We start from the raw sequence: 144,179 nt of genomic DNA on the forward strand, positions 1-144,179 counted from the left end.
CGGATTAGTTGGAGCCCTGGAACTCCTCCAAGAGTGGAAATCTATTAAAACTCCTTCTGGAGGAAGTTCTAGAGAGTTCTGTGCCAGTTTCTTCAGACAGCCTGAAGTTTGAGGACACAAGTCCTGCAGACACTAGCAGCCTTCTGCTGAGGGCTACCCCTCAAACAAGCCTGCAGCTCAGCCTACCTAAACTGATGCCCAAGGAGACAACCTTCTTCTGTAGCCCCAAGCTGGAGGTGTGAGCTACACCAGACTGCATCCAACCATCAGCTACCTAGGTTCTGGCAGCAATGACCTAATAGCCTGTTACCATTGATGCGTTAGAGCAGTGATGACGAACCTATGGCACTGGTGCCAGAGGTGGCACTCAGAGCCCTTTCTGTGGGCACTCAGGCCATCACCAGGGATTCATCCAGATATCTTCCTGCAGTCCCAGACAGACCAGGACTTGCTGTGCACAGAGCTATTTTAAAGTGACAGCTCTACCTGGGACTATTTTCTGCTTTATTGGTGTCCTCAGGTGCTGGTATCAATGAAAACTGTGACAGAGAAGGGAGTATAAACCACAAATTAAATTTCTGTGTTGGCACTTTGTGATAAATAAGCGGGTCTTTGTTGTAGTTTGGGCACTCGGCCTCTAAAAGGTTTGCCATCACTGTGTTAGAGTCTTGGAATAGAGAGTTTGATATTCATAATACTATTTCCACTTGTGATCCTTGGCTGCCAATAACATACCTTTACAATCTTTCCAGGGCTTCCCCTTCTTTTTGCATCCCCTTGCTAGCCCTGCTTGGCATGGAAGAGGTCTGTTCACTTGGTCCAAGCTACCTGTTATACGACTAACACTAGGCCACTAGTCATATGAACAAAAGATCCTGCATATAACAGGGGGTTAACACAGATTGCCAAATTAAAGGTGCAGTACCTGTAAACAACAGTACACTAACATCATTCTTCACTTCACTTGAAGCATAATATCCTGTAAGGCATGCATGTCAGTCTATGTTCAGGCACCCTGACTACAAGATTAGCTACAAAAAGGCTGACTACTCAAATATGCAGTTTGTGAATAGATTTTAATGTACACACATGGTTTGCACATTTGCTTTTGTCTTGGCTTAACTACCATTGTTTTTCCTTTTTTTTGTAGCTTTACTTGCACTAAATGCTCTCATTTTTGGAATTCTGGTCGGGTCACCCTTATCTTTCATTACTGTCTCAGACAATCCAAGACAGGCACTGTGCTCCTACGGCCCTTTTCCCAAATGTGTCGGGCATGTGACAATGACAACTTCATCAATGCTACATTTAAGGAGGAAAGTGTCAAAGCTATTCTACAAAATATCATTCAGAAAATCAGAAAAAACTGTTATCGTGAGAAGATTGACTTTCCTACCCATAGTGTAGATTATAGAATAATAAGAACCAAACCTCATGAAAGGGATCTCTGTGAAGCGTGTTTGGAAGGTGTATGTAATAGAGAACAAGATGGCTTTTAAATGTAGAAGTCAATATAAATGTATTAAATTATGCAATCATTGTTTAAACATTGTACACAAATAAGTTACTTAATGAAAAAATAATAGCCTAAAATAAAAAATGGCCTTGATCTAAATCTACATTCACTTACGGCTTGTAATAGAAAGATAACTAAATGAATAGAATTGCAGGATAGTGGGTCTACCTAAGAAACTGTTAAATAGTATATGGTGTGAAGGATTACCTATTGACATCATGCACACTTTTAATCATGTAGTACCTTTACTGTGTTTTTTTGGGAGATTACTGAAATAATTGTAACTGTCATTTATTACTGTTCTTTAACATGAATGTAAGGCTAGCGGGTTTCTACACAACTGTTAGGATGTAGGGCCCCTCTAAGAACCTGGTTGAAGGAAGTGTTGTACAGTACGGGCGGTACCCTACTTAAGGACACCCAACTTACATACGACCCCTAGTTACAAACGGACCCCTCTGCACACTGTGACCTCTGGTGAAGCTCTCTGGATGCTTTAAGGAGTATTCTCGTCTGAGCATTCACATTCAGTTTCATTAATCTGCCATATATAAACATTTCTTCAATTATATGTAATTAAAAAAATGTTTCTGTGTGAATTTCTCATAAATTTTGTCATATGGTCCCTTAGAAACAAGACTTACTCCTTGGATACGGCCACCTCTGATGGAGGGATTGCACAAAGAAACAAAATGTTTTTGTACATAAAATGTCCTGGAGTTACTGCATGTCCCACAGCCGTCCTGTGGTAGTGATCACTGAATCCAGGAGGTCAGTCAGGACTCAATAGCGCATGTCTGGCCACCACTGCCAGAGTGTGGGGTGGTCGTATCCGAGGAAGCTTTCTCGTTTCTAAGGGACCATATGACTATATTTATGAGAAATTATCTTCACACAGGAACATTTTTTAAATAACATCCAATTAAAGAAATGTTTACACATGTCAATTTAATTTAATTAAATGTGAATGCCTAGATAGGAATATCCCTTTAAGTATAGTCCCAGGGTAAGTATAGTTATCAGCTGTAAGGTGTCTGTAATGAAGTTTCCATTACAGCACAACATTTTGAAAATCCAATTGTCACTGGGACAAAGATTTTTTTTGTCTGGATTTACAATTATAAAATATACAGTACATACAAATTCAACTTAAGAACAAACCTATGCAACCTATCTTGTACATAAGCTGGGGACTACCCGTATAGTAGTATTGTATGTATGTGTTTGGGAGCACATGAGCAGTGTTGGCTGCACTGCCCAGACTGCCATGATTGGGCCTGATGGTCAAAGTGAGGCGGAGTGGGGGGCCTAGAAAAAGAGAGGCAAGGTAAAGCAGGGCAGTTGGGTGGTGACCAGAGTGTAAAAGGGATATAACAGAACTGGTAAAGTTGAGACCTGGGGCACAAGTTTAAACTTAGAGCATTAGTAAGGATGTAGCTATGGGGGTACAGGGTAGCTACAGTTACTGGACCCTGATGCCTGAAAGGGTACAAAGGCTGCTCTACCATATAAGAAACTACCACTTTTATTAATGGCTTTGCTACGGATTATGCAGTGACGGCCATCTTGGTGATAACTCCTCAAACTTTAGAGAGGCCATAAAATTTTGTGAATCATAAAATCAAACTAATAAAGCTCCATTTTGTGACTAAAGACATTGAGTTTTGTTACATTCATTTAATTATGGCATCATTTTGTATCAGACTTTCATGTTCCCGGAATACCCCTTTAAGTTAGAACCAAAAGGAACGAAACCTTGTTGACTATTTTTACTACAGTGAGTCAAACCAGTCCAGTGTTCTTAAACCAAGAATTTAACCTGCAATTCATACTTTAAGGGAGTCTTACAGCAGTTTTGACCATACAAATCTGCAGAAAGTATATGTAGACATATTGAGGCTTATTTTTGCTGGACAATTTGTAGCTTTGCATGGCACCATTGTGGAGCATATGGAACTTAATGATTACATTTTCTTATCTTATTATTGTTAAAAATGTGAAATAACAGCAATATTGTTATTGTCTTTTTACATGATAAATTTTGCAGTGTTCACTGTGTGGCTTAAATTGCAAGATTTATTTGTTATATTGGTCATTACAATTACAGTAATGCCAAATATCAATATTTAGTTTTAGTTTTATAAGATTTGCATTTCGATTTACATATATAGCCTTTTTAGAGGTGGATCCACAAACTTCTGTTCTGATCATGTGAACACTGCTGTATTGCAGTGTGTGTAATACACGGACAGTCAGTTTTTTAGACCCCCTCATGTAAATGGAGGGCCTAGTAGTAGGAAGTGCTACATGACAGACCCGCAGCAATGTCCCCAGGTTTCATATTAACTATTGGCACCTTGCAATCGCATCACAGGATACAAATCATGTATTCAGGATAGGATCTCCGTCTGATCTGGATTGTTAGATCAGGTATTTGGCTGTCACAAGCTGTCTGGTCAGCCCTGGAGACCTGTGCAACTCTAACTTAGGGCTGCCATAGAAACCAATAGCAGCCTAGCCTAAGGTTCCTTAGTAAGGAATGTAGTATGGAATTAATAAACCAGGAATGTAGCTGGACTTGAAGAGCTGGTAGACAAACCTGTGAGAGAACTCTTCCCTGAACATAGAACAGTCCTCCCCTCTGCTCTGACACTGTTTGCAGATTTGTTTGGTCTAAAAGCTGGTAGACTCCCTTTAATGCAAGTTTGTTGTGTTGTAGAAGCCTAAAAGTCCCTATTGTTGTAAACCAACTCAGACAGACTTTCCTAGGGCCAGTAGATAGTGTCTGCAGTGCTGAAGTCCAGGGCAACCTTTTAAAGCGTGTTTATCAAAGTCTTATATTATGAAGTCATCTACAAAAGTTTCCCTGTCAACAACTTTCTCTATTTTAATGATACTGTGGTTAACTTATATCTGCCAACCTTCGAGATGGGACCTAACAGAGACTTTACAAAATGATTCTCTATGTGCTAATTGTATGTCTGTTTGATAGGTCTGTATAAAAATTCAGAGACCTGAAACCACCTTGACGGCATATATAATACAATGACAAGTAACCATTATACAACACATTTACTGGATATCATATATGTGCTTTATTGTTCTGCATTCTTTTTAATAAAATCAACATTCTTGTAAACATTGGAATACACTCCATATTTATCACTCTCCCCACAACCCACTCCCCATGACACAATTCCTGCCAGGTACCAGCTGTTTGTCTCAGGACTGAGTGTAACCATTGGACCTCCAGAATCACCGGAACAGGCATCTCTCCCTCCTAAAAGGTAAAATACACATAAAAATTCTTAGGATGAGAAACAAGAACACATCATACAATAGCTCCCTGTATGAGAAACAAAATCGGTTTCAGAGCATAGTAATGAATGTAAAAAATTAAGTCAAATGCTAAGCATCGGATATTTCTTAGCCTTTGAACTCCTTGTACTTTCTCCAGTGTTACATGTTATCATAGAAGATGACATTGGGGAATTCAGATTTAGAGTGACTACAAAAGAAATGAGAATTGACCAAAACCATCAGATCCTTCTTAATATACATAAATACTCAGAATACTCTGTGAGTGCTGTGCAGAGATTAGAGAAAGCATCAGGTCCGCTGCCATTATTTGTCCTGGCGATGAAACATGTGATTCTAAGATACTACTGATGAGTTTGTCAGAAACCAAAAACTGTCACTGTAAAAGTGTTCACCTGTAACTGGGGCTGCACTGAAAAGTGACTTTCAACAAAAACTTGTATGGACGCTTTTTCTGACCTTTTGAGGGACAGAAAATAAAAGTAGAAAAATAACTGAATAAATTTAATGAAAAATACATTACACAGGCTCTCCCCACTAAATAACGGCAAACACTTAAAAAATGTACGTTACCACTATATTTAGGCTAGGAAAAATGGCTAAAATGTAAAAAGCACATTCTTTTACAACATTTTAGCAGTTTTAAAGCCTAAAATCTTTTTAGAACTTAAAATCATGATCATAAATATAATTCAAGAAGAATTGCACATTTCATAAAAAAGCCTCCACATTTAAGTCACTAGCCCAAAAAATAAAAATGTTATAGCTAGAGATGAGCGAGCACTAAAATGCTCGAGTGCTCGTTATTCGAGACAAACTTTTCCAGATGCTCGAGTGCTCGTCTCGAATAACGAGCCCCATTGAAGTCAATGGGAGACTCGAGCATTTTTCAAAGGGACCATGGTTCGGGAATAAAATGTGTTATTTAATTGAAAAAGAATGTCTTCTGATAAGTTAGCAGATGTATGCAAACATCTGCAATCTATTCTTCACTGTTCCGCGCGTATATTATCTCCCGACAAGTTAGCAGATGTGAAGAACAGTGAAGAATAGAATAAAAACAGTGAACACAGTGAACACAGGATCATTTAAGTGAAAAACACAGCGAAGAATAGATTGCAGATGTTCGGCACATCTGCTTACTTGTCGGGAGATACGCTGTCCCGGGATACGCTGCTCTTCTTCCACTGAAGTCTCCCCGATGTCTCCGTGCTGCTCCCCGTGTCTCCGTGCTGTTGCCCGATGTCTCCGTGCCGCTGCCCGATGTCTCCGTGCCACTGCCCGATGTCTCCGTGCCCCGATGTCTCAGTGCCGCTCCCCGATGTCTCCTTGCCGCTCCCCGATGTCTCAGTGCCCCGATGTCTCCGTGCCCCAATGTCTCCGTGCCCCAATGTCTCCGTGCCGCTCCGTGCCGCTGCCCGATGTCTCTGTGCCGCTGCCCGATGTCTCCGTGCCGCTCCCCGATGTCTCCGTGCCCCGATGTCTCCGTGCCGCTCCCCGATGTCTCCGTGCCGCTCCGTGCCGCTGCCCGATGTCTCCGTGCTGCCGCTGCCCGATGTCTCCGTGCTGCCGCTGCCCCATGTCTCAGTGCTGCTCCCCGGTGTCTCTGTGCTGCTCCCCGGTGTCTCTCTGCTGCTCCCCGTTGTCTCTGTCCTGCTCACCGTGTTCTTCAATGTGTTCTTCACACATATATATTGTTCTTCACATACTATTTTGTTCGCACCGTTCCGCGCGTATCTTCCGACAAGTAAGCAGATGTGCCGAACATCTGTAATCTATTCTTCACTGTTTTTCACTGTGTTTTTCACTTAAATGATCCTGTGTTCACTGTGTTCACTGTTTTTATTCTATTCTTCATTGTTCTTCACTGTGTTTTTTTAATTAAATGCTCGATCTCGAGCAGGGGAAATACTCGTCCGAGCAACGAGCCGCTTCGAGTACCTTAATACTCGAACGAGCATCAAGCTCGGACGAGTATACTCGCTCATCTCTAGTTATAGCCATTAACAGAAATTGACAAATTTCTTCTGGCTCTGAAAATTCAAATGACTGTGAACCTGAATTGGTTAAAGCAGGGTCCACACATCTCTTATCTAGCCATATGAATTATCTGACAGTCACATGTGCTTTTTTATTCAGTTCTAATTCAGCTTTTTTTATATACTGCAGTTATATTGAACCTTTTGCAGTTATTTTATACAGAACAATGTAGAAAACATAATTGAATTGTTCACTGTAATGAAACAGCAAATCTACCAGATTATGTGACACTGTTTGCCTGAGCCTTTCCTTGAGTGGTAGCTGTTTTGTGTTTCCAGCCCAGCATATTGTCTTCTCTACCCTTAGCCCTTCCCTAGTTTCCCCTGTCTTTCCCTTTTTTCCCCCCATTTAACCGGTTAAGGACCGGGTCCTTTCCCGTTTTTTCATTTTTCACTCCCCACCTTCAAAAATCTATAACTTTTTTATTTTTACACGTAAAAAGCTATGTGACAGCTTATTTTTTGCGTAACAAATTGCACTTCATAGTGATCACATTGAATATTCCATGCCATGTACTGGGAAGCGGGAAAAAAATTCCAAATGCAGTGAAAATGGTAAAAAAACGCATTTGTGTCGTATTCTTGTGGGCTTGGATATTACGGCTTTCACTTCATGCCACAAATGATGCATCTAATTTATTCTTTGGGTCAATACGATTACAGGGATACCAAATTTGTATAGGTTTTATAATGTTTACATACATTTACAAAAATTAAAACCTCATGTACAAAACTTTTTTTTTTATTTTGCCGTCTTCTTGTGCTTATAACTTTTTCATACTTTGTTGTATGGAGTTGAGGGGGGTGTCATCTTTTGCGACTTTTGATGATGTTTTCAGTTATATTATTTTTAGGACTGTACAACCTTTTTATAGAATTTAAAAATTTTTTTTTAATGGCAAAAAAGTGCAAGTTTTGACTTTGGACGCGATTTTCCGTAACGAGGTGAAACGCAGTGAAAAACCGTTATCACATTTTGATAGATTGGGCATTTTCAGACACGGCGATACCTAATGTGTTTATGATTTTTACTGTTTATTTATATTTATATCAGTTCTAGGGAAAGGGGGGTGATTTGAATTTTTAGGTTTTTTTATTATAATTTTTTTTTTACTTTTTTTTTATTTTTATTTTTACTATTTTTCAGACTCCCTAGGGTACTTTAACCCTAGGTTGTCTGATCGATCCTACCATATACTGCCATACTACAGTATGGCAGTATATGGGGATTTTACTCCTCATACATTACAATGTGCTGATAGCACATTGTAATGAATGGGTTAACCTGAAGTAGCTTCGGGTCTTTGTGAGACCCGAAGCTACCATGGTGACGGATTGCCGCTCCCCGATGCCGACATCGGGAGCGACGATCCTCGGAAAGATGGCGGCGCCTATGCGCCGCCATCTGTTTGAAGCCGCCGACAGCGATCAGCAAGAAAACACCCGCAATCGGTGCCGGCACCGATTGCGGGTGTTACCGGTAAGCCTTTGCTGCAATATGCAGCAGAGACTTACCGGCTATGGAGAGGGCTCGGCCCGCGAGCGCTCTCCATGCCTCGGAACGCGACCGCCGCCGTGAATACACGGCAGGCGGTCGCGAACCGGTTAAGCTCCTTCTCTTTACTTTTACCCTACTCTTCTTTATTCTTCTCCTCTCAGCTCTTTGCCGCTTTTTAGTGCAATCATTTCATGAGAATTGGTTGGCTGGTCCGGCATCATGTGTTATGAACACATTAATATGTAACATCTAAGACTCTATACTTGGTTACACTTTCACTCTTATTCATTATCCATTCACATTTACTATTATTGGGTCCTGTGTGTCCTACTGCTATTATGATGTATACTGTCATTGTTGACAAAATTGTTTTACATTGCTTTTTGAACTGTATGCATGGACTCTTCAACTCAATTAAGCGTATTGAATATGAGGCCATGGGCCCAAGCTTTCTAAGGGGCCCACGGCTACCCAAACTACACAACAAATTTTATACTAAGAAGGGCCTTCACCCATGAAATCCTCTTACATTTGTTCCTGCTCTCAATGCACATGCACACAAGAGCCAAGAAGGTCCTCCAAAGGTCTTGAAACCACAGATTGAAAGCTGGAAGAAAGGACACATCCCCCATTCCCCAAGAAGCCTGATTCTGGTACTATTTATAGAGAGGGAATTCCAGACTTGTAGGGGTAGAATATTCATTTATTATATATAAATGCATAAATGCATTTGGAACCAGGAGAACGTCCCTCAATAACCTCCGCCTTCCTGCAGACCTACCTACCACCTTAACCAACATATAACAGTGTCCATCAAGAACAAAGCACATGTGTGAATATGTTGTTAGGCAGAAACTGAAAGACAACAGTGAATTTAGCCCAATTGCTTTTATCATTACATATATGTTTCATAGTAAATGGCTCAGTTTATCTTACCTTGCTTAAAACCTGCACATATCATGTCTTCTGTAAGCACTCGGCCTATTTTTTTGAAGCCAACTTTACATTCATCATCTGCCACTACTGGAATCTCGATCTGAAGAAAATTATTATAAATTTCCACAATTTAGTACTCCTAAATCTCTGCGAATTATCTGTGCACGTCTATTAGTATTATATTGATAAAGTTTTCCCTACTTCCCTACCAGTTATTAACAGTATGTCGCTATATGTATCAGTCTATGTTTTGCTCATAATCAGTGCACCATAACTATCCTGTTTTCCATTGCATTGAAAGGAGTCCAGAATTATGTGTCAATAAGTAAGTGGTTCTGGGAAGTGTCATTGGAAATTCTGAGCAGATTGTTGGGTCTTAGTATTATGTGTGATTTTGGGTTAGTTGAAAGATATGCACCTCAAACACATTTTGAAATATTCACATTTCTGACCATGGAGATGAATTTAGAATAAAGCTAAAGACGACTGTGTATCTGTAATTGAATGGCTGCATAGTTCTCTGTGTTTAGGTAAATGAATTCAGAAAGCTGAGAGCTGAGGAAGACTGTGAGAAAGGAGAGATTCCTTGAGCAGGGATTGTCTCCGCAATGCGTGGTCCCGCCAATGTGCAACATAGAGTGTTTGGTGCTCCAAGCCCATTCATCTCTATATTTATACTATGTAATAAACTCTACTGTCATGTAATATTAGGAAATGTTTCTAGTACGTTGGGATGTGGTAGAATCCATTTAATAGCATTTTATTTGTTTTGCATATTGTATAACAAAGAAAAATGATATACCTCCATGAGAGCCTCAGGTTGTCTTTGCAAGAACTGTTTGCCCCATCCACTCACCACTACATATTCATCTGAAAGTCAGGATGCAGAATTTAGGACACTATGTTTTTGATGCTTGTATACACTAATGAATAATGTTTCAGCAAGTTAATTTATCATACATTTATACAGCCATTATGTCGATCAGAATGTTGGTTGTGGGGAAGTTACTGTACCTGCCTGAACTTGCATTTCTGGCAAGCAAACTGGCATCACATAATCATTGAGTGATGCTTTACTCGATAGCTCCAGAAGGGCAAGATCATTCTGAAAAGTACTGCTGTTGTATTTTGGATGCAGAATTAAGTTCTTGGCCTGAAGGACTTGTTCGGTGTCATCAGTCTTCCAAGTCTTGTGTTTTCCTGGCAAAATAAAATTAATATACGTTTAGTTTGGTGTTCTGTCCTAGCTTAAATCAATTTTTAGGTACTGTGCCCTGCCTCCTACTGATCTGTTAATGTTTTTTTTTTTTTTTTTGGCTGGGACAGATGCCTAGGTAGGATAGTATAACTGCTGCAGTTCCCACAGCTGGTCACTACACAGAGAACTAAACTTGACTTTTGGCTCTGATAAACCTTTAATAAAGGGGCCCCTTAATCTGGTAGTTGAGCAAACATAAAATACTGGTCTCCATACCACTGTGGAAAGTGGGACAGAAAATTGTCAGAAAATTTACATTCCATAAAGCTCATCCCCCAACCTCTACCACTAGTGTACAAGAACAGCATCATAGCCTCCTGTAATGGTCACCACATAGTATAATGACCCCCTCTTTAAAATGCCACCGGTCTTTCGATCCACACTATGTATAACACCACATTCCTGTGGTCCCCACTTCAAATATTTCATTATGTTCCCTTACAAATAATCTTGACCCCATTTTGTAACCCAACGTTAATGCCTATAAAGTCTATAAAGAAGCTCCTCAATTTACATAGATACGGACTGCATTTGTGTATTTTCTATTCTCTGCATATTGTGTGAATATTTGACATAAATGAATTTCTGTGCATCTATTAATGATGCTGTATATATTATCCACAGCATCTGAGGAAGGTCTTTTTGACCAAAATGTCATGTATATGTATTAAAGTGGATTGGTACAAGGATAAAAGCATTAATTTTCAAAATTGGATTGAGTGCCATCTTGCATATGCTTACTTGCATGCGGGGTTGGCACCCTATTTTGGCACCATCAAATATTGAAACAGGAGTGCAGTGGAATTTCTACAAGAACTGTACAAAGGAGCCTGCCTAATGATAAATTACCCCCAATGTCTCTGTTATATAGGAACCTGTGACTGCAGGTCTTTCAACAGTCCCCCCTACATTTTTTGCCATACCACTGATGTGGAAAAAAACATGTTGTCTCCCAACTGTTGAAAGTTTTTAAAGAGCCCTGACCTCGGTACATTTCCCTGTACTGCAGGGAGCAGACCCTATGTAGTAGAGACATTAGATGAGATACTGTCTCGTAAAGATAGAGATTAGATAGCCAGTTCAGTAATCTTTAGGCTACATTCACACTACAGTATGGGGGACGTATATACGGCCGACGTATATGCGGCCTATATACGTCCCCCATACACTTCTATGGGCTCACGGCCCTGTACGGGAGCGGTACGGTGCAGCACACGTGCGGCACCGTACTGCTCCGTGGCCCCGGGAAAGATGGGACATTTCCTATCTTTCCCCGTATTACGGCGCCGTGCGCCATTACTTTCTATGGAGAGCTGTGCTCACCTCCTCCTCCTCTCCCCGCGCTGCCGTGTGCCCGCCGTGCTACTGTGCGGCGGGCTCACGGCAGTGTGAATTTAGCCTTAGAGATACAGAGGTAACAGATATATGGCTAATCCTACCTAAGGATAGGAATCTACATAGCACAGAGAGATTAAACCTTAGTGTCACAATACTGCCACCTAGTGGCACATACAAGATACAAGTCATGTAAAGGAAAACACTGTAGATTAGCCTTGTGTTGTCACTGTGCCAGCCTCTAAAAATACATATAAGAAATAACTGAAAACAGTCTCTAACAAGCTATAGAGGTAAAATATTGTACACACAACCCTGTAACCCTGTGGTTTTTAATTATTTTAAAATTTTGAGTGCAAATGGATTTTTTAAGCAAATTAAATTTGCTGGCAGGGAGCCAGGTTCTTCTAAAAGTGTGTGGAACCACTAATTTTAATTATAAATACAGATTTAGAATTAGTATTAGACTATGGGAATCTGTCATTAGGTAAACATGTGAAATCCTCAATTACACAATACTCACCAAAAACTATGAATGATTTTATTTTAGTACAGACAATAAGTCAGGGTATAATAAATACTAAACAAAAAATATAAGAGTGAAACTCGGTCCTTACACATTTCATCACAACATAGTTAAAAATATAATTAATTTTATTTACAAATAATCTAAAAGACCATTACAACATTAGAATACAATACAAAGTAAATGGTTCCCAAATGTCCATTTAATACCTCTGCATATCACAAAATATTTAGTCTTTATAGTTTCATTGGGCATCTCAATATGTACAAACTGCTACAATTTCACAGTAAAGTGCCAGTGCCAGTACAGATATATAGCAACTTGACTTATAGTCTTGTAAAGTTCCAGTACAAAGAAATTGCCCACAAAGATAATTACAGAACATACAGCAAGTTGAGTACTTAGGTTCCCAAAAAATTATTATTTCTAGATTATCTTACCCATAGTGTATGATCATTAAGTGAATGCAGGTATATATACCCCTATAATAAATGCAACATAATGTTTATTCAAAGTTACTTACTATGTTCTGTATATAGATTTATTCTCAAAATGATATTACCAAATCCTTCACAAATGTGATTCTAATATCCACTCACCAAGTATTATGTTGAAAGAAGATGGAGTTATAAGGTCTTCTTGTGAAAGCACTGTATTTTCCTCCAGCTCATGGTGAAGGCAGTGAGCAGCTGTTGCAATCCATCTATCACCTACATTATGCAAAAATTGTAAATAATTCACATTATTTACAGGCAGCATAAGTGATAATATTTACATGTAAGGAACATTACATTGTGTGTCGCTTTGCTTCCTGCAGCTGTTAAACCATTGTTAAAACTTAGATTTGTGCTAAATCTATTCAAAGTTTAAGTCAGAATTTTATCAAAAAGTTGTGCAAAAAGTTCACTGCTTACACCTCAATAGGTAGCATGCTGTCAAATCTATTCTGAGCTCTTGCTCCACTAAAACATTACTAAACTTATAATGCTTTGTATATTCCTAAATCAGCAGTGAAGCTGATAAAAGTATAAACTTTGTACTATATTTTAAGAAAAACTCATCTTTGTCTTGTCTCTCCCTTCACTCTTCCTCAGTAGCAAACATAGTGGGGGTCATTTATTATGGCCTTTCAAACAGAAAACCGGCGCAGTTTTTTCTCCCCCTCTGCGCCTCTTGCACCTGAACTTATGAAGTGTTGGCACCTCAATATAGGTGTTATCCGACACTCTTGACTTGTTCTATTTTTCGACTCAGAATTTTGGCTCTGTTTGGGAATCTACCAGTTTTCTCGTGCTTCTGTTTTTCTGCCACGTTTTTGGTGCATTTTGTGGTGCAAAAAGAGAGCAGCTTTACAGATGGTAATGTATGCAACATATACGTCACAAAACATAGACATATAAAGAAACATACATGTTTTTGTCAGTTTTTGTCATCTAGGTTGCAGCATACGTCTAACGGATGCCAAAAACTAGATGTGAACTCAGCCTTAGCTGTAGTTAAACTGCTTAATTCGGAAAGGAATTCTAAAAATAAAATTCTATAAAAAGTGTAAATTCATCTTAAATGCATTGAAGGCAAGCATTTGTTTAATTTTTTTGTAGCAATTTCTGATGTGCAGATTTTCTTACCAATCAGAGATCCACCACAGAATGGTCTATGGTTAGGAATATCGTAAAGCATGGCAATCCAGGGAGAGATTCCTTTCTGTGCTGTACTTCCACGTGAAATCCTTGCAAGTTTGGATCTGGAAAACTTTGGTTTCCCACACACTAAAGGAAAGATGAACAATGAATGGTTCTTGTTTATGACAATTTTTATGGTCACAGTAGTATCAAGCTATATTTACATCAGCACTGGCCAATGTTACTGTTTTCCATTATAGAAACAGAACGGGGACACTGTCAAAAGGCAAGGGGGCACTCTCTGCATCTGGATAAAACATGGTTTCATCACCAGAGGTGACAGGGTTTTAAACTGTCAATCTGTGGAATAGCCGAGCTCAGGCACTGGTCACAGTAGGGACAGCAGAGAGTTAACAGTTATATTATATAGAATTGTTTCCCCTAAATCTCTTCCTCATCCAGTCCCTTCCCTTCCTTGGTAACTTGATGGAAACGTGTCATTTTTCAATCATATAAATTATGTATGTGACTATGTAATGATAAAACTGCTATCATATCCAAAGCTGATTCTTCTGTTATTAGTTTCCATTGCTCTCCTACTTATTTGGAGGTAATACTGATACAAATTAAAGCTCTTCCATTTAGTATTTTTCAACATATTTCACCATATAATGGTCAGGGGACTTTTAGTGTAGTGATGTGGAAAAGGTTTTTATCAGCATACCACAGGCCACATCACAGACAGTGGCAATTTCAAGGTATTCCGTGAGCTAAAATGATTGTTGATCGATTGACCAATCATATGTTCTCTGCTACAGAATGAATTGAACATGAAGAAAGTAGTTCTACTTTCAATGGAGTGGCCAAGCTGAGTCACTGCACCTCAGCTATACTACAAATTAAAGAAAATAACCAGTCAAAGCTGATTCATTGAATGATATCTTGTGCAGGGCCTGAAGGGAGGAGCACGACTCTAGGTTCTAGGAATGTTCTAAGAATACAATGCAAATGAGTCATGTTCCTCCCTTCAGGCCCTGCACCATGCATTATTCAATGCATTAGCTTTGACTGAAATGTTACTTTAAGGAAGGACAGGAACACTGTGCTGTAGCCATACAATCTGCTGAACCTTTTCCACAAAATACAGTAATTAATAAAATTATCCATGATCCTGTCATTCGGTATATTGTTGACACGTAGGTCAGAAGAACTGAGGATATCTAACTAAATGTGATTTTTTTTTCTCTCTTTTTATCAATGTGAATGGCAATGCTGGATAGCTTAAAGTACATTGAAATCTGTAATTGGCCCACTATTTGTAAGCTGTAACCTATTAGATGTACAGTGTTAGTTAGTAATATGGTTTATAGCTACTTAAAGAAAACCCTTCAGGCAAATTAACCTCCAAAACTTAATATATATTCATAGACTGGCATTAGAAAGCATTGCCTATATCCCTTCATTGTCCCGCTACATGTCTGTAAACTTAAGCAATGAGGTCCTAAAATTGCATGCAAATGATCTGAAATTGGTCCAATGAATCATTATCATATTTAGCTGTCCAGCTTATTCATGAGTGGGAGTCACAGCCTCCCCCAGTACTTGACTGACAGTCTGTAAAATGAAGTGAGGTGTTATGGTGTAATGTCTCCGCCATGTGCTTCCTGGTACTGGCGGCCACACCCCCTGCAGCCTGTGTGTATGAGATACTCCTATACACATGACTGATAGCCAGTATAATGATGTGAGGTATAATGGTGTAATGGCTCCTCCATGTGCTTCCTGGTTCTGACTGCTATGCCCACTACAACCTCTGTGTTAGTGTGAGATCCTCCTCTACACATGACTGACAGCCTTTATAATGATGTGACACTCCTGGTGCTGGCTCCTCCATGTGCTTCCTGGTTCTGGCTGCTATGCCCACTGCAACCTCTGTCTGTGACACAGATACAACTGCTCCAGGATGCAGCCATGTGTATAGCAGAACATACCAGGTACTTGTGTAGCTGATGTCTGTGTCTCACACATATGTATAGCAGAACATGTCAGATTCATGTGTAGCTGATGTCTGTGTATCACACATACGTGTAGCAGAACACAGCATGTCAGCAGATAAAGCACAAGTACTAGCAAAGCTTTACTATACATGTGACATGTGACCAGCCTCATTTACATAATAAAGAAAATATGACATTACAATGATTAATGTATGAAATGACTAGATAAAGGCTGGGCTGGGATCCTTGTGAGCTGCTCCAACAGGTAGTAGTGACAGGACTAGTGACATAGACCTGATGACAGTTGACCTTTAACTATGGTCATCGCTTTTCTGGGGGATATAACATTGGCAGTGTTTTTAGTACAGGTACTTCTTTAGATAAGATAGTTCTTTTTCTTTAACTACAAAGTTCAGATACACAGATTTTTCAAACATTGCTGGAAGCTACGAAACTTATTGTGCTATTGATCTGATCAATAGCCATGTCACGGTCTAAGCATATTATTTTGTTTGGCAATACTTAGATAACCCTATTAGTCAATATCAGTACCCGAAGGCAATAGATTTGTAACCTAAGTACACTAATAGAAAGTCAATTTTATAATTTTGAAACATTTCTCTGATCACATTTGCATATTTCTAGCTAATGCCTAAAGCAATTCTCACATCTAATGAATGATTTAATGACCTATGCTACCCTGTTCTAGTACTTACATATTGTAATAATGAGATTTTTCTTCTATAGACTCTTGTCTCCTTTCAACAGAAATGTATCTGTTCACTGGGGGTCCAACCACTGTGACCTTCATTGGGTCAGAGAATGGAGGTCTACTGTACAAGTGTCCTTGAGGGACCAATTTGAATGATCGGTTCCACTTTAATAACTTTTAAGGACTAGAAAACTCACATCAGTCCCCTTTAGAATTTCTAGCAATCTTTATTACTATTGTACATTTTTGATAGAATGTAACTAAAAACTTCACTTTAAACAGGATCCTATTCTGATGTAAGGTATAATGGTATAATGTCTCATCCATGTGCTTTCTGGTGCTGGCGGCCACCACGCCCCCTGCAGCCTGTGTATAAGAGATACTCCTATACACATGACTGACAGCCTAATGATATAATGATATAATGATGTGAAGTACAATGGCTCCTACATGTGCTTCCTGGTGCTGGTGGAACACTTAAAAAGACCTCTAGTGGAAACATAACTACATCTGCTTAAAACATGCCTACATCTTAAATGTTAGGTTTTCTTGGTTTTCTTTTCTCTCTGTTTTGTTAGCAATAAGACAGAATTGGTGCAGAATAGTGCAGAAAAATTTGCAACCAGATCACGACTTCTATAGAGGTTTATGGCACGTGGTCACAGTGCAGTGGTCACACACAGTGGGCATTTATTATCGACTTTCAAATGGAAAACTGGGCAAAATTTTTTTTCCCCTTGCTGTGCCTTATGGGCCTTATTTATGAAGTATCAACACCACAATATTGGTGTTTTTCCAACTCTTACGCCCTGTTCAATTTTGGGGGCTAAATTGTGGCGCCAAATGTATGATATTCTCCTCTCCTAGCTACAATAAGTCAGGGGAAAACCTCTTCTTAGCTGCTTTAAAGTTAGACCAGTAGAAACATGGACCTCTAAAAGTGAAGATAAATATTCCATCGCAGTACAAACATTCCCAATAATAATGAGATCAGAAAAATATATATATATTCTCATATCACAAATGTCCTTGTATCTGAGGAGGTCTGCCACCCCACACGCCTGTTTGCGTCTTCCTGAAGGGGTATTGGTAAATCAAATCCATTATTTAGTTTATATGTAATCTCTGATATGGCATCTGACATCAGTTCCCCTTGATGCTTCGAGCTCTCCGACCCCTCCACCACCCCGGATCCCGCCACCTCCATTGCAGAGGCAATGCGCATGCTACTCGGACACGCTTCACGGGAGGGAGGATCCAAAGCCACGGACCCAAACCTGATGCCTGTTTGTGAATCTGACACTTTTCAGGCACTTCTATTTTTCTGACTCGTTTTTGGCGCAATTTTTGGTGCATAATTAGAGCAGCTAAAAACTAGTCTAGGGAGTTCTATTTCACCTACATGATTGGGGAGACAGTTCTAAACCTTTTTGTTCTCGTGACAAATCATTAATTCCTTGTGCCACAAACTTACATCCCACTGAAAATTATAGCACACTTCCAGGCACCACTCACACCCACATTAATAAATGCCTCACGGCCCCGATGAGTACACAGTGCATAAGGGCTAAGACAGGCATCCTACACCATTTCTACCAACTGGGAAAGTGCTATGATTTCCCTGTTCACCTACTTTTTCCATACCATAAATGTAGAGTTAATGAAGCTAAACTAGGAGCTTCTCATGCATAACTGTGAAATGAACCTGTCTTATTATTAAAATAACTGTGTATCCCCTCATGCCTGTGTTGATAGAAGTATAGCTCTCCATAGACTAAATGATAGAAAGCTTGTCACTTCATGCAGATTCACACTGTTATGCAACCATCCCAATGAGATATATAGAGATGGAAGCAGCAAAGGAGCAAATGAGAGACTGACAAATATAATAGAATAATAAAATACTTTAGATGTTGGTTAACTGTCCCTTTAAGATTGTTAAAAGCATGTATTTCACTTTTCAGAAGCCTGATAATAACCACTTGGTGTAAGCTCCTATTTCTTTATTTTTATTCTTATAATAATAAGTCTAATACTAATATACAAGTACCACAGTTATTTTCCATTCTGTTTTCCCTCTACACAATATTCTGCATATTGTCCACTAGATGTCAGTGCAGTAACTGTTATTTGTATTTTCAAACTATTCAGTTGGATTTCACAGACATTAGTGAAGACGTTAAAATTTGGGTACAGTATATTCATCAACATTTTGTGCCATATGATTCTTGTCATGATGAAAGGCTTTTCCCCCAAATAGGTATCTTAATCATACATTTTCAGTTTTAAATCAAATTAAAAGTAAGGTGGACAGTCATGTCATTGTAAACCCATTTCAAAATACACAGATTATTTCACTGAACAAGAATAGTAATCCTGCCTAAGGACCACATTTACATCCATGCACAGATATAAAAATTACATTATAGTTAAGGAATAATGAACACATAAATATCACAGTGAAGAGGTAAAGAACATGAAGGTATCATCATACAGGCATAATTAAAACAATGGTGTCAATAGCTATTGATTGCAGTTATGTCTTAGATGGTACAAGTATAATAAACTGTAATATACATTAATATAACAGATAATTTAAAGGACTAACAGTAACCAACAACCAGACCCCTGAATTTCTCTTCCGTCAAATAAAAAACCATATGACTTTGTTAACTTAAAGGAAATTTAGCATCAAATTACATCATGATAAACAAGGGGTACTTACTCATAGATCCAGGCTCTGTGACTGGGGTAATCATCTTATATTTGTTATCCATGGTTTCTTTTATTCTAAATTCAACTTTTAAAGCTATGCTAATGAGCTAGTAGGGCTCATGGGAAGGTTAACAGAGCTCCTCCTTGCTATGGATTCATAGACAGACAGTTACAATGTGCAAGGGAGTGCAGGGAGTGCTATGGCCTTCCCTTCCCTGTTCACTTCCTGGCAGCAGTGTGCACTGAGAACACAGTGGGAGGGGGGAAATGCTCGAACAGCCTGTGAAGTTGCAGCATGGAGGCAGGGCCGGTGCTATGGGTAGTATAAGCCCTCTCCATAGCCGGTAAGTCTTTGCTGCATTATTGCAGCAAAGGCTTACCGGTAACACCCTTACCGGTAGCACAGATCGCGGGTGTTGTCATGTCGATCACCGCCAACAATGGGCGCCGCCATCTTGCCACGGATCGTTGCTCCCCGATGACATTACCTGGAGCGGCGATCCATTGGCATGACAGCTTCGGGTCTCACGAAGGCCCGAAGCTATATCGTTTTAACCCATTCATTACAATGTGCTAATTGCACATTGTAATGAATGAGGAGGAAAATCCCTATATGCTACCATACTGCAGTATGGCAGTATATGATAGGATCGATCAGACAATCTAGGGTTAAAGTACCCTAGGGAGTCTGAAAAATAGTAAAAGTAAAAATTTAAAAAAGTTTTAAAAAAATTATAATAATAAAACCTAAAAATTCTAATTACCCCCCTTCCCCTAGAACTGATATAAATATTAATAAACAATAAAAATCATAAACACATTAGGTATCACCGCGTCTAAAAATGCCCGATCTATCAAAATATAATAACGGGTTTTCACTGCGTTTAACTCTGTAACGGAAAATAGCGCCCAAAGTCGAAAATTGCATTTTTTCGCCATTTTGAAAAATATAAAAAAACTAATAAAAAGTGATCAAAAGGTCATACAGTCCTAAAAATTATAGCAATTAAAATGCCATCTAAAGTCGCAAAAAATGACACCACCCACAGCTCCGTACACCAAAGTATGAAAAAGTTATTAGCGCCAGAAGATGACAAAATAAAAAAAATTTGTACAGGAGGTTTTAATTTTTGTAAATGTATGAAAACATTATAAAACCTATACAAATTTGTTACCCCCGTAATCGTACCGACCCAGAGAATAAAGTAGACATGTCATTTGCGGTGCATAGTGAAAACTGTAAAATCCAAGACCACAAGAAACGTCGCAAATGTGTTTTTTCACTATTTTCACTGCATTTGGAATTTTTTTTCCCGCTTCTCAGTACACGGCAGGGAATATTTAATGCCGTTACTATGAAGTGCAATTTGTTACGCAGAAAAAAAGCCATCACACAGCTCTTTATGTGGAAAAATAAAAAAGTTATAGATTTTTGAAGGTGATGAGCGAAAAATGAAAGAGAAAAAACTAAAAAAGGCCAAGTTGTTAAGGGGTTAATATTATTATTATAGATCCAGGCACTGTGATTGTGGTCATTTTTAAAATGATGCTACTGAGCCAAAAGGCCTTTGATGGCATAACCAAAGCCCCTCTGTTCTGCAAATTCAGAGGCTGTCACGTTGTGCAGGAGCACTACCCCCTCCCACCCTGTGCTTGGGAATTGTGCAGGGGGGTGTGGGAGACAGTGTAAAAGCCTGTGAAGCCAGAGCTTGGAGGGGCTCTAGTAACACAACCCAGAGCCCTTCTGACTCATTAGCATCATTTTAAAAGTTCATTTTAGAAGGAAGGAGGCCAGGTATGACATATATAACATGATCACAGTCACAGGGCCTGAATCTATGAGTGAGTTTGATTTTGATGGTAGATTTCCTTTAAGGTGGTTTGTATCAAGTATTTATCCAAAATCTCCTAGATATACTGTTATTCTACAATGTGTATATCAAAGGAGCCAGAAATATAATGTTGCTGCTTATTCAGGCAGGTGATGGTATTTTCTTAGCCTACTCTGTGCACTACTTGGATAGTGTTAATCTACTGGGAATTCATTTATAATTTCCAGTCTTGGAAAAACTGAACTGAAGAATGTGATCCTAACATTTGTCATTAAATTGTGGCTATGTTCTGTATTTCAACATGGTTTGTGAATGTCTACCAAACTTTTTCCTATTCTCTGCTGTCTCACTGTCTGGAAATAACCTGCCACACTTTCAGGCTTTTGGATGAAGACACAGTATAGCTCAACAATCCATCTATTGCTGAGTATCTGATTTCCAGTTTTCATAAAATAATATAAAGTTTGGAAACATATTAATTGTTAACTCCGTGCTGCAAACCATCATAATAGTAGGTCGGCACTGGATAAGGAGTGTATGGAGAGGGCTCTCAGGCTGGCACTGCTTGCAGGTGTTAAACTGTTACAGGCCGCCTGCAAAGCTGCAGACGGCATGTAACAGCCTTTGGAGCGTGGGCATTGCCATCTTGGCTGTGATCACTGTTCCCTGTGACATAATTGGCGAAGATCTATCCATCAACATGACAGCCTTGGGTCATTAAAAGACCCAAGGACTTGTCATTTCTGAAGATCTGTTACAATATGCCAGTGGCACAATGTGCAAAATCCCCTTATACTGCCATACAGACAAATCCCATCCTGGATAGTGCATAGCATGGCAGTATATGGTAGGATCGATCCAACTACCTAGGGATAAAATACCCTAGGGGGTCTGAAAAATAGTAAAAATAAACAGTAAAAATCATAAACACCTTAGATATATAAAAATGGTTATTCTTTGTGGTGAACCACATAACTGAATATAGCCCCCAAATGTCTGAAATGCCACTCATTTTTAATTTTGTAACTCATAAAAATTTAAATAAAAAGTGTATGTGCAGTCGTACAGTACCAGTCCTGGATTCACATGAACATATGCCTGCCTGGCTATAGTAGGCGTGTTGGAGAGGAGGAGGGGTGACCCTGTCTTACTGTCTGTCTCACCCTTCTCCTTAGAGATGCATGGCATACGGCTGTGCACAGAGGGGAAAGATAGGACATGTCCTATCTTTTCCCTGTGTACAGAGCAGTATGGTGCCATATCACTCCGTGCGGCCATTGCCGTACATACGTCCCCTATACGGTTGTGTGAATATGGCCTAAATATCAAAGTATGAAAAAGGTACAACCGTCAGAATATGGCAAAATAAAGAATTTTCTTTGTACAAAAGGTTTTCATTTTTAAAAACCTATATAAATATGACCCAAAGAAAAAAAAAGGGGGGGGGGGTATCATTTAGAGTGCAAAGTGAAAGCCGTAAAAACAGAGGCCACCAAAAAATGGTGCAAAAGTGTTTGTAAAGTTCACAGCATTTAGATTTTTTTCCCCGCTTTCCACTACACGGGATAGAAAATTAAATACCTCCACAAGGAAGTATCATTTGTTAAACAGAAAGAGTTCTCCTAAGGAGACTTTGCCAATAAAGTTGTGTAGAGACTTATGGCCATTGACGCTTCACTAGGGGATTCTGGGAAATTATCAGTGCTTCTAAAGGCCTGCAAGCATTCACAGGATAGAATGTTTGCAAACTTTTGCACAGAACTATGCCTGGCAGCACCTGGTGTAGTTATGTCCATCATTGTCCTACACTCTGAGGTCTAAGCCTTATGATGTATCCACCGTGGCAGTGGGGACGGGACTTTATTATACATCAATGCATGGAGTGCCAGTGTATGTTAAATTTCCCCCACAGTGTTTATATAAACTGGCGTTCGAAAAAATGATGTTTACAATGTAAACACACTCTAAAAAAAAAAAAGTGTAAATGCAGCCTAACAACACATTTGCATGGTGTTTAACTCCTACGTGCACATGGACATGATAGTACGTCCTTACAGGAAAATTACTTCCACCAAGACGTTCTTTCACGTCCTGCTTCTGGCACCAGCTCATGAACGCAGTCGGCACCAGAAGCAAAGGGTGTCAACTGTATATCATAGCTGACACTGCACTCTAACACGCGTGATCAGAGACACCTCCAATCGCAAGTGTTAACCCCTTAAAATGTTACACACTCCAAAATAAGACCGCTAAAAAGAACAACTCTAATTGGAAAAAATAAGCCCTAAACCAGAATTGTCAGCCAAAAAATAAAATAAAATAGATGGTAATGCTAAAATTTTATCCAAATTAGTTTTTTTTTCAGTAGAATTGGGAAAAAATAAAAAAGCCATATAAATGAAGTATTTCCATAATCATGGTGTCTCATAGAATAAAAATAATATTATTATTTTTATGGTATGGTGAACAGCTAAAAACAACCCAAAGTTGATGACTTTCTTTTTCTCCACCAACAGAGCTAAAAAAACTTCTCAATTGGTTATAGATACTCCTAAATTATGTACCAGAAAAGTGAAGCTCACCCAACAAAAATAAATAAACCCCTATATATCCACATAAATTATAGTCTGTACAATTTTATAATACAAATCTGCTGTGAATGGTGCTGCTTCCATTTCTATACCCTGCCGTGCGCCATACAGCAGGATACCACCATATCAGCAAACTCAGGAGAAACTGGGTATCAAACTTTGTGGAGCTTTTTGTCATTTAATCCATTGCAAATGTTTTCATTTTCCACCCAAGATAAATGTATTGTCCAAAAATATTACAATTTGTAGCCAGCACTTCCATTTTGTTCTAACCCCTATAAACACATAGGGGGTTAACAAAGTTCTTAAAAATGTTATTTCATACGTTGAGGGGTGTCTTTTCCATAATGGGGTAATTTACAAGTCTTGCCTCTAATGGTCAATTGAAATTTTGAAATTTGAGCAGGTACCTCTAAACACAGGTTTTATTTTTTTTTTACAAAAAAATTAAAAAATGTCACCCAAATTCTAAGCCTGAAAACATTCTAGTAAAATATGTGGAATCTTAAAAAACCATGCCAAGATAAAGCAGACATTGGGAAATGTAAATTAAATTATTTTGGGTGCTATGACATTGGATGACATTGGATTTGTGTTTACCTAAAATCAAAGGCCAGAGAGCCATTGACATAATTAGCGGACAATGGACCCAGTAGAGGCTTCTGTGATGTAGACATATGTAGACATGATATTGATCATATCAGAAAACTCTTAAGATATCTGAGATACAGTAAGCACACTGTATTAATTACATACTAAATGCATTTCTATGAGACTAATCCAGGTAAATATTTGTTAGAAAATGGTAAACATATCTATTATTTCACAATTTCAGATCCATAATGGGATTTATTTTAAATTAGAGAACAGAAGTGATAAAATATTAAAATTGATGCAAACCTAACTCGTTACATACAGGTAGTATCTGACATGATAAGTTACAGAAAATACAGTTGTCTGCTGTCATCATATGATTTTTCTTGTGGCTTGAAACCAATATCTAATACTTATGTAGTAACATATGCAAGTGTATTTATATTTCCATTGAAACTCAGTAGATCCAGTGGCTAATAACAAGTTTCGGCTATTTTTTATTGCAACACAGAATAGATAATACACATATAAGAAACGCAAAAAGATACAAAAATGTAGCATTGGTATAGGTATATTGCAATATAACAAACTCTTGGGTAATAACACAGTTTGGTATCTATGTTTCAAAATGCATTCGTTCTTTAAAGAAAAAAAATGTATTGAATGTCAGCAATGGAAATATGAAAACTGAACAAATAAGTCAATGGTGGTAGTTTATGCAGGACATCCCTAAGTTTAGAGTGATTGGAGAAGATTAGAAAAATGACAGTATTACCTATGGTAAATGGTTAATCTGGAAAAATCCATTAAAGGAAACCTACCACCACGGATCTACCATTTGAGGTAGAACCGTTGGCAGGTTCCTCTAATGTAAAATAGTATAGCCCTTTTTAGGGCTAATTCTTTCGTGGCCCAGAACTTTTATAAATTCTAATTATGCCAATATGCAAATTTCTACTCGGGCGTACAGTAGCCGTGGAGTAGCCAGAGCTGAGGCTACACGGCACGGCTACTCCAAGCCCCAGTAGCCTCTTGTGTACAGCTATGAGGAGCTGCACACACACGTCTGCAAAGCCGGGTTCTGTTTATGCGCAGTAGCTCCGGCTTCAGAGCCGAGACTGCTCAGCCAGCGGCCTGTGTACTGCGCATGCGCAGAACCCAGCTTCGCAGATGAGTGCACACAGCTCCTCGTAGTTGAGCGCTGAAGATGCATTGTTAGGCGCAAAGCAAGAGGCTACTGGGGTGTCGGAGTAGCTGCGCCATGTAGCCTCAGCCTCTATAGGAAATTTACATATTGGGGGAATTAAAATTTATAAAAGTTGTGGGCCACCAAAGAATTAGCCCTAAAAATGGCTATACTACTCTACATTAGAGGAGCCTTCCACCTGATCTACTTTAATAGCTAGATCCGTGGTGGTAGGTTTCCTTTAAGGTTCTCATATCTGGTTTACTGGAGTAAGCATGATACCAATCAGAGTCCAGCTTTCATTTTCCCACAGCTGTTTATAAAATTAAAGCTTTGCTCTGATAAGTCTTCCGATAAGTCTGCCCCAATCTGCCAATATTAATAGAAAATGTTTTCCAATAACAACTAGAAGCTTCAATAATCCTTAAAACAGTATTGAAAGTATAGAAGATTGAGAAAATGAATGAGCTTCTCCAGAGTTGTGTTATAAAAATGTTCAGTTAACATAATAAACAGTGAAAATAAATTATGCTTGCAGAACAATTTTCTTTGGGTACAGTACATTTTCGTTATTACAAAGTTTAGGTATTATATAATTAGGCTGACAGATTTTACAATTGGATAGATGAACATTATAAAACATAAGTACAATGCCGGTGTAACCTTTACTCACTTATAGGTTAGTGGAATTATGATAAAGTTTTTGAATTATAAGCCTGAGGGCTGCTAGAAATAAGTAAAGAAAAAAGTAAAGAAAATAAAAAATGATTCTATTCTTTATGGAATTTTTTTATGATAGAGGCATAGAGCTAGCAGTGGATAAAAACAAATCGTTTTATGGGGGAAATGTAGCTTTATTTTATCTTGCTTTTTCCTTTGTGCACATTTTGGATTTTTTGGCAATGTGTGTGTTTGTTGCCGTGTTCCTATTGTATCTTTGCAAGGCAAATGTTTTCTTTGTTTTGCACCTTCTTCACCTCCCAATTTTTGAGTAAATTATTGACTTTTTTAGGCGTAATACTATACCTCCCTAAGGCATAATCAGATTCCAGCACAGGGCAATATTTGCCTATGGAGCCTGCAATTGTCCCAAAAAAAGACAAACGCTAGTGTAAAATAAGAATTAATGTAAACACATGTATCAGAGGCAATCAGAGCCAAAGACAAATACCATCGAAAGAAAGATAAAAAAACAAGCACACAAGGAAAGCCGTAGACAAAAAACAAAAATACATGTGCCCCAATGTCTCATACTTTTTCTTCCATTTCAATCCATTCCTGGCTTTGGCACAATAAGCAACAGCAAATTCCACTCACCAAACTCTCTCCTTTCCAATCTATTCTTAATGCAGCAGTCAGGCTTGTCTTTCAGACCAAATGCTACACAGATGCCTCCAGTTTGTGCCAGTCACTGCACTGGTTGCCAGTCTCCTTTCGAATACAGTTTAAAATCATAACCCTCATCCACAAAGCTCTGCATTATGCTGCACCTGCAGTCTATCCCATGCTCTTCGATCTGCCAGTGGTCTTAGATCACAAGACTTCTCTAGAGCTGCTCCCATTCTGTGAAATGCTCTGCGCCAGACTATCAGACTAACACCCAACCTCCAAAGTTACAAACGTGCTCTTCAAACCCGTCTCTTTAGGCTGGCCTATCACATTTATTAACTGCATGAAGTTTTAACTCTCTCTACTAACCCATCCTGTGTCCTCCACCCATCTGTTATCCAGCAACCACCAGACACCAAGCTTCAGGCTTCTCTGCAGTCCCATTCACCGTTGTATATAATATGGCGACTGATGAGTGGGTCAAGTCACAGCACCTCTATTCTATTTACTTATGAAGAATGGCTTTTATATAAGCTTTTTACCTCTTGTGTCGCCCCATTCTTCCTCATACTGTAGACTGTAAGCTCTTGTGAGCAAGGAGCTCACTCCTTTTGTTCCACATGAATGTTTGTGCTCTGTCATGTTTTATTAAATTTGTATTTGACCCCTATGATTTGTAAAGCGCCACGGATTATGATGCTGCTATATAAATAAAGATTATTATTATTATTCTGTCAAAAAATGTCAACTGTAATTACAGGTTTCTACAAATTTTATGGAGGTCATTGCTGGTTTTACCTTAGAAATCATAAATGAAGACCAAGACACAATGGTAATCCATGAGTTTCTGGGTGCGGTCACACGTACACATGTGCATGGGGGTGTGCCACAGCCTGATGCATGCGATCGCTAAGCAGCGCCTGGTGTGAAACACCTGGTTACCGAACCCATGCATTTTCATATAAATGCATATGCAATTGGGCAGTGGCATGCCCCTGTGTGCTTTCATTCCGTTTCTAAACGGAGTCAATTCGCTACGTGTGACCACATGCTCCTTATATCTGTACTGTAAATGTGGCTGGAACCACACATGCAAATTATAGTGTAGACTTTAATGCACTTGTTAACATGGTTAAAGGGTTTGGCCACTTTTCAATAAATCTCTTCCATTAGACAGGTCTCAGCATGTATATGAACCTGTACCTTTGCCTCCTGTGACAGCTTCAGCCTACCCCTGCTCTCCACACGGTACCCTCTAAATCTCTACACACCTTCCTGTTTCTGACTCCTCCAGTCCGTCCAAATGGAAACCTCCAGTGTGTTTTTTCTTCTCTCAGTCTGTCTCACTGACAGACACAGGAAGGCAGTAGGATGAGTCATAATCTCCTTCTGCAGGTCCCTCCAATTTATCAGATATTATACATGTAAACAAAGATCCTACAGAGTGCACAGAGAGTCTGCACACAGCACTAAAGAAAGCATCAGGGATGATGAATTAATTGGTGAACATCAGGGAATATTATTAAGGCAGTTAAGGCACATGGGCAATTTATGCTAAAGAGTGGCCAACCCTTTCAATAGCTTTGCATAAATTAATAGAGTGAAAAGACACAGTTGTGTTTATAAATATGTTAGTAAAATATATTTTAGCAAAGAAAAATCCTGCAGGAGAGGAAGCCTGGAGACTAGGAGCAGAAACAATCTTCACTAATAATTGGTATTGCTAAGTGACAGTTCATAAATAATAACAGTTAAAGAGATCCAAACTGATCTTTTTGGTTCTGCAAATAACAGTGCGGCAAATGCACAGAAAGTGTGTCCATATCATCACAGAAAAGTGACTTCACTTTGGATCAGGAACCTAATTTGAGGTTAAACCTTTTTTTAAGTTAAGTGGGGATATAGGCATGAAACCAAGAGAATGATACTTCTGTTATGTTAAAGGGAACCTGTCATTAGGGAGGTAATTTTCATCAGGATACAATAGCCTGTGCTATGTTGGTTTAAAAAATGCCTTAATTGGCATTCATAACAACTGCACTCCTTGTTAAAACTTTATTAAACATTACCTGGCTCCCTGCCAGCAGCGTGTGTTGAGTCCCTGGCGAGGGGTGTCCAGCTCCAACATTCCGTATCTTAGTCTTGTTGATGCCTTCCCTCCTCCCTCTCCTCGCTCATCCCTTGCTGCAGTGAGCTGAGGTAAGTGGTGGGAGTGAGCTGTTGAGGAGTTGTAGAGGAAGGGGGATGAGTAGCATGAATTGATGAGACATGGCCATTAGAGTTTCATCCCCCTGGGACTCGCTACACACTGCTGGCAGGTTGCCAGGGAATGTGAAATAAAGTTTTGTATTTCAAGCAGTGTAATTGTTCAGATGGCTGATAAAGGGATTTTTTTTAAAATAAGCAACATAGGCTATTGGAACCTGCCTTCAGCTAAAAATAATGTCCTTGACAACAGGTTTCTTTTAAGTAGCAATATGAGGTCTTTAATTGTCAGCTGGTATCAGCTGTATTTATAATGCCTAAAAGCAAGCAAAGCTAAATCAGTTATCCAAATGTAAATTGGTTCTTAAGTTATACAAAGCAACATAAATACAAGTAAAACAATATTTTTGGAGTGTCTTACTGGGGTTTTGTGCATCTTTACAACATTTCAAATAACCTGTATATATGACAAAATAACACCTCTCTGATCTGCTTTGGAACAAAGTAAATATTTCTGTTACATTAACATATATAAAGCTTCTTTTAAAGCCTTGAAACATTCAAAATAGATTTGTCAGTAACACAAAATAACTGATATTTGAGTGAAAAGTGCACTTAAAGGAAACCTACCATTTGATTTAATGCATTATGAAGCAAACATACCCTGAGAATGCTGTAGCTACACTGATGCAGGATCATATCTTGGTTGATCACTGGGCTTAGTGGTTTTGCTGAAAAAACGATTATAACATTCAGGACCTTGGGAAAGCTGGGCCAGGCTGGCTGACATAAACACATTACACACGGGTGCTTGTAATTACAAATGGAGGTTAGTCAAGACATGACTAATCAACCTGAGCTGGATCACTCATACACAGCAGCAGGGGGATGGTGCAGCAATTGATTATTCTGCCTTCAGGCACAACCCCGACAGAGCTTCATTATCATAATAGGACTAGTAGGATTGTTGGATCTATATGTCATTTCCATTTGTATGTGTTCCATTCTATATGTTGTTTTAATACTTTCTCTGTTTTGCATGTGAGTTGTTTCCATCACCCTAGTCACGTGTCTTGATGGGAGGTTCTGATCGTCATGTGACTCGGGGCGGAATATTTTAAATAGTGTATGTTTGATACAAAGTGTAGACCATGAATAAGGCATGATTCCCGAAACGCGTAGGTCCTTTGTTGTTCTCTTTGGATACATGCTCTACTTTTATTTATCGTGTTACAATAAAGAAGATTTTATTAAGCTATGCTTTCGTAATGTGCGGACAAGTGCCGAGATTATTCACTCTCCATGTTCCTGTGATGTAACCTTACCTCTGTATGGATCTATGAGCACCTGCATGCAATTGAAGGCTGCAGCGACTAGAAGGGCGAGCTGGACATGCACATAATGCAGCGGTTTTTCTCATTATCATAATTTTATATCTGTTTTATCAGCAAAACCACTCTGCACAGGAATTAACAAAGATATGATCCTGCATCAGTGTAGCTACAGCATTCTCAAGGTATGTTTAGTTCATACTGCAGCAAATCAAATGGTAGGTTTCCCCAAATATTTCTAGTTGACATTGTACTGTATTTTCTACAACATAATGTATTGTAATCAGATGGTTGAGCTATATAAGGAACATGTCAGTCCTCTAAACTGACTTTTAAGGGGTGTCCCCCCTTCTTTGTATAATAAAAAGTTTCCAATATACTTTCTGTATCAATTCCTCCTGTTATTCTATAGAAAGCTTGTATGTTTACTTCCTGTGGATAGAAATCTGACTATGGTCATGTGATGTCACACAGGTGCATAAGCAGTTATAACACATAGATTTTATAACTCTCTGTGCTGTAACAAGCCGGGCACCTGTGTGACATCACATGATCATGGTCAGATTTCTATCCACAGGAAGTAAACATACAAGCTTTCTGTAAAAGGACAGCAAGCACAGATGAAGAAAATCATAAAGAATTGATACAGAAAGTACATTAGAAACGTTTCATCATATGAACAATAACATTTAATTATTGAAATTGGAATTCCCCTTTAATTACATTATTTATGCTTTGAGCTTATTATCCAACCAATTTACATAATTAGACACTTTAGTATACACACCATATACTTGTTTGCTCCCACACTCTTCAGGTCCTCCCCATGACACCAGCCCTTGTGCCACCCATCTTTTGGATTCTGGATCTTGAATTATAAAGGCCCCCCCACTATCTCCTAGGCAGGTGTCCTTCCCACCTTCATAATAACCTGCACAAAACATATTCTCTGTGACACTGTAATTCCCAGAGCGAGACTCATAGCTCTCCTTACATTCTGCATGAAGTACTACTGGAAGCTTTACGTACTGGAGCACATCAGACGATGTTCTCATGCCAGAACTTATGACTTCATCTATAGTATTATTGGGGTTAGAGATACCCCATCCAGCTACAAGACCAAGAGTGTTGGGCTGAGGACCATCTAACTCGTGATCCAGCTCTGGTAGACATATTGGCATTATAAACTGGTTCATTACAACCTTTTCTTTCAATTTTACTAGTGCAATATCATGGTTGTAAGTCTGTGGGTCAAAGGACTCATGAAGTATTATCTTCTCTATTGTTCTAGTAATAGCATCATCTTTGTTTTTCACATCATGTAGCCCCAAATAGATAGTGACATGGTCCTTCGAAACAGGAATTACAGTGTTATCACGTCGCTGAGATTTCAAGACATGAGCCGCGGTTAGCACCCAGTAATCTGACAGCAATGCTCCACTGCCAAACCACTTGTTTTCAGGAACACGTGACATATCTTCAACCACAACAAGAACCTGCCAAGGAAAAAATCCAGGTTCTGCATTGCGCCCACCAATGATACGTTTTACTATTCCAGGGAGTGGCTCTGAAGGCCTTCCACACACTGTCAAGACAAAAACAGAGAGTAGATTTACAATGATTTGTTAGCATTGTATAGCCAAGCGTGTCTAATGTATTCCCAAGTAGATTATGCCAGCTGTGCCCTGCTATTTTGTGAACTTTGTGTTTGATAAAAATCTGTCTACGTCCCTCTAAATAGTATGTATTTGGTTTGCTCAGAGCCAGAGAGAAACAGCTCCCGGTAAAAATAAATTAAAATATCTTGAAAATTATGAAAACTGCCTTCTCAGTGTCACCTATAGATGTCCTTGTAAGGCAACATCTTTCTTTTTTCATTCATATTGATAAGTAATCTATCCAGTACCCTCTAGTCTAGACAGATGAGGGGTTGATCGGGCAGCATCATTGGGATTGCACATTAGCAGCTAAAGTCCTGGAGTCCTGACTTATTTGGAAAGGTCCAAGTCACCATGAGTATTACATCTGTGGCCCAAAGAGGTTTGTATTGGCCAATTTAAAGGCAATCTATAAGCCAGTTTAAAGGGGTTGTCCACTTTCAGCAAATATTTGATATTGTTTGTATAAGGAAAAGTTATACAATTTTCCTATATATCTCTGCTTGCTGTTATTCTATGGAAAGCTTCTATGTTTACTTTCTCTGGATAGAAACTGTCCATGGTCATGGTCTGAACGCCCTCCTTCAGTGCAGAAATTTGTGTCGCACGAATAATAGTGCAGCCGCAACACAGTAGGGTAACATGCAAAGTCTGACAGAAAACTGGTGCAAGACCATTAGTAAATGTGCCCCATTGTTTTAGAAAACATATAAAGGATTTTGTTTTGTTCTGGCATAATCCACCATCAATGATGTATCATCCCAAGGTTTGATACATCATTGCACATTTGAAAACTTGAGTACCTGCCTTTGATAATATTATCCATTCCATGCATGACCTTGATTTTTAGTGACATGCCACACAGTACCGGAAAAATAGCAACAGCAGCATACAAAGGATAATCTGTAGTATCCATGGGTGAACCGAAACTCAAAATGAGGTGAGGTGGATCCTCATTCATGCGTTCATTGTGCAGATCCACTTCCTTTTTCACAAGAGTGAAGTGATAGAAAGGTGTGATAACAGAATGATATTGGAAAGAAAGTGAAATATGGCAGAACTGGTTTATCAATAGAAAACAAAATGAAAATGAAGAGCAGCATGCTATAACCAAGCAATAAATGCTGGAGTCTACATCTCAACCACAACTATGTTCCAAAATTCTTGGCCGCAAGATCACGTATAAACAGCAACCCCTATGGAAACAGGAGTGCCTGGAAAATCTGGTCTTGTAGCTGTCTGTGGCAGAAGCATGTGTGTCTGTCTGTCAGAAGTCACCAGACGCTTTGCTATTGTACATTACCAAAGGTTTACAATAAAAGAATTTAGCAACATTGGTAGCAATATTAATAAATTAAATCTGCTAGATGAATTTAGTCTCATGTATTTGGAAAGATAAGCACTTTGTTCTTTATATTGTATACGTTTATTAGGGGTGTAGAACAGAGGGCAAAAATATTTACCCTGATTGTAATTACACGCACCTATTGTAATTTGTTGCAGCCATGTTTTGTGTTATGTAACAAAGCGAAATAATATATAAACATGTAACATCCCCGTAGTCACTTAGTATCAACTATTACAGATAACTCTTCTAGAGTGAAGGGCTTTTCTATTAACTTAATTTTTACATACTTACCGTAACATTATTGACCAGTGAGAAATTAAAAAAATGTAAAAAACTGTTTTGGAGTTAAATTTTTTTTCAAAGGAAAGCATGCAGAGAGTTAAAGCTCATGCACATAACAAAAGCTGTACAAAAGGCCACACAATTCAAGGCCTAAAGCATGCAAACAATGAATGGCACTCATTACACATTGAGAACCAGGTGAGGTCTGAATAGCAGTTCAAAGACGATGAAAATGGAATGAATGAGGAATATGATGCATCATAAAGGAATCTCTAGGAAAAATCAACCATTCATGTTCTATAGCAACACTTGGAAATGAGCTATTAGTTACTTTATAGAATTGTTTGATTGAGTGTTCACTACTTACCTGGCTCACAGACTGGAAACCTTTTCCCCATTTCAGAATTTGTCCACACTCCATTTTCATCACACATGTATCCAGCTACATGACAAAACAAACTTCATTAGAAAAATATTTCTAACTACATTAACCCCTTATTATGATGCCAGTTTTGTGCCCCCTTTGTCTGGGGTTTTTTCACCAATGGCTTCTACAAGCTATAATTGTTTATGCTGTCTTATTTCTCTCAGACAAATTATGGTTTGTAAAAACACAATGATGCGATCAGAGGGACACTTCACCTTCTAAAGCCACTTATACACCATGGTTCGGAACTTTTCTTATCCTGGGTGCTAGAGCAGGTGCTCGCGTGTGATACCATAGCAAAGCACTGACTACCCCAGGGCATGATATCCTAAAATCTTCTTCTGAAATACTGCCGTAGAATGCGGCATATCAAAAGAAGTAAAGGGGCTTTCTTGGGAAACATAAACACACTTTTAAATTAAACTCCCTATTACATGTAATTTACTATTATATGCTCAGTTTCCCTTTCTTCAGTATAGTCCATGGTCATGTGATGCAGAAGGGAGCACTGTACCACTTGTAAAATATTATAATCTTACATCTAGTGACCACAGACAGGAACAGAGCTGTTCACTGCACAGGAAAAATATAGAGCATGTTCTCTCTTTTTCTGTATGTAGGGCCGGGCACCATGCCACTTTATGGAGAGGGGCCTCCTCTCTCTAGCGAGTGGCTGTCTGATCTCCCGGGCCATGTGAAAGAGGCCTTAATGTGATATTTTGAGATATTTTATGAATAAAATTTACATTACTCTATTTCTTCATGGTAGTACCTACTTAACATCTTTATTTATTTCTCTTATGTCATTGGTTTGTAGTACCCAGTCTTTGCTTTGATCACATCAGATCCATTTGTGATTATTAGGGGAGCTCCTCTACAACTTAATGCTTTTAAGTCTATTTCTATGAATAGATGGATGTAGCAGAGATGTGTTTCAATGGATTTTGAAGGGCTGTGTGTGTAGCTTTGTTGTATGTGTGACCACAGGTACAGCAACGAGAAACCACAATGAAAATTTTGGTTAGTGTACAATATATTTTTCCTTTTTTGATGACTAAATCTTCTTCTTTTTAGTAAGGAGCTCCTGGGTGGTCCCACTCGTGACCACATCTCCATCCCCAGCAGCCTTGCTGTACCAGGTGCTGGCGCCTTAAAGACGATGCCCTGTGTTTCTGTACAGTGTGGCTGCCAGCAGGAGGAGGAAGATGGCAGATAGAAAGTCATGAAGATGACTTAGAAGGCCCTTCTCGGTATAAAATTTGGTGTGCTATCTGGGTCATCATGGGCCCCCTAGAAGTCTTGATTACCGCCCTGACCACCTATATTATAATCCACTACTGGTGACAGTGCATGTTCCCTCTCTGACACATATGCCATGGATTTGCAGCACTGCTCTAATGCAATGAAGGAGAGATTAAACACTAAAACCCTGACTCTAAATGTTTAAAGTATGACAAACATCATAAAGAAAAGAAATCTCTGTCAAGCAATCAAAGATTGGGCCACACATCAAAAATACAAAATACACCATATAAGAAAAAAAAGGTACATTACTAAAAGCCATGAGTGGATGAGGATACATTCTTTTCCTTATATGGTATTATAAGTATGACAAACACCAACACATACTATCTGCAAAAATGCTTCATTTCTTCATGGTGAACAGATATTTTTACCTATTATAAGTTTTGATACGTCTATTTTATTATAAAGTATACAATACAGGTGCATACATACCGGTAATATTTGGGTTCATTGAGTAGTATGGTTCTTGGCAAAAGTATGTTACAGTGGATTGATAAGTAGTAATATTTTCTGGTGTAGGGTAAATCACATATCCATTCTCCAGCTCTTTTGGCGAATTACAGTCAACAACTAGAAGAAAAATAGCTTTTTTAATTTTTTTTCCTTCAACGCTGTAACTAGTAACCTAGTTCTTATCAATCCCATATGGTCCTTTGATCACAACTGATTTATTTAAGACATTTATTTAAATACCAACTACATGAAGGCAACCTGGTGTTAACTAAAAACTACTGACAAGATTTTGTTAAAAAAGTGTGATGCACTGTATTCTACTGCTTGTTCATAAAATACAAATAACAAAAAAGTGAAGGTTCTATTTGTATAATGTAATTGATTTTACTTTGCTATAAAACATGTATAAGACATCTACAGACCTTTCTGTAGGTAACCAAGGTTTTCCAAGGCTTTTTAAAATATTGGTGACATTTTCTTGGATAGCTCACCAATACCAGATAATTGCTATTGAAAGACCCTACTGGTCATTTACTGTGGCTACTTAATCTGTACAGTATAAAGAACCAGACATATCTGCATAGTAAAAGGTTCATTTAATGGAAGTTGAGTGGCACTCCCCCAGCACGCCACTACATATTGCATTAGCTTTGTGCTCTCTGGTGGAAGCAGTAGCTAAAGTGTGTGTGTGTGTCGTGGCGTACCTAGTGTTGAAATCCCGCCCCCCCCCCCATATTTTTATGGACTTACCTGTAAGACAAGTATCTTGTCTTCAAATAATAGTTTTCACAACTATCTTGAATGTTTACTTTAATTCTATTTTCATTACCCTCATATTTTACATGACTGCAATAGTGTTTTGATTACCTTGATAAACTTTTTTAACCTGTATTGTATTTCTCTAGATTTTTCTCTGCGTTTTTATGAGATTTCTTTTTCCTCTCCAAGGGCATACTGGGGCACATTTAGTAAGAACTGGGCACCGCACTTTTGTCGGACTGTGCATGTCCTTCTAGGCTAAAACGGCTTGCACAGGTATTTAAGAAGTGTCTGCGCCGCTATTGTGTCGCACGCAACCATTTTGTGGTGCAGCTGCGCTAGCCTTCATGTGACACAGATTCAGAGGCCGTGCCATTGGTTGGTCCAACTGATTCGGACCAAGTGTCGTATTTAACTTGCAAATTATGTCACACGCCATATGTTAAAGGTGCACCACAAAAAAGATGGTGATCTCTGTTGGGCAAGTGCAGGGAAGCGACAAATTCATGATTTCTGGTGCACGATCTTAGTGAATCGCCGCATCCTGCATTATACTGTACACGGAAATAGAAGTTTTAGTGCAGTTTCCGACTAAGTAAAAGTGCCTCACTGATTTAGATTGTGAGTCATACTGGGGACAAAAATGAAAGCTCTGGTACAGATTATCAATGTATAAAAGTTAAACAGTGCAAATTTGACATATGCAAATGTGTTTTCCAAGGTGGAAAGTGGAAAACAATGGAAAACAACCTTAAAAGGCAGCCCCCTTGAAAGGCAGAGCTCCCCAGCAGCAGGCGGCATGTCGGTAGCTTACTACTGCGCTTGTGCATAGCACAAATAATGCCTGAGACTTCACAAATGATGCCGGAAGGGTATCCTAGTTTTTAAGAGAAAAAAACACAATGGACCCTACAAAAACACATGCATTGAAGAATAAGAATAAAACACAAAACAGCATTGTTTTTATTTGATCTATATAGCGCTTTGACAAGATGTCTAGTCTGTTTATTATGCACGTCCTCGACACATCCCTCTCTCAGCACGATGTCTCTCTCTCCAATGGTCCCATGGGTGTGCATAATTAGCAGCCTGGACATCTTGTCACCGCACTCCGCGCTGCTAATAATAAGTTTCACTTCTAGGTGATTCTGACGTGTCGGAGTGAAGAGGAGCGCAGGTAAGTATCCTTAGATAGATATCCTTGATTTCCTTTAACCCCTTGACATAATTGTCATAAGGTGCGAGAGAAATCGGGTCTCAAACTTTGTGTAGCTTTCATCATCTAATCCAATGATGTCTGAATTAGCTCTCCTGCTTTCAACTTTATTGAACTTTATTTCCTATATTAAGGAGGTTGATACAATTGCGCCCAAAATTGTAAACCTCACTGAGTGGTTGTGAGAAATTTAAGATCATATAATACTCCACACCGTTCAGTTTTTACTCTACTTGCGTAGGCGTGAAGCCGATTTGTGTTTAATAATCCGGAGCTACTGAACCGCTGGTTCCTTCTAATGATAGGTTTCCTTTGTATAAAGGGTACAAGGAGAGTCTACCAAGGTTAAGACTCTCCTTGTACCCTTTATACAAAGGAAATTACTACACCTGGCCTGGTTAACTTTGGGAGGAGTGGAGCACGCCCTTGGAGAAGCGCTATCATTAAAAGGAATGAGCAGTTCCGGAGCTCCGGATTATTAAACACACATTGGGGGTCATTTACTAAGGGCCCGATTCGCATTTTCCCGACGTGTTACCCGAATATTTACCGATTTCCCCTGAATTGCCCCGGGATTTTGGCGCACGTGATCGGATTGTGGCGCATCGGCCTTGGCATGCACGCGATGGAAATCGGGGGACATGGCCGTACGAAAACCCTACGGATTCGGAAAAACCACCGCATTTAAAAAAAAAAAAAGTGTCGCAGAGCTTGCACTTACCTTCACTAGGAATAGTGGATTGGATACTGTTGGTTAACAGGGACGGGGATTGGATATTGTGGGTAGGTTGCAGGGGATGATGGTTGAAACTTTCCCTGATATCATTTATTTTTTTTATAAAAAGGGTGAGGCAAATTCATCAGCTGAAATGAGAGAGGTTGGGGAGGGTGCAAGAGGACGAAGAAGGGAATTAAAGGTATAAAATAGTTGTTCGGGGGTGTCAGATAAAGAAAATATAAAATTAATGAAGTAATCCTGTTTAGCAGATGCAAGAGCAGATTTGTAGGTGAACAACGCCTGCTTGAAAGACAGAATGTCTTCCTTTGAGAGGGATTTCTTCCAACGCCGTTCAGCACTCCTGGCACTCTGCCTCAGATATTTTTTGAGGTCATTGTGCCAGGGTTGCCGGTTAGGTTGTCTAGATGTATTGAGAGTCAAGGGGGCTACAGAGTCCAGGGCTATAGAAATTGTGGTGTTGTAGAAGGTAGCAGCAGTTTCTATCTCCTTGAATGAGGAGATTGGATAGAGAACTGAGGCGGGTGAAGATGAGGTCAAGCGTGTGGCCCTCTTTGTGAGTGGCTGTGGTGGACCACTATGAGAGGCCGAATGAGGTGGTAAGCGAGAGGAGTTTAGAGGTAGTAGAATGAGCTATAGCAATGGGAATGTTAAAGTCCCCCATGGTGATAGAAGGGATGTCAGAGGAGAGAAAGTAAAGAAGTCAGGTATAAAAGTGATCAACAAAAACAGTGGCAGGACCAGGGGATCGGTAGATGACAGCCACTTGGAAGTTAGAGGGAGTATAGATGCGGATGGAGTGGACTTCGTAAGAGGGAAAGGTGAGAGAGGGTAGAGGTGGGATTGGGCTGAAGGAGCAGTTTTCAGACAGGAGGCATGTGACACAATTTGCATGTTAAATACGGTGCTCAATGCGACTTTTTTTGCGTGGAGGCCAGCGCAGCTGTGCCACAAAAGGGTCACGTGTGACACAATAGGGGCACAGACACTTCTTAAATACCTGTGCAGACAGTTTTCCCTTACAGGAACGTGAACAGTCTGATAGAAGTGCAGGGCAAAGCCCTTAGTAAATGTCCCCCATTGTGTTACACATATTACAATGGTCAGATACTGGGACTGACATCTCTGCAATAGTGGGGGCTAGAAAGATATTTCAAAGTGCCCCTCAATCTGTGTGGCAGCTCCTACAGAATGGTAGGATAATCTTCACATGAGTGAGGTGGTGAAAGGTCCTCTTTAAGAATAAGTTCTAGCAAACTCTGCTTAAGGTCATGATAGTAACATTTTAGGTTTCCTTCAAAATAAATATGCCCTCTTTATTCAATACCGACAAAATTTAAATGCATATGATAAGATATTTTGTAGTCATATACAGTGTCTAATTTTATTCATAATAAAATAAACAGTAGAAGGATCTGTAAACCATGTAGATGATAAATAAAAGAGAACAATAATATTATCAATAATTAACATTGTGTAACATAACATGTTTGAATATTTCCAAGTACATGGATTATATTCAGGAGTGATATTTCTGTCACCATGCCCAGATATAAGTGTTTAGCTCTTTATCGGAAGGAATGCTCTTTGAATATTAAAGCCACGGCTAAGCATATGCAAATTATATTTTAGTAGAGCGGGGAAGTCAGCAGACAGGCTTTTCAGTCTATGTAATAATAATTGTTTCCTCTGGCAAATGTGCTTTGAGTAGTTAATGAGAACAACAGGCTGAAGTGGAAGAAAGAGCTGCCTGCTTATTGTAAGCAGTGACTCCAGCCGGAGACCTCCAGTAGAATGCTGCGCTTTTCACACTCTGATCTGTCTTGTGCGATTAATATATGAAGTAAACAAAGTGTTCTTTAACATTGGGACAAATGACAACAGGCCCATGGCGGCTTGTTCTCATTCCAGTCTTCAGCTCATCCTGACATCCTTCTCTGTGGTTTCGTGAAAACCAGGAAAACAACAAAGAGGTAAAGGGATTGAAGAAGGAGACAAAAAAGAAAAGAGGAAAGGGAGATTAGTATTCATGCAAATAAGTCTCATGCAGAAAACCAGCCACCAGGGTTTAGATATGATGATCCTTCTTAGGGAAGAAATTAATGGATTCCTTTATACATAGGAAGAAAAAGGAATGTTGCATTGAGTAATGCAATGGGGTAGAAAAGAAAAGGCCGTTCCAATCAATTACTGTAGAATCCTTTTATGTGGTAAGGTAAGAGAATTATGCATGCTACCATACATGAAGGGTGAACATTGAAGCAATAGCAATATGAGCAATTCTGTTGGACACTTTTTTTTTAAAAGAAACTCTTACATGTCCTTGCGGGTAGCACTTTGTGTCTTGTGGTTTAATAAATATAATTAAAAAGGAATGCACTTGATCTTAAATGACGCTTAAAGACCTATAGAAATTAGCAAACATTTCTTGCCATTAAAAGTTGCGCTTTGCTGAAGAATCTGCAATAGTGCGGAACAACCCTCACAATGAGAAATAATGATGTGTTCTGGAGATATGTGCTGGTTCTATATCAGATAATGGCATGTTTCTTACTTTGACATCTTGGAACCTCATTACTCCATGTTCCATCTTTCCTGCACTCAATCTGGAGACTTTCTATTTCCATGCTGTCCTAGTAAACGAAAAAAAACCCCAAAAAACTTTCATTCTATTGGTTGAAAAGTTTTCACTGGTAGTTCAACAATAGTTTTTTTAAGGGATACATTTTACAGTTTCCAAAGAAAAGGAATCTGCAATACAAGATGAATAACTAAAAGTATATTATTTTATTTATTTTGCCCAGAATGAAAAGTAAAACTGCATTAACAATTTTGTAGGGTTACGACTTAAAAACTCCCAGGATTCCATACACAGATGTTGCTCTGGCAATTGACATTATAGAAAATGTCAAAATGAGTTTTCCACTGTATTCAGAATTCATCGTTAAACATTTTATAGTATTTAACTTTATCCAATAATAACTGCAGAATTGTGAATGCAGCTCTGGACTTTAAAGGAAATCTACAACTTGGAAACAGGCATTATTAGTCAAACATACCTTTCGACAGGTGTTGTAAAGCTTCAGGTCTTGTAAAGGTCAGTAAATAAGCAATTTTGGTGCAAAAACTTTTTTTTATAATTATTCTAATGAGTGACAGGGTGCTCAGCTATAAGCTATTACCATAATTGTCCCCGCCCTCTCTTTCACCCTTCCGAGAGCTGGGGACATCACCAAGCTCTCGGGAAATCTCATACCGTAGCAGTGCACATCACTGAAAAGCAGGCGGCTATGCTCACCAAAGCTCTTAGGAGGGAGAAGGGAGGGCATATGGTTAACTTTTATGTTTTGTTTTATACACTGTATAGCATAGACATGTTATTTATGTTCTATGGGTAAGTACAACTATGATAATTATTCCATTTATATTGTGTTTTTATGTGCAAATAATTTTGAATAATAAAAACACATTTGGAGAGAAAAATCTGTTATTTTCACATTGCCTTTTTAATTTTTTGTTGATTGAGCTCTATTAGGTCTTATTTTTTGCGTGATGAGTTGTGTAAATGTGACTTTTTGATCACTTTTTTTGCACTTTTTTTTAAAATTATTTTACTGTCCCATTCTGGGACTTCAACAAGCCATTATCTGATTGCTTGTTCAAAGTAATAAACTAGTAGTACTTGTTGCTGTTGTAGTAGATGCACAGGCTGACTCGCACACTGATAGATCCTGTCTCTGACAGGTTAACGGTTAAGCAGCTGGGATCACGACTATCTCATTCAGCTGAACACCTGCACTGCTGTTGTGGATGAAAATATACGTCCAGGGTTGGGAATTTCATGCCTACCTGGATTTACATTTTTGTCCTAGGTCCCTAAGGGGTTAAGCTGCCTTCAATTAATGCATACTATCCTTTCTAGGTAAATAATTTGTCTTTCAAGATTTAAAGGGAATCTGTCACTTTGGATATGCCCCATAAATCGCCTCCAGTACCTTATTCTTGTACTTCAAATTGCTGTTTTTATTTTTTCTATACATTTCACTGTTGTTTAAAAAGCACTTTAATTCAAGCAGGTCAGGGAAGTCAACCATGCAGTCATCTCTCTACACCTCATCAAGGCCACTAGATCTCCTAACACCAACCTTCAGCCCCGACGTTCCCTGTGGCTATGTCCTGCACATTGCCTATGAGCCCTGGCTGCTTGGGAGAGTGTGATGTAGGAGCTGAGGGACAGAGGTAAGAGACTGAGTGGGTTTGACCTTTTTAGCACTGAGAGAGGAGAAATAAAAAAGATTTTTTTCAGTAATGGTGTAATGTATAAAAGAAATAAAAGCAGCAATTGGACACATCTTAAGGAAAGAATAAGGTATTGTTGACAATTTCTAGGACTAGAAATAATACATAATAATAATGATACAAGATGTACAGGGAGATAGATCATCCACATGTTGCCCTTTCATCAGTGACACTGTCACAAACTGCACACAGTACCTTTTAAATGTCTTTATTTATCATAAGATTAGAGCCAACAATCTTCTAAAAAAGCCTTTTACAGATAATTTCTGTTTCCAAAGATCCAGTCATAGAGGCAGGGAAAGCTGTACAGTACAGATACCTCCCTCCCAACTGCTACTGATAACATGACCCCTCTCAAGAATGAGAAGTGGGGAATCAGGGAGTTGTAAGAGACATTTGCTGTGTGTGATTCACTGAAGAGAAATAAGATCTCTCATTCCCCCTCCCTCAGGAATTCTTTTTAGTGAGTTACACACTGTCAGCATCTTTCTTACCTCCTTCATTTTACCCCTCCCTCAGGAATTCTCTTCAACGAGGAAGACACGGGCAACATCTCTCTGAACTCCCTCAATCCCTCCTACCTCATTCCTGAGGGAGGCCAGGTCAGCAATATTAGTGGCTGTTAGAAATCGGGGGTAGCTTGACTGTATGCTGCAGCTCCTCCCACATCCATTACAAGATCTTTAGTAACACAAGGCATCAATAAAAGTGTTTTTTAGAAGAATGGTGGTTTTAATCCCATGGTTAGAGCCATCAGCGAAACATGTATAAAGAAATCATTAACCCCTAGGCGCACCTGGACGTTATAGTATGTCCCGGTGGCTAGATACTTAGCGCACCAGGACGCACTATAACGTCCTGCTTCTGGCACCGGCTCACGAACGGAGCCGGTACCAGAAGCAGCGGCTGTCAGCTGACACCCGCGATTGGAACCGGCTCTGATCGCGGGTGTTAACCCCTTACACGCCGCGGTGAAGCATGACCACGGCTTGTAAGGGCGTTTCTGCTATGAATCGGATCCCCCGTGCCACTTACCGGGGGATCCGATCCTCTTCTGGGCAGCCCCGACGTCTGCCGAGTGCTCCGGGGCTGCCCAATGTCCTCAGCAGTCAGACCCCTTCCGGGTCTGACTGTAAACTGTCTGAGTATGCGTCTGCATGCTCAGACAGTTTACACTGCTCTACAATGAAGAAGTATTGTAGAGCAGTGTATTGGACTTGAACCAGCGATTAGAGCATCCCTCGTTCAAGTTCAAGTAAAAAAAAGTGAAAAACAGTAAAATCAACACATATTTGGTATTGCCGCGTCCGATATAATCTGTATAATAAAACAGAATTGCTACTGGACCTGCACGTTAAGCGCCAGGGAAAAAAAAACGCAAAAAAACGTTCAGAAAAAAGATAATTTTTCATTAATACCTTTAAAAAAATGCTCTAAAAAGTAATTAAAATAAGTTATGCACTCTAAAATGAGACCACTAAAAAGAACAACTCTACTCACTCAACTCTACTCAAATTAAAAAAGTTCTGCATATGAAAAGAAGGTCATGCTAAAATGAACAAAATTTTCTCCAAATTAGTTTTTATTCAGTAAAATTGTAAAAAACAATAGACAAAACCCCACATATTTGGTATCGCTACGTCCGTGATAATCTTCATAATAAAACAGAATCGATATTGTACCAGCAAAGTGAACCTCGTAAAAAACAACCTCAAAAAATGCTCTGAAAAAAAGATTATTTTTAATTAATACCCTTTAAAAAATGCTCTAAAAAGTGATTTAAAAAAAGTTATGCACTCTAAAATAAGACCACTAAATAGAACAATCCTTCTCACAAAAAATAATTCCTTAATGAGATTTGTAAGCCGAAAAATAAAAAAGCTATGCATATAAAAGTCGGTGAGGCCAAAATTAATATTTTCGCCAAATTACTTTTTATTCAGTAAAAATGGGAAAAAAATTTAAAAACTATATAAATGAGGTATTTTCGTAATTGTGGTGACCCATAGAATAAAATTAATTTACTATTTTTATGGTAGGGTAAACGGCCAATAAAAACCCACAAAAAAATGTCCCAAAAAATGATGATTTTCATTTCCTCCACCAACAAAGAGTTAATGAAATCTCACCAATTAGCTATAGATGCCCCAAAATTATGTACCATAAAAGTGCATCTCATGTGGCAAAAAAATAAGCCCCTATTGGTACACAATAAAAAAAAACTAAAAAAATTATAGCCTGTACAATGTGACAATGCAAATCTGATCTGGATGGCGTCTTTCCCTTCTATGCCCGGCCGTGCGCCCATACAGCAGGTTACCACCACATGTGGGGTATCACTGTAATCGGGAGAGATTGGGTATCAATATCTTATATTGTTCCAAAGCTATAAGCACATATAGAGACAGGGGGCAGATTTGAAAAATGGGACCGCATCCTTAAAGGGAACCTACCACCACAAATCTACCTATAAAGGTAGATTGGGTGGTAGGTGGATCAATGGGACGTGAGGATAGCCCTTTTAAGGGCTAATCCTCACGTCCCTGCACTTTTTTAATAACTTTAATTTGGTATTTATTCAAATTTACTTATGCGGCTACCGGGGCGAAGATGGGCGGCTACCGGGGCGAAGATGGAGTAGCCGCATATGAGATTACACGAGGCGGCTACTCCACGCCCCGGTAGCCATTTTACCCCTCCTACTCACCCATCTTCGGCGCGCAGCTCCGCGTAGCTGCGCGCCCTCGTCCGGCGATCCTGCCGTCTGCGCATGCGCAGAAGAGCAGGCCCGCGCCTGTTTCGGAGTTGTGACCGCGCAGGCGCGGGCCTGCTCTTCTGCGCATGCGCAGACGGCAGGATCGCCGGACGAGGGCGCGCAGCTACGCGGAGCTGCGCGCCGAAGATGGGTGAGTAGGAGGGGTAAAATGGCTACCGGGGCGTGGAGTAGCCGCCTCGTGTAATCTCATATGCGGCTACTCCACGCCCCGGTAGCCGCATAAGTAAATTTGAATAAATACCAAATTAAAGTTATTAAAAAAGTGCAGGGACGTGAGGATTAGCCCTTAAAAGGGCTATCCTCACGTCCCATTGATCCACCTACCACCCAATCTACCTTTATAGGTAGATTTGTGGTGGTAGGTGCCCTTTAAGGCCGAAAGAGGCCAAAAGAGTCCCGTAGGGGTTAATATGAGCTCCGAACTATGATTGTTTACTATAAACAATGAGAATAAGATAGGTCATGTGTGAGGTAATATGGATAGGGATGCAGAGATAGGGGGGATTTATCAGAAATGTCTGAGGTAAAACTGTTTCAGTTGCCCATGGACACCAATCTGAGATCAGCTGTAATTTTTTAAACAGCTGAGGGAAAATTAAAGTTGAGCTATGGGCAACTACAACAGTTCTGCTCTAGAGATGAGCGAGCACTAAAATGCTCGGGTGCTCGTTATTCGAGACAAACTTTTCCCGATGCTCAAGTGCTCGTCTTGAATAACGAACCCCATTGAAGTCAATGGGAGACTCGAGCATTTTTCAAGGGGAACAAGGGTCTGCACAGGGAAGCTTGGCCAAACACCTGGAAACCTTAGAAAATGATGGAAACACCACGGAAATGGACAGGAAACAGCAGGGGCAGCATGCATGGATGCCTCTGAGGCTGCTTAATCGCACCATTATGCCAAAATTATGGGCAATAGCATGGCGATGACAGAGTGACCGAATAAGGCTAGATAGCATCTAAAACATCCAATAATTGACCCTGACACTATAGAAAATGGCATGCAGAGGCAGCGACAGCAGTGGCAGGCTAGAGAGTGGCATGGCGACATACCCCAAATGGACTCAGGCTTCAAACCAATTAAAAAAATTCCTTTTGGCTAGCATAACGTGTAGCACTGTATGTATCAGTATTTTGCCTGGTTAAGGCGGCAGAGAGGAATCAAAGGAGGTGAGCAAGAAGCGCTGAAATGATTTCCTATGTGAACAAAAGGTTGACAGTATATTTAATCGATAACACAGCATGGTGGCGACATAGTGACCAAGTTCCATAGCGTATTTGGAGAAACACCCAAAAAATGAGCCTGACACAGCTTGTTTGATAAGGGGACGACATGTGGAGGCAGCCATGGAGACGACTTTCATGATTAAGAGCGACAGTATGGGGCATCCATATTGCGCAGCTATGATTGCAACTTCAGGTCTCCAGCATGGCGGCGACAGATGCGCCGAGTTCCATTATGTATCTGGTGAAACACCTGAAAATTCTGCCTGACACAGCTCGTTTGATAAGGGGATGATGTGCTGTATATCCTCTCGCGCTCCAGCGTCTGGGGTATAGACAGTTGAAAGTTGCACATGGAGACATTGGTGGACGCTGTGGAGGATCGTGGAGGCGAAATGGACAGGAAACAGCAGGGGCAGTATGCATGGATGCCTCTGAGGCTGCCTAATCTTGGGATGGAGCTGGCGGTCCGCTGCCAGGCGAGCTTTTGCCTGTCCAAGCCCCTGTCTCTCGGCTCCTCCCCACCCAAAATGAACCTGGGGGCCAGAAGAGTTTACTTTGAAAAAATTATAATTTTCAAAGCAGGCGGGGGCTACAAACAGCACTTCTAAGAACCATTTGTATAAGATCAAGTGTAGTACTGTTCTTATAAGTAATTGGCTTGGTTATGGTGGGTGAGGGGAACGTAAACGGATGCGCAAGAAGCGCTGAAATAAAATCGGTAAATGATAAAAGTTTGCCAGTATATTTTGTGGATAACACAGCAAGGTGGCGACAAAGTTAAAAAGTTTGATGTGGAAGCCATGAAAACAACCCAAAATTCTGCCTGACACAGCTCGTTTGCTAAGGGGACGATGTATGGAGGCAGCTATATGGACGACTTTGGGAGGCAGCTATGGAGATGATGTGTGGAGGTAGCAATTGAGACAATGTGTGGAGGCAGCTATAAAGACGACGTGTGGAGGCTGCTATGGAGACAATTAAATATGGATAGTGCCTGTATGTGGCAGTCCAAAAAAGTTTTCAAACCAGAGGAGCAGGTAGGTGGTCCTCCAGAAAGATTAAATAGATTGAGTTCCTGTATGTGGCAGTCCAAAAAAGTTTTCAAACCAGAGGAGCAGGTAGGTGGTCCTCCAGAAAAATTAAATAGATTGAGTGCCTGTAAGTGGCAGTCCAAAAAAGTTTTCAAACCAGAGGACCGGGTGGGTGGCCCTCCAGAAAAATTAAATATTATATAGTACCTGTATTTGGCACTCCCAAAAATTTTTTAAAACAGAGGACCGGGTAGGTGGCCCTCCAGAAAAATTAAATACATAGAGTACTATAGCTAGAGCCAGTTGGCCCTGGCAGAAAATAGCCAGTTTCCTCTGCTTTAGTGTACAAAGAGGAGGAGAAGGAGAAAAATGAGGAGGAGGAGTGCATACATTATTCAGGTTGAGCTTTTTTCCCTTGGTGGAGAATGGAAATCCTGAGAAATCCAGGCTTTATTCATCTTGATAAGCGCCAGCCTGTAAGAGCTGTCAGTCGACAGGCGTGTACGCTTATCGGTGATGATGCCACCAGCTGCACTGAAAACCCACTCAGACAACACGCTAGTGGCAGGGCAGGCAAGAACCTCCAAGGCGTACAGCGCCAGTTCGTGCCACATGTCCAGCTTTGAAACCCAGTAGTTGTAGGGAGCTGTGTGATCATTTAGGACGATGGTATTGTCAGCTATGTGCTCCCTCACCATCTTTCTGTAAAGATCAGCCCTACTCTGCCGAGACTGGGGACAGGTCTTGCTGGGGTGACATAAAACTGGCAAAGGCCTTGTAAAGCGTACCCCTGCCAGTGCTGGACAAGCTGCCTGCTCACCTACTCTCCCTCGCTACTTGTCCCGCAGAACTACGCCCTCTGCCGCTAGCGCTGTCAGAAGGGAAATACTGTTTCAGCTTGTGCATTCATGCATTCTCACACTCCTTTCCTCTCCAGGGATGAGAGTGGAAAGATTTTGCTTGTATCGTGGGTCCAGGAGAGTGAATACCCAGTAATTGGTGCTGGAATAAATTCTTTGATCGCGAGGGTCACGGGATAGGCAGCCTAGCATGAAATCTGCCATATGCATGAGTCCCAACTCGCAAGAATTCACTCCCCTCACTGCCCTGACTGTCCATTTCCTCCTCCTCCAACTCCTCTTCTTCTGCCCATACACGCTGAACAGTGAAGGACTGAGCAATGCCTCCCTCTTCTGTCTCGCCAACATTCTCCTCCTCTTCCTCCTCATCCTCCTCCACCTCCTCCGATATGCGCTGAGAAACAGACCTGAGGGTGCTTTGGCTATCAGCAAGGGAAACTTCTTCCCCCGTCTCTTGTGACGAGCGCAAAGCTTCCGACTTCATGCTGACCAGAGAGTTTTTCAACAGGCCAAGCAGCGGGATGGTGAGGCTGATGATGGTGGCATCGCCACTGACCATCTGTGTTGACTCCTCAAAGTTACTCAGCACCTGACAGATATCAGACATCCACGTCCACTCCTCATTGTAGACTTGAGGAAGCTGACTGACCTAACTACCAGTTCTGGTGGAAGTTGACATCTGGCAGTCTACAATCGCTCTGCGCTGCTGGTAAACTCTGGATAACATGGTTAATGTTGAATGCCACCTCGTGGGCACAACAGTCGGTGAGCGGGCAGTTGGAGGTGGCGCTGCGCTGCCCTGAGAGTGGCAGCATCTGTGCTGGACTTCCTGAAATGCGCACAGATGCTGCGCACCTTCGCGGGCAAATCAGACAGATTGGGGTATGTCTTGAGGAACCGCTGAACTATGGCACATGTGTCAGTCTGCCGAGTTGCAGAGCCTCCACCAGGTTACGGCAGTTGTCACACACAACCATGCCTGGCTTCAGGTTCAGCGGTGCCAGCCACAGATCAGTCTGCGCCGTGATGCCCTGTAATAGCTCTTGGGCGGTGTGTCTTTTATCGCCTAGGCTCAGCAGTTTGAGCACCGCCTGCTGTTGCTTAGCGACGGCACTGCTGCTGTGCCTAGAGCTACCGACTGATGGCGCCATGCCCACAGATGGTAATTCAGAGGAGGAGGTGGGGGAGGGGTGGGAGGAGGAGGAGGCATAGTAGGCCTGAGAGACCTCGACCCACAATCCTCGGCGTCGGCAGTATATAACCAGCCCCAGGGTCAGACTCGGTCCCAGCCTCCACCAAGTTAACCCAATGTGCCGTTAGCGATAGGTAGTGGCCCTGCCCGGCAGCACTCGTCCACGTGTCCGTGGTCAGGTGGACCTTGTCAGAAATGGTCTTGGTCAGGGCACGGATGATGTTGTCTGACACGTGCTGGTGCAGGGCTGGGACGGCACATCGGGAAAAGTAGTGGCGGGTTGGGACCGAATACCGAGGGGCGGCTGCCGCCATGAGGTTAAGAAAGGCCTCGGTCTCTACCAGCCTATAGGGCAGCATCTCCAGGCTAAGTAATTTGGAGATGTGGATGTTGAGGGCTTGGGCGTGTGGGTGGGTTGCACTGTATTTCCTCTTGCGCTCCAGCGTCTGGGGTGTCGAAAGTTGAACGCTGCGCATGGAGACATTGCTGGATGCTGTGGAGGATCGTGGAGGCGAAGATGTATTTTTTGCATGGGAGGTGTTTCCGCCGGGGTCCTGGGCAGGGGGCTGACTAGCAGATGACACAGGGGAAGGAGCAGTGGTGTGCCCGGCCGGAGGTGAACGGCCCTGGTTCCATTGAGTGGGGTGTTTAGCATTCATATGCCTGCGCATACTGGTGGTGGTTAAGCTGGTAGTGGTGGAACCCCTGCTGATCATGGTGTGGCACAGGATGCACACCACAGTCCGTCGGTCATCCGGTGTTTCTTTAAACAACCTCCAGACTTCCGAAAATCTAGCCCTCGCCACGGGAGCTTCACTACGTGAAACATTTGGCGCTGATGCACCAGCTCTGGCCCTGCCTCTCCGTCTGGCCCCACCACTGCTTCTTCCAACCTGTTCTCGTCCAGGACTCGCCTCCGTCTCAATAGCACTGTGTTCAACCGGCCTATCAACCCAGCTTGGGTCTGTCACCTCATCATCCTCCGATCCCTCAGTCTGCTCCCCCCTTGGACTTCCTGCCCTGACAACAACTTCACCACTGTCTGACAACCGTGTCTCCTCATCGTCCAACAACTCTTTACACACTTCTTCCACTATGTCAACAATGTCATCATCACCCACAGACTGCGACCGGTGGAAAACCTGGGCATCGGGAAAGTGCTCAGAAGCAACCGGACAAGTGGTTTGTGACTCTGGGATGGGTCCAGAAAACAGTTCCTCAGAGTATGCCAGTTCAAATGCCAAATTTTCCTGGGAGGCGGCAGACTGGGGGGGAAGGAGGCTGAGGTGGAGGAGCTGGAGGAGTGCTGATTTCGGTGACATGGGTGGACTGCAGCAGACTGTGCCTAATTCAATCAAACCCCTAATATATTGTCCCACTTTGGTGTTTGAGATAGATATGTGTGTCACTTAGAGCTAAATAAAACATTCCCAAGTCTCCCTGCAAATTCCTCACAATATGGTACTAGCTGCACTACTAGTGCCAGCAAGCCCAGCCACTAGCAAATAAAAAAAAATATATATATAACGCTATTCTGGCCCTAAGAAGGGCTGTTGGGTTCTTGTAGACTCACTCCTGCCTAACACTAAGCTAATATAACACCCTAATGCCATCCCTGCAGCAGCAGCAGATCTCTCCCTAATGGCATCCAGACAGAGAATGATGCGAGCAGTGCGGGCAGGGGCTAGTCTATTCCAGGGTCACCTGATCAGGCCAGCCAACCACTGCTATCGACGTGTAAGGGTACCACGTCATGCTGGGTGGAGTGCAGAGGCTCCTGGCTTGTGATTGGCTCTGTTTCTGGCCGCCAAAAATAAAACGGCGGGAGATGCCATTTTTCTCGAGCTGGCGAAGTATTCGTCCGAGCAACGAGCATCAAGCTCGGACGAGTGTGTTTGCTCATCTCTATTCTGCTCTAAGACACTTCTGAGAAGCCCAACCATAGACAAAGTGACAGTCAGAGATAAAAACAGTAAGAGACAGTCAGAGACAGAGAGTCAGAGACAAATACAGAGACTGTCAGAAACCATCACAGTCAGAGATAGACAGTTGGAGCCATAAAACCGAGACAGAGACAGATAGAGATAGTCAGACACAGACAGAGATAGTTGAAGACAGACAGTTGGTGACGGAGACAGCCAGAGACAATCAGAGGCAGAGACAGTCAAAGACACTCAGAGACAGAAATGGTCAGAGACAGAGACAGTCAGAGAAAACTGAAGTCAAAGACAGACTGAGACAGTCAGATACAGTCAGAGACAGAGACAGTCAGAGATAGATAGACACACATAGAGACAGAGACACTCAGAGACAGAAACGGTCATAGTGACAGTCGGCGACTGTCAGACAATTAGAGACAATCAGAGACAATCATACAATTAGAGACAGACAAAGACAGTCAGTCAGAAAAAGAGAGACACTAAGACAGCCAAAGAGAGAGACAGTCAGAGAGAGAGATACATATAAAATATTTTTTGTCAACCCATTTTATTTTGTTACAGCTAAGAGCAGTTATTTACTATCCCTGGCAATGCTGGGAGCTACAGCTAGTATTTTATATAGTAGAATACAATTAAAATGAATTGTTCAGGCAGTCCCCGGGTTTTGTAGGATAGGTTCTTTAGGTTTGTTCTTAAGCTGAATTTGTATGCAAGTCAGAACTGGTATATTTCATAATTTTAGCTCTAGACAAGATGTTTTTATCCAGTGACAATTGGATTTTCACATTTTTTGCTGTCATGGGAAGACGGATTATCAATAAATATTTAATTCTGGAAATCTTACAGCTGAACATTGCAGCCTGGGACTAAAGCAAAGCCTCCAGAGAGCTTCACTAGAGGTCACAGGGGGGCAGAGAGGTCCGTCTGTAACGAGGGGTCATCTGTAAGTTGGGTGTCCTTCAATCGGGGAATGCCTTTGTTTAGATGTTTATGAGACCTACAGATGGTAGTATAAGATTGAATGTAGTACGCGCAGGAATAACTATGACTTACCTTTATAATTCTATATCCAGGGTTACATGTGATCACTGCTTGGTCTTTGAAGGTGTATTCCAATTGAGATGGTTCAATTTTCCCATTTATGGGTGGCTGAAGGCCAGCACAAGAGACACCTAAAATCACATTCTATTAATAATATTGTTTTTCCATTATTCTATGCAGGAAAGAGTTTGTGCGGAGGAAATCATTATACAGACCATAGCTTTCATGAACCATATGTAACACGAACTGCTACATGACTCATAGACAATTATATATTGCTCATTTAGAGGTAGAGAAAACACTGAATAGTCATAAAGGTTAAAATGATTATCAGGTTACCTGTGACAGTATAGGATAGTCTCCATCCTCCATTCTCCCCAGAATTATCACTATGGAACAGAATCTGAACACTGTTACTTCCTGTTTCTATTCTTCCAGGTGATTTTTCTCCACATATTGGTCCAAACTCTTTTCTTCCGGCTTTGATCTATCCAATTACCAAGCAACACACTTATTTAGAACTGTATATGAAAAGTAAGGAATCCGTAGCAATTATATTAGAATTGTCTACATCCCACAGAATGCTTCCAGTGGTTTAAAGAAAGATTGACAGATTTATCTGCAAGTGAAATAGATGTCAACGGGGCAGTGATTTCAGAATGGAACTAGAGTACTTGCAGCTATCTGTAGTCAAATTTTCCTGCCCTACTTAGGTAGATTTTCATGAAAAGATAATCCTCACTGTAACGTTCTATTCTTGATTTGGGAAGCATTTAAAGGGAACCTGTCAATCGGCCTCATAAGTCACTACCAGTATATTGTAAAGCAGATGAACAGCTTCTAGATCATGTTTCTTTCATGACAGTGGTGGTATCCACAAAATTAACTTTGAAGTTAGATGTGAGTAAGTTGTATAAAATCAGTGAGGCGGAGAGTTTAACATTGAAGTCAAGCATCTTTCTGATTCTGAACACCTCCTACCATGTGATTGAAATTATTCGCTGGACTTCAGGAGATCTGATCAATGATGCCCCTGGACACAGGACCATCAATTACAGTGAAGGGGGCATTCTAATGCAGGAAAAGATTGACTTCACTGTTAAACTCTCCGCCTCCTTGAATTCATAAAACCGATTTACATCTATCTTCAAAGTTGAATTTTTGGATGATGCCACCACACTAGGCCATGTAGGAAACATGTTCTAGAAACTGCTTAGCTACTTTACAACATACTGCCAGTGCCAATTTCTGATGACAGGTTCCCTTTAAGACCTGACTGACGTCTCTTAAGTTGGGAGTAGAACCTCTCCAAAAGACGACCTTTGAGAAGACAATCCCTTACCTAGACAAGGTGGCATATTATTAGTTCTGATTTAAATGTCTTTTCTCATTTTAAAGAGCAATACAAAGGCTTCTATTCTACAGGACAAATTGAAATTCTCTGCTGTAGCATTTTGTTTTCAATTAAAGAATGTATTGGAATTGACAAAAAGCGCAGTTCTGCCATTGTTTTTCCTTTGGAATGCCAGAAATTTGTAGAAAAAAACTTTTTACAAAATTGGCATGTGGGGCTCTGTGGACATCAATAAACCCCTTCTGCTCTCTGCTGTCTTTTAATTTATACCCTCTTTCAGTACAAGGCTGGCTGCCTCGACCCACTACTACTCCTGGCAGAGAGCCGGTGATGTCACCTGGCTGTTTGCAAATCCTGCACATGCGTGACAGTGGGGCTCATTTACTAAGGGTCCGAACGCCGCACTTTGTTGGGTTTCACGAATATTTCCGATTTGCGCCGAATTGCGCACATGATCGGATTGTGTCTCATCGGCGCCGGCTTTCACGGCACAGAAATCGTGGGGCCGTGGCCGTCGGACAACCCGACAGATTCTGAAAAACCGTGGAATTTAAAAAAGAATTTGTGTCGCAAGAATAGCATTCACATGCACCAGGACGACGAAGGTGAACTCCGGCGGACCTCGGCGCAGCAGCGACACCTGCCGGATATCGGGCGCACTTCCTTAGTGCATCCCGGAAGACCTGATTCAGCGTTGGACAACGTGCCGCGGGATCGCGACTGGACCGGGTAAGTAAATGTGCCCCAGTATCTTGCTTATGCTGCTGGCTGTGCAAGGAAGATACTACCGCAAGGTTTGCAGAGCCGGGTGATGTCACGGCTCTCTGCTTGGAGCAGGTGCAGGACAGCCTACTCCTACATATTTCCGCCATTCCAGTTTATGAAAAACATGGCACAGGACTGGATGAGAGGTACATATAAGTGTTAGGGGTCTACCATCAGTGAGTCTAAAAATAGCTTACATAAATAAAAATCTTTACATTATGGTAGTTTTTGTTGACACATTTTAGGAAATGTATGACCATTTAATTACTTTTGTTAAAATTTTTATGTGTTCTACTGAAAGGCAACAATTAGAATTTTGTGATTTTTTAAAAATGCTTTCAATATTTTTTAAAACTTTAAATAAATGTTTAAACTTTATTGACTATTAAATAGCCACCTATAGATGGCTTTAGCACATGATTGTTAGATAGCACGTACCATATACTGCAATATTACTGAATTTTAGTTTATGGCTATTTTACATTTTATCTATGGAAGCTTCCTATAGGTAGGATTCAATAGGTTTTTGCAGGGTAAGGCAAAAATCCAAGGACAACCTTTTATTTCAGAACTGAAAGGAAAATTTTGATACCTGAATACCATAGCCACTAATGAGTGAGGAAGCCTATCTTTTAGGCCTCTGGAATATTCATATTGAGCCAAAGAATAAAGGGGATGTGTCATTTTGACTGGAGAAAATGTAAAAACAAAACCCTTAATGAAATGTCAAAACTACACTTTTGTCAATTCCACTACTTTCTTAATTTCAAGCCACATGCCTGGGTGCTTTTAGAAGGCTCCTGGTTAATGGCAAGTAGGAACAGCTCACCTGATGTCCAAATGGTTAGCCATTACTTCGCTTTCACTTTCAGAGTAGGTGAAAGGATGCATTCACACACAGCTGAGCTGAGAAGTTTGTAGTTAGATGAAAGTGACATCGTACCTTCAAGTAATCATATGGACATGATACTTCTGGGTGATCTTCAATATCAAAGTTGTCATCAAACTGTAGGTTAATGACAAATCCTTCCTCCAGCTCAATTCTGTACAGACAGTCAGAACTTTTTGGATATGGGCTTGGAAAATCTGCACTGGAAATGATTCCACTCCTCTGTGTGTACAAGTTGTCACTGCACTCCACTGTGAACATTCAAGAGGGAATAGGAAAGAATAGTCAACTAAGCTTCTCAATGAAGTTCTAGGAAAGGTATAGCAGCATTCACCTGATACAGAACATTCACACAACATACAGAAGTCCATAATGGCACTTAGTGTACTGCAAGGAATAAAATAACACTTATCCTAAATTACAAAGAATTGTTTGTTTCCCAACTGCAAATGCAGCAATCCTTATGACCAATCCACAGTACAATCTCTTATCCAGAGAAACTGTACAAAAATGATGATTCTTATCAAATATTATTTGAATAATTATTAATTGTTAAGGGCATGTCATTAAATAAGCATCTTGGTCTTATTCAAATGCTTCCATGTTTCTGAGAATACAGATGTAGGGCATGTATTAGTTTAACTACTCTAAATGTAAAGAAGACTTTCCCCATAGTTGGGGTTTATTACAGAGGGTTATTTTTCAGCAGATCAGCTGTTATAAACAAGAATCTTCACTAGTGATACAGCCCAGCCAAAATAAAGAATGTATGACATATTTACTGTAGTATAACAACCTTTGCATGTTCTGTTATCGGTATGGAGAAGGTAGCCAAATCTGCACGAACAGTAGAATCCACCAATATAGTTATGACAATGATGGTCACAGACCATGTCTTCATCGTTTCGCTCTGAACACTCATCGATATCTGAAAAAAGACATCATATAAAGACTTCATATAAAGGTACTAGCTGGCACCTGTACAAACATAGTAACAATGATAGAAGTTCACGCTCACTGATGAGATATTCGTTTCCTGGCTTATGGGTTTGAACAAGTCCTTTATGCAAACTTAAAAGTATCATAAGTATCATAATTTTTGATTGATTTATAAAACCATTAATGGGTAAAATACACTCACCGGCCACTTTATTAGGTACACCTGTCCAACTGCTCGTTAACACTTAATTTCTAATCAGCCAATCACATGGTGGCAACTCAGTGCATTTAGGCATGTAGACATGGTCAAGACAATATTCTGCAGTTCAAACCGAGCATCAGTATGGGGAAGAAAGGTGATTTGAGTGCCTTTGAACGTGGCATGGTTGTTGGTGCCATAAGGGCTTGTCTGAGTATTTCAGAAACTGCTGATCTACTGGGATTTTCACGCACAACCATCTCTAGGGTTTACAGAGAATGGTCCGAAAAAGAAAAAACATCCATGCCAGAGGTCAGAGGAGAATGGGCAGACTGGTTCGAGCTGATAGAAAGGCAACAGTGACTCAAATCGCCACCCGTTACAACCAAGGTAGGCAGAAGAGCATCTCTGAACGCACAGTACATCGAACTTTAAGGCAGATGGGCTACAGCAGCAGAAAACCCCACCGGGTGCCACTCCTTTCAGCTAAGAATAGAAAACTGAGGCTACAATTTGCACAAGCTCATCGAAATTGGACAGTAGAAGAACGTTGCCTGGTCTGATGAGTCTCGATTTCTGCTGCGACATTCGGATGGTAGGGTCAGAATTTGCCGTCAACAACATGAAAGCATGGATCCATCCTGCCTTGTATCAACGGTTCAGGCTGGTGGTGGTGGTGTCATGGTGTGGGGAATATTTTCTTGGCACTCTTTGGGCCCCTTGGTACCAATTGAGCATCGTTGCAACGCCACAGCCTACCTGAGTATTGTTGCTGACCATGTCCATCCCTTTATGACCACAATGAACCCAACATCTGATGGCTACTTTCAGCAGGATAATGCGCCATGTCATAAAGCTGGAATCATCTCAGACTGGTTTCTTGAACATGACAATGAGTTCACTGTACTCAAATGGCCTCCACAGTCACCAGATCTCAATCCAATAGAGCATCTTTGGGATGTGGTGAAGATTCGCCTCATGGATGTGCAGCCGACAAATCTGCGGCAACTGTGTAATGCCATCATGTCAATATGGATCAAAATCTCTGAGGAATGCTTCCAGCACCTTGTTGAATCTATGCCACAAAGAATTGAGGCAGTTCTGAAAGCAAAAGGGGGTCCAAGCCGTTACTAGCATGGTGTACCTAATAAAGTGGCCGGTGAGTGTATATCTCTAATGGGTAAAATGTATGTCTGAAAAAATAAAAGTCTTATTAAAATTATCACCATGCTAGGTAAAGCATTTATTTTCTGGGGGTCTACCCTCCGATTATTGTCTCCATTTACTATATGTGAATGATGAAGATAACTAGGCTTTGTATTCAGCTTTTTATGAAGTAGGAAAGATGTGTGACAACTAGGGCTGAGCTAGGATGCAATGGGTGATAACAGGAATAACTTACCAACTGCGCTATAATGAGCGTCAAAACCTGTGTAACGTTCTTCATTGGAAAAGTCGGACCTGAAGGTTAGGCTTAGGAAGTTCCCAGGTGACACTATGACCTGCTGCCCTGGAGACTGCTCAGTATCTGTACTTTCCCTTCCACAGAAAACAGACAATATTTGTTCATCAGTTTCCACCTGAAATGAAAGCATATTTTCTTGATTCAACCAATATCAATTTCACACAATAGAAATTAAAGAGTTATAGATGTATAGATAGATCAGAAATGTAACCCTAATATAGACCAAGCTGCTGGTAGACAGGTCAGAATATATGTATATGTATTTTTCGGACTATAAGGTGCACAAAAAATCCTTTGATTTTCTAGTCCAGTGCGCCTTATATATGAACCATACTTACAGACAACAGCTGCCTTGAACTGTACACAGGTCTGCCACTTGCTGGTCATTCATCCTTATAGTCAGGTGCGCCTTATAATCCGGTGCGCCTTATATATGAACCTAAATGTTTTAGCAGGCATTTATTGATGGTGTGCCTTATAATCCGGTGCACCTTATAGTCACTGTCACCAGATTTTATCCCATTAAACTCTCAGCCATCTCAGTTAGGGAATGGCATGTCCTTTCTAGAATTCCTTCTCTTATGTGAAATCTTGCCATATACCCATAAAAATAATACCTTAAAGATTTTTCAGATCCCTTATGAGTGCATCTGTGAGCTGCAGAACTAAAAATATGGGCAGTTTGAGCTACAGATCAAGCTCCCTATAATTTAAACTGCCTCTATTTCTGATGCTCAAGAACTCCTATCTTCTCAGCTTATATTCATGTGTCCTTGGAGGAGATTTTTTTTTATAGGTACATAGGTGAGATTTCATATAAAAGAATTTTTTTTTTAAAATAAGAACATTTCATATCTGAGGGGACTGATAGTGATGGCTTCCCTTTAAGGCAGAGGTTAGTAAGGGTCCTACAATAAGGTGATATAAAGTAACAAAGTGGAAACATGGGGATCATTATGTGATAATGTAAAATCTGTTCAAAGTTTTAAAATCATAGCCACGTTTAGAAGACAATGGCCCACATTTATTGAAACTCCAACACACCCTTTAAGTGCACATTTTTCTGTCTTGTCGGACACAGTGCAGCCACAAAACAAAAAACTGGCGCAGACACTTTATAAATACATGTACAAGCAATTTGCATGTTCTTTCTAATGCAAAGTCAGACAGAAAACTGGTGCAAACACTTCAAATGTTCTCTAAATTGCTAGGTCACCTTTTATTTATATACTATATATTATACTGTATGTTATACTGTATTTGTTTCATATTATTTAGAGCTGGGACCCCCACTGAGATATTTAATGTGAATAGGCACAAAAGTTTGGACATAAAAGTGACATTAAAACTTGAACAATTAGTGTAAGAGTTTATCATAATTTATCCAATTTACCCTAAATGTAGTAGAGATCTCTTTTTTGACACATGGACATTTTACAACCCGTGTTCTTTGCTGTAATGGTTATGACATATATTGCATTGGATGCTGAAACAGCTCTGTGTTTTGGTGATATCTGCTCACCTTTCCGGTAACATCCACGCTCTATTTCTCCATCTATTTGTAAAATAATTATGATTTTATTTATTTTATAATTACAGAAAGCTCTTCTTTTCAATGGTGTGCTTGTGTGTCAATGTTTGTAGTAAAGAGATAAATGGAAGAATAATGAATGTATATGTATATAGACACTAGTTCATTTTGTCCTATTTTTGGTAGGACATTAACCTTGAGGTCATTATCTCTTGCTGTAAACACTCAGTGATAAACCTTCAACTGTTCCAGCTCAGATCAGTGATCTAGCTGAAGACTAACCACTACATTCATTAATAGGCTTGAAAAGCCTGTTCATAAATTCTGCAAGTTCTGTACAAAATATGTTGAATTATTAGAATTTCAATTACATGTTTATTTAGTGCTAATATATTCTATATACGGAATATACAGAAGGGTCATTTTCTGTTAGTGAAGTAACATCCACATAGCAAGTTGATTAGATGCTTCCATTAGTATTCAGAACCTTTTATAACAATAACTATAATAGCAGTTTGATGGGACTATTGTGAGCTAACACAGGGATTGTGTTACTCTTATTACATGGGTGGTTGTTTGTGGAGAATAGTGGCTTGCAATGCTGAAATGGGGGAATCTGAGGAATTATTTATGATGGAGGGCTGAAACCGGCTAAACTTACCCCCATGAAAGACTAGTAGATATTATAGAGATCAATTTGACGGGGTAGTTAACAAGGAACTGCCCAGGGCCGTAACTAGGAGAGGCAGGGCCCCATAGTAGACTTCTGAATGGGTCCTCCCTACTCGCTCACAGAAAATATACATATTTGTATACTCACACATTTATACACATAGACAGATCTGCTCCAGTAGCTGCTGACCACATGGGAGAAGTAGAGATGAGAGATCCCTAGTAGCAGCCCTAGCAGTTGCTATAAGGCCGGCAGTACGCCCCTGTAGTTACGACCCTGGAACTGCAGCTGAGGCATGGAGATCCCAGAAATTTTTGTTGAAGGAATGGATTTGGATTTTCCCACAAAGACAAAATGTTTAAATATATTCAGGATAACTAAATAACACTTTCTTGAATTCATTGTAATTAATAAAATACAGAATTTCACAGATATAATTCCAACCTGTCTCTATCAGTAGTGTTGTTTACAATTTGGTTTTCCCTGGATACGACCATAAATCTTCTGACTATGGTTGGATTCTTCTTATGATTAGCTTCTCTTGTCTGTATCCTGTTGTGCTCTCTGCTTCCTGCCCCTCCACCTCTGCATTACAAGACTAGCTCAGATAGTGGCACTTTGTGCCAGCATGCAGTGTGCAGAGACTTACCCTACAAGCCACAGACAGACAAGGTCTTTATAGCAGAGCTGACTTTGTGCTTTATTGATTAGTTGAGTTAGCAGAGCTAAAATTGTCAATTATTTTATATCCATCTGTCATCTCTGATCTGTCTCATCTCTCTTTCTATGTGTCAGATATCAGTAGAATGTTCAGAAGTTAAATAAAAATGTAGATAAACCCTCTACCCTGATACTCACAGCATCTCATTGAACAGAGGAATCATGAAGTGTCTGCTTAGAGAGTCTACACTTTTACAACGACAAGGAGCTAAAACAGTAAAATTGTAAAGCAAGGGGTTAAAATGATATTTATTGTGTAAACGTTACTAGGATTAAAATTTGAGAACATTCATTTATGTGCAAACCCCTTTAAGAGAAGGGTTATTAAAAACCTCTTAGTCTCGGCTGAGGTAACAAAGCCCTGTAGTAGTACTACTTCAAATTAACAGAGCTCAAACTTTGTTATGTTTATAGCTATATTGTGTTCTGCACAAGAATGTTGCTGCATTATGATGTACTCTGATATTTTGTCTAAGACTCTCCAACTGGCATGAAGCTAAAATACTCTAAAAAACTCAGAAAGGCTTGTGAACATCCAGCTTTTCTTCATTCCTGGAAAGCTGGGTTGCTGGTGAGTGAGCCCAGGGCTGTTTCAGCTGGGTATTATAAAAGGCTGGGAGTCTGGTGTCTCAGGGCAGATAATTATACCTGTTTTGAGCTTGTACCTGTGTCTGGACTAGACTTAGGTAATGTACGCCTGTTGGGGCTTGCTGGAACTTGGCATTCTGCCAGTGGTCCTGGAACCCGGCATCCTGCCATCCTGCCATCCTGCCAGTGGTATGGAAACCGGCATCCCGGCAAATGGCGCTGCCTTTTTGTTTTTTGTATCCTGTATTCTGTTTTTCTTGCTTTTGCTCTGTTTTCTGTGTGTTGTTTTTTTGTAATAAATGTTTTTTTTTACTAAAACCATTGCAATATAGGTATTGGATGGGTTATTATTAGAGATGAGCGAGTATACTCGTCCGATTATACTGCTCGGTCAAGTATTAGCATACTCGGACCGGCTCGTAAAAAACTGTGTTGAAGAACAGTGTTTACACTGTTCTTCAACACATAACACATGTTTCCAGATATTTTAATTGTAAGAATACATAAAAAAAACACTATTCTTCACTTTACAGGTGTTCGCACGTGTCTCCCGCTAAGTTCGGAGATGTGCACCGAACATCAGCAATGTAAAGAATAGTGTTATTTGAATGTGTTCTGCACTTAAATGCTCATGTTTTCACTGTTTTTATTCTATTCTTCACATTGCTGATGTTAGCGCGTATCTCCGAACTTAGCGGGAGACATGCGTGAACATCTGCAAAGTGAAGAATAGAATAAAAACAGTGCAAACAGTGAAAACACGAGCATTTAAGTGCAGAACACATTCAAATAACACTATTCTTCACATTGCTGATGTGCTCGCACATCTCCGACATTATCGGAAGACTTGCGCTACCATCTGCAAAGTGAAGAATAGAATAAAAACAGTTAAAACAGTGAAAACAGTGAACACAGCACCATTTCATTGCAGAACACATTGAAAGAACACTATTCTTCACATCCAGATGTTCGGCGCACATCTCCAAACTTAGCGGGAGACACGCGCAAACATCTGGAAACATGTGGAATGTGTTATTATTTACTGTTCTTTTAATGTGTTGTGTTAGTGAAAAAATGCTCGAGTCTCCAATTGACTTTAATGGGGCTCGTTATTCGGTACGAGCACTCGAGCATCGGGAAAAGTTTGTACTGAATAACGAGCACCCGAGCATTTTAGTGCTCACTCATCTCTAGTTATTATTTTATTTCTTTACTAGGGTAATTTACATGTTTGCTGAATGCACTTTATCTATTATTTGGTATACTTTTTGTTTGGAAGGACCAACCATTATAAATAAATAACCTTATTTGCACATAAATGTAATGTTTAGAAGTACTTGTTAAAGATATTTCATACCAAATTCAAAAATACAACTCGGTTACCTAGCTCTATATGGAGGCTTATCCAGTTGAAACGTTAGGCATTCTCCATTAGTTGCCTTAGGTATGAAGCTTTTGTAAACTATAAGTGCTAAATGATTATATGGCAGCACATGGACTCACATGGTACAAGTGTTCATGTGCAGGAGGCTGAAAAGTAATGAATACAAGCCGGTATCACATGACATAGCATATAAGCCTGAAAATAAATAAGTGTGCATAAGTCTTTCTACCTTTATTTTAAGAGAACCGTCATGCAAAATAACCCCCCTAAACTAAATATATTTTCATAAACTGCCATTAGAGAGCATTGCCTCTATCCCTTCATTGTCCCTCTACATGCCTGTAAACCTAAGCAATGAGGTCCTAAAGCTGTATGCAAATGACCTGTGAAATGTCCAATGAAGCATTAGTATATTCAAGCTGTCCACCTTATTCATGAGTGGGAGGCACAGCCACACCCCCAGTGCATGACTGACAGCCTGTATAATGATGTGAGGCTGTATAATGATGTGCTTCCTGGTGCTGGTGGCCATGCCCCCTTCAGCCTGTGTGTGCATGTGTGTGTATAGGAGAGATACAACAGCTCCAGGCAGCCATGTTACAGCAGAACATGTCAGATTCATGTGTAGCTGATGTCTGTGTCTCTCACCTGTATATTAGGAGGATGCAGCATGTCAGCAGATGCAGCACACACACTAGCAATACTTTACTATACATTACACACAGACCTGAGCAGGGGGAGGAGATTGGAGGGGTAACAAGGGTGACATCACTGCCTCTGACCATGTGACCAGCCTTATTTACATAATAAAGAATAGATGATTTTACAATGAATAATGTATGAAATGACTAGATAAAGGCTGGGATGGGATCCTTGTGAGCTGCTCCAACAGGTAGTAGTGACAGGACAAGTGACACAGACCTGATGAAAGGTGTCCTTTAAAGTTTACTTATCAGAAATTAATAGCTTCTCCTGTAATTAATCGTCTATTGATGAAACAAGTGGAGACTATATTGTGCTTTTGTATCTACAGTTTGATTTAGTTTGTCCAAAGGCTGAGTATCTAATAGATTTACATACAAGCAAGGAGAGCTGGCCCAGACTCAAGGACATTCCACAAGACGTGCACGCACAGCAGATGCTGAGCCCCTGGATGTAACCAAAGGTACTATCTATCCATCTAACAAAGTAGGATGAACAAACTACTTAGTATGGAGCAAGGGAAAGCGAAATAGAGAGAAATAGTAATGGAATGGGATGATATGAGGCCGGAATATTGTTCTCATATAAATTATATGGCTTCACTTGATCTACTTGAAGTTAAACTCATGTATTAAGGGCAAGGGTTAAGCAAGCTGTGAGGGAACAAAAAGAGACCGCATTCAAGCAGACACCAGCATGGACTATTGTGACAAATCAGCAGGGAATAGTTCACAAAGTCCCTGGCACCAGGGGATAAAATGAACAGAGATGTTAAACTGCTTACAAAGAGTAGGAATATATGAGTACTTATGGTATAAGAATATAATGGATGCTGATCAGAATGTTTACAACCATCAATAATCAAATATATGAGTGTTATAACTTATACTTTTTATCCAGGGACAGCCATAACAGAACTGAACATCAATGCCCCATGCAAGTTTTACCATCCCCCATTTTCTATGCAATCCTTATTTTGCACTGCAGAAAACTCTCCCACAAGAGGAACGATTCAGCTGTCAATCACATTAACATGTTTACATCATTATCTAGGTCCAAGAAAAAAACATTTCATTAGCAACAACTTCTCGGTGCACATCCATCAGCCAGTGAAATTAGATAGGACAGGAAAGAGCAAATATTAACTAATCCAGAGACCACAGTGTTTATCCAAGGGCAGAGGACACTTCTCCAGTTTGTATACTCTGCAATGAACCCTATTGCAGATTAAATTCCCTACTACACTTTTATATAAACACACATTCCTGGTTGAGGACATAATAATTAGTATGGATTTATAAAGAAACAAGCTTGTGAGATATTTTTTTACAGTAGTCTTGGTCAGGATGGTCCTGCAGAGAGCCAGAAGGTTCCATACTGGGTCTAAACTAGATCCAATAGTCTCCAAATGTCTATTTAAACTTATTGATGATATGCCCTGTGCATATAGTCATAACCATAAAGTTTACAATGCAAATGTGGGAGTGCACTATAGATGGAGGATGGGCATTCTAAATTATTCACTTTTCTGGACCCAAGGCACCCGCAGAATAAGTAACAGTAAAAGTGAGAGACAAATGGCAGGAATATGGGAGAAAGATAATCCATGTACATGACCAGATGTTAGTGTGTGTTTTAGCAAAGTAGACCAAAGAACAATGGTCCACATTGACTAAAAACTGTGCAAACTATGTGCAAACAGCTATGTAGTGTGCAGGGTGTGTTAGATTCATGATTGGTGGTGCACGCTCTTCATGAATCTGGTGCTCCCTGCACTGCTCCGACAGAGTGTACCACTTTTTGTTGCAGCTTTAACATGGGGCGTACGACACACTGCTGTAGCGCACAGTCCGAATGAGCACTGGAACTTCTGAAATTTGTGTTGCGTGAAGTATAGTGTAGCTGCTACACAAAAGGGTCATAAGCGACACATATGTGGTGCAGGCACTTCTTAAATACACGTGCAAGCAGTTTGCATGGAAAAGAACGTCCAAAGTCTGCCAGAAAACTGGCGCAAGGACCTTAGTAAATGTGCCCAAATGTGTTTAACCCCTTAACGCTCTGCGCCGTAGCTCTACGGCGCAGAGGTATAAGGGATGTATGAAGAGGGCTCACGGGCTGAGTCCTCTTCATACAGAGGTGGGGGTTTTTGCATTTTGCACAAAACCCCCACCGCTAATAACCGCGGTCGGTGCTTGCACCAATCGCGGCTATTAACCCTCTAAACGCCGCCCGCAAAGTCGCGGGCGGCGTTTAAAAGACGGCGGCGCTCGGGCGCCGCCATCTTTTTTTCGATCGCCACGCCCCCGAACGTCATCGGGGGGCGGCAATCGGTTACCATGGTAGCCTCGGGTCTTCTCTTGACACGAGGCTACATGGTTTATGCAGGTTCGTTACAATGAGCCAGTGGCTCATTGTAATGTAAGACCTGCAAAAACGCCATATATTGCAATACTGTAGTATTGCAGTATATGGTAGGAGCAATCTGATCATCTAGGGTTAATGTACCCTAGATGGTCTAAAAAATAGTGAAAAAAAAAAGAAAAAAAAAAGTTTAAAAAAGAAAAAAAATTAATAAAATATTAAAAGTTCAAATCACCCCCCTTTCCCTAGAACGGATATAAAACATAACAAACAGTAAAAATCACAGACATATTAGGTATCGCCGCGTCCCAAAATGCCCGATCTATCAAAATATAAAAACGGTTACGGCCGGCGGTGACCTCCGAGGCGGGAAATGGCGCCCAAATGTCCGAAATGCGACTTTTACACCTTTTTACATAACATAAAAAATGAAATAAAAAATGATCAAAATGTCGCACAGACCTCAAAATGGTAGCAATGAAAACGTCGCCTCATTTCGCAAAAAATGACCCCTCACACATTTCCGTGCGCCAAAGTATGAAAAAGTTATTAGCGTCAGAAGATGGCAAAAAATTTTTTTTCTTTTTTGTACACATTCGTTTAATTTTTGAAAATGTATTAAAACACAATAAAACCTATATAAATTTGGTATCACCGCGATCGCACCGAACCAAAGAATAAAGTAGGCATGTTATTTGGAGCGAAGAGTGAAAGTCGTAAAAACTGAGCCCACAAGAACTTGACGCACGTGCGGTTTTTTTTCAATTTTTCCTAATTTGGAATTTTTTTTCAGCTTCGCAGTACACGGCATGTTAAAATAAATAACATTACGGGAAATTAAAATTTGTTACGCACAAAATAAGCCCTCACACAGGTCTGTACACGTAAAAATGAAAAAGTTATGGATTTTTGAAGTTGGAGAGCGAGAAATTAGCCGAAAAACCCTCCGTCCTTAAGGGGTTAAAAAAGTCTTTATTTTGATTTGCTAGAAGTATTTGATTCATGGGTATCAATGTGATGTAAATCCAGCAGCACCATAAATCAGGGGCAGATTTATAAATCTGTTAATGTCAGAATTCTGTCACCATCTTGAACCATACTTATCCAAAGGTTTCTCATGCAGTTTTTAGACTAGTTTGTGGAGGCTAAAGAATGGCCTAACATGAGACAAAAAGATGGATGGTCAAATATAGTTTGACAAGACTTTTGTGCAACAACTGATAGATGGTGCAAAGTACGACTAGACAGTCTTAAACGACGACTGATCTATCATCCAGCAGCATCAGACACTGTGATAAATGTGGCCCAGTATATGAGTATCCATCGGGCTTTGTGCTGTGTCACTTTAAGACACTTGGCAGCAATAGAGGGGATTTAAGTAAGGCAAGTAACACTTCTTTATGTAATAAGCTTTCCATAACTGCCCTCTGTAATTTATTCTTGAAAACCTCTTAAAGTGTTTGGGGAAAAAATGTACTTAAACTCAGAAACATCAAAATCAAAACAACCAGAATGTCAATGAAATGCAGATTTATGAGCAGTTTTCTCTCTATGGCATTACCTTGGCATAATCATACTCGCATAGGTAGGATGGCTCCAAATCAAAATGAATGAAGTATAACTTAATCCTGAATCCTTCTGGCACAGTTATATTCCAGGCCACCTCTGTTTCACTGGGATAGGACTCTGGAAAATTGGGTGTTCTGATCTCACCAAACATTTCCTTGAGCACAATGACATCTGCTTCACAGAGCATCCACAGAAAAGGAGTGACAAGAAGAAAAAACCTAGAAGAAAATCATAAACTTGATTATTCCCAAAAATGATAATCCCTGTATCCTCATAGACACATGAAATTAGCTGTTTTGCTCATACGAAGTGGCAGACAGTGGTAAATGGCAGTCCTGGAAAGCTTTGTGTGAAAAATGCAATATCAGACTTAATGCACCAGCGTGCACTTCTCTGTGAGAGATCTCACACAGCATAATCACAGTAGCAGGCATCTGGTTAGGTATTACAGCAGAAAGGATGGGCCAGGGAGCCGTAGACAGTAGACATCAAAGAAAACACTCATTGCTCAAAGGTACACAAAGTTATGATTACACAGATCTCCAGGGCCAATGACTAACACAGTCTCCATCTTTATGTGATAAAAGCCTCCCTGACATCTCGGTGTGAGAGAATTCTTACCTTTAAACAGCTGAAAAGAGCATTTTGAAGAGTAGATGGCAGCAGTGTGGACTCAAAGTTAGGGTGCCTGTATATTAAAGATGGTCTGTTACCAGAATTTTACCCCTCAAACCAGTAATACATGCCGTAAAGGTTTAAGTCCACCCCATATCACCTAAAATTTTCTACCACTATACCTTAATTATAGCCATTTTTATATGCAAATTAGTATACATGAGTCATATTCTGACTAGAAGAGTCAAGTTTTTTATGCATTTAGTAATTGTTATGCAACTTAAAAATTGTCACAGCAAGCAGAGCATAAAAACTGCAAACAGATTTAATAAAGGGCCAAACCAATTATATCTGACAGGCAATTGAGCTCCAAAGACATAAAACTGTCCTTGATAATGATGAATAAACCCCATAATTTTTTTTCCCCAAAAAATGTGTTATAAATATTTTGAAGTCTTTTAAAGGGGATATTCCCATCATATATATTCATGTTATAACCATTAATATCTGAGCTGGGAAAATCCTTTTGAAGAGGACTGGGCATGGGATCCCATTGCTGTTTAATTTGCTGTATTTGTGTTTCTCTGCTATTCAATAGACTTGCATATCTGTTCTGGGATCAATAGATGTTGGTTAAATATGAATTCATATCTGTGCTTTTTGTATGTATGGACAACTTTAAGGGTTTTAGTTGTTTTCTTAGGTTTAAAAGGCTGTTGCAATACAGGTGGTCCCCTACTTAAGGACACCCGACTTACAGACAACCCATAGTTACAGACAGACCCCTCTGACCTCTGATGAAGCTTTATTAATGCTTTACTATACTCCCAGGCTGCAATAATCAGCTGTAAGGTGTCTGTAATGAAGATTATTGATAATCCTTGGTCCCATTACAGCAAAAAATGTTTAAACTCCAATTGTCACTGGGGCAAAACATTTTTTGTCTGGATCTACAATTATAAAATATACAGTTTCGACTTACATACAAATTCAACTTAAGAACAAGATAAGATAATCCTTTATTAGTCCCACAGTGGGGAAATTCACAATTAACAAACCTCCGGACCCTATCTTTTTCGTAACCCGGGGACTGCCTGTATATTACAAAAGCCAAATTATAGTTTAATACCCAAATTATTTGTTTTATATTAGTCTGCAAAAGACATAAATCTTGCATCATACGAAATATAAAATATTGTTACAAAAGTCCTGCTTACATGAAGGTACAGTACAGCATTTACAATTTCTACTAAATGTGTTTTTAATATCCATAGGAACATAATTCTGGATGATTCATGCGACTAGAATAAAAAGGGAAAATGAAACACTAAGTTTAACCATTTACTTGTCTGACAAATCTATAACATCTCCAAAGTAAGAAATAAAATATTTTCGTTTGCATAAAAATAACTTTAAGATAAATGTATTCTATTCTATGTTACCAGAACACTGATACTAAGGCTGTCTGAAACTTATGTAAAGTAACTCACTAATACATCAACTGCAGTCACAGCACACAAAACATCAAACGCTGTCTGTCCAACGGCTACTCTCAGAGGTCTGATGTTTTCTTAAATCACTTTGACAGGAAAGAACAAGTCAGAGATTTAACAAAGAGACACCATAAGATCATGTATGTAAATTTTAGTGAATAAGATCTTGTCTCTTTATGTAGAGCCTGTGATTCCAGGAACTTTGAACAACTATAGTTGTTGTGTTGTATTTACTCTTGTGGCAGATTATGTAAAAATTGGAAATTTTATTGAATAAGATCTTGTCTGGAAATCATCTTTATGTAGAGCCTGTGATTCTAGGAATTTTGAACAACTATAGTTGTTGTGTCGTATGTACCCTTGTAGCAGATATTAAAAAATCCACTTGTAGCAGATATTAAAAAATTCAATTTTTATTAAAAAATCCACTTGTAGCAGATATTAAAAAATCCAATTTTTAAGTTTTCTATTAAAACTTGACATGGAGGTGGTACAACTATTTTCCCCGTGTACCCTTCCCTAAAAGCAGTTGTTGAGGGGAAAAGGGATTGAGAATGTTAGACCACATGACTAATTGCCTGTTCACAGTGGACATAAGCAGTTGTCAGAGGTGTCTGTGGTTTATCATCTTCTCATTGTACCCACTCAGATAAGCTCTTATGTATGTGGGAGTAATAACTAGAATGACTAGAAGCTGTGTAAAGTATATGAGATGCTTTAGTGTAAAGATGAAAAACATAGGCTTCTTGTTATCTGAGGCATATAAAGCATGACTAATGTAGGTATAGAAATCTGTGTTATAATATTTTTCACTTGTGATACATTGGGGCCAATTCTTGTGAATCAGTTTTTGTAGATATAGAAAAGTTGCCAAAATAGACACAATGGTATTTTCAAAGCTTTGGCCCTTTTGCACCATACAAAAAAAATGTGGTGGTGGGGTGACGACGTTAGATAACAAAGCGGGGACACAAGGATGCCCTGTCCAGCCAAATTTACTATAACCCTTATCAAAAAACTGGCACAGGTCAAAGCTGAAATCTGTTCCAGGCTGGACTGAACATAGATTTCAGTTCTGGCCCATGAGTGCTGTGTCGGAATCACTCAGAAGTCAGAACTTTATGAGTATACTATTTAAAATTTAGTGATATTACCTAGAGGTCCACTAGCATACTGAGCTGTTATCAAAGTGTCAAAGAGAATCTTATTGTTATTTTAACCAAGATGAAAAAAAGATGAAGTACTTTATAGCAATAAGTCACCAATACTGTATTATATGTAATAACAGGGATCAGATATCTGGTATGATGTCCTAGGTGTGCTCTGTGCTCTCCCTCTCAAGGACTCTGCAGCATCCCTGACCGCTTTTTTATCATGTACAATTTCACAGTATTAAAATGCTTTGTTGAATTTGAGAAAGTAAAATATTTACAACCTATAGACAGTAAAAGGGGAGACTGTAGGACGTATAAAGAGTAACAAGATATATATTATTAACGTGTTATATTACATATTCACCTATACAAAGTAGTATTTTACTATTATTTTTAGTACAGGCAGTCCCCGAGTTACATCCAAGATAGGGTCTGTAGGTTTGTTCTTAAGTTGAATTTGTATTTAAGTCGGAACTGTATACTTTATCATTGTAATCCCCAGCCAAATTTTTTTTGGTTTTGGTGACAATTGGATTTTAAAAATGTTGGATTCTCATAAGAACCAGGATTAACAATAAAGCTTCATTACAGACACCAGTGATAACTGTTATAGCTGTTTATTAGGGACCGCCTGTCTTGTATTCCTTCTGAAATGAGGACTATTCATATTGCTGCATGTATTACTTCATTTTACCAGAGTGGTAACCATGTCCGAATTTATATATGTTTCTATAAAATCTAAGAAACATTAAAGTAAAACAAATAAGGGTGGTTTGCATTGGTGAATCTTATTCCCCTTTTCAGCTATGTTGCATACTGTATATATTTATATGATGCATGATCTACGACTAAAGTCACTGAGAGTTCTCTTTACTGATCCCAGGCACATCAATGATTGAGTACCTAACTTTACATTTAGTACCCAACTCTTGATAATTAAATGAATCATACATAAACTAAACACAGATTTATAAATTCTGATTAAAAAAAATATTGTAACAGAAGCGATAAACTTTCTAGTACTGAGTCTGTCTGTGAGAATACTTTTATTACTACAGATTTTTGCATTTCAAAGATTTTCTTCTAAAACTTCCATTTTGTGCATAAGTGTCAATCTTGCTGCACATAATTCTTATGTAAATGAGTTTATTCAAAGCAATCTTAGAAGTAAGTCAAGTGATTTAGATTTACATTTGTATGAAGAGGAATACACTTACTTGACAATTAGAAGCTTGCACAAAACAAAATTATACATTTTAGCAAATTGACACTGGTTTTATTAGAATTCCCTGCACTTTTTTCTCTATTGTTGTGTTGTTTGCTGCCTTTTATTTTCTGTGTTTATTTTTTTTTTGTATAAGAAAAGAACATTGCTCGCATCTCTTTGGCTTGAATTGGCAGTTTAAGTACAGGTTGTGAAATATATCGAAATGTGACAGACTTCACTCTCATTGACAAACCCAAAAAAATTGTACAACTGAAAACTTTGGAATAGATAGTTGTTTTTGTTTACTTGTTATTTTGTTAATTAATAATCATTAGGTTACATTTAAAATGTGTTCATGAAATCTGATTATGAAATCATCAGATGACAACTTCATACAATCACTGAAATGCTCTGTTCACACCAGGTTTGTTTGCACATTTGGCATATGTTTATGCCGTATATTGAGGTCTCCAGATACAAATTGATGTATTTGTATGGTTTTATATTTTACTGGCCTAGTTGAAGTGACATTTACCCATACTGCATACTGAAGCAATATCTGTTTAATATACAAATTACAGTACCGTGCAAAGGTTTCAGACAGACCAATTCCGACCTCGCTGATAGCATAATTTTTTTTGTTCTTTTTTTACCTATTTTGATTAAAGATTAATAGACCCGATGTTTTCATTCGGGTTCAGCCCATACAACCATGACATATTGTTGGACTGGTGGCAGGGATACCTCTGGACAATAATAACCATTGCTAGTTTCTAGGGGCATCAATTTGCCAGATTGGCTGTTTGGCGGACAATCTGGCAATATGTCCGAGAAGCGCGGGCTGCACCCTGAGCGCAATCAGAAACATTGGGGAACATTTACTTACCCATCCGGAGGAGTTCACAGAAAGTGCACCCGACGATCATGCACTCTGCTGTGATTCACTAAGATCGTGCGCCCGATATCCGACGGAGTTCACCTTCTTCTTCCTGGTGCATGTAAGTGCTTGATCTTGTGACACAATTTGAAAGTTAAATCCCATGCTCAGTCTGAATCAGTCGGATCGTCCGATGGCCCGCCCCCGATTTCTGTCGCATGAAAGCCAAAACAGTCGCGCCACAGTCCGATCGCGTGTGACACACAGTCCCCTGTTAAATACCTGTCACAGGTATTTAACAGGTGCAAAACCCAAAAATGTCAGAGAGAAGAAGTATTGATATGAAAGTCAAAAGATAGTCACAACTGATATTGATTTAAAGGGGATTGTCCATGAAAGAAAGTTCTCCAATTTTAGTACTCTAGTCATGTTTATACAATAAAGATCATTTTCGACCTCTTACTTTGCAGCTTGTGGAGTAAGTCTGTACATATTGCTGCTTGGTGGCAGGAAGTGCCTGTGTCTGAGCTGGTCTGGTAATGCAAGGGGAAGCACAGGAGGAATAGACCACTGCAGTGTGCAGACAAGAGAAGCTATTCATGAGAAGAACCATAGTCAGAATATTTATGGTTGTTTCCAAGGGTCACCGGGACTGATAGAGACAGGTTGGAATAATATCTGTGAAATGCTGTACTTATGTTAATAACAGTGAATTAGAGAATGTGTTATTTTGTTATCCTGAGTATATTAGAACGTTGTCTTCATGGAAATAACCCTTTAATGCACATTTCCATCTAGTTCATTCACTTAACATTTTGTTAATTGAAAATAAATACTTTTAACCCTTGTATTTCTGAATTCATATTTATTTCCACATCTACCTAAAGCTGTACAGTATATTGCAATCTGTATTGGTTCTTACTCTAAAATACTCACTCCATTTGCACTTATTAACATTTATACTCAGTACCAGAGATATATCTGGTCTTTTGGTGCAATTGTATGAAATAAATAGAGTTTCATAAAAATAACATATTTATGATAATTACTAGGTCATCAATGTGCATTATAACTCGTTAAGTCTGTATTCTGACTAATGTACCTTTGCTAGTAGTGTAGATTTGCACCGTGTTAGCCATGGAGAGCAGAAGAAGAGTGAAGAAATCAGGCGATACCTTTTTGAGGCTAACTGAGTATATTTGATATTGAGCTTTCGAGAATACTAGTTCTCTTCGTCAGACATAATGTTATGCATGAAACAGAAAATTCACAGCATTTTATACACACTAAACAGTGATCATCAAAGGATATTAAAAAAACCTCTAAAACAACAGATTGATAAAAACAGGGACATCTTATTTACAACAGGATGGCAATAAAAACATTAAAAACCTATGAGGCGAGACACACGAGCCCTGGCTCTTATCTGCTTGTGGCCTCCAGGTCAGAGGTAGGAGGTCATGAAGCTGGCATGAATGTTAAGACCACTTTGCAAGGTGTTGAATCTCCTCATTAATTTATACTCCCATTCTTTCCTTTCCCTCTGTGTCTTAAAATGTCTCATTAAAACAGTAATCTGCAAATCTTCCATAGTGTGGTCCTCTCTGGAGAAATGTGCAGCTACTGGGAGATCCTTCCTTTCATTTTTAATATCAGCTCTGTGCGAGTTCATACGTTGAAGGAGTCTCTGACCTGTTTCTCCAACATAAAGGCCTGTGGTTGGACACTGCTGACACATAATAAGGTAGGCCACATTAGAGGACCTGCAGGAAAAGGTTCCCTTGATCTGATGTACCTGCTGTGATTGAGGTACAGGTACCTGGTCACCCGTGCAAATGTACTGGCATGTTTTACACCTGCTTTGCAGGCAGGGTGAGGTACCATTTTCTGTTGGGGGTCTCAGGGCACTCCGGACAACCAGTTGTTTCAGGTTTGGTGGTTGCCAGAAGGACAGGAGAGGAGGGACTGGAAATATTTCTTTTAATCTTGTGTCTTTATGCAGAATCGGTTGGAGTTCCTTGGCAATGTGACGTAGGATCTCCAGTTGTGGGCTGTAAGTGACTACTAGGGGCACTCTGGCCTCCTGTTGGGTCTCCTTATATTTGAGTAAATCATCTCTGTTGATGGCTGCTGCTTTACCTATTTGGTTATCAGTCACTTTTGGTCTGTAGCCCAACTGGAGAAATTCAGACCTGAGCTCCAGGAGGTGTTTTTCCAGATCTTTCTTGTCTGAACATATACGGTTGTAGCGTATGGCCTGGCTGTATATGATAGATTGTCTGGTATGTTTGGGGTGGAAGCTGTTATTTCTCAGGTAGGCCGTTCTGTCTGTAGGTTTATGGAATATGGTTGTGGTTAAGTGGCTGTCTTTAATCTGTATGGTGGTATCCAGAAAGTGTATCTCCTTGTCTGAATAGCTTAGTTTCAGATTGATTGAACTCGCACAGAGCTGATATTAAAAATGAAAGGAAAGATCTGCCAGTGGCTGCACATTTCTCCAGAGAGGACCACACTATGGAGGATTTGTAGATTACTGTTTTAATGGGACATTTTAAGACACAGAGGGAAATAAAAGAATGGGAGTATAAATTAATGAGGAGATTCAACAACTTGCAAAGTGGTCTTAACATTCATGCCAGCTTCATGACCTCCTACCTCTGACCTGGAGGCCACAAGCAGATAAGAGCCAGGGCTCATGTGTCTCGCCTCATAGGTTTTTAATGTTTTTATTGCCATCCTGTTGTAAATAAGAAGTCCCTGTTTTTATTAATCTGTTGTTTTAGATGGTTTTTTTTAATATCCTTTGATGATCACTGTTTAGTGTGTATAAAATGCTGTGAATTTTCTGTTTCATGCATAACATTATGTCTGACGAAGAGAACTAGTATTCTCGAAAGCTCACCATCAAATATACTCAGTTAGCCTCAAAAAGGTATCGCCTGATTTCTTCACTCTTCTAATGTACCTTTGAGCAAATATACCTGCATGCTCATTTTCTATAAACTTTTCCTTAATGTAGAACTCTACATAGGAGTAGTAAGTATGATTTCAGCTTTAGACCCCCTTCCTCATATATCATATAGCAGTAGCATTGTTTTCTGTAGATATTTTTTTTAGTTAAAGTCTATAGGTAAAATGCCTATAAATACAGTGATGCTTTTTTTTCTTGTAGTATTTATAGTATTTTTAATATGCAGGATGTTTAAGCATAGTACAGCATTTTAGAAGTGTTTCTTGAGAAAACTCAAAATACCCTGGAAGAACAGTTGGACTAAATACAGATACATGCTTTTCTAAAAGCAACTCCAAAACTATGAGGGAAGAAGGTCTAAGAAGAAAGTAAATGGGGAGCAAAGAGTAAAAACAATACAGTTTGGTAAAGTCTTGGATGCAAGCATTAACTTTAGCGCTTAAATTATAAACAGCATTGACTTTTGTTTCTGTGAGTTGTCACAAAAACAAAAATAATTCATACAGCTTTCCTCTATCAAGGTTTTTGTTGTTTAATGAAATTGAACTGAAAGATCCCATCTAGAGAGAAATGTCATCTTTTAGTTCTCACAAATCTACTCCCTTCAGTAGCGCTCCAATAGGAATGAAATGCAATTTTTACTTGACATCTACTATTCAGTTTTACTGAACTGAAACTGTTGCATGGCTTTGCCGTGTCACAGCTAAGTAGCAGTCAATTGTAATTGTGACCCAGAGCCAGGGTCTCACAGAGAGCTTATATTGTGTAAATGAGTGCATTCAGAATGGTGCAACAGTTGTGAAGCTGTGAATTGTGTGTGTAGGGCACTGTTTGAGTTGACAGGTTATACTGGAGATAATGGACAACTATCTTGGTTTCCCTTATGATTTAACCACTACTTGCACAAATGACTATGTATTTTATGTGTGACTTATGATAGGTCACCATATTATGTAGCCTTTACAAAATTGTATGCATGGTTATAGAATGATAATAGCCTTTAGTAATGCAGTAGCCACAATCTATACTTATGTACAAATATGTATGGTACTTTCACACACATCTAGGTTTGTAACATATTCATGACGTTGCTATATAGATGGAAGTGCAAACTCAACTCACTCGCAAGTTTACAGTATCATTGTTTGGGAACTTAATTTATAGATGACCACCATAATTTACACAAAATTTACAATAAACAATGTTACAGATTTGGTTTTAGGGTAGACCTTAAAAATTTATTTTCTGCCAACATTATTATAGCAAAAAATATTGACCTGAAATTGGTCAATATTGTGAATACATTATGAATACACGTTACAGGTTTCAGTTAGCATATACAAAATTAAACTTTTTATGAAAATACTCACAATTATACTGATAAAGGATCCATTTAACTTCTAAATCTAATAAAGCTATTCCACAGACACCGTGTTCATATAACTACCATAGATATTTAGGGGAAAAGTGTTTTCCTTTCTTTTTCTACATTGTTATAATACAATGAATGGTGCTGCAATGTATTCCATTAGTCTCTGCAATCTGTTCCTTTATGGTATATGCTATGCAATTAAGTAGCACCAGTGTATACATGGCCTTAGAATTACTTCTTTTTCACTGTCAGTTTTGGTTCAGTGCAGGGGCACAATTTTGTGGGTATGCCGTTTCCAAAGGGTATTAAGTTCCTGTGTCATTTCTTGTTATTTATATATTTATTTTTTATTTATTAATTATAATTGTGACTATAATTATTGTTTATATAACATTAAGAAACATTACTTATTAGTACAGCCATGGCTTGTGTAATTATTATGTGGCCTTCTGTTTTTGGTTGTTCTGTGTAGTGAAAGCACAATATTTGGGGGGTATTCTCTACTTGTACTAGAATACATTTCACATGATGTCATTATTTAATTCATATCAGTACTAAAATTGTAACAATGCTATTTGTTTAGCAAAACAGATTAATTATATATGAAAACGATCCAATTATGTCACTGGTGATAGAGGTATCCTACTCTTGCAGAATGAATTGTTGTCAAAACTTTTCAAAAACACATGTAGTTCTCAACATAAGAAGACAGTATTATAGTGACACATGCGGATTAAACAAGCAGACAAGCTGTACTACACATAACATAAACTGCTAAGAGCTTGTATAACAGGCTCTTAATACCAAGTGTTTATAACTTTCTAGAGTCTAGTCAGAAACTCATCATAAATCATCTCCATGTAATGACTTCTCAAATTTCCTCTGCACCTTGTGACTTAGTGCTTTTCTTACTAACCTCATGTTGGCAGCCTTTGCCTTGTACCTCCTTTGTGTATGTGTGTGTGTGCCTGGTTCCAATTGCTGCTCTGCTTGGGTCTATCTTTGTTGTGCGGCTTCTGTGTTGTGTGCCTGGGAGTGAGTGCAGCTATTCTGTACTCTGGTCACGCCTCCCGCTCTGTAACTGTTCCTCAGTCAAAGAAAAGCCTGACGGGACTTTAAAGTAAGTACTTAAGTTGGAAGGGACTAAGAAAGAGAAAAAAAAGAACTATTTGTACAAAAGTCCTCCCAAAGTGATACAATTATAAAACGGTTACAAGTGCCAGGCCTGTGCAAGCTCAATTAAATAATTAAAGACAAGTAGTTTTTATGCTGATATCATAATGGAGATTTATTTATCACTGCAAATTGGGGAACCATTGAGCTTTCATGTTACATGGGCTATAAATGCCACATAAAATAAAGTCACCCTCACTGACAGATCTGAACAGACCTCATTGACTTTAATACAGACGGGAACCATAGGTTCCAATGTGCTGCATAATGCCTTGTGTGCAAGCTTTTTGGTATACAAGGCATGAAAATGTTACAATTCCAGGTGCTCACATCACAATTTTAAACTTTTTGGCCCTTATCCCCCTTATGCATCACTTTGTAAAAAAGTTGGCACAGTGGTGCCGGGAAAAGCTGTGTCGATGCTGTAAATTTACTAAACTTTAGGCCAAGTCTGCAATGGTGAACATAAGAGTTATGGAAATTGTTAATCCTTGTACCCATGACATCCCAAAAGTATGAAAATCCTATTGTCATAGGGGCAAAATAATACCTTCCCTGGAGTTACAATTACAAAATATAGCTATTTCAACTTACATACTTATTCAACTTAAGATGGAACTACCTGTATAGTAGAAAATGAGTGTCTGGCATTAAAATGGGCATTGGAGGCCTACTTTTTGGCCACTCACCAGTCACTTGGATGAGTAGAACCAAGTTGTTCTTGCCCCTTTAAAATGTTAGCTTTTCATTGGAGCAAACTTTTGGTGCGACTTCAAGACAATGTGGATGCCTTATCCCAGTGGGTCTGAACTGAGGGGGAGGATATGTGAGAAAGTGAGAGGTGTAATGTGGGAGGACAGGTATATGCCATACAAGTAGTTGAAGGGTGTATGGTAAAAGCCCTGGATTTGTTTGTAGCAACCTGAAGGTTAAAGCAGACATATGGTAAGCAGGAATGGTTTGTCTTGTCTAAATTGGCCTAGCCAGCATAGACACTATATTAAAATCTGATTAGGGCCTGCTGCATCCAGGCTTGGTCCTGGTTTTGTGTATATCCCTCTGATGCAGGTCATATGACTCATTAGTCCCTGAAATAAACTGCATGTCAGCATCATTAGGTGTGGCACTACCTGGAGATCTGAAGGCTGTATTGTGTCTTGTACAGCTAAAGAGTGCCACCATAAACTGTTGGCAGAGCTGGATTATGGGCTCCTGGGGCCAGTTTTGGTATATAATCACTAGCATGCATGTCTTTAGGACACACATGCAAGTGATTCTGTAATCGGTGCCAGCAGAGGGGTATTATATACACCTCTGGGGCGCAGCTTCTTTAAGACACAGGAGCGCGGTGGCAGCATCACACTACTCTGTCATCTAAATATCTAAATCTAATATCTAAAGTTATTGACACTATTATGATGCTTTGTTTATGTAAAATTTTATCTATGCCAATTGCCTTCTTTTCCCCCAATCTACTAGGGTCGTGTTGTAGAGATATACAATGTGATTCTCAGCATCCATTAATTACTTTAGTCCATTATGATGTTTCTGAGAAATGTCATGTAGGCTGAGTTTTAAAAACGACTCCTTTCCTGCATGTTGCTGCCCTCCACAGTTACTGTTCTTATTCTGTTAGTGAAACTGCAGTAAGACAGGTCAGGACTCGTTAGCAGCTGGTGCAATAGTCTGACCATGCAGAAAAAGGCATCAGTCAACAATGCAATAGGCTGTATTGCTATCCCTATTGAGCCCTAAAGTACACTTCTCCATATAAGTGATTATGTTAAATGCTATTGACCTAATTTAAATTGTATATTTTGTTTTGTGCTGTAATGTGTGGATAGTGGAGATGAGCAAGCACTAAAATGCTTGGGCGCTCGTTATTCCAGACAAACTTTTCCGGATACTCGAGTGCTCGTCTCGAATAACGAACCTCATTGAAGTCAATGGGAGACTCGAGCATTTTTCAAGGGGACTAAGGGTCTGCACAGGAAAGCTTGGCCAAACACCTGGGAACCTCAGAAAAGGATGGAAACACCACGGAAATGGAAAGGAAACAACAGGGGCAGCATGCATGGATGCCTCTCAGGCTGCTTAATCGCACCATTATGCCAAAATGATGGGCAACAGCATGGCGATGACAGAGTGACCGAATGAGGCTAGATAGCATCTAAAACATCCAATAATTGACCCTGACACTATAGAAGACGGCATGCAGAGGCAGCGGCAGCAGCAGCAGCGGAGGAACCAAGAAGTGCTGAAATGATTTCCTATGTGAACAAAAGGTTGACGGTATATTTAGTCGATAACACAGCATGGTGGCGACATAGTGACCAAGTTCCATAACGTATCTGGTGAAACACCCGAAAAATGAGCCTGACACAGCTCGTTTAATAAGGGGACGACATGTGGAGGCAGCCATGGAGACGACTTCCATGATTAAGAGCGACAGTATGGGGCATCCATATTGCGCTGCTATGATTGCAACTTCAGGTCTCCAGCATGGCGGCGACAGATGGGCCGAGTTCCATTATGTATCTGGTGAAACACCCGAAAATTCTGCCTGACACAGCTCGTTTGATAAGGGGATGATGTGCTGTATATCCTCTCGCGCTCCAGCGTCTGGGGTATAGACAGTTGAAAGTTGCGCATGGAGACATTGGTGGACGCTGTGGAGGATCGTGGTGGCAAAATGGACAGGAAACAGCAGGGGCAGTATGCATGGATGCCTCTGAGGCTGCCTAATCTTGGGATGGAGCTGGCGGTCCGCTGCCAGGCGAGTTTTCGCCTGTCCAAGCCCCTGTCTCTCGGCACCTCCCCACCCAAAATGGGCCTGGGGGCCAGAAGCGTTTACTTTGAAAAAATTATCATTTTCAAAGCAGGCGGGGGCTACAAACAGCACTTCTAAGAACCTTTTGTATAAGAAGTGTAGTACTGTTCTTATAAGTAATTGGCTTGGTTATGGTGGGTGAGGGGAATGTAAACAGATGCGCAAGAAGCGCTGAAATAATATCGGTAAATGATAAAAGTTTGCCAGTATATTTTGTGGATAAGGTTGGCGACAAAGTTAACAAGTTTGATGTGGAAGCCATGAAAACAACCCAAAATTCTGCCTGACACAGCTCGTTTGCTAAGGGGACGATGTATGGAGGCAGCTATATGGACGACTTTGGCAGTCAGCTATGGAGATGATGTGTGGAGGTAGCAATGGAGACAACGTGTGGAGGCAGCTATAAAGACGACGTGTGGAGGCTGCTATGGAGACAATTAAATTTGGATAGTGCCTGTATGTGGCAGTCCAGAAAAGTTTTCAAACCAGAGGAGCAGGTAGGTGGTCCTCCATAAAAATTAAATAGATTGAGTGCCTGTATGTGGCAGTCCAAAAAAGTTTTCAAACCAGAGGACTGGGTGGGTGGCCCTCCAGAAAAATTAAATACATAGAGTACCTGTATGTGGCACTCCCAAAAATTGGGAGCTAGAGCCAGTTGGCCCTGGCAAAAAATAGCCAGTTTCCCCTGCTTTAGTGTACAAAGAGGAGGAGTAGGAGGAAAATGAGAAGGAGGAGTGCATACATTATTCAGCTTGAGCTTCTTTCACCTGGTGGAGAATGGAAATCCTGAGAAATCCAGGCTTTATTCATCTTGATAAGCATCAGCCTGTTAGCGCTGTCAGTCGACAGGCATGTACGCTTATCGGCCACCAGCTGCACTGAAAACCCGCTCAGACAACACGCTAGCGGCAGGGCAGGCAAGAACCTCCAAGGCGTACAGCGTCAGTTTGTGCCACATGTCCAGCTTTGAAACCCAGTAGTTGTAGGGAGCTGTGTGATCATTTAGGACGATGGTATGGTATGGTAATCCTGAGAAATTCAGGCTTTATTCATCTTGATAAGCATCAGCCTGTTAGCGCTGTCAGTCGACAGGCATGTACGCTTATCGGCCACCAGCTTCCTGAGAAATCCAGGCTTTATTCATCTTGATAAGCATCAGCCTGTTAGCGCTGTCAGTCGACAGGCATGTACGCTTATCGGCCACCAGCTGCACTGAAAACCCGCTCAGACAACACGCTAGTGGCAGGGCAGGCAAGAACCTCCAAGGCGTACAGCGTCAGTTTGTGCCACATGTCCAGCTTTGAAACCCAGTAGTTGTAGGGAGCTGTGTGATCATTTAGGACGATGGTATGGTCAGCTACATACTCCCTCAACCTTCTTTCTGTAAAGATCAGCCCTACTCTGCCGAGACTGGGGACAGGTGACAGTGTCTTACTGGGGAGACATAAAACTGGCAAAGGCCTTGTAAAGCGTACCCCTGCCAGTGCTGGACAAGCTGCCTGCTCGCCTACTCTCCCTCGCTACTTGTCCCGCAGAAGTACGCCCTCTGCCGCTAGCGCTGTCAGAAGGGAAATACTGTTTCAGCCTGTGCACTAGGGCCTGCTGGTATTCATGCATTCTCACACTCATTTCCTCTCCAGGGATGAGAGTGGAAAGACTTTGCTTGTACCGTGGTTCCAGGAGAGTGAATACCCAGTAATCGGTGCTGGAATCAATTCTTTGAACGCGAGGGTCACGGGATAGGCAGCCTAGCATGAAATCTGCCATATGAGCCAGAGTCCCAACTCGCAAGAATTCACTCACCTCACTGGCCTGACTGTCCATTTCGTCCTCCTCCAACTCCTCCAACTCCTCTTCTTCTGCCCATACACGCTGAACAGTGAAGGGACCGAGCAATGCTCCCCTCTTCTGTCTCGCCAACATTCTCCTCCTCTTCCTCCTCATCCTCCTCCACCTCCTCCAATATGCGCTGAGAAACAGACCTGAGGGTGCTTTGGCTATCAACAAGGGAATCTTCTTTCCCCGTCTCTTGTGACGAGCGCAAAGCTTCTGACTTCATGCTAACCAGAGAGTTTTTCAACAGGCCAAGCAGCGGGATGGTGAGGCTGATGATGGCGGCATCGCCACTGACCATCTGTGTTGACTCCTCAAAGTTACTCAGCACCTGACAGATATCAGACATCCACGTCCACTCCTCATTGTAGACTTGAAGAAGCTGACTGACCTGACTACCAGTTCTGGTGGAAGTTGACATCTGGCAGTCTACAATCGCTCTGCGCTGTTGGTATACTCTGGATAACATGGTAATGTTGAATTCCACCTCGTGGGCACGTCGCACAACAGTCGGTGAGTGGGTAGTTGGAGGCGGCGCTGCGCTGCCCGGAGAGTGGCAGCATCTGTGCTGGACTTCCTGAAATACGCACAGATGCGGCGCACCTTCGTGAGCAAATCAGACAGATTGGGGTATGTCTTGAGGAACCGCTGAACTATGAGATTTAACACATGGGCCAGGCATGGCTCATCTGTCAGTCTGCCGAGTTGCAGAGCCGCCACCAGGTTACGGCCGTTGTCACACACAACCATGCCTGGCTTCAGGTTCAGCGGTGCCAGCTACAGATCAGTCTGCGCCGTGATGCCCTGTAATAGCTCTTGGGCAGTGTGCCTTTTATCGCCTAGGCTCAGCAGTTTGAGCACCGCCTGCTGTCGCTTAGCGACAGCACTGCTGCTGTGCCTAGAGCTACCGACTGATGGCGCCATGCCCACGGATGGTAATTCAGAGGAGGAGGTGGAGGAGGGGTGGGAGGAGGAAAAGTAGGCCTGAGAGACCTGGACCGAGGTACGCCCCACAATTCTCGGTGTCAGCAGTATATGAACAGCCCCAGGGTCAGACTCGGTCCCAGCCTCCACCAGGTTAACCCAATGTGCTGTCAGTGATATATAGTGGCCCTGCCCGACAGCACTCGTCCACGTGTCCATGGTCAGGTGGACCTTGTCAGAAACGGCGTTGGTCAGGGCACGGATGACGTTGTCTGACACGTGCTGGTGCAGCGCTGGGAAGGCACACCGGGAAAGTAGTGGCGGCTGGGGACCGAATACCGAGGGGCAGCTGCCGCCATGAGGTTAAGAAAGGCCTCGGTCTCTACCAGCCTATAGGGCAGCATCTCCAGGCTAAGTAGTTTGGAGATGTGGACGTTGAGGGCTTTGGCGTGTGGGTGGGTTGCACTGTACTTCCTCTTGCACTCCAGCGTCTGGGGTATGGAGAGCTGAACGCTGCGCATGGAGACATTGGTGGAAGCTGTGGAGGATCGTGGAGGCGAAGGTGTGGTTTTCGCATGGGAGGTGTTTGGGCCAGGGTCCTGGGCAGGGGGCTGACTAGCAGAAGCAGCAGATGACACAGGGGAAGGAGCAGTGGTGTGCCTGGCCGGAGGTGAACGGCCTTGGTTCCATTGAGTGGAGTGTTTAGCATTCATATGCCTGCGCATACTGGTGGTGGTTAAGCTGGTAGTGGTGGAACCCCTGCTGATCCTGGTGTGGCACAGGTTGCACACCACAGTCCGTTGGTCATCCGATGTTTCTTTAAAGAACCTCCAGACTTCTGAAAATCTAGCCCTCGCCACGGGAGCTTCACTACGTGAAACATTTGGCTCTGATGCACCAGCTCTGGCCCTGCCTCTCTGTCTGGCCCCACCACTGCCTCTTCCAACCTGTTCTCGTCGAGGACTCATCTCCGTTTCAGAAGCACTGTGTTCACCCGGCCTATTAACCCAGCTTGGGTCTGTCACCTCATCATCCTCTGATCCCTCAGTCTGCTCCCCCCCCGTGTCTCCTCATCGTCCAACACCTCTTTACACACTTCTTCCACTACTACAAGAATGTCATCATCACCCACAGACTGCGACCGGTGGAAAACCTGGGCATCGGAAAAGAGCTCAGCAGCAATCGGACAAGTGGTTTGTGACTCTGGGAAGGGTCCAGAAAACAGTTTCTCAGAGCATGTCGGTTCAAATGCCAAATTTTCCTGGGAGGGGGCAGACTGGGGGGAAGGAGGCTGAGGAGGAGGAGCTGGAGGAGTGCTGATTTCGGTGACATGGGTGGACTGCATGGAAGACTGACTGGTGGACAAATGGCTAGAAGCATTGTCCACAATCCACGACATCACCTGTTCGCACTGTTCTGGCCTCAACAGTGCTCTACCACGAGTCCCAGTAACTTGAGACATGAACCTAGGGAGTGTAGCTCTGCGGCGTTCCCCTGCTCCCTCATCAGCAGGTGGTGTCTCACCCCGCCCAGGACCACGGCCTCTGACCCCTGCAGTAGTTGGACGCCCACGCCCATGCCCTTGTCCTCTACCCCTAGCCCTCGGGTTCAACATTTTCAAAATTAAAGTGTAAACTGTAAATTTTTTTGTGTGTTTTTTGTGTTCTTTTTGTGTTTTTGTTTTTTTAACAAAACGATGCTATCCTATTGCTATGGCTAGTTTTTAACCCACACTGACAGCACACAACAGGATTTTGTGCTATGCCTGATGAATTTTAGTTTTGAAAAAAAAAAAAAAAGAAAAAGCAGACTGTGCCTAATTCAATCAAACCCCTAATAAATTGTCCCACTTAGGTGTTTGAGATGGATATGTGTGTCACTAAGAGCTAAACATAACGTTCGCAAGTCTCCCTGCAAATTTGTCACATTATGGTACTAGCTGCACTACTAGTGCCAGCAAGGCCAGCCACAAGCAAATCAACCAAAAATAAAATATATAACGCTATTGTAGCCCCAAGAAGGCCTGTTGGGTTCTCGTATGGCTAGTTTCTAGCCTACACTGACAGCAAACATTTGGATTTTGTGCTGTGCCTGATGACTTTGAGTTATAAAAAAAAAGAAAAGTAAAAAAAAAAAGAAAAAGCAGACTGTGCCTAATTCAATCAAACCCCTAATAAATTGTCCCACTTAGGTGTTTGAGATGGATATGTGTGTCACTAAGAGCTAAATATAACGTTCGCCAGTCTCCCTGCAGATTCGTCACAATATGGTACTAGCTGCACTATTAGTGCCAGCACGGCCAGCCACAAGCAAATCAACAAAATATATATATAACGCTATTGTAGCCCTAAGAAAGCCGGTTGGGTTCTTGTATGCCTAGTTTCTAACCTACACTGACAGCACACAACTGGATTTTAAATCACTTTAAGTTTTGAAAAAAAAAAGAAAAATTGTCAGACTGTGCCTAATTCAATCAAACCCCTAATAAATTGTCCCACTTAGGTGTTTGAGATGGATATGTGTGTCACTAACAGCTAAATAGAACGTTCCCAAGTCTCACTGCAAATTCCTCACAATATGGTACTAGCTGCACTACTAGTGCCAGCAAGCCCAGCCACAAGCAAACAAAAAAAAAAAAAAAAAACGCTATTCTAGCCCTAACAAGGGCTGTTGGGTTCTTGTAGACTCACTCCTGCCTAACAGTAAGCTAATATAACAGTCTAACGCTATCCCTGCAGCAGCAGCTCTCTCCCTAACGGCATCCAAACAGAGAATGATGCAAGCAGCGTGGGCAGGGGCTAGTCTATTCCAGGGTCACCTGATAAGGCAGCCAACCACTGCTATCGACGTGTAAGGGTACCACGTCATGCTGGGTGGAGTGCAGAGTCTCCTGGCTTGTGTTTGGCTCTGTTTCTGGCCGCCAAAAATCAAAACGGCGGGAGATGCCTTTTTCTCGAGCTGGCGAAGTATTCGTCCGAGCAACGAGCAGTTACGAGTACGCTACTGCTCAAACGAGCATCAAGCTCGGACGAGTGTGTTCGCTCATCTCTAGTGGATAGTCTTCATAAGTATTTATTGTAGTATTTATTATAGTATTATAGGTTGGAGTTGATGGACTTGCTGTTTTTCAACCTTCTATTTTATTGTTTTCCTACTAAGTTATCCACTTTTGCTTCTTACAACACATATAATATAATAAAGTATTATTAGTAATAAAAATGATTAGACTACTACTATCTTTTCATATTATTATTATACACATATTTATAAAAAAAAACAATTTCAGAAATAAATATAATAAAAATGTTGCTTGAAAAGTTTACAAAAAATATGTTTTCATGCTGTTCAAAGGACTTTTTCAATGGATGATATATCAAAGAATCAGTGTCTTCAAAGAAAATAAACTGGAAACAATCACTAGGGGCCCTCAGGTGGTGGAAATGCAGATGCACAAGCAGAGACATAACCCGCACATCATCATACTGTATGCAGATTCCATTCCACAAAAGTTACTGTGAGAGCAACAGCAAAATAAGATAAGTTCTGGTTAACGCTTGCAAGAGTCAAAGCCTTTGGTGCCTGATACACCACTTCAGACAATTCTGGCTTGGGAATAATAATAATGCCTAATAAAAGAGTTGCCTTCAGTTGCTTTCACAAAAAGACAGCCCCAGGCCTATTCTGAACTGAAATGTAGAGTCTGAATTAAAGCAGTTATGTTAAAAAATAGAAGTAAGTAGAAATATTTTCCTATTCAGTTGCAATCTACTGTTGTTCATTTATTATATGCTTGTAGAACGTTTATTATTCTGGTACTGAGGAACAAAAATTCATGCAATAGTTTCTTGTGTATTGGACACAAAGAACACCACAAGGTAGGAACAACACAAGGTAGGAAACTGCACTAAAAGTGCTCTTCCTGTTTATAATGCTGGATACGGCAGATAAACTAAAAACGTGTGCCAGAAATCATGAATCTGGCACTTCCCTGCACTGGCCCGACAGAGTTCACCAACTTTTTTGTGGTGCACCTTTAACATAGGGCGTGTGACAGACTTTTGCATGATAAATCTGCCACCCTCCACAGTTACTGTTCTGATTCAGTTAGTGAAACTGCAGCAAGACCGGTCAGGATTCATTAGCAGCTGGTCTGACCATGCAGCTAGTCTGACCATGCAGAAAAGGGCATCAGTCAACAATGCAATAGGCTGTATTGTTATCCTTATTGTACAGTTCTCCATATAAGTGATTATGTTAAATGCTATTGTCCTAATTTACATTGATGGACTTGTTGTTTTTCAACCTTCTATTTTATTGTTTTATCACTAAGTTATCCACTTTTGCTTCTTACAACACCAACATATAACATAATACAGTATTATTAGTAATGAAAATAATTAGACTACTACTATCTATATTATTATTATCATACATCTATTTATAAAAAATAACTATTTCAGAAATAAATAAAAATAATAAAAATGTTGCTTAAATAGTGTGCCCCATTATACTTGCAAGAATAACATAATACACTTCTCACAGCTACTAAGAATTATTTTTGTCCCACATAAAGTTGCTTCATATAGAGCAGTGATGCGAACCTTTTAGCAGCCAAGTGCCCAAAAAGCAACCCAAAGCCCCCCTTATTAATTGTGAGGTGCCAACCAAAAATTAAAGCAGTAACTTATTGCTCCCTGCTCTGCAATAACTTTCAATCATATTGGCCTCCTGAGGACAGCAACACAGTAAAAAAGCTGAAAAATTTGCATCATTTTAACTTCTTTCCAGTGTCCTCAATGTACACAGAGAATCGTAGGGCCAGCAGAAGGTACTTCAAAGATAATTCGGCCCTGTCTATTGATTCTCCCTCTTCCTACAGTCCCAAGTAGCGAAGTAAGTATCAAAATATGACTTTAAGTTGCTTGGAACAGCAGGAAGATTCTTTGAGTCCTGTCTGGTGTGATAGGGCAATGGCCCGGGTTCCCCCAGAAAGGGCTCTGAGTGCCACCTCTGGCACCCGTGCCATAGGTTCGCCACCACTGATATAGAGGATCCCTGTATTTACGTAAGTCCTGCTGATGCTGAAAACCAGCTTCTTCCACCTATGTAGAGGATCCCTGGTTGGGGTGAAGGCAAGGTTCATACTTCTTAAACTAACATCTTAACAACAATCCTTGCAGCCAGCAGCACATATAAAAAATCACACGACTTACACAGCATGTAAAATGCAATCACAGACATTTTAGGGGGGATTCATTATAGACTTTCAGCCAGTTTTTTGGCAGATTTTTTTTCCCTTGCTGTGCTTTGTGCGCCATATTTATGAAGTGTCGGCACCACACTGTATAGTCCCTTTTCCTACATCCATGCCTTTTTTTATTTTTAGTTGCTCAATGTGGGCACAGCCTAGTAATCGCATCACTTTTACTGCACTTCTCAATTCAATTTTTTTGTCGCACATAAAGATGAGCTAAGAGTTCATCAGCCCTTTCAGTCATGCACCAATTCATTAAGCCCTTGTGACACAATGGAACATCCCAGTGTAAATTACCGATACTGCACAATTCATGCACCATAATTGATGAATGCCCTGCTTCATCTTTACCTCTTGGGCCCAGGCCCGGCGCTAGCACCCGGCTAACCTCGATCAATTGTACAAGTGCCAGTGTGGGGATATAACTTACTGGGCCGCTGTGTGGAGGACATTACTTACTGGGGGGCTGTATGGAGGACATTACTTACTTGGGGGCTGTGTGGACACATTACTTACTGGTGGGCTGTGTGTGGGCACATTACTTACTGGGGGGCTGTGTGGGCATATTACTTACTGGGGGGCAGTGAGGGGACATTAATGGGGGGACTGTGTGGAGGACATTACTTACTTGGGGGCTGTGTGGGCACAATAATTACTGGGGGGGCTGTGTGTGGGAACATTACTTACTGGGGGGCTGTGTGGGGACATTACATACTGGGGGGCAGTGTGGGGACATTAATGGGGGGACTGTGTGGGGACATTACTTACTGGGGGGCTGTGTGGGCACATTACTTACTGGGGGCTGTGTGGGCACATTACTTACTGGGGGGGCTGTGTGGAGGAAATTACTTACTGGGGGGCTGTGTGGGCACATTACTTACTGGGGGGGGCTGTGTGGGCACATTACTTCCTGGGGGGCAGTCTGGGTACATTTTTTAGGGGGCTTTGTGAGGCACATTACTTACTGGGAGGCTGTGTGGGGGACATTACTTACTGGGGGGCTGTGTGGAGGACATTACTTACTGGGGGGGCTGTTTGTGGACACATTACTTACTGGGGGCTGTGTGGGCACATTACTTACTGGGGGGCTGTGTGGGGACATTAATGGGGGGGCTGTTTGGAGGACATTACTTACTGTGGGGCTGTGTGGGCACACTACTTATTGGGGGGCTATGTAAGGCACATTACTTACTGGGGGGCTGTGTGGGGATATTACTTACTGGGGGGCTGTGTGGAGGACATTACTGGGGGTCTGTGTGGACACATTACTTACTGGGGGGCTGTGTGGAGGACATTACTGGGGGGCTGTGTGGACACATTACTTACTGGGGGGCTGTGTGTGGGCACATTACTTACTGGGGGGCTGTGTGGGCACATTACTTACTGGGAGGCTGTGTGGAGGAAATTACTTGCTTTGGGGCTGTGTGGGCACATTACTTACTGGGGGGGCTGTGTGGAGGACATTACTTACAGGGGGGGCTGTGTGGAGGACATTACTTACTGGGGGGCTGTGTGCACACATTACTTACTGGGGGGCTGTGTGTGGGCACATTACTTACTGGGGGGCTGTGTGGGCATATTACTTACTGGGGGGCAGTGGGGGGACATTAATGGGGGGACTGTGTGGAGGACATTACTTACTTGGGGGCTGTGTGGGCACATTACTTACTGGGGGGGCTGTGTGTGGGAACATTACTTACTGGGGGGCTGTGTGGGGACATTACATACTGGGGGGCAGTGTGGGGACATTAATGGGGGGACTGTGTGGGGACATTACTTACTGGGGGACTGTGTGGGGACATTACTTACTGGGGGGCTGTGTGGGCACATTACTTACTGGGGGGGCTGTGTGGAGGAAATTACTTACTGGGGGGCTGTGTGGGCACATTACTTACTGGGGGGGGGGCTGTGTGGGCAAATTACTTCCAGGGGGGCAGTCTGGGTACATTTTTTAGGGGGCTTTGTGAGGCACATTACTTACTGGGGGGCTGTGTGGGGGACATTACTTACTGGTGGGCTGTGTGGAGGACATTACTTACTGGGGGGGCTGTTTGTGGGCACATTACTTACTGGGGGCTGTGTGTGGGCACATTACTTACTGGGGGGCTGTGTGGGGACATTAATGGGGGGGCTGTTTGGAGGACATTACTTACTGTGGGGCTGTGTGGGCACACTACTTATTGGGGGGCTATGTGAGGCACATTACTTACTGGGGGGCTGTGTGGGGATATTACTTACTGGGGGGCTGTGTGGAGGACATTACTGGGGGGCTGTGTGGACACATTACTTACTGGGGGGCTGTGTGGAGGACATTACTGGGGGGCTGTGTGGACACATTACTTACTGGGGGGCTGTGTGTGGGCACATTACTTTCTGGGGGGCTGTGTGGGCACATTACTTACTGGGAGGCTGTGTGGAGGAAATTACTTGCTTTGGGGCTGTGTGGGCACATTACTTACTGGGGGGGCTGTGTGGAGGACATTACTTACTGGGCGGGCTGTGTGGAGGACATTACTTACTGGGGGCAGTTTGGGCACATTACTTACTGGGGGGCTGTGTGTGGGCACATTACTTACTGGGGGGGGCTGTGTGGGGACATTCATGGGGGGACTGTGTGCACACATTACTTACTGGGGGGCTGTGTGGAGGAAATTACTTACTGGGGGCAGTTTGGGCACATTACTTACTGGGGGCTGTGTGGGGGCACATTACTTACTGGGGGCTGTATGGAGGACATTACTTACTGGGGGGGCTGTGTGAGGACATTACTTACTGGGGGGCTGTGTGGAGGACATTACTTACTGGTAGCCTGTGCAGGCACATTACTTACTGGGGGGCTAAGAGGGCACATAACTTACTGGGAGGCTGTGTGGGCACATTACTTACTGGGGGGCTGTGTGAGCACATTACTTACTGGGGGGCTGTGTGGGCACCTTACTTACTGGGGGGCTATGTGCGCATATTACTTCCTGGGGGGGCTGTGTGAAGGAAATTACTTACTGGGGGGCTGTGTGGAGGACATTACTTACTGGGGGCTGTGTGGGGACATTACTTACTGGGGGGCTGTGCGGGCACATTACTTACTGGGGAACTGTGTGGGCACATTACTTACTGGGGGGGCTGTGTGGGCACCTTACTTACTGGGGGGCTGTGTGGGCACATTACTTACTGGGCTCTGTGTGGGCACCTTACTTACTGGGGGACTATGTGGGCACATTACTTCCTGGGGGGGCTGTGTGGAGGAAATTACTTACTGGGGGGCTGTGTGGAGGAAATTACATACTGGGGGCTGTGTGGGGACGTTACTTACTGGGGGGCTGTGCGGGCACATTACTTAATGGGGAACTGTGCGGGCACATTACTTACTGGGGGTCTGTGTGTGGGCACATTACTTACTGGGGGGCCGTATGGGGGCACATTACTTACTGGGGGCTGTATGGAGGACATTACTTACTGGGGGGCTGTGTGGAGGACATTACTTACTTGGGGGCTGTGTGGGCACATTACTTACTGGGAGGCTGTGTGGGGATATTACTTACTGGGGGGCTGTGTGCAGGACATTACTGGGGGGCTGTGTGGACACATTACTTACTGGGGGGCTGTGTGTGGGCACATTACTTACTGGGGGCTGTGTGGGCACATTACTTACTGGGAGGCTGTGTGGAGGAAATTACTTGCTTTGGTGCTGTGTGGGCACACATTACTGGGAGGGCTGTGTGGAAGACATTACTTACTGGGGGGGGGGCTGTGTGGAGGACATTACTTACTGGGGGGCTGTGTGCACACATTACTTACTGAGGGGCTGTGTGGAGGAAATTACTTACTGGGGGCAGTGTTGGCACATTACTTACTGGGTGCTGTGTGGGGGCACATTACTTACTGGGGGCTCTATGGAGGACATTACTTACTGGGGGGGCTGTGTGGAGGACATTACTTACTGGGGGGCTGTGTGGAGGACATTACTTACTTGGGGGCTGTGTGGGCACATTACTTACTGGGGGGCCGTGTGGGGGCACATTACATACTGGGGGCTGTATGGAGGACATTACTTACTGGGGGGCTGTGTGGAGGACATTACTTACTTGGGGGCTGTGTGGGCACATTACTTACTGGGGGGCCGTGTGTGGGCACATTACTTACTGGGGGGGGCTGTGTGGGGACATTCATGGGGGGACTGTGTGGGTACATTACTTTCTGGGGGGCTGTGTGGGCACATTACTTACTGGGGGGCTGTGTTGGCACATTACTTACTGGGGGGCTGTGTTGGAGGAAATTACTTACTGGGGGGCTGTGTGGAGGAAATTAGTTACTGGGGGCTGTGTGGGGACATTACTTACTGGTAGCCTGTGCAGGCACATTACTTACTGGGGGGCTGTGTGGGCACATAACTTACTGGGAGGCTGTGTGGGCACATTACTTACTGGGGGGCTGTGTGAGCACATTACTTACTGGGGGCTGTGTGGGCACCTTACTTACTGGGGGGCTATGTGGGCACATTACTTCCAGGGGGGGCTGTGTGGAGGAAATTACTTACTGGGGGGCTGTGTGGAGGAAATTACTTACTGGGGGGCTGTGTGGGCACATTACTTACTGGGGGGGCTGTGTGGAGGAAATTACTTACTGGGGGGGCTGTGTGGGGACATTACTTACTGGGGGGCTGTGCGGGCACATTACTTCCTGGGGGGGCTGTGTGGAGGAAATTACTTACTGGGGGGCTGTGTGGAGGAAATTACTTACTGGGGGGCTGTGTGGGCACATTACTTACTGGGGGGCTGTGTGGGCACATTACTTACTGGGGGGCTGTGTGAGGCACATTACTGGGGGGCTGTGTGGATGAAATTACCAACTGGGGGGCTGTGTGGGCACATTACTTACTGGGGGCTGTGTGAGGCACATTACTTGCTGGGGGGCTGTGTTGACACATTACTTACTGGGGGGCTGTGTGGGGGACATTACTTACTGGGGGGCTGTGTGGGCACATTACTTACTGGGGGGCTGTGTGGGCACATTACTTACTGGGGGGCTGTGTGAGGACATTGCTTACTGGAGGGCTGTGTGAGGACATTACTCACTGGGGGGGGGGGGGGGCTGCGTGAGCACATTATTTACTGGGGGGCAGTGTGTATACAGGGGGAAGGGGAAGTGTGTATACAGGGGAAGGGGAGGCAGTGTGTATTCAGGGGGAGGAGGAGCAGTGTGTATACAGGGGGAGGGATGGCAGTGTGTATACAGGGGTGGGGGGCAATGTGTATACAGGGGGAAGAGGGCAGTATGTATACAGGGGGAGGGGGGAAGTGTGTATACAGGAGGAGGGGGGCAGTGTGTATACAGGGGGAGGGGGTGCAGTGTGTATACAGGGGGAGGGGGGGGGAAGAGTGTCCACAGGGGGAGGAATGTGTACACAGGTGGATGGGGGGGGGCAGTGTGTCCATGCAGGGAAGGGGGGCAGTGTGACTATTGGAGGGCGGCCCATAAAGGGGCCCACTAGGGCTCTGTCACCCAGGGGCCCACTAAAACCTGAAGCCGGCCCTGCTTGGGCCACCTACAGAAGTTGTGTAGTAATTTTGTTGCTAGTTTAATGAACTTTTCAGAATAGCATCTTTGATCTTTTGTTAGTTTTTGTTGTATAATTGTCAACTCCTATGATGTTGAACCAATTATTAGAAAGATTTATGAAGTGGACTTTAAAAAAAAATCCAGAATTTAGTTGCAAAACCACTCCAGTCTCCAAGATCTGCAAGGCTAGTTACATAGGAAAGGACAGTAGAACAAAGCATTGCCATTTGATGTTTTCATAACTCAAAATAACACTTTTAACAAATAAATGTTATGCTACATCAAGTATAATTGACCAAGCCGGCCCATATAAAAGTGTAGCTTATGAAAATTTACTACATTAAACAAAAGTAGATATAAAGTGCCAACAAATCTGAAGATGTTTTATGAACAACAATTATCATCGCTGAATATTTTGACACCTACTTAGGAAATAACAAGAAACAAACAACAATTAAAATACTTATCAAATTAGTTAGTTTTCTATTTAAAATCAAATCTGCAAGTAAACCCTCAAAAAGAGCTGTCCATGTATTACCTAACACTACAGTCTCACCGTCATGCCTGTTTCACCAGTTAAGCTAGTCATGTTAACCAGTGCTAAGTGTAATAGGTTAGACCTTTACCTCAACATAAAACATACTTTAAAGCTTTCTTTGCTGCCGTATTTATTATTCCTTTGAAGTACTTTGAAAGTGCGGAGGTAATGGAGTAGTGCAACTTTTTATTATTATTAATATTAATTAATAGAATTAATTTCATGGTGTTATATAATCAGTAAGATGGTCACATACATTACATTAAGACAAAAACAAATACCATACAAAGTACAAATACAAAACTACAGTGATCAGAAGACAAGTAGTAGGAGGACTCTGCCCGTGAGGGCTCACAATCTATATGGGGGGGGGGGGGGGTTATGGAGAAATTAAGTGAGGGAGGAGAGCAGTTAATGTTCGTTGTAAGCAAAACGAAACAGGTGGGTTTTCAGGTTATGTTTGAAGGTTTGGAAAGTGGGGGACAGTCTGACACATTTTGGTAGAGAGTTCCAGAGTATGGGAGATGCATGGCAGAAGTCCTGGATGCGGTTGTGAGAAGAACGGATGGTAATAGAGTGAAGTTGAAGCTCCTGTGAGGAATGGATATTACATGTGGGCCGGTATTGGCTGATGAGTTCTGAGATACATGGGAGGGGAGGGGGGGGGGTTGTGGACGGCTTTGCAAGTCATGATTAGTATTTTAAATTGAATTCGCTGTGCAACCAGTAGAGAGACTGACAGAGAGGAGATGCAGAGGGGAATTGAGGAGATGGATCGGCTAGTTAAATCTTTTTTGTGACTCTCTTATTATGTTACAATGCCTGTGGCTACTCTGGACGCCTTTTTATTCATTTCTGTAAGTGTAAGCAACTGTGAAAATGTTAGCACAGCTGCTTACAATTTCAGCAATAAAAAAAACTCTTTCAAAGTAGATAAATGCTAACATTTGAAAATGCATTTGTGTGAACGCTGCCTGATAGATTTTGTTAAATCAGTATCACAATAAGGGTGGTAAACAATCTGGGTCACAACTGAGATGCCATATAAGATACAGAATTGCATACACAAAAGTATAGTCAAGAACAAGAGCCAGATATCAGAAAACAGAAGTACATGCGTAAAGCGCAGCAATTGAGTTAGCACGAAAATCTTCATCAGTACAGACTATAGCATCATAGGTATGATGTGCTCCAGGTGAGAGGTGCAGTACTCTGAGAGTGTTTTTATTTTTTAATGAACAAGGTAAAGCTCAACATCTTCTCAGCCTGCTGAAGACCCCGGAACATATGTAACATATATAACAATGTAACATATATATATATATATATATATATATATATATATATAGAGAGAGAGAGAGAGAGAGAGAGAGAGATTCAGAGACCATAAACAACTCAGACAATACATGTCCTTCTACATCAGCCATACTCACTAAGCGCTATAGAATCTAAGTACATGCTAATCATGAAATACCAACGTAAAGAATGTAACTTCAATTTAATTACTTGTATTTTCAGAGTAATTGCAAATGTTCTTTTTCATGAAATCATTTTACAAGAGTATGAAAAACAAGTAAATGAATTCTGAGAACAGTTCTGAAACCTAATTATTGATAAATGAACATACTTGTACAAACACCACCTTTCCTGTTCCACGGCCATCAGAAAGATGACATACTAATTAATTGAATTACTCAGCATTATGATGCAGATAATGTATGTGCAGGTTGTTCGGATGCTAATAGATGTAGACAAAGTGTGGTGAGATATATTGCACTATTCACCTTTAAGTGTTACAGTTATTAGAAAATGTACAGGCTGTGCAGTTTTACTTATTTGCAGAGCTATGAATCATTTCTAGGAACCTTTATTATTGCTAAAATACAAGATTGTTAACCTTACGTGAGCAAAGATTGTCAATTGTCATAATGTGCCCTGACATGGTTAATGTGTTTTGGTGGTCAACATGTTGATGGTTTTACTTGGTCAACACAACTATTTGTGAGTTTTTTCTGCATTTATTCTACTAAAATGATCACAATTGAAGCTACATTTTGTGTGCTTGTGCTACTTTTTTTGCTACTTTTCAAAATATCACAATTCACAAAGCAGTAAGACACAAAAAACCTCTTCACAAAGCATTCCAAAATCGAAAAACGCTGCTAAAGATTGGCTGCTGACTCCAGGTTTGCCTACCGTATCCTACTGCAGATCTATATCTTGGTGTAATCTCTGGAGAACTGAGATTTCCATAAAATTTACTTTATGTATTCAGTATTGGGGCTGCCAGGCCACATTGAGGTTGGTGGGTTTTTTTTCTCTTTTTTGTTTGTTTTCCTTTACTTCAATAAACACTTCATAAAAATTATTGGTATTAAAAAAATAAATAAATGTTGCTAACAGAGATGCCAAAAAAGGTGCAACCCTTTAGCAGATATCACATTACAGGTAGAGACAAGCGGATGCGAACTTTAAGTTTGGGTTTACAGTTCGGGTACATCAATTGCGACGTGCCAACCATACCATAGCTGTGATTGGTTAGGGGTGTCCCCCGCACCAATGACTGCTATGGCTAGTAGCTAGGGGAGTTAATTTGCTAGACTGGCAGAAAAGCCACCAGATTGTCAATTTCTCTGGGTTGTGCAGGACCACACTTGAACCCCGGACCTGAACTTAAAGTTTGGAACTGCTCATCTCTAACTACATTAAAAACTTATGTAAAATGAACCAAAATAAGAAAGCTTGCAACACAATGGGTCATATGTACCATTGTTTTGGCTTGACTTTTTTGCAACTTTTTGTGGTGCACTTTTGTGCTTAAGACAGCCTCCCTTTAAATTTCTTCATTGTCTATTTTTCTGCAGTGTTTCCTGAGTTATCACCTCATACCACATGTTAAAGTTACAAATCCATGCTCTTGCCAGGCGTAGGAAAGCTATTTGCAACTTTTGCATCTGACTAGCAGAAAAACAGGAAAAAAAAAGAAAGCAAAGAGCAAAAAGCCAAAACAGGTACATGTGGTCCCATGTTTTGCAGTGGAAACAAGGTACGTAAAACAGAAAAACTCAATCTCCCCAGTACATACTTCAACTGAATGAAGTACACTATGAGCATACACCACTACTTCTCCAAGGGTACGGTGCAACACAACAAGCAAACAATCCAGATCCCAGTGAGAGTGGACACTTTTTTACAACTTTATTCATACATCTTCTGTACAACCATAAATTAAGTTTTGATTTTGCATTTGGAGCTGGATTGTTTGCTTCTTGAGTTCAAAAAGCTTAAAGGGGTTGTCCGAGTTTAAACAAAAATATATAACCGGCTACGGGGGCTAAACAAAAGTGAACTTTCGGCGATGCATCCATTGTTCTGTGATGTTGCAGAGGCAAGTGCTTCAATCCGACAACTTCTGGTCACTAGCTACAGCATTAAATCTGATGCTGTGCCTGGTGTGTGCCGGTGGTCGGGTGGGGGTGTATACAAACAAAGGCACAGCACTGACGGGAGAGGACGTGGGACAACGCAGGCACTGGTGATGTTCATTTTTGTTTACTTAGCCCCCCTGCCAGTTATATATTTTTTTTGTTGAAACCAGGACAATCGCTTTAACCTACAGTTTGTAAATGTCTAGTTGTAGCACATTTATTATACACTTCTAGGTAGAGAAAACAGAGCTATAATAAATAAGAAGTAAAATCTGTCTGTATATATGTAATATGTATTACATTCACTCCAGAGAGTTCTAATGACATTTTTCCATCTCATTTACAAAGTTAAAGATGTGCTTATTATTGTCATGTGGAATCTTTCCTTATTCCTGTGTGGAGGAGGTAGTGGTATAACTTGCCAAAAAGTCAATTGGAGTTCTTTTTGTTACTGCTAAATGTAATGTTGCCTTACAAGCTAAGACTCCAGTCACTCTTGAATGAAACACCTGATGCCTATTATCTTTGTCACTTAAAAGGTCACTAAACACTAAATAAAATATAATGTTTCTCTCTTGGAGATATTTGATATTTTTAATATATGAAGCTTCAATTTAAATATATTATTAAAAATTTTAAGGACATCTACCATCGGATTTATTGAACTCACTTGGTCTTTATGGTCTCTAGGGGATGGAACAGTCTTGGAAAGGCTGTATTCTTGTAAAAAAGTAGATGTCTCATAATCTATGCAACCCCCTCTCTCAATATCCCCGGCCACTCATCCGCAGACAGCCAGTGACATGACCCAGTTGTCTGCAAGTCTCACACTCATACTTTCCTTGCGCAGTCCCACTGATATCCAGCTGCGCAAATAAAGTATGAATGTGCATTTGTGAGACTTGCAGACAGCCAGTTGCCATTAGTGGTGTGCAAGTGGTTGTTCATCATTATTTTATTTCCCATTATGCCCTTGTATTGAGTATGGCCTTTATGAGTTATATACTGGGGGACATGTATCATAGTTTTGTCTTTCTTTGGTGAATTTTTGAGACATTTGGCAGCTCTTTTTTGCGCCTTATGTATGATCATGTTTTTTTTTACTTGTGATACATATTCAGTTTTTCTTATCTTGGCAGGCGCAAATTTTGGCTTCTTTTCAAGACTTTTTGTTGCAGATATCTCAAAGTTTGGTCAGTAGCCTGGGGCCCAAGACTTCTAGGGGTCCCATGGCCACCAAACCAACCACCAAATTTGATACTGAAAAGTACCATCACCCATTAAATCGTTGTACATCTGTTCTTACTCTCAATAGACATGTACAGTCATTTAAGGATGCTTGAAGGTCCTCCAAAGGTCCTAAAACACATTAAAAGCGTTTTGATGCAGTTTCTTCTGCACACAGGAGCAGGACTGTGGGGTCATATCAGACCAGTACAACTCTTCTACCTCCACACGGTGTTGTTTCCTCCATGTAACTGGGGCTCCCAGGTACAGTGAAACAACGGAGACAAAACGCAAGGGATGCGCAACTATAGCTGAACATCAACGCAAAACCACTGTCCTCAAATTCATTAAAAATGCCTGGTCATTAAAACCTTTTCAAGTTGCATTATTTAGGAATTAAAGGAAACCTACCACTTCTGATGGTAGGTATTAGATATAAACACCGGGCACCAGCTCAGGGTGAGCTGGTGCCCGGTTTTTACATCTAATACCTACCATCAGAAGTGGTAGGTTTCCTTTAAGGTCAAGTAGCAGACATCAGGAATAATACTAATAATTAAAATAAATCATTATATAGCATCATCATATCATATGCAGTATTTTACAGATAATGCAGTATAATAATAATAATAATAATAGAAAAATTATAATGACACAAACCATTGAGATTAGGAAAAGACATACAAGACTGTGGACCTAGCTAAATGCTCACTGTCCAAGCTGATGGGGACATAACTGAATTTTCACATGATTCTCTTAGTTATAGTACTACCTTTATAGGCATGCCTATGATAAACAAAATTAGGAAGCAAAGGTACACTATCATCCTCTCAGATTGTGAAAAAAAATCCATGTTTATTGCAATCTCAATGGTCTTGTGAAAAAAAAAAATATATATATATATAAAAAACGGATGTTTCAACAGTTTTTTTTTGAACCCATAGATTTTTATTGTCTTCCGTGATTCGCATCAGTGAAAAAAGTAGGACATGGTTCCTAATTTTTTCTACGGACAACGGATCAATGCAAATGCAAGCCAATGTGAAAACACCCATTTAAAGCTTTTGATCCATGGAAATCACTGAACCACGGAAGCCAATGTGAAAGAGCCCTTATTCAGTAAACTATTCAAAACTTATGTAAGTATCCTTATCTTCATATACTGTTAGGTATTTACCTTTGTTACAAAGATAGAGTTTTTATTTCCATTGGTTGATAAACTTTCAAGTTTGTGATGATATGAATGTAGAAGTGGTGTGTTACATTTGGCTAAAAACCATGCCACTAATTGGTGTCTGCTACAGAAGGTGCTCACTCAACTAATTACTATTGTGTGTGTGAAATAAATGAATTACAACTCACATAGGAACTAGTTTGGTTGGTTAATCCTCAATTATCTTGCTTTATAAGTTAAACAAGAGAATTATTCCACCACATGCTCATGTTAAAAAAGACAATAAACAGAACAATCAGAAACAAAATGTCAGTTTCCCATAACAGAATTATTCACCCATTTTGCAGAAATGAAGTCTTAAATGGAGTCTTAAAGCACCACAAACATAGGATTAATATCAAGCTCCAACCATCTGGGACCAAAGAAAACAATTAAAAAGAAGTTTGTTATTATTAATATTATATGCTTTTTATAATTCCCTTCCCCTATGCTGCTAGTAAAACATGGCTGCATTCTCATACTGCAGCTAAGTTCCATAGATGCATTAGTGTACCATCATTTTACAATCCAGAAAATGAATTCAGAAATACAATCCAGAAAACCTAGACCAAATAATTAGTAATAATTCACACACCAGGAGAGGCAAAGAACAATAACACAGACCCCAGCCAATAAATAATAATATAGACCTTAGATTAGATAAAAGGTCAGACCCCAGACCAAATCATGAATTTTAATATTTACCCTCAGATTGGACAGGTAATATTAATGTAGAACCTAGGCCAGGCAGTAATATTGTGAACTAGGGAGCAGTTGCTAATAATGGAGACCCAAAAGCTGAACAAAAGACACCCCAAACCAAAAAGGTTAGTAACAGAGACCCCATAATAGACAAAGAATATTAAGACGCCCTGAGGAGCATGATATAAAAAATAGACAATGTTGACTCCCAAATCAGTAGAAACATAGCACCCTAGACTCTCAGAGTATGTCATCAAAGACCCCAAGTGAGAGGAAAAAATAATTATTTAGATCCTTATACTAAACAAGAAATAATAAAACAGACCTCAGATCTATATAATTGGTTATCTGGTTCTCTTGTTATGATCTATTTATGATATCTTTACTACTCTGTTTTGCAAAAAAGATTTTGTATGTGTATGTATTTTTTCACATAGATTTACCTTTTATTAGCACATTTTCTATAAACATTTTTTAAACTCGCTGAAGTAAAGCTCTGGAGAAGAAAGGAAACTTGCTAAAAGTGCTTTGGGGGATGTGTATTAGCCATTAGAGCCAGAGCTTGGGCCCGGTACTTATATAGTTTTGAAACATCTTTTTAGAAAGCTAAGAGTAAATAAAGCCACAGGATTAAGACATTAGTGGAATCTTAGATCCCAACTCTGCAAGTGAGTAATGCAGGTTTATCAGGTGAAAATCTAATGATAGATTTCCTTAAAACCAAAGTAAATGTTTACAATAGAGATTAACAAACAATTAAGGTCCAGAATTTCCTTAACAAAATAAGATGCACTAAGTGGTTTTAGAGGTTTTCTTGTCATACATTCATAAATCATCATTTCAAAATCACGGCTTCTTCTGCATTCAAATTTTGGCTTTTGGGTATTCCCTATCACATATTCATCCCATATGCACGTGCTTGCTCATCTCCTTTTCCCTTCTTCATCAACACTGCATAGCATATACAGTGCGCATCTTAGGTGCTGCGGTTGACTGTGGCGCCTAATAGATTAACTGCCGCGATCAGTGCCAGCACCAACCGTGGCAATTCCTGTGTAATACAGCTGACACCCGCCATATATGGAGGGAGCTTGGTCCATGAATCCTTTTTATAATTCTCTTTCATGACTGCTTGATGTATATTTACATTGGACAGTTGTGACGGGGTTGAGCCTATTTTCTCTAAAGTCTTCAGACATTATAAGATAATTGACATTTTTCTGAGGAGATGAAACCTTATCTTTTTGTCTTTCTAATTAAAAGTGTCTAATAAAACTTCCCCTCCAGAGACTAACTCAAGATCAATATAATGATAAATAGGGGAAGAGGAAATATTTGTAACTGCTTATGTGACACACAGTAACTTGATGAAAAGCTGGAGAAAGTTGAGATTTCAATTATTCATCTTGGAATAGACCTGGATGGTAATCCTTAGATAAACATATGTAATCCACATCGCCTTCATTCTTAAAGGAAATCTACCATTAATAAAAAAAATAAATAAACACCTAAACATACTTACCTCCACTCCTCTTCATCTTGATCCTTGTGCTTGTCTTCACTAAGCTTGATACAACGGTACAAACCATGTTACAAACGTATAATTAACAGCCTTGAGAGCCGCGCCGTGCTGCTAATTATGCACGCCCCCTTTGTGACATCATTTCCCGCTCCAGCATACGAGAGGGAGTCATCTATCATGCAGGAGACTTGAATTCATGCTTCTGCTTTGTCTGTGTAGTCAGACTTTGCATGTTAAATCTGGCGCATGGACCGGCTGAGCACCGTAACGCCCCTAATTTGTCTCACATGACAACTATTGCAGCTGCTCCACAAGGGGGTTGTGTGTGACACAAATGTGGAACAGGCATTTCTTCAATACCTGTACAAGCAGTTTTCACTATAAAGAACATGGAAAATGCAACAGAAAACTTGCACACGGCCCTTAGTAAATATGCCACATAGTTTCCATAGCTTAACAAACTGTTTTACTGTCTTGAAGCTATCCTGGTAAATGTGAGAGTTTGTAGTAGACAGTCCAACCAAAAACCCAGTATTTTAAGTAGAGAACCTACTCCCAATATGGGTCTGAACTGAAGTGGGAACTGTTGCTTGTGTACTTTCGGTAAAGAGTACAGGACATGTAGGATCTGTTGGCATTAGATATTCTGCAATTGTTTTATTCAGGATACCTAAAAAATTGCCTTTATCCAATAGTAATTTTAATGTCTTAGTAATTTTATCTGTTGGATCCGCGATTAAAGGGATATAGGTATTGATGTCCTGACGCACGTTTTCTATTTCTCATTGATACAATCTAAAATAACCACTGATCCACCTTTGTCTGCAGGATGAATGAGCACATTGGAATTATGTTCTAATTCAGACAAAGCAATTCATTCCTTTTTGGATATGTTTTTATGAAATCCAATTGTACTGGTATGTTGATGCAATGCTTTTAGGTCACGTTCAACAGCTTCTTCATAAAGTACCGTTTCAGTTGTCCAAGATTTGACCTGCTAAAATGTCAGGTTTTTAACATTGACAAAATGGGAAGTAATGAATATTGTATCCACCTCCATTTTGTTATACTCTTGTAACAACAAGTTGGAGTAAAGAAGCTTGTTCTTGAAAGCAATCAGAAGGGTTAAATGTATTAGTGCCCAGTACTTTGGTTGGTTTAAATATACATACTAACTCATTCTCTTCTAAATCTTGCTGTGATTCAAAAAAATGTCTTGAGTGTGAGTAATCGTATAAACTTATTCACATTGCATTGAGTAGTTAGAAGATTAAATCTAGTGGAAGGTACAAAACGTAACCCTGTCGATGGAAGTTTACACTATATGACAATGTTTCTATGATTTCTTCATTTGTCTGGTGAAAGGGGAAGTCTCACTATACTATGTAGTTCCAGCATTTTCCATCAAAATCTTTAGACAATGTTACAATAAAATTTGCAGTTCCACAAAAATATTAAAGGTGTTGTCAGAATATAATTAGCAGTACCAGCATCATCCAGCAATATCTTAAAGGCAAAATCTCTGTATAGTTTGCAGTTGCAGCATCCTTCAGCAAAATCTTAAAGATGCTATCTCAGCAGGGCCAGATTAAGGGTCCCAGGGGTATGGAGCACTTAATTTAGGATGGGGCCCCCCAGCTCGGCACCCAACGCAGGGCCCCCTTCCACAACAATATATGTGAAAAAAAGATACCACATAGTTATCCGGTTTCAAATATCAGCGCTATACTATTACCAGATAATGATACCTCAATACTGTCACCAATTAAAACTACCATAAAATCAATATTCCAAACAATTCCAAAAGATCCGTCTAAACTGTGACCCACAGCATCACCACAACATAAAGAAAATACCAACTTCCTGATACTGAGCACAAGACTCTGTACACAGACCAGGATTACCAATCATTTACCACATATAAACTCCATTTATTGATAAAACTTTACGACCATATTGTTATTATACAAACACCAATCAGCACAGGACAATATCACTAATGACACCTCTGTACAAGGCCCAAATACTAACATTACATCCTGATTATCACCACTACATAATGACTGAATAATACTGCAATAATATATGATAACCTACACACAGACCAGTATCTACCAGCATATAGAGACCATATAGTAGTAGATACCAGTCCTGCACAAAGGCCGCAGTGTCATCCAATGACTTACAGGTGACATCCCTGATGTTGTCTCTTCCCTTCTCTCTGATCTTCCAGGAGACTTCTTCCATCCATGACTCTCTGCTGGTTTATAAAACAGACCTGATTGGCATCATCCTATATACACATATATCATATATACCCCTCATACCATAACTGTACACACTGTACCCCAAAATATATCATATGTACCCCTCACACCACAACTGACCACATTGTAATCCCGATATATATCATATATACCCGTCACACCACAACTGACCACACTGTGCCCCGACATATATCATATATACCTCCACACCACAACTGACCACACTGTGCCCCCACATATATACCTCTCACGCCACAACTGACCACACTGTGCTCCCATATATATCATATATTCCCCTCACTCCACAACTGACCACACTGTACCCCCACATATATCATATATACCCCTCACACCACAACTGACCACACTGTAGCCCACATATATCATATATACCCCTCACACCACAACTGACCACACTGTACCCCCACATATATCATATATACCCCTCATACCAAAACTGTACACACTGTGCCACCACATATATCATATATACCCCTCACACCACAACTGACCACACTGTACCCCACATATATCATATATACCAGTCACACCACAACTGACCACACTGTACCCCACATATATCATATATACCCCTCACACCACAACTGACCACACTGTACCCCACATATATCATATATACCCCTCACACCACAACTGACCACACTGTACCCCACATATATCATATATACCCCTCACACCACAACTGATCACACTGTGCCCCCACATATATCATATATACCCCCCACACCACAACTGACCACACTGTACCCCCACATATGTCATATATACCCCTCACACCACAACTGACCACACTGTAGCCCACATATATCATATATACCCCTCACACCACAACTGACCACACTGTGCCCCACATATATCATATATACCCCCCACACCACAACTGACCACACTGTACCCCCACATATGTCATATATAACCCTCACACCACAACTGACCACACTGTAGCCAACATATATCATATATACCCCTCACACCCCAACTGACCACACTGTGCCCCCACATATATCATATATACCCCTCACACCACAACTGACCACACTGTACCCCCACATATATCATATATACCCCTCATACCAAAACTGTACACACTGTGCCCCCACATATATCATATATACCCCTCACACCACAACTGACCACACTGTAGCCCACATATATCATATACACCCCTCACACCACAACTGACCACACTGTAGCCCACATATATCATATATACCCCTCACACCACAACTGACCACACTGTAGCCCACATATATCATATATACCCCTCACACCACAACTGACCACACTGTAGCCCACATATATCATATACACCCCTCACACCACAACTGATCACACTGTGCCCTCACATATATCATATATACTCCTCACACCACAACTGACCACACTGTGCCCCACATATATCATATATACCCCTCACACCACAACTGACCACACTGTGCCCCACATATATCATATATACCTCTCACACCACAACTGACCACACTGTGCCCCACATATATCATATATACCCCTCACACCACAACTGACCACACTGTGCCCCGACATATATCATATATACCTCCACACCACAACTGACCACACTGTGCCCCCACATATATACCTCTCACGCCACAACTGACCACACTGTGCTCCCATATATATCATATATACCCCTCACTCCACAACTGACCACACTGTACCCCCACATATATCATATATACTCCTCACACCACAACTGACCACACTGTACCCCACATATATCATATATACCAGTCACACCACAACTGACCACACTGTACCCCACATATATCATATATACCCCTCACACCACAACTGACCACACTGTACCCCACATATATCATATATACCCCTCACACCACAACTGACCACACTGTACCCCCACATATATCATATATACCCCTCACACCACAACTGATCACACTGTGCCCCCACATATATCATATATACCCCTCACACCACAACTGACCACACTGTACCCCCACATATATCATATATACCCCCCACACCACAACTGACCACACTGTACCCCCACATATGTCATATATACCCCTCACACCACAACTGACCACACTGTAGCCCACATATATCATATATACCCCTCACACCACAACTGACCACACTGTGCCCCACATATATCATATATACCCCCACACCACAACTGACCACACTGTACCCCCACATATGTCATATATAACCCTCACACCACAACTGACCACACTGTAGCCCACATATATCATATATACCCCTCACACCACAACTGACCACACTGTGCCCCCACATATATCATATATACCCCTCATACCAAAACTGTACACACTGTGCCCCCACATATATCATATATACCCCTCACACCACAACTGACCACACTGTAGCCCCCACATATATCATATACACCCCTCACACCACAACTGACCACACTGTAGCCCACATATATCATATATACCCCTCACACCACAACTGACCACACTGTGCCCCACATATATCATATATACCCCTCACACCACAACTGACCACACTGTAGCCCACATATATCATATACACCCCTCACACCACAACTGATCACACTGTGCCCTCACATATATCATTTATACTCCTCACACCACAACTGACCACACTGTGCCCCACATATATCATATATACCCCTCACACCACAACTGACCACACTGTGCCCCACATATATCATATATACCCCTCACACCACAACTGACCACACTGTGCCCCACATATATCATATATACCCCTCACACCACAACTGACCACACTGTACCCCCACATATATCATATATACCCCCCACATCACAACTGACCACACTGTACCCCCACATATGTCATATATACCCCTCACACCACAACTGACCACACTGTAGCCCACATATATCATATATACCCCTCACACCACAACTGACCACACTGTGCCCCACATATATCATATATACCCCCACACCACAACTGACCACACTGTACCCCCACATATGTCATATATAACCCTCACACCACAACTGACCACACTGTAGCCCACATATATCATATATACCCCTCACACCACAACTGACCACACTGTGCCCCCACATATATCATATATACCCCTCATACCAAAACTGTACACACTGTGCCCCCACATATATCATATATACCCCTCACACCACAACTGACCACACTGTAGCCCCCACATATATCATATACACCCCTCACACCACAACTGACCACACTGTAGCCCACATATATCATATATACCCCTCACACCACAACTGACCACACTGTGCCCCACATATATCATATATACCCCTCACACCACAACTGACCACACTGTAGCCCACATATATCATATACACCCCTCATACCACAACTGATCACACTGTGCCCTCACATATATCATTTATACTCCTCACACCACAACTGACCACACTGTGCCCCACATATATCATATATACCCCTCACACCACAACTGACCACACTGTGCCCCACATATATCATATATACCCCTCACACCACAACTGACCACACTGTGCCCCACATATATCATATATACCCCTCACACCACAACTGACCACACTGTGCCCCGACATATATCATATATACCTCCACACCACAACTGACCACACTGTGCCCCCACATATATACCTCTCACGCCACAACTGACCACACTGTGCTCCCATATATATCATATATACCCCTCACTCCACAACTGACCACACTGTACCCCCACATATATCATATATACCCCTCACACCACAACTGACCACACTGTACCCCACATATATCATATATACCACTCACACCACAACTGACCACACTGTACCCCACATATATCATATATACCCCTCACACCACAACTGACCACACTGTACCCCACATATATCATATATACCCCTCACACCACAACTGACCACACTGTACCCCACATATATCATATATACCCCTCACACCACAACTGATCACACTGTGCCCCCACATATATCATATATACCCCTCACACCACAACTGATCACACTGTACCCCCACATATATCATATATACCCCCCACACCACAACTGACCACACTGTACCCCCACATATGTCATATATACCCCTCACATCACAACTGACCACACTGTAGCCCACATATATCATATATACCCCTCACACCACAACTGACCACACTGTGCCCCACATATATCATATATACCCCCCACACCACAACTGACCACACTGTGCCCCCACATATGTCATATATAACCCTCACACCACAACTGACCACACTGTAGCCCACATATATCATATATACCCTTCACACCACAACTGACCACACTGTGCCCCCACATATATCATATATACCCCTCACACCACAACTGACCACACTGTACCCCCACATATATCATATATACCCCTCATACCACAACTGTACACACTGTGCGCCCACATATATCATATATACCCCTAACGTCACAACTGACCACACTGTAGCCCACATATATCATATACACCCCTCACACCACAACTGATCACACTGTGCCCTCACATATATCATATATACTCCTCACACCACAACTGACCACACTGTGCCCCACATATATCATATATACCCCTCACACCACAACTGACCACACTGTGCCCCACATATATCATATATACCCCTCACACCACAACTGACCACACTGTGCCCCACATATATCATATATACCCCTCACACCACAACTGACCACACTGTAGCCCACATATATCATATACACCCCTCACACCACAACTGATCACACTGTGCCCTCACATATATCATATAAACTCCTCACACACACCACAACTGACCACACTGTGCCCCACATTTATCATATATACCCCTCACACCACAACTGACCACACTGTGCCCCACATATATCATATATACCCCTCACACCACAACTGACCACACCGTGCCCCACATATATCATATATACCCCTCACACCACAACTGACCACACTGTAGCCCACATATATCATATATACCCCTCACACCACAACTGACCACACTGTGCCCCCACATATATCATATATACCCCCCACACCACAACTGACCACACTGTACCCCCACATATGTCATATATACCCCTCACACCACAACTGATCGCACTGTGCCCCCACATATATCATATATACCCCTCACACCACAACTGACCACACTGTGCCCCCACATATATCATATATACCCCCCACGCCACAACTGACCACACTGTGCCCCCACATATATCATATATACCCCTCACACCACAACTGACCACACTGTGCCCCCACATATATCATATATACCCCTCACACCACAACTGACCACACTGTACCCCCACATATATCATATGTACCTCTCACACCACAACTGACCACACTGTACCCCCACATATATCATATATACCCCTCACACCACAACTGACTACACTGTACCGCTCATTACCCCCACTACCACTGCATCATGACTGAATAATACCACCACAGCATTACCACAGCAAAATAATACCACCTAAGGCTACATTCACACGAACGTATGGGGTATGTATATACGGCCAATGTATATACGGGCGATATACGTCCCCCATACACTTCTATTGGGTCACGGTGCAGCACCGTACCGCTCCGTAGCCCGTATAAAGATAGGACATGTCCTATCTTTCTATGTAATATGGCGCCGTGCGCTGTATATTCCTATAGAGAGGGGCGGGGGTGATCTGCGCTCATCCCCTGTGCTTCTCTCCACAGCGCCGATGTATGCCCGCCGTACTACTGTACGGCGGGCATAAATTGTGTAAATACAGCCCAACACAAACTCAATTAAAAAAAAAAAAACAATAAATGTATTCAAATTAAAAATGAAATGCTCTGCAGATAAACAAAAACAAAAATATTAGAATATAATTAGATCTGATTACTCACCGTTTACTGTCTTCGTCATTACAACTTCATTACAGCCTCTATAGCGCCCCCTGTAGACTGGGATCTCTTCTTCATCCGGTGTAACTCCTCCAGCTGTGATGGATCCGCCCCTAGATGTCTTCAGCTCTTGGCAGCACCTCTGTGCCCTTAAAGATACCACAATCACTTACAGTATAATGGCACCTGGATATATATACACAGCACCTACTTACTAAAGCTATATATGGCAACCCCATTTATGAATGAATATATAAAAGCTGCCCCTGCTATGCAACAACCCCCACTATACAAATCCCCCCCCAAAACAATGGCCCATTTCATCTATAAAGTGACCTCCCCTATACAAAGACGGCCCTCTATAAAGCACCCCTCTTGCCCCGAAATACAGTCCCCACATCCACTAAACAGTGGCTCTATACATAAATAGTACCCCCCCTTGCTTCTATTCATAAATTACTCCCCTGTCCACTATATATGAATTACAACCCCCATCCTATATGCAGTGCATCTATACATAAATTACACCACCTGTTCCCTCTACACTTCCTCTATATATGAATTACACCCCTTGTCCTCTATACAATGGTTATATATATTAATTAAACCCCCCTGTATACTGCACCCTGTCCCCTATACAGTGGCTCCTCTATATATAAAAGACACCTCCCTCCCCTATACAGTGGCTCCTCTATATATAAATGACACCCCCCTCCCCGTCCCCTATACAGTGACTCCTCTATATATAAATGACACCTCCTCCCGTCCCCTATACAGTGACTCCTCTATATATAAAAGACACCTCCCTCCCCATCCCCTATACAGTGGCTCCTCTATATATAAATGACATCTCCTCCCGTCCCCTATACAGTGGCTCCTCTATATATAAATGACACCCCCCTCCCCGTCCCCTATACAGTGGCTCCTCTATATATAAATGACACCCCCCTCCCCGTCCCCTATACAGTGGCTCCTCTATATATAAATGACACCTCCCTCCCGGTCCCCTATACAGTGGCTCCTCTATATATAAATGACACCTCCCTCCCCTATACAGTGGCTCCTCTATATATAAATGACACCTCCCTCCCCGTCCCCTATACAGTGACTCCTCTATATATAAATGACACCTCCTCCCGTCCCCTATGCAGTGGCTCCTCTATATATAAATGACACCCCCGTCCCCGTCCCCTATACAGTGACTTCTCTATATATAAATGACACCTTCTCCCGTCCCCTATACAGTGGCTCCTCTATATATAAATGACACCTTCTCCCGTCCCCTATACAGTGGCTCCTCTATATATAAATGACACCTCCTCCCGTCCCCTATACAGTGGCTCCTCTATATATAAATGACACCCCCTCCCCGTCCCCTATACAGTGGCTCCTCTATATATAAATGACACCTCCTCCAGTCCCCTATACAGTGTCTCCTCTATATATAAATGACACCTCCCTCCCGGTCCCCTATACAGTGGCTCCTCTATATATAAATGACACCTCCCTCCCCTATACAGTGGCTCCTCTATATATAAATGACACCTCCCTCCCCGTCCCCTATACAGTGACTTCTCTATATATAAATGACACCTTCTCCCGTCCCCTATACAGTGGCTCCTCTATATATAAATGACACCTTCTCCCGTCCCCTATACAGTGGCTCCTCTATATATAAATGACACCTCCTCCCGTCCCCTATACAGTGGCTCCTCTATATATAAATGACACCTTCTCCCGTCCCCTATACAGTGGCTCCTCTATATATAAATGACACCCCCTCCCCGTCCCCTATACAGTGGCTCCTCTATATATAAATGACACCTCCTCCCGTCCCCTATACAGTGTCTCCTCTATATATAAATGACACCCCCCTCCCCGTCCCCTATACAGTGTCTCCACTATATATGACACCCCCCTCCCCGTCCCCTATACAGTGGCTCCTCTATATATAAATGACACCCCCGTCCCCGTCCTCTATACAGTGGCTCCTCTATATATAAATGACACCCCCGTCCCCGTCCCCTATGCAGTGACTCCTCTATATATAAATGACACCTTCTCCCGTCCCGTATACAGTGTCTCCTCTATATAAAAAATGACACCTTCTCCCGTCCCCTATACAGTGGCTCCACTATATATAAATGACACCTCCTCCCGTCCCCTATACAGTGGCTCCTCTATATATAAAAGACACCTCCTCCCGTCCCCTATACAGTGGCTCCTCTATATATAAATGACACCTTCTCCCGTCCCCTATACAGTGGCTCCTCTATATATAAATGACACCTTCTCCCGTCCCCTATACAGTGGCTCCTCTATATATAAATGACACCTTCTCCCGTCCCCTATACAGTGGCTCCTCTATATATAAATGACACCTCCTCCCGTCCCCTATACAGTGGCTCCTCTATATATAAATGACACCCCCTCCCCGTCCCCTATACAGTGACTCCTCTATATATAAATGACACCTCCTCCCGTCCCCTATACAGTGTCTCCTCTATATATAAATGACACCCCCTCCCCGTCCCCTATACAGTGGCTCCTCTATATATAAATGACACCTCCTCCCGTCCCCTATACAGTGTCTCCTCTATATATAAATGACACCCCCCTCCCCATCCCCTATACAGTGTCTCCTCTATATATGACACCCCCCTCCCCGTCCCCTATACAGTGGCTCCTCTATATATAAATGACACCCCCGTCCCCGTCCCCTATACAGTGGCTCCTCTATATATAAATGACACCCCTGTCCCCGTCCCCTATACAGTGACTCCTCTATATATAAATGACACCTTCTCCCGTCCCCTATACAGTGTCTCCTCTATATATAAATGACACCTTCTCCCGTCCCCTATACAGTGACTCCTCTATATATAAATGACACCTTCTCCCGTCCCCTATACAGTGGCTCCTCTATGTATAAATGACACCCCCTCCCCGTCCCCTATACAGTGGCTCCTCTATATATAAATGACACCTCCTCCCGTCCCCTATACAGTGACTCCTCTATATATAAAAGACACCTCCCTCCCCATCCCCTATACAGTGGCTCCTCTATATATAAATGACACCTTCTCCCGTCCCCTATACAGTGGCTCCTCTATATATAAATGACACCTTCTCCCGTCCCCTATACAGTGGCTCCTCTATATATAAATGACACCTCCTCCCGTCCCCTATGCAGTGGCTCCTCTATATATAAATGACACCCCCGTCCCCGTCCCCTATACAGTGACTCCTCTATATATAAATGACACCTTCTCCCGTCCCCTATACAGTGTCTCCTCTATATATAAATGACACCTTCTCCCGTCCCCTATACAGTGACTCCTCTATATATAAATGACACCTTCTCCCGTCCCCTATACAGTGTCTCCTCTATATATAAATGACACCTTCTCCCGTCCCCTATACAGTTGCTCCTCTATATATAAATGACACCTTCTCCCGCCCCCTATACAGTGGCTCCTCTATATATAAATGACACCTCCTCCCGTCCCCTATACAGTGGCTCCTCTATATATAAATGACACCTCCCTCCCTGTCCCCTATACAGTGTCTCCTCTATATATAAATGACACCTCCCTCCCCGTTCCCTATACAGTGACTCCTCTATATATAAATGACACCTCCCTCCCCGTCCCCTATACAGTGGCTCCTCTATATATAAATGACACCCCCCTCCCCGTAACCTATACAGTGACTCCTCTATATATAAAAGACACCTCCCTCCCCGTCCCCTATACAGTGGCTCCTCTATATATAAATGACACCCCCCTCCCCGTCCCCTATACAGTGACTCCTCTATATATAAAAGACACCTCCCTCCCCGTCCCCTATACAGTGGCTCCTCTATATATAAATGACACCTCCCTCCCCTATACAGTGGCTCCTCTATATATAAATGACACCTCCCTCCCCGTCCCCTATACAGTGGCTCCTCTATATATAAATGACACCCCCCTCCCCGTCCCCTATACAGTGGCTCCTCTATATATAAATGACACCCCCCTCCCCGTCCCCTATACAGTGACTCCTCTATATATAAATGACACCTCCCTCCCCTATACAGTGGCTCCTCTATATATAAATGACACCTCCCTCCCCTATATATATATGCTCCTCAATATATATATATATATATATATATATATATATATATAAAATACACCCCCCCCATATACTGAGGCTCCTCTATATATACAGTACATACCCCCTCCACCACCCCCCTTCCCCCTCCACTATACATTTGCTCCCTAATATATATAAATTATCTTCTGTCTTCTTTGCTGGGCCCCTTTATAACAATAAAATAATAAAAGTTCACTCACCTTTCCAGACGATCCCTCGCGGGCAGCGCTGACAGCCTGGTAGATCTGTGGCTCCTCTCCTGCTGCAGTGTGGAGACACAGACGGCGCGATCTATGAGTCATAGATCGGCCGTCTGTGGAGGACAGAAGGTGCAGGCAGAGGTCACTCTACCTGCACTTTCTGTCACTCTATGGCAGTGATGGCGAACGTTTTAGAGACTGAGTGCCCAAGCTACAACCAAAATCCACTTATTTACTGTGAAGTGCCAACATGGCATTTTAAGCAGTAACTTATTGCTACCTGTTCTTCCACATCTTTCAATCGTATCGGCCCCTGAGGCCACCAATACAGTTGAAACAAAGAGGGCAAATTCAGACATTATTGTAGCTTCTCACCAGGGTCTCTTTGTAGACAAATAATGAAGGGTCCAGCAAGGAGACCTCAAAAAGATACCGCAGCCCTGTCCACACCTTCTCACTTTTCCTGCAGTTCCAAACAGCCAATGAAGTTTTGCTCAAAAATAGTGCTGAGAGCGGCATCTCTAAAGTTTTCTGGGGTTGCAGAAAGATTTGGTGGATTTGTTGCTTTCTGGTGGACTCTGTCCTGGGGTGATAACCTGAGTGCCCACAGAAATGGCTCTGAGTGCCACCTCTGGCACCCGTGCCATAGGTTCGCCACCACTGCTCTATGGTATCTGTGCCTTAAAGGCACAGTACCATATGCAGTGTGCGTGTCAGTATCGGGCTGCTATTAGCGTTTAGCAGCCTGATACTTAGTAGCTGATGCCTGCGGGGGCCCCTGTAGTCTGTCATTGTGTGCAGGGCCGGATCTACAGCGCCAGATGCCGGGGCCCCATAGAGAGAGGGCTGATCCCGGGGCCCGGCGCAAGTGCTCCAGGAGCGCCAATGTAGATCCGGCTCTGTATCTCAGTATAGTTTGTAGTTCCAGCAACATCCAGTGTCAAGTTAGAATACCAGTTATAGATCTATTAGCATTAGTGTTATTTACAGAAAGTTGAGGAAGTGGTCAATTACATGGAAGAAAGTGCCTCAACTTCCATGGGATTATGTTTCCCATGCTCAACCTCTGTTGAAATTGTAGAGCCCTCCTCCTCAAACCCCTTCAAAACAGCAAGTTGTGACAGACAAAAGTCATTAATCAGCCACTCATTCTTCATGATGACTCTTCTAGCTGGGAATCTGTGGCTGCTCCTACCCCAGACATAGAGTTGCAAAGTTTGCAAGACCTTGTGTTGGAGTATAAGCGTAAGAACGGTGGACCATCAGAAGAGATCTATGATGATAATGAAACCCAACAGCCAACTCCTGTGAGGGCTTGTGGTAGAAGAAGCAAGGGGTACTGACAAGGTCTTAGACCTTACATTGTTGCAAGACAGTGATAATTCGGCGCAGACCAGCAGCAGAACAAGCAAAAAGATGCCAATGTACAGTGGTCATCCCAGAGCCATATTGATCCCTGCTACTACCTGCACCCAGGGACCTAGAAAACAAAGGTTATCTTATAGGGTGTCTGCTATGTGGTATTTTTTCTCTCAGAGTATAGAAGACAAGACATGTGTCTTTTACATGCTGTTTATAACCACTCCATATAACATGGCCAAAGCCTTAAAAATCGGAGCACCTCATGTATGACCAGGCACCTGCAAAGTCAACAAGAGCTGTCATAAATGAGAAAGCAAAAAAACCTGCAGACACCTGAGGCTTACTCTGAATCTTTGGTTTGCTCAGCCTGCACCACCACCTCCTGAGTGACAAGGCCGCCTGTGTCACTGTAAATGGAGGATGTGACACCACTACCACCAACAGCAGCACCACTTTCACCAAGCCTGTCCACACTATCCGTTCAGCTTTCAATCCCTCAAATAATGGAGAGGAAGAGGAGATTTGGGCCTTGAGCTCTGGTCCTAAATAAGAACATTTCCAAATTGCTGGCCTTTGAAATGCTCCCATTTAGTCTTGTGGAGAAAGACAGCTTTAAACATCTGTTTTGGCAAAACACCACACACCATCCATGAAATGTGGACTGGGATACAAGAGAAAACAAAGGAGTGGTTGCTGATGCTCAACCTCAAGCCCCGCAAGTTGGTGTAAGGCAAAGGCCGGAACAGGTGTCAGGCCAGACCACACATGGGTCGCAGGGTAAGTTACTGGATTGGTGGTCAGGTACTGCACTGTCCATTCCAGGGACACTTTTTGAGGAAAAAGAGGAGGAGGATGACAAGGAGTTTTATCAGATCAGGGTGACACCTGGACAGCTCATGAGTGTCAATAGAGCATGGCTGCTGAGAGTTAGAGGAGAAAGAGGAGACACCTCCCACCAAGAACAGCTTCCCCTTGCCTCTGGGTAGTCTGGTCCATATGAGCCACTAAATACTCTAGTGCCTGCACAATAACACCCAATTTTCCCAGATAATCACCAGTTCTAATTCTGAAATTGTCAAATACCGCAGTGGCTGGATCTTAACTACAGAGGAAGGGTTTGCGGTTTTCCTATTGCTTCCTTTAACGCCATGAGAATAACTAAGTCTTAACTCTAAGAGCACCTTTAACCTCAAAAACTTTAACAGAATTTTGTTTCAAGCATGAAATACCAGGGACACTTACTCATAGATCCAGGGACTGTGGTAACATTCTTCTATGTGTTATCCATGGCCTCCTTCCTTCTAAAATCAACTTTTAAAATCAGCCAGAAGGGCTCTGGGGTGCATTACCAGAGCCACTCAGTGCTGCAGCTTCACAGGCTGTTACAGTGTGCAGGAGCACTTCACCACTCACACTGTGTGTTGAAACTTCCACTGCTGCCATAATATTGCACTAGGCAGGTAGAGGGGGAAGTTCAGGGAAAGCAGTGGTGGTGAAGGGTAAAGGGGAATGAAACAGTTTAACAGCCTGTGAAGCATCAGCACATAGGTTTCCTGCTAAGACCCCTAGGAGCCCTTCAGGCTCATTAGCATAATTTTGATGTTGATTTTTGGATTTTTGAAGTAAGGAGGCCATGGATAACAAATTTAAGAAGACTGCCGCAGTCACAGTGTCTGGATCTGTGAGTAAGTGTCCCTGGTTTATTATGATGGATTTTGATGGTAGATTTCCTTTAAAGAATACTAAAATGGAACCAAATTGTCATCCTTAATTATGCTACCTAGTTAAACTATCAGGACGCTGGAATTGGAAAAAATTCCATCACAGGCACCTCTGGTTGAAGAAGTCCTGCATGCAGTAAGGAGGAACACTTTCCCTCTCCTTCTGCCATAAGCACTTGAGCTTGAACGATTAGGAAGCTTAATGGATAGGATAAGCAAGTGCAGCACATCTATGGTTTCCTTGTTAAATGTAATTTATTGTTTGGAATCCAGCATAATAACCAGCAAGATATAAATCATACACCTACAGACCAGAGAGATGAGACATAGACTGTTCATTTCACTTCACAGTCATTAGCCACATTCCTTCATTAAAACATAGGGCATATTGAAGGCAAACTTCAATTACAGGAAACATCATTAATAAAGCATTGTCAATATGAACATTTTTTCTGACTTAAAAAAGAAGAAATGGAGGGTCACATTGATTAAACAACAGATGTCACCGTTAGCCTGTAGAAGAGATTAATTTGCGTTGATTAGACATAATGGACAATTATTTGTTCTCTTGTGTAATATGTGATTCATTTAATGTCTAATGAGGCTGATAATCAGAAATGAGCACAAATCATAAACTGAGTCGGTTATTGAAGTGTAAATGTGTAAAGAAAATATGTAAAATTTGCAAAAATATGTAAAATATGCAAATCCAAACATGCTGAGCATAAAGGTACATTGTGCACTGTGATGGTGTAAAGCAGTAAAAGATATTTTAATAAGAAAAGGAAAAGGACTGTGGTATCATTCATCTAGGGAGACTTTAATAAGCCCCTATTGATCTCGACCGGAAGATCTATAATATCACATTAATATACATTTAGATCATGGTTATAAACATGCAGTACGTATATGTATATAGCATATATACTAAGCTAACTAGGAGCATGAAACTAATCCAAGAATAGCAGAAAGGTCAGTCAGTGTGACAGCAATCAGTAAAATTTGAAAAAAAAAACCCATCATTTAGAAAACACAAATTTTGTGCAGTGAACCTCTGTCACAGGCAGTCATTGTGTGGCACTCAGTTTGGCATGTGAATGTTACATTCGAATCACATATCATGGCAACTGCCACCTAAAAAATGTCCCGGTTCTGAAAATGACAGCCCCAAGTAGGGTGAGTGAGTTCATTATCAATATGCGCTGTCATGAGGCACTGCAAACTCATGGATAATAAGAAGATACATAACAGGAGTTTCAAGACTCCGTCCATTTATTGACAGTAAAATGTAGTCATTTCCTTTGATTTCCTTTGATCAATAATAAAAAGCACCACATCAGTCTCATATAATTCCTGCATCCTTCTTGACATATATATGATTTGGATGATACTGGGATATCATTAGCCAGAAAAGATCTCACTCATCATTTTGGTGATCTGTTTTTATTCATTGTAATCCTGTACTGTTTTTACTCTGTTCACATTGGTGTCATTGCTTCACATACAGCAGAGACAAACCTGACAAAAAAACACATGCAGGAATGTATACTCTCCATTCAATAAAACCACACAAATATGAATTCATTTAATACTGACTTTTAAAGATGGGGTCTGCTCATAGAGGGCAGTTTGGGAAAAAAAGAAATCGGTCACTGAAAAAATAGCAGTCTTTTAGGGAGGGGGTTCTTCTCAAAAAGTCTTCTTGAGAACTTTCACGGTATTTGAATTCCTCCCTATCTGTTTTGTGAAGAAACTAAATGGACTCTATTGATGTATAGTAGTCCCAAAACCTCAAAGAGCTATAGGATCCTGAACTGCACCAGGGCACATAGGTAATAAATTGCCTTTCACCTAAACCCACAAAACTGTACAGAAATACAGGCGGTCCCCTACATAATGACACCCGTTTTACAGACGACCCATAGTTACAAACGGACCTCTGGATGTTGGTGATTTACCATTGTAGCTGCAGGCTACAATTATCAGCTATAACAGTTATCAGAGATGTCTGCAATGAAGCTTTATTGTTAATCCTGGTTCTTATGACAACCCAACAGTTTTAAATTACAATTGTCACAGTGACAAAAAATTTTTTGTCTGGGGCTACAATTATAAACGATACAGATCCGACTTACATACAAACTCAACTTATGAACAAACCTACAGAACCTATCTTGTACGTAACCTGGGGACTGCCTGTATCCTCAATGCCAGAAAGATTACAATGTTTTTTACAGTATTTTTGTTCTTTGTCCAATAAAAATTAGCAAGAAAGTATATAGTATCTAGTATATGATCCACAACCTAATATGTGTATAAAAATCAGACATTGCTTGGCGAAAGTATTCATCCCCCTTGAACTTTTCTACCTTCTGTCACATTTCAGGCTTCAAACATAAAGTGGGACACAATTGTGAAGTGGAACAAAATTTAATTTATTTATTTTAAACTTTTGTAAAAAAATAATAAACTGAAAAGTGGGGCGTGCAATATTATTTGTTCCCTTTACTTTCAGTGCAGCAAACTCACTCCAGAAGTTCAGTGAGGATCTCTTAATGATCCAATGTCATCCTAAATGACTGATGATGATAAATATAATCCACCCGTGTGTAATAAAATCTCAGTATAAATCTACCTGCTCTGTGATAGTCTCAGGGTTCTACACACCAGGCAGGTCCGTGATACTGTTGTGGAGAAGTTTACAGCCGGATTTGGACACAAAAATATTTCTAAAACTTTAACCCCTTATCACCGACACTAGTTTTCAGCTCAATGACCAGACTGTCTCACGATAATTGGTTATAACTTCGGAACGCTTTAACATATCCCGGTGATTTTGAGAATGTTTTCTCGTGACACATTGTACTTCATGTTAGTTATAAAATTTAAGTGATACGTTTTGCGATTCGTTCTGAAAAAAAGTGAAAATTTGGCAAAAGTTTGTAAAAATTCTTCATTTTCCAAGTTTGAAATGTTCTGCTTTCCAGACAGGAAGTAAAACTACCCAAAAAGCTTGATAAATTACATTTACGGAATGTCTGCTTTATGTTGGGATGATATTTTATGCATCCTCTCACTTTTCTAGGATGTTATGAGGCGCAGAACTTTAGGTGCCATTTTTCTCATTTTCATGAAAATCCCCAAAACTCACATTTTGAGGGACAACTCAGCTTCCAAGTGACTTTAAAAGGCCTAAATAATAGTAAAACCCCATAAATTACCCCACTATAGAAACTTCACCCCTCAACGTATGTAAAACAACTTCTATTAAGTCCATTAACCCTTTAAGTGTTTCACATGGGTTAAAACAATATGGACCTGCGATTTAGAAACTATGGAATTTTTTTTGGTAAATACATTCATTTAGGCCAAACTGACAGTTTCAGAATAAATTAAATGATGAAACGCACTGCAACGTTTGATGCCCAATTCCTCCAGAGTGTACTGATACCACATATGTGGTGGTAAACTTCTGTACGGGCGCACGGCCAAGTATAGAATGAATGGAGGCGCCATTCACTGCAGATTTGTATTGTCACATTGTACTACCTATACATTTTTATTTTTTTTGGTAATGCAAACATATGAGGGCTTATTTTTTACGGAATGAGATACAATGTATAGATCATTTAGGGGGTCTATAGCTTATTCATGAGATTTTATTAACTATTTCAAGGGGGACACAAACAAAATCATCAATTTTTATTTTGGATTTTTAGCATTTTTTCCCCCCGCTCATCGTAATGTAAAAATAATATTTTATCTGTATTCTCTGGTTCACTACGATTGCGGTAACACCTCATTTATATAGTTTTTCTTATCTTTGCTCAATTTTCCTGAGCAAAACCAATATTGGAGAATATCGCATTGTTTTTACTATTGACAACTTTTTAGGGCCATAACTTCTGTATTTTATGTTGTCAGACCTGGTTGAGGGATTATTTTTTGCGAAAAGAGTTGTTCTTTTCAGTCGTATCATATTAGGGAATGTAGCTTTTTTTGATCACTTTTTAGAACATTTTTTGTGATGGTGTTTGATGAAAAATTGTATATTACGGGAAGTTTTTCGTAGTTTTTTTTTTCATCGTTCACCAAGCGGGTTCAATATTGATTTAGATTTATTGTACAGATTAATACGCACGCGGTGATACCAAATATGTACATTTTTCGTGTGTTTTTGTGTTTTATATACAGTATTTGCATTATATGTGTAACTGGGGAGATTATGGGACTTTATTTTATTTATTTATTTAATTATTATTATAAAATGATTTAATCTTTTTTTTTTTACTTTCACATATTTTCCACATTTTGGCTTGAATAAGCGATCATCCGATCACTTATTCAAGCCTCTACACTGCAATACACTTGTATTGCAGTGTAAAGTGTAAGTAACTGAGCATGCCGCGCATGCTCAGTTACTTACAGCCGGGTCCTGCCAGGAAGGCAGGACCCGGCGAGAAGAGGAGCCGACAGCCTCGGGTCACTCGTTGGGACCCGGGGCAGCGGCAGGAGGGATCGGATCCCCCGGTAAGCACACCGGGGGGGGTCCGATCCACGGGGAAAACACTTGCACGCCGCGGTCATGCTTGACCGCGGCGTGTAAGGGGTTAAACACCCGGGATCGGAGTTTTTCCGATCCCGGGTGTTAGTGCCGGGTCTGGGCTGTGATATCACAGCCCGACACCGGCACTATACTGACCCGATGTCCCGAAATCTTCTTCTGATGCGGCGCCGTAGAAAGGCGTCGCGTCAGAAGAAGTACTCTTAATGACGTGGAATCCCGATAGGGCGGTCATTAAGGGGTTAAACATCCCAAGGAGCACAGTGTAAGTGATCATATTGAAATGGAAGGAGTATTAGACCATTGTATCAGACCACTGCAACTCTACCAAGACCCGGCCATCCCTCTAAACTTTCATCTCAAACCAGAAGAAGACTGATCAGAGATGCAACCAAGAGGCCCATGATAACTCTGGATGAACTGCAGAGATCTACAGCTGAGGTGGGAGAGTCAGTCCATAGGACAAGAATTAGTTCTACACTGCACAAATCTGCCCTTTATGGAAGAGTGTCGAGAAGAAAGCCATTTCTAAAAGATATCCATAAATAAATCTCATTTAAAATTAACAAAATGCAGATCAGCACGCAGGCCCCGGCCGGTGGCTTCGCTGTATCTGACTAACAAGGTACCGGTGACGTCACCCTAGGTACGGTCCGTCTGGTGAGACAAAAGGGTTTTCCACCGACGCGTTGTCGAGAGCTCCGGCTCTCTTCCTCAGGGTTGAATTCCTAATTCCTGGAGAGAATGTCCAACTCTTTTTTATATTGATTTGTTGGAGAGGGGGCAATTATATTAAATGTATGTCAAAGGCAGAAAGCCGATGGATATTCGAGCTAGATACGCTAATCCCTAATGGTTTGAACAGCGAGATCGAATTATTTGCATTTTAAGTGGAAGATTTACACTGGTACCCACTGCCCAATTGAAATACACTGATATATATATATTTTTATTTTTATTTTTATACACATTTTTATATTATAGTTTATGACTATATATATATATATATATATATATATATATATATATATATATATATATATATGTATATATATATGTGTGTACTTTTTTAGGAAGACAACTAATTAATTAATTAAAACAGTGGTGGAAACAATGATTTTTTTATATTATTTTTTAACAATAAATATATATATATATATATATATATATATATTTTTTTTTTATAAATTAATAAAAATGTTTTGAGAATGGCACCTTATCTGGGTATAGCGATACAACAGAATTATAAAAAGATGCATTTTAAAACTAAACAGAACGAAACTATTTGTCCAGACCAACCACAAGAACTTGATCAGCTCTCTCCCTAATAATGGCACCGCACCTATAAGATTACCCGCATCAGTGAGATTAGGAATTCAACCCTGAGGAAGAGAGCCGGAGCTCTCGACAACGCGTCGGTGGAAAACCCTTTTGTCTCACCAGACGGACCGTACCTAGGGTGACGTCACCGGTACCTTGTTAGTCAGATACAGCGAAGCCACCGGCCGGGGCTCGCGTGCTGATCTGCATTTTGTGGATTACTACTTGGCTTGGAAACGCTATCCGAAGTGAAATACATCTCACGAAAAGATTATTGCTCTACATGAGATTTACGAGACCTACGGGACAAAACCTCACTAAACGGAAGGAATCAAACTTCCCACACAGGAGGGGTGCCACTTACAGGTTAGTGCATCGTGCACACTGATGTTTAAATCATTGTAGATCCGTTAGTGGTATAGCGTTTATAGCTAATAGTCCTAATTTTATAGCCAGCGCAGGTATCCTTGTTTTTTACTTAAGTAGTGTTTGTAGCAGTGGAGAGGCACACTGTCCTTACCAGCGAAGGTTTTTTCCTTTCTCTTTTTTTGCTTATTTAAGCACTTTGTCCAACCCATCTACATCTTTGCGCCAGTGTATATCAAAAATACCCCCCTCATTTAAAATTTGCCACAAGCCACCAGGGAGACACTAAAATTGTGGAAGAAGGTGCTCTGGTCTGATGAGGCCATAATCAAACTTTTTGGCCAAAATGCCAAACTATATATTTGATGTAAAAGGGATTGGGCCTGCTATTCTTCAGCAGGGACAGGGAAGATGGTTAAAAATGAAGGGAAGATGGCAGGATCTGCTCTTCTTTAAGCTTCTTATGCCCTTCCTTTTAAGAATAAAAGGCTTTAAAATTATGCAAATTGTGGAGCCTGGGGCCCGCTAGGCTCATTTGCATAATTTGCCCTTAGGCTCATTTGCATAATTTTGAAATCCTTATTTTGCTAAAACCATTATATCAGTGTGCTTGGTTTACAATCCTTCATCCTTGTCATAAATATCCTTTAACCCCATAGCGCAATAAGATGTACCTGTACGTTTTATTGCGCATGGGGTAGTATGCAGAGGGTTCACGAGCTGAGCCCTCTTCATACACGCCGGGTGCTTGCTTCAGAACGGGTGCTTCAGAATGAAGCAAGCACCCGTCGCTAACACCCGCGATCAGTGCTTGTACCGATCGCAGGTGTTAACCCTTTCATCGCTGCCGGCAAAGCTGGCGGCGGCATTAACGAGCCGGGGGCGCGTGGGCGCCGCCATCTTGGCTCCGATCGTCACTCCCTGTGACGTCATCGGGGAGCGGCGATCCGTTGCCATGACAGCCTCGGATCACACAATGATCCGAGGCTATCATGTTTTAGGCCATCTATTACAATGTGCGATCTGCACATTGTAATAGATGGTGTGCAAAATCCCAATATACTGCCTTACTGTAGTATGGCAGTATATGGTAGGATCAATCAGACAACATAGGGTTAAAGTTCCCTAGGGATTCTGAAAAATAGTAAAAAATTTAAATAAAAAAAAATAAAAAATAAAAAATTATATTAAAAAAACCTAAAAATTCAAATCACCCCCCTTTTCCCTAGAACTGATATAAATATAAACAGTAAAAATCATAAACACATCAGGTATCGCCGCGTCCGAAAATGCCTGATCTATCAAAATATAATAATGTTTTTTTACTGCGTTTAACCCCGTAACGGAAAATAGTGCCCAAAGTCGCAAATGGCATTTTTTGAAAATTATAAAAATTCAATAAAAAGAGGTCATACAATTCTAAAAATAAAAGCATTGAAAACGTCATCAAAAGTTGCAAAAAATGACACCACCCTCAGCTCCATACACCAAAGTATGAAAAAGTTATTAGCGCAAGAACACGCCAAAATGAAGAATTTTTTTTTTTGTACAGGAGGTTTTCATTTTTGTAAATGTATGAAAACATTATAAAACCTATACAAATTTGGTATCCGCGTGATCGTATTGACCCAATGAATAAATTAGACATGTCATTTGGAGCGCACAGTGAAAGACGTAAAATCCACGCCCACAAGAAAATGGCACAAATGCGTTTTTTCACCATTTTCACTGCATTCAGAATTTTTTTCCTGCTTCCCAGTATATGGCATAGACAAGTAAATGCAACCACCAATGTGCAATTTGTTAAGCAGAAAACAAGCCATCACAGAGCTCTCTACATGGAAAAATAAAAAAGTTATAGATTTTTGAAGGTGGGGTGTGAAAAATAAAGACGCAAAAACGAAAAAGGGCCTGGTCCTTAAGGGGTTAAAGAATGTCAACTTATTCCAATTTACATGTAAAAACAGGGTCCAAGAAAAAAAGCTTCCATTGCACCAGTAAGCACAGAACAAAGATACATATGGCATACTGCACAAGGTGCAGACGAAGAAGTACTTGAGAAATGACAGCAAAAGTTGCCGTGAAAAGCTGCAAAAAAGAAAGAAAGCTAAAGAAAATAAAGATACATGCCCCCCACTGTTTGCTGGAGAGCTGGGGCTCCGGTTCTCATTGTCAGTGGGAACCTCATAATTTAGCTTGTTAACCATTTAATATATCTGGGAAGGCTGCAGAATATGATGGGGCCAATAAATAAAGATTTCTTTTTTATTTTAATTAGTCATATTGATCGATTGTGTTATGTGTGAGGTAAACCTAATTCCTAATACAGAAATAAAGATACTTTGATTAATCATTTTTTACTAACTCTCGTTATTTAATGTGTTGACTTTTTTTTTTAACTCTGGGTTACAGATTGATTAATCAGGAGTGAAGCAATCTGCCCCTAACTGTTTGAGACTCTTCTCCTTACCTTAATATGTGCTTCTGCTTCTTTAAAGTCTTAATCTTGTGATTTTATTCTCCAAGTGCCAGAAAAAAAGAACAAAAGCCTTCACATCCTACCAAGACTGCATTTCTCGTTTGCATTAAATAGGAGAAATTAGGGACTCATTCAGTCCAAAACTGCTTATTCCGTTAAAATCCAGTAAACACTCCAATAAAAATACATTGGCAGGCATTCAGAGATAAAAGAACAGAGATCTGTATCATCAGTTTGTGGTGAGCTCATATCGTGTGTGTGCGTCAGACTGTGTCCTATATCTGTTCTCCATTTAGAAATCTATGAGTCACAGCGTCTGTGCAGTAAGGTCATATAGTCTACCCTCTAATCAGGGCATTTATTCAATGGGGAGGGCTTCTTCATGAAGACAGGTGCAATGACACTACTTCCTGCTACTCTGTGAGACATGCACGCCCCCTGGTCCATACTTATTTATAAGTCTATCAGTCAGACCAGCTTTATATCACTTGAATCTTCATTAATGAAAGTTTTGATTGAGTATTGGTAACAAAGCAAACACCATTCCAGAGTAACAGCCATTAGGTATGAGGAAAAAGGAAAGCATGTCGTAAGTAAAGTCTACTCCGAGACAGTTAAATGGGGAAGACAAACTTGCAGCAGTTGCTCAAAGGTGTTTTATATTTATAATAAATTTGTCAGAACTCACAAATTGTTCTGATGGGATCAGGTTTCAGATTTCTGATCCTGGGAAAGCTGGGTGTGTCTCTGAACTTGTTTTGCCTGCAGCTGCGGTTTGAGTGATGGCCGGCTGAGCCAGTCAGTGCTGGAGGTAGTGTCCATTACTGCCTTATATTCTGCCCAGCCCCTTCATTGTGCTCTGATTATTCAGTCTCCTGTGTTTTCTAGTGCTCTTGCGATTCTTGCTATTCTATGTATTGACTTCTGCTTTGCCTACCGACCATTCTATTTGCTATACGATTCTTTACCTTTGTCGCCATCTTGGTTTTGACTCCGCTTGTCTGTCTGTATCTGTTGTTTGCCCCTCAGTATCGTTTATCTCCTAGGGCAGTGGTGGCGAACCTATGGCACGGGTGCCAGAGGTGGCACTCAGAGCCCTCTCAGAGGGCACTCAGGCTGTTGCACCATGGCAGAGTTCTCCAGACAGGGATCCACCTGCAGTCTCAGGACTTGCCATGCTTAGCATTATTTTAAATAGGCACATCCTTGTATACCGGAGACTACATGAAGAGAGAGGTGGTGTGGACAGTGTCAGGTTATCATTTGAGCTCCTTTTGTGCGACCCCGGAATATTTCTGTTCAGGGGGCTCTCAAGGGTAGCTCCAGTGACAACACAAATTTCCTCTCCTTCTGACAAAGATATTGGTGCACTCTAGGCCCATTGAAAGCCGTGGTACAGCACAGTGCAAGAAAATTGCTATACGTTACAGCAAAAATACATGTTTTGGGTTGCAATTTGGGCACTCGACCTCTAAAAGGTTCGCCATCACTGTCCTAGGGTGACCCCACTTTCCCGTCTCAGTCTTGTGTCGGGTTCTGTGTTCCAGTCTGAACACTGGCCTATATCTGTATTCCGTTTACTTGTCTGCTCCATCATCCAGCAGTTGCCAGACAAAGTCATCTTGTGGGGTAACTCAGAGACCCTTAGTTAGGTTCCAAATAGCGGGTTCACCCTTGTCAGGGGGGTTTATCTACTGCAGGCAGGGCCTTAGCCCACAGGGACGTCACAGGGTGAGTTAACCATCACTTACCTAGTCCGACAGCTAGCTCCAAGCCTGGTTGCGGTTGCGCGGTTGCTGGACAGGTGCTGACAATATCCTTATTGTAGATCATGAATATCAGATTCATATAGGGCCAACATTTAGGACCCCCACTGGTCACCTGATTAAAAATCTGCTGCGGCTAATTGTATTCAGTGAATAAGTTGCAAAACCATTGCTTCACCATCGATCTCAACTGTAATTTGCAGTACTGGACATTGTTTTATATAAGACTATATTTGAAAATCTGATAGAATCGTGTGTTTTCTGCTTTCCTACTTTACGATAATGCATTGCCATAAATACTGAAGAGTTGTTATGGCCATAAACAGGCAGGACAGAGAGCCCTAAAACTGAGCCACCCAAACTGGGTCCATCCTATCCACTGGCTAGTAAGTTGGCGTCAATCCCTCCCTATGCCAAAGTGAAAACACGTAGCACAATGAAAAACAACACAGCAAATAAGAAAGGTCGCCAAAGACAGGTCACAATGGAGAGAGCAGTGAAGTACAAAATCAGAGATACAATAGAATAGTCAAAAACAAAAGCTTAGCTTATGCCAGGAATACAAACAAATGGGACACATTTACATACCTGGCCACTGGAGTTCACCGAAAGTGCAATGTCTGACGATAATGCATTGTGCTGCGATTCACTGAGATTGTGCAGCCGATATCCTGCATGTGTCGCTTCCAGGTCCGACAGAGTTCACCAACTTTTTAGTGGTGCATGTAAATGCAACACTAAATGTTAAATCCCGTGCTCAGTCCAAATCAGTAAGATCGTCCGACGGCACGTCCCCCAATTTGTGTCGCATTGAAGCCAGTGCAGCTGTGCCAAAAAAGGATAGTGTGTGCCAAAATCCCAGAGCAGACCCTAGTAAAATACCTGTGCAAGCCGTGTAATCCCCAAAAAAGGCGCACAGTTCAACGAAACTGAGCAGCAGCCCAAATGTCTCACTCACAGAGTATAAAGCAGTCTAAGATAAACTTTAACTGGTGGGGAGGAACCTGGACACATGATCTTTATAGGTAGCCGGAACTATCTCCTTGGTAATTGGATAAGAGTTACGTCAGTCACAGTGTGTTGACCATTGCTGATTCAGAGCAAAGCTGCAGACAAATTTGTGTGGTGAATTAGACTCGCAGTTCAACAACTAAACCACTGTTCACACTGCAACACATAGAAAATTAATGTTTCCTCAGTTTCCCAGCAAGAACTGAGCAAGACGCCAGAACAGATGTAATACCCGTCCTGTTGTTGAGCAAACCTTGATTGTCAAACAAGAAATAATTGGGGAAAACAAATCTATATGAACAAAGTGTTGACATGATAAGAGGTTTACAGTCCAAAATGTGTCCAGTAACTTTTGTGGTCTGTTTCTTCCACAGTAGATAAAGGTAAATGATAGACAATCAGTATTGCTTAAAGGGAACCTGTCATCAGAAATGGTCCTTATAAGCCACTACTAGTATGTTGTCAATCTGCTTAACACCTTCCAGATCATGTTTGTTTCCTGGTTCAGCATGGTTCCATCATGCAGAAAATCAACTTTGAAGTGAGATGTAAACAGGTATAAAGTCAAGTAGGTGGAGAGTTTAACATTGAAGTTAAGCTCTCCCCACATACACCCATGTGAGAGACATCATGCACTGGACTTAAAGAGATCTGGCTAATGTTGTTTCTGGATGCAGGACAATAAATTACAGTGAAGGGGGCCTTCTAGGCAGGGAGAGCTAGACTTCAGTACTAAATTCTCTGATTTTCTGGATGATGCCAGCATACAGGACCATGAATAAACATTACCTGGAAGGTGTTTAGCTGCATGTCAACATACTCGTAGTGGTTTATTAGGTTAATATCTGCTGACAAGTTCTCTCAAATCTTGTTTACACAATTAGTAGATAGTCTGGTGCCATTTTTGATGCAATTGATCCTTTAAGGATTTATAAAGAATTTACAAAAAATTTCTACAGTGGATCAGTTATTTAAGTAAATGGAATTTCACAATTATGTTACAGCAATCTAAATTATTTGTTTGATTTTAAAAGCATCTTTAATTCAATTGTCCCTAGCTTGTGTCAGAAATATTGTGCTGCGTGGTTGAAAATACCCCACTAATAAATTGGATATTTGACAATTTAACTGTAAGATCACAAAGTGATTGGGTAATGCTTGGCCTGGCAAGACTCTGAGTAGCAATGAGGCTCCCCAGGGATCGGTTCTGGCATCTATTCTCTTTATAGTTTATATAGCTAACTTAAAAAAAATGATGATGCATGTTTTATGCAAAAACATTCAGATGACACAGTAATTGTGAGATGCATACGGAATGGCAATGACTTGGAATACAGGGAGACTTTGTCACTATATAGCACCTGGTGTGGCAATAATGGACTCCAGCTAAATCTGGGGAAGAAAAAGGAAGTTGTAATAAATTTTACCAGAAAAACAAAACTATGTGCACTATGTAAATAACATGTAAATTGTAGATGTGAAGCTTGCACAGAAATTGTTGTTGTGTGGGACATGGGCCCCAAACTTGTAAATGGGGCTCCCTTCCTGCTTAAAAATATACATATTGGTATACTCACACATGACTTACAATCACATGCCTCTATATTTAAATATGTATTTATATTCATACACATCCAGTTCTTCACAAAATAGTTCTACACACATAATGCATATACACATCCCCTATACACACACAGCAGTGCCATTTACAGATGTATAGTGAAAAACACACAGTATATAAACACCTTTCCCCATATAACCATATAGCATATACAAATCACAGATATGCACACATATACACTCACCGGCCACTTTATTAGGTACACCTGTCCAACTGCTCGTTAACACTTAATTTTTAATCAGCCAATCACTTGGCGGCAACTCAGTGCATTTAGGCATGTAGACATGGTCAAGACAATTTCCTGCAGTTCAAACCGAGCATCAGTATGGGGAAGAAAGGTGATTTGAGTGCCTTTGAACGTGGCATGGTTGTTGGTGCCAGAAGGGCTGGTCTGAGTATTTCAGAAACTGCTGCTCTACTGGGATTTTCACGCACAACCATCTCTAAGGTTTACAGAGAATGGTCCAAAAAAGAAAAAACATCCAGTGAGCGGCAGTTCTGTGGGCGGAAATGCCTTCTTGATGCCAGAGGTCAGAGGAGAATGGGCAGACTGGTTCGAGCTGATAGAAAGGCAACAGTGACTCAAATCGCCACCCGTTACAACCAAGGTAGGCAGAAGAGCATCTCTGAACGCACAGTACGTCGAACATTGAGGCAGATGGGCTACAGCAGCAGAAAACCACACCGGGTGCCACTCCTTTCAGCTAAGAACAGCTGAGGAAGGACGCATAGTGCGTTTGAAACGCGTTGCTGATGTATATACCTTTTAAACTGTTACGCTGAAAGAGATTCTTTTTGTATTCGTGACCAAGGTCCGTTAATAAAAGCATGAAGTTTTAAACTTTCAAGCATTGATGTCCAAATCCTGTAGCTGGATCCAAGTCTACTAAAAAGCACTCTTTGGGCCCCTTGCTACCAATTGAGCATTGTTGCAATGCCACAGCCTACCTGAGTATTGTTGCTGACCATGTACATCCCTTTATGACCACAATGTACCCAACATCTGATGGCTACTTTCAGCAGGATAATGTGCCATGTCATAAAGCTGGAATCATCTCAGACTGGTTTCTTGATTTCCTGGTTTCAATGAGTTCACTGTACTTAAATGGCCTCCACAGTCACCAGATCTCAATCCAATAGAGCATCTTTGGGATGTGGTGGAACGGGAGATTCGCATCATGGATGTGCAGCCGACAAATCTGCGGCAACTGTGTGATGCCATCATGTCAATATGGACCAAAATCTCTGAGGAATGCTTCCAGCACCTTGCTGAATCTATGCCATGAAGAATTGAGGCAGTTCTGAAGGCAAAAGGGGGTCCAACCCGTTACTAGCATGGTGCACCTAATAAAGTTGCCGGTGAGTGTATACAGAAATGTATCGGCACAAGAATGGAATGAATTAAAAACTAAAACACAATGCATGTGGAAAATGAGTAGCCATCAAGGGCAAAGATTAGCGTGGAGTAGGAAGGTAATACAAAGTAGGTCAGCCTACGGACACCAATGAGCGGCACATACGCATATGCAAACAGAAAGGTAGTAGGACCTAATATATAATTACCATAACACAGATTAAGACCTGCACTGCACGACCCCGACAAGTGTTTCGCGTAAGGCTTCTTCAAGGGGAATATCTGGTACTGGTGGAAGTGGGTATATAAATGTGGACCAACCAATAGGATATGTTGTAGTTGATGATCAGGTGGGCAGGGGTATATCATGATCATCAACTACAACATATCCTATTGGTTGGTCCACATTTATATACCAGCTTCCACCAGTACCAGATATGCCCCTTGAAGAAGCCTTACGCGAAACACGTGTTGGGGTCGTGCAGTGCATGTCTTAATCTGTGGTATGATAATTATTAGAGATGAGCGAGCACAGCTCGAGAAAATGGCATCTCCCTCCGTTTTGATTTTTGGCGGCCAGAAACAGAGCCAATCACAAGCCTGGAGACTCGGCACTCCACCCAGCATGACGTGGTACACTTTCACGTTGATAGCAGTGGTTGGCTGACCTGATCAGGTGACCCTGGAATAGACTAGCCCCTGCCCGCACTGCTCGCATCATTCTCTGTCTGGATGCCGTTAGGGAGAGAGCTGCTGCTGCTGCAGGGATAGAGTTAGGGTGTTATATTAGCTTACTGTTAGGCAGGAGTGAGTCTACAAGAACCCAACAGCCCTCGTTAGGGCTAGAATATTTTTTTTTCTTTGCTTGTGGCTGGGCTTTGCTTTTTGCAAAACTGAAAGTCATCACAGGCACATCACAAAATCCAGTTGTGTGCTGTCAGTGTAGGTTAGAAACATACAAGAACCCAACAGGCCTTCTTAGGGCTACAATAGCGTTATATATTTAATTTTTTTTATTTGCTTGTGGCTGGCCTTGCTGGCACTAGTAGTGTAGCTAGTACCATATTGTGAGGAATTTGCAGGGAGACTTGCGAACGTTCTATTTAGCTCTTAGTGACACACATATCCATCTCAAACACCTAAGTGGGACAATTTATTAGGGGTTTGATTGAATTAGGCACAGTCTGCCGATTTTTTTTTTTTTTTCAAAACTGAAAGTCATCACAGGCACAGCACAAAATCCTGTTGTGTGCTGTCAGTGTAGGTTAGAAACTAGCCATAGCAATCATCTTCATCTTCTGTGGTTGCTGTGGGATTTCTTCTGATCGTTTTGTTAAAAAAAAAAAAACACAAAAAACAAAAAAAAAAAAACACAAAAAAACCACCAAAAATAAAAAAAAAACCCACAAATTTACAGTTTACATTTTAATTTTGAAAATGTTGAACCCGAGGGCTCGGGTTAGAGGACGAGGGCGTCCAACTACTGCAGGGGTCAGAGGCCGTTGTCCTTGTGGGGTGAGACACCACCTGCTAATGAGGGAGCAGGGGAACGCCGCAGAGCTACACTCCCTAGGTTCATGTCTCAAGTTACTGGGACTCGTGGCACTGCACTGTTGAGGCCAGAACAGTGCGAACAAGTGATGTCGTGGATTGCGGACAATGCTTCTAGCCATTTGTCCACCAGTCAGTCTTCCACGCAGTCCACCCATGTCACCGAAATCAGCACTCCTCCAGCATACTCTGAGGAACTGTTTTCTGGACCCTTCCCAGAGTCACAAACCACTTGTCCGGTTGCTGCTGAGCTCTTTCCCGATGCCCAGGTTTTCCACCGGTCGCAGTCTGTGGGTGATGATGACGTTGTAGACCTAGTGGAAGAAGTACCCATCAAAAAATAATGAAAATAACATATGAATAGAATATAAAATAGTAAAGACTTTATTAGGTACAAGTAGCAATATCAATCGTTAAAATAGGCAAACAGAATAAAAGAGGTCTGGAGGTTCTTTAAAGAAACACCGAATGACCGACGGACTGTGGTGTGCAACCTGTGCCACACCAGGATCAGCAGGGGTTCCATCACTACCAGCTTAACCACCACCAGTATGCACAGGCACATGAATGCTAAACACCACACTCAATGGAACCAAGGCCGTTCACCTCCAGCCGGGCACACCACTGCTCCTTCCCCTGTGTCATCTGCTGCCTCTGTTAGTCAGCCCCCTGCCCAGGACCCCGGCCCAAACACCTCCCGTGCGAAAACCACACCTTCGCCTCCACAATCCTCCACAGCATCCACCAATGTCTCCATGCGCAGCATTCAGCTGTCTATACCCCAGACGCTGGAGCGCAAGAGGAAATGAAGTGCAACCCACCCACACGCCCAAGCCCTCAATGTCCACATCTCCAAATTACTCAGCCTGGAGATGCTGACCTGTAGGCTGGTAGAGACCGAGGCCTTTCGCAACCTCATGGCGGCGGCCACCCTTCGGTATTCGGTCCCCAGCCGCCACTACTTTTCCCGCTGTGCCGTCCCAGCCCTGCACCAGAACGTGTCAGACAACATCATCCGCGCCCTGACCAACGCCGTTCACCTGACCACGGACACGTGGACGAGTGCTGCCGGGCAGGGCCACTATGTATCGCTGACGGCACATTGGGTTAACTTGGTGGAGGCTTGGACCGAGTCTGACCCTGTGGCTGGTCATATACTGCCAACGCCGAGGATTGCGGGGCCTACCTCAGTCCAGGTCTCTCAGGTCTACTATGCCTTCTCCTCCTCCCACCCCTCCTCCACCTCCTCCTCCGAATTACCATCCGTGGGCATGGTGCCATCAGTCGATAGCTCTAGGCACAGCAGCGGTGCCATCGCTAAACAACAGCAGGCGGTGCTCAAACTGCTGAGCCTAGGCGATAAAAGGCACACCGCCCAAGAGCTATTACAGGGCATCACGGCGCAGACTGATCTGTGGCTGGCACCGCTGAACCTGAAGCCAGGCATGGTTGTGTGTGACAACGGCCGTAACCTGGTGGCGGCTCTGCAACTCGGCAGACTAACACATGTGCTGTGCCTGGCCCATGTGTTAAATCTCATAGTTTAGCGGTTCCTCAAGACATACCCCAATCTGCCTGATTTGCTCATGAAAGTGCGCCAGCTCACGAGGTGGAATTCAACATTAACCATGTTATCCAGAGTTTACCAGCAGTGCAGAGCGATTGTAGACTGCCCGATGTCAACTTCCACCAGAACTGGTAGTCAGGTCAGTCAGCTTCCTCAAGTCTACAATGAGGAGTGGACGTGGATGTCTGATATCTGTCAGGTGCTGAATAACTTTGAGGAGTCAACACAGATGGTCAGTGGCGATGCCGCCATCATCAGCCTCACCATCCCGCTGCTTGGCCTCTTGAAAAACTCTCTGGTCAGCATGAAGTCTGAAGCTTTGCGCTCGTCACAAGAGATGGGGGAAGAAGATTCCCTTGTTGTTAGCCAAAGTACCCTTAGGTCTGTTTCTCAGCGCATATCGGAGGAGGTGGAGGAGGATGAGGAGGAAGAGGAGGAGAATGTTGGCGAGACAGAAGAGGGGAGCATTGCTCAGTCCTTCACTGTTCATCGTGTATGGGCAGAAGAAGAGGGGTTGGAGGAGGAGGAAATGGACAGTCAGGCCAGTGAGGGGAGTGAATTCTTGCGCGTTGGGTCTCTGGCGCATATGGCAGATTTCATGCTAGGCTGCCTATCCCGTGACCCTCGCGTTCAAAGAATTTATTCCAGCACCGATTGCTGGGTATTCACTCTCCTGGACCCAAGGTACAAGCAAAATCTTTCCACTCTCATCCCTGGGGAGGAAAGGAGTGTGAGAATGCATGAATACCAGCAGGCCCTGGTGCACAAGCTGAAACAGTATTTCCCTTCTGACAGCGCTAGCGGCAGAGGGTGTACTTCTGCGGGACAAGTAGCGAGGAAGAGTAGGCGAGCAGGCAGCTTGTCCAGCACTGGCAGGGGTACGCTTTACAAGGCCTTTGCCATTTTTTTGTCACCCCAGCAAGACACTGTCACCTGTCCCCAGTCTTGGCAGAGTAGGGCTGATCTTTACAGAAAGATGGTGAGGGAGTACGTAGCTGACCATACCATCGTCCTAAATGATCACACAGCTCCCTACAACTACTGGGTTTCAAAGCTGGACATGTGGCACGAACTGGCGCTGTATGCCTTGGAGGTTCTTGCCTGCCCTGCCGCTAGCGTGTTGTCTGAGCGGGTTTTCAGTGCAGCTGGTGACATCATCACCGATAAGCGTACACGCCTGTCGACTGACGGCGCTGACAGGCTGACGCTTATCAAGATGAATAAAGCCTGAATTTCTCAGGATTTCCATTCTCCACCAGGTGAAAGAAGCTCAACCTGAATAATGTATGTACTCCTCCTCATTTTCCTCCTTCTCCTCCTCTTTGTACACTAAAGCAGGGGAAACTGGCTATTTTTTGCCAGGGCCAACTGGCTCTAGCTATAGTACTCTGTGTATTTAATTTTTCTGGACGGCCACCTACCCAGTCCTCTGTTTTAATAAATTTTTGGGAGTGCCGCATACAGGCACTCAATCTATTTAATTTTTCTGGAGGGCCAACTACCCGGTCCTCTGGTTTGCAAACCTTTTTGGACTGCCACATACAGACACTCAATCTATTTAATTTTTCTGGAGGACCACCTACCTGTTCCTCTGGTTTGAAAACTTTTTTGGACTGCCACATACAGGCACTATCCAAATTTAATTGTCTCCATAGCAGCCTCCACACGTTGTCTTTATAGCTGGCTCCACACGTTGTCTCCATTGCTACCTCCACACATCATCTCCATAGCTGCCTCCAAAAGTCGTCAATATAGCTGCCTCCATACATCGTCCCCTTAGCAAACGAGCTGTGTCAGGCAGAATTTTGGGTTGTTTTCATGGCTTCCACATCAAACTTGTTAACTTTGTCGCCACCCTGCTGTGTTATCCACATAATATACTGCCAAACTTTTATCATTTACCAATATTATTTCAGCGCTTCTTGTGCATCTGTTTACATTCCCCTCATCCGCCATAACCAAGCCAATTACTTATAAGAACAGTACTACACTTGATCTTATACAAAAGGTTCTTAGAAGTGCTGTTTGTAGCCCCCGCCTGCTTTGAAAATTATAATTTTTTCAAAGTAAACGCTTCTGGCCCCCAGGCCCATTTTGGGTGGGGAGGAGCCGAGAGACAGGAGCTTGGACAGGCGAAAGCTCGCCTGGCAGCGGACTGCCAGCTCCATCCCAAGATTAGGCAGCCTCAGAGGCATCCATACATACTGCCCCTGCTATTTCCTGTCGATTTTGCCTCCACGATCCTCCACAGCGTCCACCAATGTCTCCATGCGCAACTTTCAACTGTCTATACCCCAGACGCTGGAGTGCAAGAGGAAATACAGCACATCATCCCCTTATCAAACGAGCTGTGTCAGGCAGAATTTTCAGGTGTTTCACCAGATACATAATGGAACTCAGCGCATCTGTCGCCGCCATGCTGGAGACCTGAAGTTTCAATCATAGCAGCGCAATATGGATGCCCCATACTGTAGCTCTTAATCATGGAAGTCGTCTCCATGGCTGCCTCCACATGTCGTCCCCTTATCAAACCAGCTGTGTCAGGCTAATTTTTCGGGTGTTTCACCAGATACGTTATGGAACTTGGTCACTATGTCGCCACCATGCTGTGTTATCGCCTAAATATACCGTCAACCTTTTGTTCACATAGGAAATCATTTCAGCGCTTCTTGCTCACCTCCTTTGGTTCATCTCTGCCGCCTTAACCAGGCAAAATACTGATACATACAGTGCTACACGTTATCCTCGCCAAAAGGAGTTTTTTAAATTGGTTTGAAGCCTGAGTCCTTTTGGGGTATGTCGCCATGCCACTCTCTAGCCTGCCGCTGCCTCTGCATGCGTCCCCTATAGTGTCAGGGTCAATTATTGGATGTTTTAGATGCTATCTAGCCTCATTCGGTCACTCTGTCATCGCCATACTGTTGCCCATAATTTTGGCATAATGGTGCGATTAAGCAGCCTCAGAGGCATCCATGCATGCTGCCCCTGCTGTTTCCTGTCCATTTCCGTGGTGTTTCCATCATTTTCTGAGGTTTCCAGGTGTTTGGCCAAGCTTCCCTGTGCAGACCCTTGGTCCCCTTGAAAAATGCTCGAGTCTCCCATTGACTGCAATGGGGCTCGTTATTCGAGACGAGCACTCGAGCATCGGGAAAAGTTTGTCTCAAATAACGAGCACTTAAGCAGTTTAGTGCTCGCTCATCTCTAGTAATTATATATTAGGTCCTACTACCTTTCTGTTTGCATATGTATATGTATATATATATATATGTGCCGCTCATTGGTGTCCGTAGGCTGACCTACTTTGTATTACCTTCCTACTCCAAGCTAATCTTTGCCCTTGTTGGCTACTCATTTATCACATGCATTGTATTTTAGTTTTTAATTCATTCCATTCTTGTGCCGATACATTTCTGTATAAATTTGTATGTGTTTAATAAAGACTATGGGGCAGATTTACTTACCCGGTCCATTCGCGACCCAGCGGCACGTTCTCTGTGGTGGATTCGGGTCCGGCCGGGATTTATTAAGGTAGTTCCTCCGACATCCACCAGGTGGCGCTGCTGCACTTAAGAGCATCGGAACGCACTGGAATACACTGAGCCGGGCTGAGTGAAGGTAAGTGCAATTTTCGCGATACATTTTTTTAAAAAATGCGGCGGTATTTCTGAATCCGTCAGGTTTTCGTACGACCACGCCCCCGATCGCGTGCATGCCAGCGCCGATGCGCCAAAATCCAATTGTGTGCGCCAAAATCCCGGGGCAATCCAGGGAAAATCGTCGCAAATCGGAAATATTCGGGTAACACGTCGGGGAAGCGCGAATCTGGCCCTTAGTAAATGACCCCCTATATTTTTTCCTATATATAGTTTTTATATTTTTTCTTAATGTGCTTTGTCTTTTTGATATATGGTATTTAGAGTGGGGATAAGTGTACTGTACCAAGTGTATTGCCCAGATCCCCTTACTCTACACTATATTTGTATTTACGGATCTGACATATGACAAACAGCATTTTCAACCCAGTATACTTACAGAAGGTTACACTGAGTGTGTTGTCCTTGTGCTTGTTATTTTACCTTAAAAATATATATTTCTGTGTCCAGCACTGATTTCTGTCAAATGAAATGGAATATGGTGATACATGTGAAAACAGCCCAAGTTATGAATTACAATGCCATTTTTAAAATTATTTTAACATACCAGCAATATTTTATTATAAATATAATTATATTATATATTATAATAAAATATATTATATTATAAATAATCTGGAATAATGTCATATTCTTTGCTGCACACACTGTTCAGTGCATCATGGTAGGTGAACACGGCAGTACAAAAAGTGTAGGAAGGACACATTGGGGCACATTTACTTACCCAGTCCATTCGCGTTCCAGCGACGGCTTCTCTGACGAGCGTTCGGGTCTTCCGGCGATTCATGAAGGTCCTGCGTCCGATGTCCACCAGGTGGCGCTGCTGCGCCGAGTTCGGCCAAGGTGCCCCGTAGTTCATCGTCTTCATCGTGGTGCATGTGAGTATGGCCCGTGCGACCAATTTTTTTAAAAAAATGCGGTGGTTTTTCCAAATCCGTCGGGTTTCCGTTTGGCCACGCCCCCTATTTCCGTCGCGTGCATGCCAGCGCCAATGCGCCACAATCCGATCGCGTGCGCCAAAATCCCGGGGCAATTTAGGGGAAATCGGCGCAAATTGGAAATATTCGGGTAGCACGTCGGGAAAACGCGAATCGGGCCCTTAGTAAATGACCCCCACTATGTATTAATAATCTAAATTCTTGCTCTGTCCAGAAATAGGAGATATAGGTTATAGCTAAGGTATATAAGGTTAAAATGTTTTCACTGATAATTTCATTTTTTTCCCACTAGAGGGCAATGTGGCTGTTGTTACCTGATTCAGGTTTCTAGTATAAAAGAACTTAGCAATACATTAATATTTGTTCCTTCCCTGTGCTTCATGTAACTGTGTTATACTATGTTTCATTACTCAGTAAGAACCTTCCTCCATTTCTGCCTTTCATTTTTCATATCTGTTTAAATGAATATTGATGCAATGTTTACTGCTGATTAATATTCATTATGACGGAGAGATTACATGCACTCATTTTAAATTGTCATTTCAATGAGTAAACAATCAACTACAATTAACAAGTAAAATAAAATACTAAAAGAAGAAGTCTTTACGTAAGAAACAAAATTAACATAAATAAAGTTTAGACAAAAGAAAGAAGAATCTATTGATGTTCACGTTATCATAAAATATTTAAAGAAAACCTACCATCTCGTCGGAGAAGCTGGAGTTCTGTGCATGCGCAGTAGCTCCGGTGTAGGAGCTGTGGGTGCAGAGTGCCTCATCTGAGAAGACGGAGATACGGCACATGCGCAATAATCAGGCTTCTCAGACGAGTGCACAAATCTGCTGCGAGCTGTGTGCTGAAGACTGGGGTAGGAGTGATCGAAAGAGGTTACTGGGGTGTGATGTAGCCACAGTTCTCGCTCCACGGCGGGGCTACTCCACGCCCAAGTAGCCTATTAAGAAAACTGGCATATACATCAGATTAAAGTTTTATTAAGTTCCGGGGCATAAAAAGCATTAGGCTACACTACATTACAGTAACCTGCCACCGGATCTACCTTAGTAGGTATATCCGTAATGGTAGGTTTCCTTTAACAGTATTTACAGTTAACACACAAGACTCTGTAAAAAGTGTATGACTTACAATGCACCACTGATCTTGAGTTCATACTGTGTATTTAATTGCCTCTTTATCTATTCTGCTGTGGAAAAGTTTTGCACAAATGGAGTTTTTCGCAAGACTTATCAGTTCCAGAAAGAGATTTTAATGTAGTCAATTTTAAAAAGCTGTCCTCATATATGATGGGACATGCTCCATGGGAAATATTAGGCTCATGCTACACAGGATTAAGGGGTCTCAATAAATGCCTGCCAATAAGTCTGTAGGTATTCAGATTTTTAAGGCATAGCTACATTCACACCACATGTGACATACTTTTCCTGTTCGGGATGTCAGCGGAATTTAAACTACTGCATGCACGTGTGCGCCACCACCAACTGGCATTGCTGCGTTTCCTCGATTTTGGGACGGTCGATGATCCCAATGACGTCATCAGGGGCAACAATCCTCCCGATAATGGCGTCTCCCACCATCAGCGGCAGTTGATTGCCAGTAGTATTTAAAGAGTTAACGTGCATGATCGGTGCCAGCACTGATCCAGTGGGGCCAACAGGTGTTAAGTGTGTGTGGGAAATTGAGCCAAACCCATCCCAGGGTACCAAACTTTTAATGAACTTTGTGGTTTTGGGACTGCTCAACACCACCCGAGAACCTTCTCCAATACATGATCTTTCTCTGGCGCCATTCAAGCCATACATTTTGGCCTTGAACTATTGCATATATTGATTGTATTCTATGCACAGATATCCTGAATGCAGGGCAGCCTAACACAGGGATCTTTTCAAGGCCACATCTCAAGATTACCCAAGGTAAACCTCCATCTTAAAGGTGTGGGAATGAGCACCAAAATTTACTTTTATATATTACCTTAGGTCCCTAAGAATAACATCCAATTTCCTCTGTCCAATTGTCTGCTGTTTTATTGTGGCTGAAAACCTCCGGCAGAAGTTATAGCAAGAGAAGTTGGTCATTTCAAGTCTGTGATTTCTAAAATATTGCATCCTGCATCCAACATCATAAACACATGCAAATGCAAAAGAGGACAGGATAATACAAAGAATTTCCATGGGTAATTATGTCAACACTGCAGCTGGAATTTTTCGCCATACAGTGCCTTGAGATTTAAGAGCATTTGCACTCAAAGCCCTCTGGGCAGTCATCAATCCT

General features: G+C 41.5%; 2 protein-coding genes across 4 annotated transcripts in view; one reads left to right on the top strand and one right to left on the bottom strand.

The window, feature by feature from the left end:
- The window catches only part of LOC140120578 (receptor-transporting protein 3-like), an 11,830-nt gene extending 9,773 nt beyond the window's left edge, over window positions 1-2,057 (top strand). The window contains exon 4 of the mRNA XM_072139564.1: window positions 1,151-2,057. Coding sequence (XP_071995665.1) covers window positions 1,151-1,499 — 349 coding nt within the window. The 3' untranslated portion in view covers window positions 1,500-2,057. The remainder of the gene's footprint in view (window positions 1-1,150) is intronic.
- A 2,539-nt stretch (window positions 2,058-4,596) lies between these two features.
- On the bottom strand, window positions 4,597-78,947 carry MASP1 (MBL associated serine protease 1). 3 transcript variants are annotated; one of them, XM_072142531.1, is made up of 16 exons: window positions 78,838-78,947; window positions 68,225-68,450; window positions 58,639-58,816; window positions 56,895-57,026; window positions 56,153-56,349; window positions 53,430-53,577; window positions 53,103-53,221; window positions 41,279-41,357; window positions 35,993-36,130; window positions 34,196-34,270; window positions 14,055-14,195; window positions 13,026-13,136; window positions 10,322-10,507; window positions 10,110-10,177; window positions 9,308-9,407; window positions 4,597-4,796 (listed from the first exon to the last, which is right to left on the bottom strand). In XM_072142531.1, the coding sequence occupies exons 1-16, from the start codon at window positions 78,840-78,842 to the stop codon at window positions 4,612-4,614; spliced, it is 2,088 nt and encodes a 695-aa protein (XP_071998632.1). In that variant the 5' UTR covers window positions 78,843-78,947; the 3' UTR covers window positions 4,597-4,611. The 3 variants fall into 3 exon arrangements, with proteins under 3 accessions (XP_071998632.1, XP_071998631.1, XP_071998633.1); XM_072142530.1 differs by lacking the exons at window positions 4,597-4,796; window positions 9,308-9,407; window positions 10,110-10,177; ... (1 more) ...; window positions 13,026-13,136; window positions 14,055-14,195 and adding an exon at window positions 31,117-32,125; XM_072142532.1 differs by lacking the exons at window positions 4,597-4,796; window positions 9,308-9,407; window positions 10,110-10,177; ... (3 more) ...; window positions 34,196-34,270; window positions 35,993-36,130 and adding an exon at window positions 40,110-40,661.
- Window positions 78,948-144,179: the final 65,232 nt, after the last annotated feature.

This window comes from Engystomops pustulosus, chromosome 3 (genome assembly GCF_040894005.1).
Source record: "Engystomops pustulosus chromosome 3, aEngPut4.maternal, whole genome shotgun sequence".
Taxonomy (NCBI): Eukaryota; Metazoa; Chordata; class Amphibia; order Anura; family Leptodactylidae; genus Engystomops; species Engystomops pustulosus.

Bases quoted from the DNA above. Each gene is read 5' to 3' on its own strand.
- MASP1 (XM_072142530.1), bottom strand. The intron at 58,817-68,224 runs GTAATGCCATAG...CTTTCATTTCAG, and splicing joins GCGAGTATGATTATGCCAAG to GTGGAAACTGATGAACAAAT. The intron at 34,271-35,992 runs GTATGTATGCAC...TTTGTCATGTAG, and splicing joins AATGAACCCAAATATTACCG to CTGGATACATGTGTGATGAA.